The sequence below is a fragment of the Sphaeramia orbicularis genome, chromosome 22 (genome assembly GCF_902148855.1).
Source record: "Sphaeramia orbicularis chromosome 22, fSphaOr1.1, whole genome shotgun sequence".
In the NCBI taxonomy this organism is placed as follows: Eukaryota; Metazoa; Chordata; class Actinopteri; order Kurtiformes; family Apogonidae; genus Sphaeramia; species Sphaeramia orbicularis.
The window spans coordinates 37,520,342-37,664,520 of NC_043978.1; the positions used below are offsets into that span (position 1 = coordinate 37,520,342).

General features: G+C 40.7%; 6 protein-coding genes across 14 annotated transcripts; 4 read left to right on the forward strand and 2 right to left on the reverse strand.

Moving 5' to 3' along the window:
- Positions 1-533: 533 nt before the first annotated feature.
- On the reverse strand, positions 534-2,894 carry fam167b (family with sequence similarity 167 member B). The gene is made up of 2 exons (XM_030126246.1): positions 2,472-2,894; positions 534-1,740 (listed from the first exon to the last, which is right to left on the reverse strand). The coding sequence occupies exons 1-2, from the start codon at positions 2,763-2,765 to the stop codon at positions 1,477-1,479; spliced, it is 558 nt and encodes a 185-aa protein (XP_029982106.1). The 5' UTR covers positions 2,766-2,894; the 3' UTR covers positions 534-1,476.
- A 41-nt stretch (positions 2,895-2,935) lies between these two features.
- LOC115413416 (myotubularin-related protein 9) lies at positions 2,936-13,574 on the forward strand. 4 transcript variants are annotated; one of them, XM_030126234.1, is made up of 12 exons: positions 2,936-3,054; positions 4,361-4,554; positions 6,460-6,516; positions 6,930-7,038; positions 7,153-7,278; positions 9,020-9,193; positions 10,679-10,896; positions 11,039-11,200; positions 11,552-11,693; positions 12,778-12,998; positions 13,098-13,249; positions 13,342-13,574. In XM_030126234.1, the coding sequence occupies exons 1-12, from the start codon at positions 3,028-3,030 to the stop codon at positions 13,440-13,442; spliced, it is 1,683 nt and encodes a 560-aa protein (XP_029982094.1). In that variant the 5' UTR covers positions 2,936-3,027; the 3' UTR covers positions 13,443-13,574. The 4 variants fall into 4 exon arrangements, with proteins under 4 accessions (XP_029982094.1, XP_029982096.1, XP_029982095.1 ...); XM_030126236.1 differs by having other exon boundaries at positions 7,203-7,278; XM_030126235.1 differs by lacking the exon at positions 6,460-6,516.
- A 102-nt stretch (positions 13,575-13,676) lies between these two features.
- On the forward strand, positions 13,677-18,372 carry tdh2 (L-threonine dehydrogenase 2). Of its 3 annotated transcripts, none has more exons than XM_030126242.1 (10): positions 13,677-14,025; positions 14,115-14,178; positions 14,266-14,481; positions 15,052-15,094; positions 15,180-15,250; positions 15,366-15,515; positions 15,597-15,769; positions 15,876-15,966; positions 16,042-16,311; positions 17,094-18,372. In XM_030126242.1, the coding sequence occupies exons 3-10, from the start codon at positions 14,280-14,282 to the stop codon at positions 17,237-17,239; spliced, it is 1,146 nt and encodes a 381-aa protein (XP_029982102.1). In that variant the 5' UTR covers positions 13,677-14,025; positions 14,115-14,178; positions 14,266-14,279; the 3' UTR covers positions 17,240-18,372. The 3 variants fall into 3 exon arrangements, with proteins under 3 accessions (XP_029982102.1, XP_029982103.1, XP_029982104.1); XM_030126243.1 differs by having other exon boundaries at positions 14,140-14,178; XM_030126244.1 differs by having other exon boundaries at positions 14,172-14,178.
- Positions 18,373-18,799: 427 nt separating this feature from the next.
- Positions 18,800-30,344, forward strand: srrm1 (serine/arginine repetitive matrix 1). 4 transcript variants are annotated; one of them, XM_030126095.1, is made up of 17 exons: positions 18,800-18,914; positions 19,841-19,930; positions 20,022-20,144; positions 22,279-22,449; positions 23,837-23,928; positions 24,019-24,243; positions 24,457-24,642; positions 24,812-24,931; positions 25,127-25,335; positions 25,588-25,668; positions 26,168-26,254; positions 26,454-26,589; positions 26,955-27,047; positions 27,135-27,617; positions 27,771-27,957; positions 29,249-29,422; positions 29,519-30,344. In XM_030126095.1, exons 1-17 carry the CDS (start codon positions 18,894-18,896, stop codon positions 29,627-29,629), a joined length of 2,589 nt encoding a protein of 862 aa, XP_029981955.1. In that variant the 5' UTR covers positions 18,800-18,893; the 3' UTR covers positions 29,630-30,344. The 4 variants fall into 4 exon arrangements, with proteins under 4 accessions (XP_029981955.1, XP_029981957.1, XP_029981956.1 ...); XM_030126097.1 differs by having other exon boundaries at positions 29,249-29,393; XM_030126096.1 differs by lacking the exon at positions 26,168-26,254.
- Positions 30,345-30,781: 437 nt separating this feature from the next.
- clic4 (chloride intracellular channel 4) lies at positions 30,782-48,828 on the forward strand. The gene is made up of 6 exons (XM_030127261.1): positions 30,782-31,199; positions 41,764-41,873; positions 43,892-44,017; positions 44,162-44,268; positions 46,001-46,182; positions 47,028-48,828. Exons 1-6 carry the CDS (start codon positions 31,131-31,133, stop codon positions 47,190-47,192), a joined length of 759 nt encoding a protein of 252 aa, XP_029983121.1. The 5' UTR covers positions 30,782-31,130; the 3' UTR covers positions 47,193-48,828.
- A 21,204-nt stretch (positions 48,829-70,032) lies between these two features.
- On the reverse strand, positions 70,033-116,085 carry runx3 (RUNX family transcription factor 3). The gene is made up of 8 exons (XM_030127410.1): positions 115,855-116,085; positions 115,400-115,510; positions 97,565-97,806; positions 96,718-96,874; positions 95,153-95,257; positions 82,991-83,137; positions 77,033-77,110; positions 70,033-72,615 (listed from the first exon to the last, which is right to left on the reverse strand). Exons 2-8 carry the CDS (start codon positions 115,455-115,457, stop codon positions 72,134-72,136), a joined length of 1,269 nt encoding a protein of 422 aa, XP_029983270.1. The 5' UTR covers positions 115,458-115,510; positions 115,855-116,085; the 3' UTR covers positions 70,033-72,133.
- Between the last annotated feature and the right edge of the window lie 28,094 nt (positions 116,086-144,179).

The window sequence follows — 144,179 nt, forward strand, 5'->3', positions numbered from 1 at the left end:
GAGAGAATCTACAGGATAGACCGGAGGGGCAGAAGTCAGCGATGGTTTTTTGTAAATGCCCTCACTAAAGAATGAGCCCTCAAGGTACCTCTGTGCATTTTTCATGCCATAGTAATTTTCATGTTCCTTTCACTATTGAGGTCTAATGTCACATGAGTTCACAGCAAAGTTCGCCAGTTTATGATCATTTCAAGAGTCCTAGCTGTGCTCTTATTTCTCACAGTGACCGCACTCTGTCAGTGCATACTGGATTTCTTGTTCAACTAATTATGGCCAACAATGTCTGCTTCTGCACATCCCTCTGGGGCCTCATTCATATGTTTGGATATTACACCAGGAAGGAAAGAAGGAAAGAAGAGACTATTGTGCAGGGTGGCTTCAAGAGTAAGGATGGATGATAGGTTGGATCTGAGCATGTGGTGATATTAACTCTGAGATACAGTAGGACTGACTGGACACATGCAGACACATACTGTATGTCTGAAGGTGGATGCTGAGTTACATGCTAATAAAGTTCAATGTACAAATACAAATACATTAGAGGAGGTCTTTAATGCTGTGTTGCATATGCAAGAAAAACACTGCAACATGTTTTATTGTAGAATTTTACAGAGTATAAATTTTTAATCAGTAACATGATTGAAAAATCTACACTTGAGTAATATCAATGTCAACAGATGCTTTTTTTTTTTGTACATGTGACACAAATAAAACCAATGTCAACTCTCAGATCTTCTCTTTTTGGTATCATCAACCTAGATTATAGTTCATTTTGCCCTAAATTTATTTAATAGCAACATAATACACTTGGTCGTTGTCCAGCTATATATAGTTTCTATTATGTGCTCAGCAGTATCTGAACACAGTAGTGGAAAGCGTAACACTTTATGCACAGGCTCCTGGGTCCTGTCACAGCACTGTTGAGGCAATAGAGATATTTTTGGTGTGTGAAGGAGAGGTGTAAAAACGCTGGAGAGTGACCTCCCACTTTATGTCTACGAAGAATAATACCCCTGTGAAGATTTCTATAGCTACAGGAGAAAATGTTCCTTATATTCTTATACTTTTTTTTTAAAGACACATGTTTTCTTTTCCATCAGTCTTCGCAGGTATGGAACTGCTTTTCAACACCAAAACATATTGAACATAATGCCCATTATTTAAAGTTCAGTCTGTCTTTTTTGTCTTCACATTGCAGTCTGTACAGAACAGACATTGGCTGAACACCACAGGCTTCTTCCAGCAGCAAGGTGTGTCAGAGTCACGAGTATCTGCTGGTTCAGGTTTGCAACACCCTGTGAATGTCAACAAGGCTGCACATTAAAGAATATTTTAATTTCACACTTATGGTACCATTACCCAGCAGCCACTGTGATGTGAGAACATCCCACATAGAGGAAATAACCCTTATAATAACGCTACATGAACCCGGAGGAGGAGATGGGAACTTCCTCAACGTATAAATATGTTATGATATTAACACAGAGAGAAACGTCTGGAGTTGATGTTCATCTTGGTGAGGCCCAGATGTTTAAGGGGGGTGGACAAGGCGAAGGCAGCCTTCATGGGGATGTCACACAGCAGATCAGACTCCTCTCCACACTCCTCCAGCTCAAACGATGCATCGTCCAGCATCTCCTTATGACGGTCACACACTTGTTCCACTTTCAGCCGGTGGATCTCTGCCCGTAGACGGATGAGCTGACGGGCCAGACGGTTGTCCTGAACCTGCATCTCTCTCTGAGGAGGGAGCAGAGGTGAGGATTTGGAGGGGAAACAGAGAGAGAAAGTCAGTGGGACATAAAACTTGAACATTTAGGGGCAGGATCTTATGTATTTATCTGAATTTCTATCTTCTCAGCAAAGGCGTCTACAAGCATACGGGTCTGCAGCTTAAGAATGTGAGAAGACAGGCATCATATTGTCTCACAAACTGTTTGTTTAAGCTACAGGACTGCATGAAGTCAGTCATGCAGACTTCTAATTGAGGTCAGGCGTTCATGCAGAACTCATCCTGACACCTGAAGAATTGACTATCACCAAAAATGTTGTCATAAGTAGATTAAAATCTGTTGGAACATTCAGATGGGAACTTTGGACAGTTTCTATTGTTTTTTTTTTTAACTTGACAGAATGGAGTTGTGAAAGACACCTGACCTGACTTAAATGGTGTGACATTTTGCAACAAGTCAAACTTTAATAAAGAATACAGTACTTTTTTTTTTTTAATTTAACCTTTATTTAACCAGGAAAAAAGATACCACTGAGATAAGAGCCTCTTTTTCAAGGGAGCCCTGGCCAAGAGGCAGCATGAAATACAACACACAGTTACAACACACTGTTATAACATACAATAATTTACAGGACAACTCAAACTATGAAAAACAATGATCATTGTTGGATTTTTTTATTTGTATTGTATTTTATTTTTATTTATTTATTTATTAACTGAGTCAAACAAAATCACTCACCAGCTCTTTTCTCAGAAACTCCAAAGCATCATCAATTGTATCAAAGCCACAAATGTTTCGCACAACTAATTCTGAGTTCTCATTTCTCAAAAGTGCAGGCATGGAGACGACTTGTCCTCCTGCGCTGTCCTCTGGATATCCGTCCTTCCAGGGTCCGCTCTGCACCCTCTCCTGCCACTCCAGATAGGATGGTCTCCGAGTCTGTAACTTCAGCTTCTCTGTCAGAGCTTTCAAACTGTCCAAATCCTCCGTGCCTCCCTCCGACGACTCATCTCCCAACTCTTTCAAATCCATGGACTCTGTTGGGAACAGACTTTCTAACAATTTCTCGCGTTGTGCGCTCTTTTGGATTGGCAGCTTGGCGATTAATAAGGCGCAACAGGTCCTTGCCTCCTTTATAGGGAGATAAGGAGCAGGGACTGCCCAGCCCACACAGGACAGAGAGGCTGGACGACTCTGAAGGCTTTTATTTTTGTAAAGAAGCCTCTGCCTTCAAGACCTTACTCCGACGTTTGGAAGACGCTCTGCAAATGGCGCGCTGATTGGATTTAGCGTCATGTGCATCATGCGTCAAGGACATAAAGTAAACATTGGTTTTATGGAGTTTTATTGTGTACACACACTCTATTATAACTATCAAACTACATTTTATACGATTATATAGTTTTTCCTCTCTTTTTTTCTGCACGACTGCATTTTAAGGGATATTTATTGCATTTATGAATGAATAAATGAACGAATTAACCTTTTTTTTTTTTTTTTTCTCAACATAAATATTACATTATTATACGAATTTACATCAGCAGCAACATTTAGGCTATGTTGCTCGAAAAGGAGCAATAAGAGGCTGAAGCTTATTTAAATCTAATGATGATGATAATAATTATGATGATGATGATGATTATGATGATGACTTACACCTAATACCATATCTGTACAATAGAAACATGTACTTCACTTAATACAATAATTCAAGCATCCAAAACAATATGTCAGTACATCCAATATCCAGACTGACTACATCTATTTAATATATTGGAGATATTGCAGAATATATGCTACATTCCTTAATAATAATAATTTAAAAAAAAAAAAAAAAAAAAAAAAAAAAACTTTTTGGATGGAAAAAATAATAAATGTGCTTTTATTCCAATTTTACCAAAGCAAATTAGATTGCTGCTTAGTGGACCAGTAATAATAATCTAATAGCCTAATGTAACAGAGAGCTCTGCAGTATTTTTTTTTTTTTTTTCCACTATTTGTGTTAAATCATTTCCGATGTTTGTTTGTTTTGTTTTTTTAACAGATTAGGTATTTTGACAATGTGATTCTGCTACTTCAGTGCCCCCTGCATTACCATAACCTAAAATAAAGTCCAAAATGTTCATGACAAACTATTTTTTACACTTCATTATGCTGCCATCTAGTGGTCTTTTATATATACATCAGCCCCATTGGTGCTGCTGTCCCCTGCACCCCCACAATGTACAAACTTTCACCAGCAATAGGCCTATGTGTGACACATCTGAGTGAGTGTTGCTGAGTCTCAGGAAACGTGCACTTCCGTCTTTTGTTGCCTTAAACAACACATTTTATTTTGAGCAATCTCGTTTCTCTGAGAAGGTTGAGCTCCATTAGCACCTGGTTTTGTTCACACTGAATTGAATGTAGATCTGGGCTATTTATAGGCTCCTTATCGTTCTGCAAACAGCGCAACAGCAGTGCAACCCCACCTGCCTTATGTGCAGAGGAGGAGACTTTGCTTTCATTTTCAGTCTTAAAAAAAGAGGCGAGGAAGTGATTTAGAACTACTTGAGGGCTGGACTACTTCTGCAACTTGCACGTCCAGGAGCAGTGGTTTCTTGGTTTTATTTTTTTTTTATGTATAGGAGGAACTGATGGAGTTTTCCGAGCACATTAAAACCGCCAATGTGGAGGATGTTGTGCTCCATCAGCCGCTGCACCCACCGAGCAGAGGCACCCTGTGCATCACCGGCCACCACCTGCTTTTCTCGGACAGAGAGGAGAACAGCACCCGGCAGATCCTACTGCTCCTCAGGAACATCGATGCCATTGAAAAAAGGTGAAGGGAAAATTATATGAAAATTTAGAGGGTAATAAAGCAACTGATGATTTCTAACTTGTCTTATCATTATAAGGCATAGGGGAGACTGGGTGTAGTTGTAACATGGGGGGATTCCAGCAGCAGGATAAGAAATGAGTCATATTTTCACTTCAGTGTTTACACAGTGGATATAGAGGGGGAAATATGTTAATGGAAGAGAGCAAATTTACCTCCCAAGACATTTTTTAAAAAATTATAATAATTATATCACAATGCTAAATAGTGACTGACATCAGTGAGGAGGTTGTAACAAGTCTTTAAAAGGAGTAAAAACCATAAAACACACAATTTCTTGACTTTAACTCTATATACAGCCAGCCAAACAAATACATTGTTGATCATAAATTTGGAATAAAATATTTTTCATCCTCTCACGAAATGACAGTGACAATGCGATTTATTCTGTAAAAGGGACTCAGTATATAATCATTGTACCTGGACAAAGGTGATTACTGATGTGTATGAATAGGAATAAAAAAGAGGAATGTGTCTGGAAACAAAGTTATTCCAACTTTATGGGCAACAGTGTACAAATACTGATATTATTTTTGAGCCTCTGTGTTTTTTCTCACAGAGGTACATTGTAGGGCAGAGAAAGAAATCTTAATGTGTGACTTTAAAAATGTGATATGGCTGTGGTTTCTGATATTATAATAACTGGAGTGTTGACACAAAGGTGCTGCCTATTCTCCAAATATAAGGGAATGGGGGGGGGTTGAGAGAACCTCCACCAAAAATCACACCATCATCACTTATATATATATTTTTAAGTGAAAATTAAATGTAAAATGACCATTTTGCTAAAATTGTGACTCACTCTGCCCTTGTGTTAAACCTCTTTTTGCAGCGTATTGTACGATGTGACCTTGTATTTTGCTTCATTTGTTTGTACGTACCCAGATATATGTTACAACCCTAGTGGAGCAGGATGTAACAAAGGAACACTATGTATTCTACATTTGCTCATGAGGGCTGTGATATTTTCACAGAGGTGTGAATTGATGCTATTTGTTGGAGACAAATGTGTGTATTTTGTATGAAAGTTTGAGTTCTATTAACCCATAAAGACCCAAACAGCCACTGGTGACCAAAATCATCTACTAATCAAAAATGTGTAATACCTATTGATCCACTAATCTTATTAATCGATGTAAATAATTGGTGTAAAATACAGTCTGTCATCTTTTCATGGTCATCAGATATGACCCATTTGGATGTTCAGAGGCTCCATCATCATCTATAACACTGATTGACCAGTAAAACCCATGGAGTTGGATCAATGACAGTGGATGGAGAGGGTTGTTTTATGTTCAGTTAATGATAGATTTTACTGGGGAAAAAATCACTTTTTCTTCAGTTTTCTCTGTTTTTGAATAACCCTCAACTTTAATCTGAGCTTTTATGAACATCTACATGATCAGTAAATTAAATCCAGTAAAATACCAGATTTTCTCAGAAAAAATGCAAAATACAGAGGATAATATGATAGTAAATGGTGATAAATCACATAAGAAAGGTTAAATAGAGAGAAAAATTTATTCAGAAGCTGCCACGAAAGTAGCACTGGGTCTTTATGGGTTAAGTGAGTTACAGGTGCCAAAGCAAAAAGATTTACAACCATACCCGGTCTCCCTTTCTTTAAAGAGTTCAATCACCAGTTTTACTTATACACTTGAAATGCTCAGGTACTTACTGCATGTTTAAGTGATTTATGGATCTTCTGCTGCTGATAGGCCCGTGTTCATGTTCAGTCAAAGAATCACATGAATCAAAAATGACTAATCTACTTCACATCTGTCTCCTCTTCTCCTCCAGTCTGTAATTTATATCTAATTATATTATTCCTCACATCTTTTTAACTAGCGTGGAAAACCTTTTGGGCTATTCCAGCCTGTTCTCTAAGGCAGACTACAGTAAAAGGTTGGACATCATCTGTGTTGCAGTGTCTTGCTACACTATTTGTGGTCCTAGTTGACCACAGAGCTCAGCAAAAGGAAGTTTGCTAATTGTTTTCACAAGATTCAAGCAGCCCTCCCCACTTTTCTAGCATATTGCATGTATTGCTTGCTATTAACAGCTTTTTTATTAATTAACATGGAAGCTTAAGCATTGCTGAAAACAGTTATTCATAAAGTAAAGGGCTGCGCACCTTGTTTGACAGCAAAAGAAAGCTGCTTCCCACGTTCAGGACTCAAACCAGCTGACCGCCTTCTTTCACTGCTGCCAGTAAAACTTTCTGCACTGCTAGAAAACATTAAGGGGGGAAGTGGGCACAGGGAGAAGTGTTTCCGTTGTTTTGTGTAGGTTTCATAAAGGTGTGTGTGCATTTGTAGGATATCTGGGTCCTCGGGAACAATCACAGTTAAGTGCAAGGACCTGCGTGTGCTCCAGCTGGACATCCCAGGCATGGAGCAGTGTCTCAACATTGCACACTCAATTGAGGTATAAAATGAAAGAGTGTCCTGCTGAGTCCTGACACAGAGCACACATGATTCAGAAAACGCTATATTTACATGTCTTTTCTCTGATAGCAACCCTTGTCTTCATTCTCTCTAGACCCTGTCCTGTCTCAATGACGTGTCGGAGATGTATCCTTTCTTTTACAGACCGTCTGATCTCAGCTCACAGGACCAGTGGGGCCTGTCGTCCTCTGAAAAGTATTACAGTGAACATAAGGAGCTTGTAAGCAATACACAAAACTGTTTATATGCAGAAATGTCCTTGTGTCTGTGCTCTCTCACATGCATAAAAACATTACTGGGGTGGCAACCTTTCCCAACAGTGATCCAGCAGCCACATGACAGGAAAATGGAAAGGAAGCTGAATGCAGAGGTCATGATTCTGTAAAGCAACAGGATATCCCTGTTGCTGGGAGCTTATTCTGTCACTACAACCCCTTTAGCTTTTTTTTTTAAATTTCTTTTTCCATTACTTCAGATTGTGGTGCATGCAGCTTGATTTGCGGTTAATCTACAAATGTCCTCCTCTGGTGATGAAGGGTGATGGACCCAGAAACCACCATAGTAACGTGTTTTAAAGGCACAGCTTTCCCACAACGTGCGATATATTTCTGCACATTTCATCATTTCACCCCACTGACAGTTCTAAGGAAGTTACGCTGCTCTGAAAACTAACCTAAAGAGCAATGTGGCATTATTCAATTTCAATAGAGTATATTTTAATTGAATAATTTTGGCCAGTTTCAATACCATTTTGGCAAAAAGTTGAAATACTCATGTACACATGTACAAAGTGAAAAGGTCAGCAAATGCTATGTGCAGAGGAAGATGGGCCCACCCATGAGTGAGCTGTTTCCTGTGATTTTAGAGGCATTTAACACAAGTCTTTGCATGCGGAGTTAGTGACAGCAGGTTTTCCACTGGAGGAAGTGGCATTCTTAGTATATGCACTCTGTAAAAGCACCTATCACTGTTAAAATATTGTGTTTTAAGTAAAAGGCCTGCTTGAAATTTCCAGGTAAACTAAAAGTGATGGAGTATTTGTCATATTTAAATTAAAGGAGTTTGGTCCCTGTGACTGATATAGTAATCTGTACATCTGTGGTTTATTGATATTGACGCATCAGTTTTGTCATGCTATGTTATTGTCACAGCTACTGGAGATAGAGGTTGTTTGAACTAATTTATATCCAGTTTTTTATACAGGGGTATATGATAAATGTGAGGGCTCATCACTTGATAAATGAGGAAAAAGAAAAAGAACTGACAAGTCCTGATACACAAATCTGTTTTCAGTTTAGGAATCTTATTTAATATTTGTTATTTGGTGAGATACTGGTTTAAGGTTAGAGATACTCTAGATTCTCCCCATTGTCCTTAGGCATTCACCTTAATATGTTAACTGGTCAGTTTAAATCACCCATAGGTGATATGTTGGCCCTGTTTTGAACTGGCGATACATCCAGGATGCACCCCACCTTCACACTATGGTATCTGGGATGGTAGGCTCCAGCACCCCTGGAACCCTTCCATGTATAAACAATTCGGAAAATGAATAAATATTGACATTTAAAATTAAACCATGTCCTAAATTTAGAGGGAAAACTCACTACTGATATAAAGTTTGGAAATCACCCAATGAATCTTTAAAAATGTGCTGTATTTTAAAAGCATTTTACTATTCATTCTATAAAATCCCCATCCTCATTACCTTTGTGTCTGAGATAAAATGTTGTGAAAGTATCAAGTTGCAGGAAATGTTCAAGTAAAGTACAAAAACCTCCAATTGCACATAGCTACAGTATGTGTGTAAATGAAGTCAGTCACTGTCCAACACTGAGGTTCTATGATTTTTTAATTTGAAGGTTAATCATTTCCAAACATTGGCCTCCTAGTGACATGTCATATTTTATTCATTTTTTGCTGTGATTGGTTTCATCAAATTGTCTCTCCTCTGTTTGCAGCATAAGCGATGGAGATTGAGCAGCGTGAACAGAGATTATTCAGTGTGTCCATCCTATCCTCCAGCCGTGATTGTCCCCAAGGACATAGATGATGACACACTGAAGAAAGTGGCTAAATTCAGACAGTCAGGTCGTTTCCCTGTCCTCTGCTACTATCATCGTAAAAATGGCATGGTGAGGTATTTGTGTGTCCGCTGTTGCAGTGTGTACAGTTTACAGTAACCTGTAGTTTCCACTAAAACAGGGGTGTCAAATTCATTTTAGTTCAGGGGCCACAAACAGTCCTGTTTGATCTCAAATGGGGCGAAACAGTAAAATCTATATCATAATACTGGAAGGTCTCAGAGCGTGTGTGTGTGTGTGTGTGTGTGTGTGTGTGTGTGTGTGTGTGTGTATCTGCACAGTTCTGAGAAATTTAGATGTTTTTAACTGGCCAATTCAGTACCTATATTTAAGGAATAGTCCCATCTCCACATTAAATATCTCAGCAAGTTGATTGGACCAGTATTTTGGGAGATATTAGTCATTTTGAATAAATAGCCTTACAATCATATTGCATGGTTGGCCGGAAGTGCAGTACCATGCTGCATGATGGGAAATTAAGTTAAAAACAGGAACGACGCATTTACTGTGAAAGCTATCCTTTCACAAAAAAGGTGAATAACATAAACCTGAAATTTCTCAAGAAAACTAAGCACAATTTTAACAATATTATGGCCTCAGCTTATCATTTATACATGTGCATTTCGGATCGCGGTGGATAGGAAAGTGGAAAGGCAAGGCAAGGCAAATTGATTTATAATGTAGAGGAGTATTCATACACAAGGCAATTCAAAGTGCTTTACAAAGGCATAAAATTCCATTAAAATCATAGAGAATAAAACATTAAAAAGGAAAGTGCAGAAAAGATTTTTTTTTTAAATAAAGGAGATAAAATAAAATTAAACCAATAGCTAAAAACTCTCTTGACTAAAATTAAGAATTTAATGTTAAAACATGAATTAGAACTGAAAAAACTACTCTAATCAAAGGCAGCTGTAAACAAATGAGTTTTTAACCTTGCTTTAAAAGTACTGAGAGTTTCGGCAGACCGGCAGTTTTCTGGTAGTTTGATCCAGATGTGTGGAGCATAAAAACTAAAAGCTGCTTCTCCCTGTTTGGTTGTAAAAGGCTCAAAACATTTAGTAACAAGCATAACATTGTTAAAACAAGAAAAGCACTCGGAGAGCACAGGCCTCCACCAAGACAGATCTGCCCCCCCCCATCATCACCAAAATTTAATCATTTCTTCCTTGTGCCAGTATCAAAATTTCCTGAAAATCCATCCATAACTTTTTGAGTTATCCTGCTAACAATCAAACATGCAAGCAAACACACAAAGCAAAGCAATCACATTACCTCCTGTCGGAGGTAACTATATAGTATGGAATTTGGAGTTGTCATTATTTATAGATAATTCTTTTATTATTTTACTGGTCTGACCCACTTAAGATAAAATTGGGTTAAAATGAGCTTTACACCCTTAACTGTTAATACCTTAAGTGTAATTTTTGCTCTTTGCAAACTCATCCCATGGACCAGATTGGAACCTTTGGCTGGCTGGTTTTGGCCCACAGGCTGCATGTTTGATACCCCTGCACTAACAGATCCACTTTTCAGGTAATCATGCGTGGTGGTCAGCCTTTGACAGGAGCCAATCGGAAGCGCTGCAGAGAAGATGAACTCCTCCTCCAGGCAGTGATTGACAGTTCAGACAAGGGTTACATTATCGACACCCGCTCCAGTCAGCAGGTGCAGCAGGCTCGGATGACAGGTGGAGGGTTTGAGTCCAAGTCATCCTATAGCTGCTGGAAGAGACTGCACAGGCAGATGGAAAAGTATGTGAAAGGAGACAATAAAAGCTGAATGTTCAGTATTTAAGTTAATGGTCTGCCCCACATAGTGTCCTTATTTTGCTTCTTTTTTTTTTTTTTGCATATGAAAATTATGAAAACGTTATCTATGCAATTGTGTGTACAGGGGAAAAGCACTCCAGGAGAGTCTAATTAAACTGGTGGAGGCCTGTGGGGACGAGTCTCAAAATATGGACCGGTGGCTCAGTAAACTTGAGAATTCGAAGTGGCTCTCTCATGTCCAGACTGCTCTGTCAACCGCTGGACTGCTGGCAGAGTGTGTGGAGAGGTAGGAACTACATCTACTATGTGAGTCACAAATGAGTGACAAAAAGTTTTCACCATAAAAACCATAAAACAGTGTAAAGCACACAATTAATGAGTAAAAATAAAACATGTATATGCAAATCAGTTTTCATACATAAAAGTATAATAAATGTCCACAAGTTGTTGCACAACTTTAACTTTTATCTAACCAGGAAATTCAAGTAGCTATCTGCAGTGACAGTGGCAGGAAACATCTAGCTGTTGCAACACTTCATCTTAAAGAACCTGCCTGCCTATGACATTACATTTATCTGTTAATTTAAGGACAAACAGTTGAGGATTACAGCAGCTTGTCTGTTGGTTTTATGATCAGGGACGGTCATTCAGTTCTGGTTCATGGCTCTGAAGGAACAGACTGCACTTTGCTGGTCAGTACTCTGGCTCAGCTCATCATGGACCCATGCTGCCGTACACTAGAGGGCTTCCTGGCATTGCTGGAGAGAGAATGGGTGCAGGTGAGTGTATATACTGTAGGTATGCATGTGGGAAGCTTGGAGAAGTTTTGGAAAGATTTGTGGGAGCACTTTATGGAGATCTCTGAAGCCCTCATATAATCTTTGTAACCATATTGAGAGACTTTACAAAATGCTTAATGCCTTTTCTTAATGCTTAACAAATAATTAATCTAGTAAATTGAAACGAAGGGAAACATTTTTTAAAAATGTGATTATTTCCTTATCCGTCTATGATATGTTGTGCTATTAAAACGGACATCTCTGACGCATGGTTTAACCAAAGCTCTTGCTAAATAGGATATTACTCTGCACGTTCCTGACAGAAAAACAAAAAAATCATAGTAATTTTGCAGCATGTGGTGCTCACATGTTCAACAAAAGTGGCTTCTCTTTGTTTTGCTCCTGGTCATTCTCCATGTTTCCTGTGGGGAAAGGGTTTGACAATTCAGAGAACACAAATAAGAATGCAGTCTGACAGAAATAGCAGTCCAGGCAGTTTGTTTTCTCTCTTATGCACAAAAAGGGTCAAGTGATATTTTATGTAACAGATATTTCTCCAGTAGCCATTCAGTGAGATAGATAGATAGATAGATAGATAGATAGATAGATAGATAGATAGATAGATAGATAGATAGATAGATAGATAGATAGATAGATAGATAGATAGATAGATAGATAGATAGATAGATAGATAGATAGATAGATAGATAGATAGATAGATAGATAGATAGATAGATATGTGGATTTGTCCTTCACAAGAAAATTGTTTTCACATACTGTGCAGCCACGAGAATATAGTGCATCACTCACAAACATATGACATAACACAAACCCAAAAACAGCAATTTCACAGCCATATACCCACCGCCACACACATCTGTTTTACACATTACAGTCTCTTTAATGATTTATTCAGTCGTGTTATTGCATTTGGGATGAAACTTTGCTGAATTTAAGTAATATTTTAACTGCCCACTAGCACTGGCTGTAGAAATAAAACAATGAATGCCTTAGATGATAGATAAATATATACTAAGACGAGACTTAAAAACACCAGAATCAGTGTGTTCTTTTTTCTTTCCAGGCAGGACACCCATTCCAGCTGCGATGTGCCCACTCAGCCTATTCCCATGTTCGTCTCCAGCAGGAGTCCCCAGTATTCCTACTGCTGCTGGATTGTGTTTGGCAGCTCTGGAGACAGTTCCCCCTGGCATTAGGTTTCTCTGAGGCACTGCTGTTGAGGTTGGCAACTGAGGCCTACTTCTCTAACTATGGCACCTTCCTCTGTAACAACGATCAGGAGAGGTCAGTTGTCCTACTAGAGATAGGTAACTGAACATGGCACAGATATTCTTTTTATTTTTCGGATGTTATTTTCTCTTCTGTCTCTCCCCTTGTCCTCAGGTGTGCTCTAGGTGTCAAAGAGAAGACTTACTGTTTGTTCCATTCCCTACTGAAGCCCACAGAGAAAGAACACTACACCAATCCTCTGTATGAGCCCACAGATCTGGCAATCTGGCCCTCAGTTCATCCTCAGTCGCTGCAGCTCTGGAGAGGTGAGCAGGGGTTGACATTTTTTGATCATAGGTTCACCTCAGCGGTCATTCCCACAGTGTCATTTCTGACTCAAGCCCATGTCTGTCCAAAGGGTTTTTTCTCAGGTGGACCCCACAGACTCGTCATTTGGAGGAAGCTCAGGAAGAAATACGGAACATGGTCATTGAGTGGGGGAAGGTGGCACTTAGCTGATGATTAAGTGGAGAAAATGGGCTTTTAAGGAGAAATGTGACCAGTGTGTAATTGTTCCTCATATCTTTTAACAATACCTTGTGTTTTGAATGTATACTCATTTTTTTTACTTTCATAAAATTCTATGTGAAAGTAACTACTGGCTATTGTGGTGAATGTCATTTTAAGCTATTGCAGTCTATATTTACATTGACTGCTTGAAAAACTGTTAAAGTGTGCTGTATTTCCTTTAGTTCTAGTCTATTTTTGGCACAGGTACAAAAGCATCAGGTGTTTTACTACACATGTTCACTCATAAATATTACCAGTGGCTGCTGGCCGTAGAACTGACACACCTCCTAGTACTGTTAAGCTCAGCTAAACACTCTTCACAATACAAATCCCTACGTACAGCAAGTCAGCATGTTTGCACACATGGAGCTTTGCAAGCTGGAGACTGTAGTTCTGCTTAGTCAAGAGCCACAAACCCTGGTGACTACACAAGGTGGAGAAGATCAACATTATCATTGTCCAGCATGACTGTCTACATCTGCTTATTTATCCAGTGGTTACTGGACGAAATGACACAGTGACCAATCGGATGGTAATCCTTTAATTTTAACTCTAAAAATACCTCAACTGTCTTATGAAATCTTATTTCATAATTAAGTGAATCATTTTACATTCACTAAGTAGCATCTATTGGTGTTGGACCAAGAATCGTCTGTCTGGGATTTTTAATTTTGTCAGCACACAGGTAATATATATTCAGTAATGTGTGAATTGAGTGTGTGTGATAATGTACATGTACAAACTGTGCTTTATGGGTATGATCTCTTCTAAGGACTGTGACTAGACATGCAACCAGGAGTGCGAGCCTGTGTGCCCACCTTACTGGGCCAGACCACACTCAGCCTGATTTGGCGAGGTTGTCTCAGTAATGTGCAGAATATGCCTGTTCGAAGCTTCAGCTGTTTGCCCAGGAAGATGAGCAGGTGGAACAGCAGGGACACCTGCAGCCCCCTTCCTCCTCAAGAAAACCCCCGCGTCCTCATCACAGGTGACCCATCTTTCTTTCTGTCATCAACACACAATAGCTGCTAGGTAGAGGGTCTGTTCAGGAGAAGATGGACTGTTCTATTGCTACCAAAATAGTAAACAACTGATGCTGCCATTGTTTTCTGCTGTTTTCACTTTCTAGCCGCTGGGTTTTGTTTTGTTGACACCAGAGAATTTTTGACAGGAGTTCAATGTCTTGCTCAAAGTTCCAAGTTTGTTTAGGTTTCAAACTGATGTCACACAGGAGAGTTCGTATTATTGCATCAGTGACATGACACATGCTGTCATTTTTTTTCGAGTTGTTTTCTCTGCATAGTATCAGCAGGACCCCATTTTCACTCATCACAATAGGTTGCGTGCAGACAGCGCTGGGGCATAAAAGAGCCACTGAGTGAGGGTGGGAAGAATAATAGCCTGCTGTCACTTTTTGTCTCAGGATAAAGCTTTGTAACAGACAAAAAGCTTTTTTTTTTCCAGCTAAAGCATGGTGCACCAAAAATATTCTGTTTTTATTCTGAACACTTAACTTGTTTTCTGTATATTTATTGTTTAATTTTGTTGTTGTGTGCAGGTGGACTTGGGCAATTAGGTGTGGGACTCGCAGACATGCTGAGGTGAGATATTTGAAAATCCTTGAGAACTTGCATTTAACCAAATTAACCAACATTAAACTCTTATAATATCTTTATTGATGTTTAGGAAACAGTATGGAACAGAGAATGTGATTCTGTCAGACATTAAGAAGCCTCCACCAAATGTTTATAGCAGCGGTATGCAAGATCTTAATTTAATTGTTTTTCTTTAAGTTTTGTTTTTCTTACGCAATAGACATTCCCTGCTTCTTGTTTAAAAGAATTTCCTCATTTCTTTCCTTTTCATATTTAGGCCCATTTGTATATGCTGATGTGTTGGACTACAAACACCTCAGAGAACTGATTATAAACAATCGTATCACTTGGCTGGTCCACTACAGTGCTCTACTTAGCGCAGTGGGAGAAGCTAATGTGGCTTTGGCACGCAAGATCAACATTACAGGTCTGCATGACTGTACAAATCACTTAAGTAGACCATGTTTTTTTAGCATTTGTATCAGTTGTTTCTTTATGACCCTCTTAGGCCTTCATAACGTGCTGGACTTGGCGCTGGAGCACTGCCTTCGTCTCTTTGTACCCAGCACCATTGGAGCATTTGGTCCCTCCTCTCCTCGTGACCCTGCCCCTGACCTCTGCGTCCAAAGACCTCGAACCATCTACGGAGTATCCAAAGTGCACGGAGAACTGATGGGAGAGGTGGAGCAATCTTAAGATGCGGACACATGTACAGACCTTTCATCATAATAAGACAGTCGTCATCTGTGAATCTCTGGCTCAATCCAGTTTGCTTCTCTTTCTTTAGTACCTCCATCATAAATATGGTCTGGACTTCCGCTGTCTACGTTACCCAGGTGTGATATCAGTCAACACACCACCTGGAGGAGGAACAACAGGTATTGCTTCAACTCTGCATGTACTATATCGGCATATACAGTGCTGAAAGTCATAGACCTCCTCTGTTTTTACAGACTATGCAGTTCAAATATTCCATGATGCTCTCAGCACTGGTCACCATGTGTGCTACCTACGTCCTGATACCCGCCTTCCCATGATGCACATCTCAGACTGCCACCGTGCCACTATAGAGTTCATGCAGTCCCCTGAATGCCAACTGTCCTTACGTACATACAACATTGCAGCTATGAGTTTCACTCCTGAAGAGGTAGCCCAGGAAATCCGCAAGCATCTGCCTCACCTCAAGGTCACCTACAATCCAGATTCTGTTCGCCAGACCATTGGTACGTTTCAAATGACTATATATGACAATGGCTATATCCCTTAAAAGACCCAAACACACCAGAGATCAAAACCATCTACTGATGTAAATTGTTTAATACCTGTTGATCCACTAATTCTATCAATACATGTAAATAACTGATGTAAAATGCGGTTTGTCATCTTTTCATGGTCACCAGATATGACCCATTTGGATGTTCATAGGCTCTGTAGTGAATGTGGAAACATTATCGTCTTCTACAACACTGATTCAACAGTGAAACCATGGAGTTGGATAAATGTCAGTGGATGGACACACTGAGTTTATAATCAGTTAATGATATATTTGACTGAAAAAGTCACTTTTTCTTCAGTTTTCTCTGTTTTTGAGATAATAACCTTTAAATTTTCTCCAGTTCTTTAATGAACATCTACATGATCAGTGAATTAAATACAGGAAAATACATGATTTACACTGAAAAAACTCAAGCTAAAGAGGATAATATTACCAATAAATAATAAATCACTTAAGAAAGGTTAGATAGAGAGAAAAGTTCATTTGGGAACGGACACAAAAGTAGTACTGGGTCTTTATGGGATATTATACACAGCTGAACTGTATTTGTCTGTCTAAATTTCAGATGTGATACAGTAGTTATCACTGGCCCAGTTATGTCAAAATCATTTGGTTCATTTTCTGCTCACTTTTAGTTTTCATCTCATTTTGCAATAATTTGTAGATTTGATAGTGCTATCTTTAACCAAAACTTATGTCACACAAGTACTGTTCTTTTGCACTTTGCAGCAGACAGCTGGCCAATACGATTTGATGACTCCAATGCCAGAAGAGACTGGGGATGGGCACCAGCTTTTGGGCTGGAAGAGCTGGTGGCAGATATGCTGCGCTCTGTTCGAGAAAAGAGGACCGATGAGGGTTTACCAGTCAGATAGCAAAACCATTTTCACAAAGACTGACCAGTGCCCTGCCCCTTTTCAGATGGCATTTACAAAGAATATACTTTCTTCACAAGTTGTCAACAAGTATCTTCTGTTACCTTGGAATATTACAATAAGCGCGAGACTTATACTCAGCTTGGACATCTCCGTTATCAGTCAAACACATGTACATTGATATGTCAGTCTCACACATATTCTGTCACACACATACATTTCAGGCTTTCTTTTTTAGGGAATCATATACTGTAAAACCTTCTATACATTTGTTGTTTGTAATTGTTTTAATGGTATAAACATAATTTTACAGATGGATATGTTGCTTCAGATGGAACAGCATACTATTTTTATCTAAGCCTCAGATTTTCAAATGTTATGTTAATTGCATGGATGGAACAGCAGTCTGTTACAGTGTCTATTACAGTGTCTTATAAAATATGAACCAATTGCACATTTAGAGGGTATTCACCTGTTGTACTCTTTGATTACAGAATCACCAGGAATGGCTGGCTTAGATTTCTCCAGACTATAAACATCATGTATTCTGATGGAATTTTATAGTATGATCAATCATAGAATTATATATCTACTTAATATAATTTCACTACCCAAAATCACTGTATACAACTTTATTTCCCTTGTTGTAGCATCTAACATCTTACCTTATTTTAGCGGTGTGATTTTGATCAAGAATGAAAGAATAACAAAAAATAACAAAAAAACAAAAAACAAAGCCTTATTAACATTTACATATTATTTTTAAACAATGTATAAAAATGCAGTGAACTTTGAATTTAACCTTGATACATAAATTTTTATTTACTAGTAAAGCAGCTATTGTATATCGTAGAACTCAACTTGCTCTGCATGAACAATGTGGGGTAATTTGTGGACCATGAGGATGTTAATCATGATGGTAATAGTAATAAGGTTACTTATGGTGAAAAGAAATGAATTTAATATCATTTTATGGCACTTTTGGTTTTACAATTTATGCCTTCCACTCCTGAGAAGAAAAAAAATTCTGCACTCATTACTTTTGCTATTTGTTACTTTGCAGAACCTGATTGTATGTGATTCAACATCCCAGCATGTTTTGCATTGGTAAAATAAACTAATGAACAGCATAATGAGAGATGTAATTTCTTTCTGCACCACACCTCCACCAATTTCACTTACAGAGGGACAGACAGACAGACAGACAGACAGACAGACAGACAGACAGATAGATAGATAGATAGATAGATAGATAGATAGATAGATAGATAGATAGATAGATAGATAGATAGATAGATAGATAGATAGATAGATAGATAGATAGATAGATAGATAGATAGATAGATAGATAGAAATTCACGTTACAGCCAGCCCACACATTTGTGATGTTTTACAATGTAAAATGATATGGCACATCTAAAGGTGTTTGCATTCTTTTTGTTTACTATCAGCCTACCTTCGCCACATGGCGTATATTTAGATTACTCGTGCCAAAACACATTAAAATGTCCTTCCCCTCTACTAGTTACTCCAGTAGATGTAGTACTCACTGCTTCCTTTAGGGGCGCACCTCTCATTCGGCTCCAGTCGCAGCATTTCACCGGAGCCACACGTCTCTCTTAACAGCGCCTGCAACTATCACATTTCTCCGATAATGGACGCGGGATTCTTCCGCGTAAGCTCTTTAATATATTTTGTCATGTCTAAGTATGTTCCTGTTTAGTTACACAATGCTATATTACTTGTTTAGAGGGTCCATTTTTGCAAATGCATTTAGATTTAAGACGAACCAGTTGGAAACGGTGCGGCCAGGACTCCGACTATCAACTGATGAGCCCTGTGTTTTGTTGACGATATTCATCATGTTTTGTTTATTACTTAGGGCCATAGCTCTTCACGAACTTAGTTTTAGCCATTGTCTTTCCGTGAAATCTTAGACTGTGTACATAACACCGCATTTGTGTGAAAATTTAGTGGCAGACACACTTGCAGGAAATAGACAAGCCAACTTAGCTAGGTAGCCATTGCTAGTTCGTTAGCCTTAGCTAAAGATGGCGCCCGGGCGGTGCTTCGTTGCTGTATCTGAGCTAGTCACGACCATTACACGCCAACATTAATATAAGTGTGATGTTTAAAATAATGACACTCTTGAATTTTGGTAATATATCCATGCCAGCGCAGTTGCTGGCATGGTTAAAATTAGCCAACGAACTGAGGCTAATATTAACTTGACGCTATCAGTTTCCCTGGCAGGATTAAACGGCTAACCTTAGCTCATTAGTATTGCTGCCGTATCTGAGTCACTTTGACGGTTCAGAAGGTTTACACCGATGCCAACCTTATGGAACATGATGGCATCTAACAATTAAAGCTAATGACGTAATTTGTAGTAAAAAGTCTGTGTTTACGTTTGTTGTTATAGCACGAGCTAGTAGCAGCGTGTTACATCAGTAACGCTGCGCTCGACGCACGTTGTCTGCAACTTGAAGAATGTTACTAGTTTCAAGCTACGTACATCTATAGAATATATATATATATATATATATATATATATATATATATATATATATATATATATACACACACTGTATTTCATTGTAGGGCACAAGTGCGGAGCAAGACAACCGCTTCAGCAACAAGCAGAAGAAGCTGCTAAAGCAACTGAAATTTGCAGAATGCCTGGACAAGAAGGTAGGTTATTATTAACTTGAGCAATATTATAATTGGTTGAGTTTTTACTGTCTTGACTAATCTGGATTTATGTTACGTGTTTGACTCTCAGGTGGACATGACCAAGGTGAACCTGGAAGTCATCAAACCTTGGATTACCCAGCGAGTGACAGAGATTCTAGGATTTGAAGATGATGTCGTCATAGAGTTCATATTTAACCAGCTTGAGGAGAAGGTAATGTCTTTAATTGTGATTATTGTTTTGTTTGTGCAAACTGCTATACAGTAGAGGGTATTGTTTTGTGCATAAGAAGGAGAATAAGAAAATAATGCACACCCTAGTCAAATTTAATTTGAAGGCTAAAGTAGCAGTGGGTGTAAAACTGATTTTTAATGACATAGCCATGTTTTGCTGTTATTTGACAAAGTGCCTTTATTCAGCAGTCTTCTAATGATGATGTGATTTATGATTTAAAAGGCCTGAACCAATATGGATGTTATACCTTGCATCAGAAGTATAGCACCAACACCTAATTAGCTCTCTCCTGAGCCCAAAGTCACTGAGTCCAACTCTCCCTTCATGATGCAGTGTGTGGTTTGAGGTGAGTTGTATACAGGGATCACCAGTATTATGTCAGTGAAAGACACACCTGATCAATGCCATATTCATATTCTTCGTAGGTAGCTACAGTGCATCAGGTCCAGATCCCTTTAACTACAGCATGAATAATAGGTTTAAAACTGGATAGATATAAGAAGTTATCATAGCCCCTAGTTAAGAGTAATTAATCGGTATTTTAAAGAATGACTGAGAGCACTAGAACACCAAGCTTTAAACCATAATTTCCCCTCAGGGTGAGCTATTTTGCGCTTCTGTTAGGTTTTTTCTGCTGTGCCTAACCACATTAACAGCGATATTTGGACCTTATGAACACGCTGTAGTCGTCTGCTTAGTTTAGAAAGCTGAGAATTTCAGCCTCTGCATGCCAGTAAATGCAAGATTTTACTGCTTGTGCTATCGCTGTTGTGTCTGGTTAAATAGGCAGCAGACTAATTTTTTTCAGCAGTAGGAAATTATGCTTTTCAGCTTGGTTTTAAGTTGAATTACTACAGTTTGTATAAACATCTGTAGTAGTGACATTTTTAAACATAGAACATTTCTTGCTCTAAGTAGAGCTGTAATGTTAGCCCCTTAGATGTTATGGATTTTATTTTTGAAGACTGAATTGCGCATGTTCCTTAGGGCCACAGGCCACTTTATTTAAAAGGTTGATTATGTCCAAGGTTTTCTTCCTTTTTAATATACTCCACGCCCTTCTGATATGTGAAGCCACTTGGAATGTCTGGGTAATGTGCAATTACACAGCCAACGTTTGGATGTAGGAAAATGTTACTGTAAGGATTGTAATTCTCTAAAGATGTTGAAGGCCATTATATATGATATCAAGATTAGATATAAAATTTATACTGTACATCCACATTTTTATATTTTGACCTTTTTTTTCAAATGCTTACTGTAGCTTTTGAGGGGAGGGAAGGGCTGTTAAAGCTAAATTTAAAGTTTGCATTTGCATAATGACAAGAAAAGGTAATTTAATTGAGATTACGGTATCTCATAATAATTCTATCACTTGTTGAAATAAAACTCTTTTCTTGTGTAACTGTGTACTCATTATTGCTTGTTCGTCTCTTGCAATTTAGATAAATGATATAACATTAAGCTCAAGGTGGTTGAGTCTCAAGCAGTAGGGAGGCGGAAGCAAGCCAAGGGAGCTCCGTGCCCACTGATCCCACGGGACTCACTGAAGACACCGGAACTGTACTTACAGTGTTGGGTTTTAACGCACTCTGTATTGTGGATATTTGTTTAACTCCTGAAGTGTAGACTCTGGGGAGACTGGATAAGAATGGGTGGGCAGGAAATATAAACTAGTGGGGTTATCATCAAGGAATTCAAATAATGGAGATCATTGAGTTAAGGATTTTATGATTGTACTTATGGGGGATAATCAGAAATAAGCAGATGAGCAGTATTGCATGCCATTTTTATAATGCTAGATATGTCTCCCTTCAGCTAGCTCGCATTCTCAGTTTCATGAGTCTGTGAGTAAAGTTAAAAAAAAAAAAAAAAAAAGTCACATTTATTTTGATAGGTTATTGATTCCAGTATTGGAACCAGGGATGTTAAATATTCTACTCAATGTCTAATTATTTGAGTATGATTAACTACAATACATAGTCATAGCTAAGTCAGGACTAGAAGGTAGGTAGTCCCATTTGAGGGACCCTACCTCCCCTAGATATTCTGTGTTCCATTATTTCAACGACCCTACTGTCTTTTCTCTCCCCCCTTCGTGTGTGTGTTGCAGCATCCGGACAGCAAGATGATGCAGATCAACTTGACAGGCTTCCTGAATGGGAAGAATGCCCGGGAGTTCATGAAGGACCTTTGGCCCCTGCTGTTGAGTGCCCAGGAAAACATTGCTGGCATCCCATCTGCTTTTCTTGAACAAAAGAAAGAGGAAATCAAACAAAGACAGGTGAGCTTCTGCATAAGCTAGAACAGGGCTTGCACTGTTGGGGGGCCGACAGCAAGGGTATATCCCCGAAATCTTCCCAATCCTCTGCTATAAAAGCAAATAAATGACACAATGCACAAAAGAGTCCAAGTTAAATTTGGATGATTAATATGAACGAAATTTGACCTTGATTGGCCTGCTGTATCTATCAATAATGACCAAAAAAAAAATTTTTTTCTTCCCCTAGGGGTCACCTATGTTGGTGCTAAAGGAGATAGTTATGACGTTCACACGAAGGATATCTGGCCTGAATAATGTCAGAAAATTAGTTGCTGAATAATGTCAGTCCTGCGATGAACTGGCGACATGTCCAGAGTGTACCCCACCTTCGCCCATAAGTAGCTGGGATACGCTCCAGCGACCCCTGTGTCCCTAGTGAGGATAAAGCGGGTTCAGATAATGAATGAATGAACGTTAGAAAAGATATTAGATATTTGTTGGGCGATCAATATGAACCAAGTTGGAGCTTGATTGCCTTACTATTTTCTTGATATTGTCCAAAAGAATAGATTTTTCAACAGAAGCTCCCCCAACCATTTGGAAAAAACAAACCCCCAGGTGTCAAAATATGACATGTAAACTAAAGGTAGTGGCATGAAGAAAGATAATTGTTAGACAATTGATGCAAGCTTAATTTGAGCTACATCAACCTGACAGTGGCAGAATAATGGTCAGAAAATCATTTTTTTTCCAACAAAACTCCACCTAGTGAATGAAAATGACTTCATATGAACTCTGGATGGTAGCGAGAAAATGGACATTTGTAAGACTATCAATATGAACCAAATTTTATCTCAATCAGCCTATTATTGCTTGATTTATGTACAAAAACAGATTTTCAACTAAAGCGCCCACATTTAGATGACTTATAATATTCATAGAGAAGCTGAAATCAATATGGTTCTTCCACTAGGGGTCCCCTATGTTGGTTATCAAGGGAGAAGGAATCCAACCAATTCTGTCCTAGTTATTGCATTCACACGAAGGAGAGCCGGCGGCAGCAGGGTAAAACCCTTATATCCCACGAAAATCCATTTTGAGGATATAATTACATCTCAGGATAAAAGAATGTAGGTCTTATTTACAGGTAAACCTAAACTGAGCATAAATTCTTTTTATTATTTACATGAATTACGTATCTACGAGAAGGCAAAGTCAATGACATGAAATTCACTTTAATTGGAATTAAGTGAAGTTTTTACTTGTCAGTTTTTAAAGTCCCATCTCGCACCTGTAAGTACTGTTGGTATGCTGCCCCAGCTTAAAAAGGGAAAATGGTACCGTGACTGCAGATAAAGATGTCTGATAGTGATGACTGATATTGATGCGGTTGTTTCATGTCCTGCAGATTGAACAAGAAAAACTGGCCTCCCTTAAGAAAGTGGATGAGGATAAGAAGGAAAAGGACAGAGATCGGGCTCAGTCTAAGAGCCCAAGGAGGTAAATCTTCAGATGAGTGGAAGATGCTGGATGTCTGTATTTTCTACATACTGTGGAAGCTTATTCTGTCTTTGCTCCATTTTCGGATAGGCGGAAGACAAGATCCCCATCACCTCGACGAAGGTCACCATTAAAGCGGGAAAGGAAACGTAGCCCCTCACGTTCTCCAAGGCGCAAACCTAGTCCTGTTGGTGCCAGTTCACCCCCACCACCTCTGATGCAACTTCCCACAAAACCTTTGGAGCAGCTCGTGGAGCCGGACACATCAGGAAGAGGCATGCCAGACCCAGTTGTCCAGGAAGCTTCTTCCACATGGTTAGTTTCGATGGTTTGCATCTGTAAGATTGATTTGGTAACATTTATGGTTAATGGGTGGATGGTTTAAATGGAAGTCCTACAGTTTAATGTAGTAGGGGACTGCTCCAAAAGCAACTACTTTGTAACATAACACAGGTATTATTTGTAATAATAACATTCTTTCCCTGTTCTTCTTGTGTCACAATAACTTGTTTATAATGTGTATTGCAGTGATACAGCAGTAGAGGTGGTGAAAGCAGACTCAGTAAGTGAAGTTAAAGAGGCCTCTCCAGAGAAGACTCACAAAAAAGAAGACAGACCTAAGTCTCGGGAAAGGGAGAAAGACAGCAGGAGGGAAAGACCTCACCATCGCTCTCGTTCTCATTCCCGCTCTCGCAGGCGACGCTCCCGTTCAAGGTGATTTCTAACAGCTGTAGTACTATACTAACCAAACTATTAATGTGATGGAATCTTTTCCTTCAAAAGTCTTTTTTGTGTGTTAAGGATGTGGAAAAGGCTGAGTTTCATCCTCATAGCTCTGTAAAGTTTACATTGTTTACATTGAACTGTCTCCTGTACTCTTCAGGTCTTACTCCCCTCGTAGAAGGCAGAGTCCCAGAAGGAGAGTGTCTCCTCGTCGCAGAAGCCCGCCTAGACGTGGGGCCACCGGTTCCAGACACAGACATAGACGTTCCCCTGTGCGCAGGTTAGTGACGTGACAGGCCTGTTAAAGAAGCAATGGCTTATGAGCGAATCATGACTGAGTATTAGTGAGTTACTTTTACAAATACTGTAATATTATGGTGTCATAACCCATACTTAACGGTGCATTTGAATACAGTAAATCCCACCCCTGCAAATGTTGAATTACTTTTCAAGATGTTATATTTGTGTCCTGCAGGAGGCGTTCTCGATCTGCTTCATCATCTGGCAGCAGTTCTTCCGGTTCTCGCTCACCTAAAAAAGCAATGAAAAGAATATCAAGCACACCACCCCGAAAACAGGTCCATCATGGTGACATTTCTATCAGCCCTGCAGGGAAAGACAGACGGTCACCGTCTCCAAGGGCCAGAAGAGGCAGAGGCTCTGCTTCTCCACCCAGGTCATCTGGTAAGATCTTTACTGTGGAGGTGCTGCTTATGTGTGGGGCATCAACAACTGCCTAAAACTCTCAAATCACCTCTTGACTAAGAACTGAGAGACCTACAAATGTCACTTAAGTCGACATTCTTGATGTTTAGCAATTTTTATTAATAACTGCAAAGATTGTAATTAGTTTCTTTGTATTTATTATCTATATGATGATTTGACCAAACCATTGTTCCGTGGTCTTTTTAAAAAATCATATTACTTATTTTTCAGGATTAAAGCGAATACAAGGAGGCAGGAGTGATTCTCCAACTGAAAATACTAAACCCAGACCTTCTGAAGGCTCTGAATCAGGTCAGTGTTTGTCTGTTTTTTTCAAGAACTGCTGTTGTCTTCCACCTCAAAGCTCTCAGCCACTTCTGTTTTTTTAGAAGTGAACACTTCTGTGCCTTCAGATACGACAGTCCTCAAAACACAAAAGACTCAAACAACATAAAAAAGGTCTCATAGCAGTAGTTGTATTGACTGATTGGTTTCAGTATTCATTGTAGATAAAGTAATTAATAGTCAGGAAATATCACTCAAAGATTAATTTGGAAAAGTGCTTGTATATTATATATAAGTGCTTAACATTTAGAAGTTTCCAAGTGTCTTAGTTGGAGATGTAATCCGGTGTGAACAATGGTTTATATTTTATGATTCGAATGAGACTAATTCTTGACCTTAACTCAAAGGAAATGTTCAAGGCTCAAACATATTGAGACTTTTTTTCTGTTAACTGACTTTTCCATAACAATCAATGTCTCATTGGTTTTGCTAACACTGATCGGACACTCAATGCTCTACATTTCAGAGGAGGATAAAAATGAGAAAGGGGCTACAGCAGATTCGGTGCAGCAGCGACGTCAGTATCGCAGGCAGAATCGGCAGTCGTCTTCAGGTTAACAGCGTTTTTATCCCTGTCCTTACTTTCCCATACTCAACCCTTCTTTCTCTAACCAAGTCACTGTCAATGTCATCTTGCACTCATCGTCTCATGGAAGCTGTGCCCTATCCCCAACCTTGGTGTTTTTCCTCAGCGCATACACATAAGATTACAATTAAATAGTTGGTGATGTACTCTGTCTCTGTGATTGCAGATACAGGGTCATCATCCTCAGAAGATGAGGGACCTAAGAGGCCAATGGCAAGACCAGGAGCCAGAAATGGTGATGTTAGAAGACGACGAAGTCGTACACCTTCGCCTCGGAGACGCCATCGGGATCCCTCTCCGAGGTCAGATATTGTTTACAACTTAAATAAATCTAACCTGTTGAGTTAGACTGTAAGGTTGACCACACTTAGCTTTGTTTATGTATGTGTATACAGGGTGTCCCATAAGTCTCCATACATAGGAAAAATAAACGTTTCTTGACATAAACCATTTTTATTTATATAATATGCTCTATATGACTGCCATTTTGTCGGAAACACATTTCAATGTGTGTCCTCCACTGCTGAAGAACTATAAAGAAGAAATATAAAGAAATACATGTTAAAACCATATATGTATGGAATGTATTATGTCTCCTATGTATGGAGACTTATGGGACACGCTGTATATATATATTTATGGTATTTGTTGGCATGTGTGTTTTTAGGAAAAGACGTTCTCCATCTCCTGTTGGACGCAGACGTCGCTCCCCTTCTCCACCAAGACGTCGCAGATCTCCCTCTCCTCCTCCTAGACGCAGGTACACATGCATTTCTTGTCTCGTTTTTTATTTAACACTCTTACTCCATGTTGCATTAAACCTTTCTTTTTTTTTTTCCACCCAAAGGTCTCCTTCCCCACCTCCTCGAAGACGTTCTCCATCCCCCAGACGTTACTCTCCACCTATCCAGCGTCGCTACAGCCCCTCACCTTTGCCCCCCCAGAAGAGGAGATTGTCTAGCTCTCCTCCAAGACGCTCCTCTCCAGGGGCCAAGCGACGAATCTCCAGGTCACCCAAGCGTAGAAGTTCCCCACCTCAAAGGAGACGCACCCCTCCATCCTCTACATCTCCACCCAGACACAGGAGGAGCCCACTGCCACCTTCTAGCCGACCAAGAAGGGATACACGGTCACCTGTTCAAGCTGCCAGTCGCCTCTCTCCCTCCCCAGCAAACCGTAGTCGTCCTGTTAGGGGTTCAGCCAGTCCTCGTGGACGTTTTGAAACCTCCAGTTCATCCCCACTGGGCCAGCGAAGACAGCCGTCCCCTTCTCACAGTGGTAAACCCATACGCAGAGTGTCCCGCACCCCTGAGCCACGCAACAGCCAGAGGTAAAACAAAATTTAAACAGTACCTGATTAGACAAAATATTTCATTCACACGATGAATGTTGGCGTTCTCCTATTTATGTAGACTTTTTTCCAGGGTCAAGGGATTGTTCTGTGTATGTACTTTTTTTAATCTTATTTCTGTTTCTTCTACAGAGGTTCTCTGAGCCCTCAGCCTATGAGGAGAGCCTCATCCCGGTCTAGGTCTGTTTCCCCTCAGCCAGCAGCTCTGAAACGTCCTGCTCCAGCATCTGCCTCCCCCTCACCTTCTCGCTCTGTGAGTGGGTCCCCACCGCCAGCCAAGAAGGCCAGCAGTGGCTCTGCCAGTCAGTCACCAAGCAAGGTTTGTTTGCTTTATTTTGTCTAAGGTATGATAAGTGAAAGACTGTAGCTTGGCTTCTGGATAAAGATAACAGTTGGCAAATCAAATTAGTCTGCACTCACACTGCCAGCAGTTACCTAGTGCTATAAAAGACAATGCAAATAAGAGTATATGACTTCTCTATTGAGTCATCAAGCAGATTAACAACCATAATGTTTTGGCCAAAATCATATATGCAAGGGGGCTTCAGAAAGTTTGTGGAAAAAGCACAGTTGGCAAAATGGTTAAAGTTATTATGTTTATTTTTCAACTTATGCTCCATCTAGGTCAATATACTTCTGCAAGTGTTGATACCAGCTTTTAAAGGAGTGATATTTTGCTTTTTTAAATGGAATTATGCATTTTTAAAGATTTCCCTGTGGTCTACATAAACTGTAAATGCTATGCTTGGGTCTGAATTCTTCATTAATTCAACTCCACAGGTCCATCTTCAACCCTATTTTTGAGTAGTGACACCAGAAAGGTTGTTTTGAGGGCTGGCCCTTAAAAGCCAAATGAGCCACTTCACACCCCACCCCCTCCAGGTTGTTGGCTGAGCTGCTCTGTCCCGTTCAGCCACTTGTATTCGTAAATACAACCAACAACTGAACGTTTTAGGTAATTGGCTCGAAATTTGGACATATTTTCAGTTTTTACTACAACCACTGCTGCTGACAAACAATTATGGGGTGCTCAGAGAAACGTTCATCGGAAGTCTTGACCTTATATGTGCAAATGTCGTGATGTAACTAGTTATAAACGTAACAAATTAAGCAGGAATTAAAACAGGTTTAGGAAAGCCACTCGATTTTTGCCAAAATGAATATAAAGATAGCTTTGCAGCACCTGGAGGGTTCGAATTCAAACTTTTTGAACTGTTCGGGACCCCAAAAATACACAAATGAAGGTACCAAAGACTAATAAAAGTGTTTAGCAAAATATGACCCCTTTAAATCCATCTGTGTAAAACAGAGCCATGCGATTAAAACCATGTCAAAACTGTTTTTTTGCACAAAACTTTTGAAGCCCCCTCGTACATTGTCACCTTAATTGTTATGACTTGAAAATTGAAGGTAGTAGATGCTTCTATTGAATAAATACGCAAAAACATTTTACTAAACATTAACTTTAAACTGAGTCGTTGAATACACACTTGGACAAAAAAAAAACATTGCCTGTGTTAAGTTCTTGATTGTCTGAGAATCATTGCTGTCAGTGTAGTTTGTGGTATTAATATTTATGTAAATACATTATATAATTGCTTTTATTGCAGAATTCAGATGCTGATGGCATTGGAAAAAAGAAGAAAAAGAAGAAGGAAAAGAAACACAAGAAAGACAAGAAACATAAGAAGCACAAGAAGCATAAGAAGGAGAAAAGTGGCGTTGCTGGAGCTACAGAAGGACATGAGAACCAGGGTATGGATGAGGATGCAGAATCTAGAAAGGTGATGTGTGTTTTCTGGGATTGTAACAGCCTCGGCTTCTTTTGAGCTTCAAATTATGACAATTTACGGTAAAATTCATGTGCTTCTGTTTTTTAGGAATCTGACAGTGAAGTAGAGGACAGCCTTGATGACCTGGAGAAACACCTAAGAGAGAAGGCCCTGCGCTCAATGAGGAAAGCCCAAATGTCTCCATCACAGATGTCCTGAAAACAACTGTTGATTTATTTTGTTTGTTTTTTTCCACTCACTATTGATGTTTGTCATCAACCTATTTCAGCTTTAGAATGTACAGATTGTTTAATTGGAGGTATCTTGTTTTCTTTTTACTGGTTTGGTACAATCTGAAGTGTTCAAGAGCTTGATTTGTGGGTTAGTGAATTATCCTAACTGTAAAGATGCTTGTGTTGTCCATAATTTTAAATTGTTGAGCAGGGTAATGGTTTAAGTTCACAAGGTTTGAGTAGGGCAAGTTTTCACAGCCTACAGTATATTCCATTGAGATATGATTGCATGTGCAGTGATCGTCTCTAATGTGCATGAACCACTGACCTTATGGAGTGTAAACCAACCTATGGTAACATACTGTTACTGTTGCCTTTTAGTAGTGGAAACGGTGGCACCGCTGTGCACTGTCAAAGAGGCTGTAACAGAATGTCTTGTCCCATTTTGTAACTTAATAGAGATGTTTGGCATTGTTTAACCTGCTGTCATTTCTCACTTTCAAGTTGTCTTATTTGAGACTAAAACTATCTGATCCAATATTGAATATGCTTTAATTTTTCCAGATTAATTGATATGCATTTTTCTGTTGACTCCCTTGCACCAAGCTCTGTTGGACTGCTATCTGATTTGTATTAAGTACCCCTGGCTCATGTCATCCTGTCATCCTTTAAGAATTAAAACTTTTTTTATAGGATCTGTGCATATTTTTTGCTCTTAAAGTTATTTGGGGGAAGGGGAACACCTTTTAGTTGTTTCTGGAGGAAAGAAAATACAATTATATTTGGGATGGGAGCATACAACACTTACACACATTTTTTATTTTGAGGAAAAGTGTTACAATCAATTAAATCGATGTTAAACATTACTATATTTTTTCAACATTTGGTGAAAAGCTGGAAATTAAATGTACAGAAATGAAAAGTGAAAATAACTACCATAAAAGCAATCGGCATAGAAAATGTGACATGGGCATTCTGGGAAGTGCAGTTTAATAGAGGATTCCTAAAATAAAATGTAGCACGAGTACAAATGCAGAGAACAGTTGTAACTTCCATGAGCAGTGGAGATGCAGGCTCACGAAGACTCTCCTCAAACCCTCCCACATTTTTGGATGTTTGCGCTGCAGATGACATCACAGCTTTAAATATTCCCGTTGTTTCTTCCCACCCGTCCTCACTCATCTCTGTTCGACCAGCAGACACAGCCCCTCGGCGTTAACCATGTTTTAGTAGCTCAGCTAGCTTTCTAACTCAGACTACAAGCCTTGAAACAACCCTATCTGGCGGACAACCGCTCCCTCCTCGTCCGTTTTGTACCGCAAGATTCCACTTCCAACACCGGTCCTTCTCGGGGAGAAAAAGCGCCGACTGGGCTTCGTTGCGGAAAATAAGGGGGTAGTGGAGAAGAGGACTGGACTCAAGCCGGGCGTGGTAGCAAGAAAAAAACTCATCTTTTGTTGGTGAAACTTCAAAAAGTAGCAGCAATTATGTCGCTGTCGGTGCCGCAGAACGGAGTCAAGGCGGATAGTGAACCCGTTATCGAGCTGTTTGTGAAGGTAAGACTGCATCACAACCCGCATGGGAGAAGTTTGATATTAAAACCACTTTACTGAAGCCAAATAGGAGACTTTGGGAGATAAATGTCTTGTTTTTTAGTGTGGAAATGAAAGTAACGTTCGCTCTTCTTTGTGTAATTTAAGGTTTTGTTTAGCAAAAACCGTTAAGCTAGCTACAGTATTCACATGGTTTTCTGTATTTAATACAGTATATACGCGGAAAGAACAGAAACCATGATTTGTGAAGGGTACATTTTAACACTATTTATTTTCTTCTGTTTTTTTAATTATAACCCCTTTGGTAATGTGGCCATGTGGAGCCTGCGGTGTCACAGACTGGGCGGATGCAGCATAGCCCCCATCGTGGGGAAAACCTGCCATGCTTAAAGCTGGGCGCTAATGGAAAACAAAAGCTCTGGAGTTTTCTCGACCTGAACAATTGCTTACTTGCTCTTTCTTTTCGTCTTTAACTCTCAAAAAAGTTGTAGACAATAAAAACATAATAAAAAAAAACATGAGTAGACCCTGTAGTACTTGCATTAACCAGTTTAATGCCACTGTATGTCACGTTAAGGTCATCTTGTCAACAGTCTATCTCCCAATGACATCCAAGTTTCATCAATCCAGATACAGTCTTTTAAGGTTATTAAGGAAAATCTATATGTTGCAGACAGTTGTCACTGGTCCTTTCTGATTGTTTCCTCCAGGACAGCTCAGTGTGAGGGATGGTGTTGCACTACTACACTTACACACCACCTTCACTAAAACTGTATGGAAATGGCTCAGTTGTGAGGATGAGGATGGAGGGCGGTTTGTGAAAGGCTGTTTTCCTTTCTTCAGCCTGTTGCTTTGCAGGGCGGGAAACTGGCAACTGAAAGGAGGAGAAAAAAAGGGGGAGCATGTATGGGGCTGGGACACAAGGGGCAGGGGAGGGGTTTATGGGGGTCCTGGCTGACGGAGTGATGGGTGGCAGTGGTGACCAAAGCAGGACCTGATTGTAGTGGTGGCAGTAGATACTTTCAGCTTTAAAAAATTGAAAATTACACATAAGACCATAATAATGTAACTTTTTTATGTTGCAGGATAGTGTCATACCCAGAATCAAGTTATAGTGCTTGGTATTTCAGTTGTTTTTTTATTGTTAGGTTTCAAGGCTGTCACACATGTATTACTGCCAGTAAAGAGAGGCATTTATAGATTAATATAAGGCTTTGATCTTCAGTGTTTAAGGCAGAACCAGTGTAGACAAACTGGCCATTTCTTCTAACTACCTTTCACAGCCTGTAGGGGAGGTTACATCATCCCCCAGGCCTGGAAGGTTTACACATGTGGCGAGCTCTTCTTTCTCAACCCCTCCCTTATTGGACTGCGCTGCCTGCTTTACACAGGATTTTCTTCCAGTGTGTGTTTTCTTGACGTATCCGTGTTCATGCTACCTTTTTTGTCCCTGTCACTCTGTCATGGCTCTGTTATGTACCACCATCTGACATGTCCACATCTATTATTGATGCCGTTGTTCTTACTGTGGTGCATTTAACACAGTCATGGGAGACAAAGGCAGGCATGCAGGTTGCCATAGGCACACTGCTGCGAGCCAGGCCTCTGGGAACAGCTGATAACAAACTGTGTGTTCTTGCCACTCAGAGTGGTGTCAGATCTGTTAGAGCACTGCCACATATCAAAGCTGACTAATTATACTTGCAGAAAATGAGTCCCCTCTGAGAGTGTGGACCGAGAGGCGACAATGACAGTTTACCCATTAAAAGCATTTGACTGTCCCAGTTAAGAGGATTATGATGATCCTGCAACTTTTAATTCCACCAGCAATGTTTATAGCAACAGTTGTCACCTTACCATGAGAACACTGTCCTGTGCTCATCCTATTGGGTGTGGAAGTGATGCTTGTCATTGTATGTTTATTGCTCTCGGTTGCAAATGAGCCTGACATTATGGCTTTCTCGGTAGAATAAACCTTTGACCTCATCACAGTACAGCAGATTAGATATTGTTTTGCAGTCAAAGCTGGTCGTCTGTGCTGCTGAGCTGTGGAAGATGACTTCATAGAAGAGCTGGATGAAAATGTAGTACTGATATTTTCCAATATTAAGGATAAAACTTCAATAGAGTGTTTTTGGGCTCCATGATCTGAAAACAAAACATGATTCAGAAATAGCCTACTCTTTCTGCACTAAAACTAAATGCTATATATGAACATGACCATGGAGAACATCAGTTGCAATTAATAATGTTGTGGAACAAAAGGTGATGTTGCAATTTAGGCATTTTTCATGATTTACAGAAGGCAAAACCTTGATTAATTGAATCACTTTGATAGATTGTACTGAATTACTTCCCTATAGAATCCCCCTCTCTCTAACACAAAAATACTGTACAGTAGGGCTGGTCAATATTTTGAATTAATTCACTTATTTGAGATTTTGCTTCCTGAACATCTTGAAAAATACCTAAATCACAAAATTAAGATTATTCCTCTGGAGACCATACTTTCTCTTTTTTTTTTGAAAAGATAACCCAACTGTCCTGTATAGTAGCAATATAAACCTCACAATCTGACCATAATGGACTTCTGTACCACTCTATTTGTTCGACTGTGCTGTGAATCTAGAAAGACTGGAGACTGAAGCTGCATATTTTCCCTGGCACACCCATCCCTCTCCATTGATTATAGAAGCACCATATAAAATCAGACAGAGCAATGTGTGTGTGGAAGCTGCTCTTAATCCAGTAAGGGAAGGTGACTTCTACAGGATGGTGAAAGAGATTTATTAATTTTTATACCATAAAAGTTTAGTTTATCTCTTGCATTTCATTCAGGCATGCCACAGAGAACCTCTCCAGCAGGATACGACCTGACTGTAAAGCCTGCATGCAGAATTTAGATGAGTCTTCAGAAAAAGACGAGCGTTATTTCTGTTTGTATTTGTGTCTGTTGGCTAGGCGTTTGCCAAGGTCACACTACTGTTTGTGACGCCTTCTGCTGCCTCCAGACTTCCGTATGCTTGCCAGCACCGACAGCAGAGCCAGTAACATGTTGAAGCGCTTTTAAGTCTAGATGGCATAAGGGTCTGTCTGTGTTTGTCCTTCGAGACAATCTCATGGGAGTCATGAGAGCCTCCAACACACTAGAGAGAGGCCCCACAAAGCTCACTTTGCTGTAGCCTATCATCTTTTTCTTGCTGAAAATGAAAAATCCATAGTTAATGTTTCACACCCATTTCCTACTAAGTTTGCATCTTTTTATGTTTTCAGATGGCCTTGAAAGAGCTGTTCATGTCATAGTTTCATCAGTTGCAGCATGTGACAATCAGACTTGTGCCTTGTGATCTTCCATTCTAATGAAAACAGTGTCTTTTTTTTCCCTTTTTTTTTTTCAAATTTAGCGTTCACTGTGCTTAGTCAGTACAGTCCATTAAATTCCAGTTACTGTACAGGCGAAGTGTGACTGAGCAGCTGATGCAAAGCCAACCATAGATAATGATGATAATGGTAATTTGCAAACCTTAATCTAGTCAAGATTTGACATGCAGCTTGCTTACTGTTTGCATATTGCTTTTCATCTTAAAATAAACCATTCCAGCCCCCCTTGGGTGGTATTCTAGGCAATTGAGTGCTGCCTTTTTATAGGAAAATCAATAGAGCAGTTTATTTTACCCAAGCATTGTAGGAGTGCTGCAGTCAGCATCATGACTTGGGGGACAAAGATTAATGGCCTGTTACTGTTGTAGTGTGCTGTTCTGTTGCAGTTTACTGTTGTTTCTACTGTGAATTTGCTTTTTCAGCACCTGGTCATTCACTGTCTCCACATTGTAACTGTCTGGTTGACTGGCTCTAGGACACAAGCCCCATTAATTTGGCAGCGTGCTATAATCCCACTTAAAATAGAGGATTTGTGATTAATATTTGCAAATGCATGAGATTAATTGTACTGTAGCTCATGCAGTTAAGTTGAAGCATAGACTTTCACTGGCACAGTCTTATGTATGTCTGAGTACATGTCTTCTGTCTCATTTGTGCTGCTTGACCAGGAAGTCTGTGGCTAATGAGGCATTTCTTCTAAGCAATCTCGGTAACAGGAAGTGAGGCCAGCCTACAACAACATAGATCTAAGACTTTGAAGATTGGATTCTAATGCACAGTCTTGCTGGTACAAGCCTTGGTGCATTTACTTGTGCGTATTAAGAGGAGAGAAAATGACCTCTGCCCCTCTGTTAGATCATGCATTCACCTCATCTTCAAATGTTGTCTGACCCAAAAATCAGGGGTCTTCCTAGCTCACTACATTTGTAACCCAGTAAGTCTCAACATGATCCAGTGTACTTAAGTTTCACCTGCTGCATTCTTGAAAGAGATGACACAATAGAATCTTCTTAAGTGTACGTGACACAATATAATACCTCGGCACAAAGGGTAAGATGACAGGGGCTTCTTGACTCAGCATTTCAATAAACTATGCCCTGAACCATGGTTAGCAACTGAGGCTTGTTGATTAATTTTTTTATTGTTTGACCCATGTTATATTTTCCCATGCCCACAGTGATGTCCCTAAAAGTATATAAGTGTACAAACTGAAGATATTCAGCTTGCAGCTGTAAAGACCTAAAGAATTCAGAAAACCTTCAAATGTAAGGAGCTGGAATCTGAAAATTTTTTGACCTTTCTGATAACTAAGGATAACTTATTGAGGATATGAGGATGTTTGTGTACATACTCATGCACATTTAAGGACTGTGCAAGAGCTGCTCCTATTTTGTTTTGCATGTTAGATTTTTTATTATTTGAAAAGCACACAGCGCATCTCAGAGTTGACACAACTGACGAGTGGCAAAAGAGATGCTGTGTTTGCTCAGAATTTCTGATCGAGCCAGTTGTTTGTGTGGTCATGGTCCAGGCTTTCACTGCCATGCATATCTGGCATGTGTGGTAATAGCATTGTGTTGGTGCCAGAGGGTGGTTTACAGCTGTCTAGACCAGACATTTGTCCTGGAGAAATTGCAACAGAGTTCATTTCAGTTCAGGTTTTCGTTTGTTTGCAGCCCTCTACAGAGATGTGGGAGAGCTTAAGTTTCATGTATCTTTTAAAATTGTTAGGTTAAAATTGTGTATGCAGGTGTGAATGCATGTGTCTGCCCTAGTCATCAGTCTGGGCTGTGTGAATGTGTGGTGAGTCAAAGCTTGTGCCATTATTTATGTTGGACACTCGAAACAACAGTGTCGGTGAGGATGATTGTAGGTTGATGCTGATCTCTCACACAGCTGTCTTTGTTTTTCCATCACTTTGGATCTGTATTACTCATCACCAAACAATTTGAAAAAACCCAGCTTCGCTGTTTGTCTTCCCTCTTCTGCACCGAGGCTAGATAAAGTAGTTTAAACATTACTGACTGAGCTTACATCACTGCCATACAATGGTTATGCAGTAGCCCTGCTTTAGTCCTCGTCCTCCAACTTTCCATAGAAACTGATGGTGCTTAGACAACTCTCATGTGCTCCAGCACAGTAGGCCTGTGTCTGAGTGGAAGTCTTGAGTTTCCACTGAATGATGTAAGCCTGAGTCAGAGCCACACCAGGGAAGTGATGGTGTTTCCATGTTCCATTGGGGTCTGACTCCTCTGCACACTCAGCCCTGACTGTGGTCAAACTTCTATTGGCATTTACACTGAAATGTTCGTAATACCCTGTCTACTCAGATCTTTCATCTTTAACCTCTTCTTCATTTGGTGAAACCTGACATCATGAATATTTAAATGTTTTTATTTCTATATTTTCATCCCTTAAGGAAGATATCATATACCTCCAGAGCTGTGGTTCCATAGCTCTAACCTTTGACCTTATTTGGGATTGGGAAAATGACACAGTGTGTTTCAGTGTCATAGCAGAAATTCAGCCCAGAAAAGGTCACAAACAGCCATGTCCAAAAATGCCACCTTTAAGCTCAGTCTCAGCTGGTCTCAGTCCTGACTCCAGCCCAGCTTGCGAACTTGTTAACAAACAGGGAGAGGCGTTACCATGATGTTACCATGGTTACGCTGTCTCAAACGGACATTCCTGCTGTGTGTCAGAGCTAGAGGAGGAAAGCTGCAGCGCTTGTTAACATCGTCAGTTCCTTATTCGGTCAAAGTGTGGCTTGAACTTGCTGAGCAGCCCACCCAATTTAGAATCTGAAGTGTGGTGGGGAGGGGAAGGCTTGCGCCGCCATGTTACTAAAATTAGCCTGTGAGCAGAGACTGGGAGGGCCGTGACCAAGCTGAACAAGATCCATTGTCTGTGGCAGTTGGTTACTGTAACTCTGGTCCCATCACCAGTCTAAGAACAACTTCAGTTTAAGATGACTATGGTGGGGGAAAAAATACTACATGTCTGTAGGAATGTCAGAGAAGTGGTTGTGCCACATCTCAAACCTTTTTTATGTGGCTACCCATAAAATGTTATTGTAGTGGACTTGAGAGGAGGTTACCTGGTGTGCTTGTTAAAGTGAACACTCTCTAAAGCACTATTCCTTTACTTTTTTCTGGGGGCCCATTAAAAAATTACAGTCCTATTGTGACCCAATTTAAATAGGACTTGGCTCCTTTTCATAACAAAGGAATTTATGTATCAATAAACATTCATGTTCATATATTTCCCCCAGCAATCTTTTAAGAGACCAGACATTTCTAAGAGATATATGTCGATAAATTAGCATTTATTCAGAGTTTACCCCCCCCCCCCCCCCCGGGTCATCACTATAACAAATTATCTAACAAATTATCTACACGAGCCTTTTATTTTGTGCGTGCATTTATCATAATGGTATCTCAGAATGATCAAAAACATTAGTCTGGTTGAAAGTTTGTAAATGTTTAAATGTTGTTTTTATTTTGTGACCTGAATTAAAAGCTGCTGTAACTTAGCTGTGAATCATTCACTTATCATATGTGAGCTTTTTACTTTTGGTTGCATTGTTCTGATCACTGCAGAGGTGTGTGAAGGTGGTCATTACATCATTGTCATCATGAGCAATGTAAGAGGGGAAGTGATAGAGCTCCAGTATGACCTCACTGTGTTTGAGAGGTGATTGTGTGTTTCCTGGGCAGACCAAGGTCTCATTGTACTCCTGCAGGCCCTCACCATCCTGAACAGACTCCTAGATAACATCCGATTTCAGCATGACTCACACCCTCCACTGGGCAGCTGTGTGTGTTTGGCATTAAATAAATAAGCATCTGTTGATTCACCATCCATCCACTGATCCTAAATAAAGCGCCAGTCTGTTAGCAGCAGTCAGCTGCTGCTGGTTCTGTGCCCCAGAAGTTATTTTCGCTGTCTCACATGAGGGGGAAATCTTAAAACTCTGTGAAAGATGGTGTAACGGTCTGCAGGTTGTGAGTCATATTTGACACAGGAGGCAACAAAGCAGGCGGGTCCAGCACTGCTTAGTGTTTCAGTGTTCCAGTAAATGTTGGTTGTATTTATAATTCAGCCATTGGTTTACTTTTTGGAAAATGTGCACCTTTTTTGCCTCATGTGCTTTGCCTTATAAGGGCCTACTTCAGAATAATTTCTCGCCTTGCTTGTGTGTTTTATTGGGGTGCTTTTTTTCCTCTTTTCAGCAACTGGTGACGTACTTAAAAACAGACAAAAAGTGCTTTGTGTTGTTGTTATAGAAGGGTCTCCAGAAGGCCTTTTCTGAATGTCACACTTTAATGGAGGCACTTTGGCAAAACCTAGCTGGATGGAGGACATTGTTTGAAGGACTGCCCTGAAGATCTGTAGATGCAGTTTTAGGTAATTGTTCTGGTTTTAGTTGTGGTTTTCATGTAACTCCTGAAGTTGCAGTTTGTGTTATTCTGAAGGTGGAGCGAGTCCATATAGACAAAAGTAGGACAACCTTTCCTTAATGCTGCAGATGTATGTCACTGGGAGCAGAAAGGCAGCTTCACCAGCATCATCACTTAAACTAAACAAAACACCCTCTTCGGCGGGAGTAACAGGACATTTCTGGAATAGTTTCTCCCTCCTCCCCAAACGCCCAGCCCCCCTCTGACTCCACAGAGGGGCCCAGGACAAGGGGAGAGGAATAGAAGGGGGAGAAGTAGGAGGAGGAAGAAAGAAGCAGCGTGCCAAAAGCACACAACCTCCTCAGCTTGCTGTCTTTCAGTTTCTCCCGCTGAAAGCATCCATTACGGTCTGTAATGCTGTTTAGCACTACCTATGATACCTTATTTCCTCCTCATTTCTTTTAATAGCTCCCTCACTCTTGCTGTCTTGACTACAGCAGTTCCCTTTCATCAGTGTCTTTAGTGTAGAAGTGCAGTCTTTTCTGCAGTAGACTCCAGAGGGAAGGAGGACAGGCTCCGCTACCACAGCTCTCATGTGTAACTCCTAACTTGAGATACCTGAGCCATAAAAGCTGCTCATTGATGAAGTACGGCAAACATCTATTGACTTGTAAATGATTATGCATCATGAGATTTGCATTTTTGTCTCTGCAAATAACTTGCTTTTACCTGTGAAGTGGTAATCCCCTTTACTATGTGCTCTGCTTTCCATGTCATATGTGTCTGGCCATTGCCATGGGAACAGTTGCTGTGCTGCTTTGCCACCCTTGATCCAGAGCTGAATGGATCTCTGTAGGTGTAACGCTGTGGGGAAAATGGAGTAATCATGCACTGATGTCTTTCTGATCCTCTGAGGTTGTGCTAATGCTAGTCCAGTGACAATTCATGACACCCCCCCAAGACTTGATGGCCAAAGCTTCACTTCAGAATCGAATAATGTAAGGGGAAAAGGAGACTTTCATTTGCTGAACAAAGGCAGTGATCTAATCCAAGCTTTTCAGATATTGAATTCGGAGGGGTAGGGAAGGGAGAGAGAGGACAGCCGCAGTACAATGGGAGCCAGCAGGCAGATCAAACAGAGCCATCCCACTGGGTGTTACCCAGAAGACAACAGCAGTGGCCTGTCCGAACCAGCAAGGAGCTGCCTGGCAGACTCAACACTCCACAACAAAGTACTCTTTTGAGAACATTTCAGAACCTGCATCACCCATTCTTATTTGTTAAGCTAAAACTTTGAATCCTCTTCTGTTTTCATGTTCTCTGGCAGAATGTACGACTCACAGCAAAGTTGTGGATGTGTGTTATTATACAAATACACACATCTTGTGTAATACTTCTGCAAGGAAGTATTGGCAAGTAAGAAAGAAAAGAGGCTGATACAGAGGTGAGAACTGCAGTGAATGGAAGTGTAGAGTGACTGCAGACAAAAAGAAGCCATATTCAGCCATTTTACAGAAGCACTGCAACAGTAATACATTGAATGAAGAGGTGCATTCCAGAGCACAGATACTTGAATGACCTCCATGCTTGTCCTTGTGAATAGATGAATACAGTGTATTCTTTTTTGGCCTGCCTTGTCTGGAGAATGGCATACCACAAGACTTGGTATCCACAGAGCTACTTGTCTTTGTCTTTCAGTGTGCACCTGATCTGTAATAAAGGCACTGATATGTCTGTATTTAACATTTTTTTTCAAAATAAGTAAACTTGAGATAACATTTGCTTAGAAAATTGTTGATTAATGGAATTTCATGATAAGAGTTCTCAAGATTACATTGCAATCTAAGTAGACTGTATTGGGGAGGGTATTGTATGTGGTAGTCGCCATAACAAATTTTATTAAGATGCTGTTCGAAGCTCTGGTAATACACAAATTGGTAATTCTTTCTTCTAATGTGAAGACCAAATTATATTTATCCTTTGCTTTTCTCTGCTCGCTCCCTGTGTGGCTTTGAGTGAGCAATGCAAGGGATAATTTAGAGCGTAAAAGAAAGGCAGCGCATGACAATGAGATGGATGGGAAGACCAGAGATGTCTCTGACAGTTTGTAGCACTCTTCCATATCCATGTGATTACTGAAACAGAGAGAGTGAACCATAACTGCCATCTGTACTGTTTCTTAAAAGCTGTTTGTCCTATCTGTTGTAGGGGGAAGATCATTCACTTTCAAATTGAACAACACACGCCAACTCCATTGATCTCATTCCCACAATCACTACATAGTGTTGTATTTGTGCAGTCTAGCAAAAGTGAACACAAGAAGCCATTCTGGTCTTAATCACGTCAGAAGTTTCCTCTTACTCTTAGACAGTAGTTCTGCAGATTAATGGAGGGGAAGTGTGCTGAAGCATTTAAGACAAGGGGGTCACCTCTCTACTCTCTCCCTCCTCTTTAAATGTTATGAGGGCGGCCTGTAATGGTATGAAAGACTCATTGTTGGAAATGGCCCCTCGCTGGGCGAGCACTGTAAAGTGCCCTAGGCCATAAAGGTTGCGCAACAGAGATGTGATCTCCGTTAAGATAACTAGGGCCTTTTTCCCATTTTGGCTGTAACTATAAGCCACCTGCTATCAGTAGTAAAGACCTGTTTTTAGATAACCACTGTTCGCCTGCTATCTTGCATTTTATGCTTGCAGCAATTTTATCTCTTTACTTCAATTATTTGTGTACTTAGACTTAAGGAGCTATGATGTTGGATTCACTCAATCTGACCCCATATGTTTCAGGCTGGAAGTGATGGAGAGAGCATCGGGAACTGTCCCTTCTCACAGAGGCTCTTCATGATCCTGTGGCTCAAAGGAGTAGTCTTCAATGTCACCACAGTGGACCTCAAGAGGTGAGCACCAAACCCATCCCACATCTTCTACTTTCTTACCCTTCTCCTCCTCCTTTCTCCCCTTTCATTGGTTGTTGAGCCAGCATGAAAACATCTTTTCCTCCTTTTGATAGCCTCCCACAGCAATTCTGGGCGTTTCCACAAAGGTCTACACAGCTCTGATCCGCTTTGATCCAGCCCCACCTCTAACATGCTCACTGCTTCCCCACTGCTTATTTGGTTTTCCCATGACCCTTTCCCAGACTGAAGAAAATCAGAGAAAAATAAACATACAGACTCTGGAGAGGCTATTTAAGGTTCTTCACTTTGCTCACATCCTGCCTAGAATTTGGTGAGCAACATGTTATTTTTCACCACCAAGAAGCTCAAAACTGGGATCACATGTGTGTTCCAGTACCAGGAGCTCTTTACCACTGTGTCTCTGCCTGTATGATTCATCTAAATGTTTTTCCACTGCCTAAACCATGCAGTCAAGTACCAGATTATTTTCAGGCATGGTCAGATGGATGTCTGGTTTCTATGGTCTTTCTGTCACGTGTGTTTGACTCAGGGAGTCAGGATTTCTGATGGTTGGTTCCAAAATGTGCTTCACCGCCAGGCGTCTCCTCCTTTTCAGACATAGCAACTGCTATTCTAACGAAACACAACAAAGGTGTATTTGATAGATGCTCTGCTTTTATAAAGTGCTCTAAGGGAAGTGGCAGTGCATAAGTTTGGGTTTATTTGCATGTATGGTTTTTCCCCTGCATATGCTGGCAGAAGCCATGTAACATTAAACAGTGCTGGCTGATGTCCTTTAAAAGGCAATGGAGGATGTCCACTTACTTAGCAGTGTCTCTTTACTTCACAGTCTTGAAACACGACCATTCTTCAGGTGGAGCTAATACTTGCAGCTTTATTTTTTTATTTATTTGTCTTCAGATCTTTCTACAGATATATGATTATTTCTAGCTTTTTATTTCTATTTATTTTTACAAATTTATATGAATTATAGCTTTTATTTTTTCTTTCATTCATGTCTTTGAATCTTGAGTCAACATGAAACAGCTGTATTGTTAAAGGAGGCGTGTGTTTGCCATATTTATTGCTCCTTTTTTATTGTCACTGCATGTTGTTAGGGTTGTAGAAGGACATGAATGTCACATGTCACTACATTACGTGAGTGGTTTTATGTTCCCTTCTTTTGTCTTTGCTTGGAACTAGGTTGTTGGTTTTTTTTTTTTAATGAAAAGTTTGTGATTCTTGGGCAGTAACTTGCCCACTCCTCCCTGATATGGGGTGAGGGTGCGACTTCAACTCTTTGGCATGTAGACAGGAAGTGATTTCTTTTTTGTGACCTTAAATGGCTTGTCCCACTACTCCATTGTGTTTATTATAAACACCTTGAACAAGAAGTGTTTTTTTTTTTTTCATTAGCTGTATTATATAAATAAGGGTTAACACAGTACACTGCTGACTCACACCATTTAACAGTTGTTGAGACTGTGCTGTGTGTGTTTTTGTTTTTTTATTCATAAGATATTTAAGCTTCAGGATTGTGTGGATTTCACAAGTCTGTGTTTACACTAACCTTACAACACATGCCCTGTTTTTGTTGTTGTTTTGTTTATGTGTCAGTGTCATCTGCTGCCCAGAGACATCTGGTACAAAATGTGCTGGTTTGAAGGCTGCAGAGGGACAGGAACGCACAAACACAGAGATAAACACACTGTTAAAGACAGAGCAGCTCTGGTTGTTAGAGGAAAGGCATGGCTGGATGCCTCTAGAAAGTATAGGTCTGCTTTGAATGTAGAAACCACTTGCATACAGTTTTTGTTATGTTTCGTGGTACATCTGACCAGTATGTCTTTTGTCTTATTTATGTTAATCTCTTGATTATTTGTGGTTATGAAAAGTATTTAAAAAAAAACAACCTTGATCAAAGGTGATTTCATCTCTGTTTTTTTTTTTTTTTTTTTTTTTTTTTTTTTTTTTTAAATTTCTCCATCTTCCTAATAATTCCTTAATGTGTCATTTAGGAAGCCTGCTGACCTCCAGAATCTGGCTCCAGGCACACACCCGCCTTTCATCACATTCAACGGCGAGGTCAAAACCGATGTCAATAAGATAGAGGAGTTCCTTGAAGATGTTCTCTGTCCACCCAAGTGAGTGTTTTTCACCCCTGTGTTAAGAGTTTGCCACACCCAGACAGATGCACTGTGCTGCTGTTGCAAAGCGTAGACATTAATTTTGACAAAAAAAGAATTTAGTCCCTTGATAAATGTATTTCTTTGTGTGCGTAATTGCAGGTACATCAAGCTTGGTGCGCGGCACCCTGAGTCAAACACGACTGGCATGGACATCTTTGCCAAGTTTTCAGCTTACATTAAGAACTCAAAGCCAGATGGAAATGAAGGTAAGTTACCGTCTTTCACACACACAGCAGAGTTGTGTGTCAGTTAAAAGCAGAGATCCACAAACCTTCCTATTGTGCAGGCAGAGTTGTTTGGTTGCTAGGCGACATCGATAGCCCTGCCCTGATTGGTGGAATAAAGCCCCACTCAGGAACACAGAGCTTTTGTTCTGCTGCCTCCTCCTGTCCACATGCATTTTTCCTCTGACACTGCTTCACCTTGTGAAGAACGGCTATTCTAAGAATGAACCATTCACAATATCATCCTTCCTGTTAGTATTAAAGCAGTGGTTCCCAACCTTTTTTGGCTCATGACCCCATTATAACGTCACAAATTTCTGGCGACCCCAGACATTCAAAATGTAGAGTTTTTTTGCTAAAATTAATTTGTTTTTGATTATGTAATAGTTTGCTATACTATGTTGCAAATAAATGTTAGTTTTAGATGACATTTAGTCTATATTATGTATATTATTATGGACAGAGGCAGAAAGGCTAGGTTGAGATTACTGCACAAAGTGAGAATTTTATTTTCCTTGGTCAGGATATGTACAGTCAGTCAAACTTGTATTTAAAGGCTGCAAATTAATACTGAAAAAACAATAACCCAAACTATGAATTATGTCTGAGCTGCAGCATCTTAAACCAACCACAATGGATAAATGAAAGATAAACAGTACCACAGTGCTTCAGTTTCAGCTTCAGTTTGTCTCTCTCAACTCACCATATATTTTTTTTATTAGTAAGTTTTTATTTTTAGAAATTTCAGGTGACCCCATTTGAATTCCAGGCGACCCTATGTGGGGTCTTGACCCCAAGGTTGAAAAACACTGTATTAAAGCATCCTGCACCCTGCTTGAACAGAGGGTCCATATCACAGTTGTTACAGATAGAGGTAAAGACCTATTCAGAAAATATATTTAATCTGTTTTCTTAATGATTATTTTGAATTCTGGGTAAAGCCATTCATAGCATTGTTTCCTCTGGAGGATGTTCATGATATTCATAAAATTCCAAGATTTGGTATCATGCTTTAGTTGGCTGTTCTCTGCCTTGGGAAAATATTGAACCATGGTGAGGTGGATCTGAAATCCAACGCTATGTCAACAGAGTTTGAGGTAGAATCTCATGGTTCAGTGATAAGTGTTCTCCAAAGCTATTCACACGTCAAGTCTACTACAGGACTGCACAACTGAATCCAGCCTGAAGCTATGTTCAGATCATATTTTCCAACAATAAACTGCACTGAATCTATTATTAATGAATAATCTATATAGATGGATAGATGTAAGGAAGGGGACATAGTTTAATGTGGGCTTAGCAAAGACAGGGTTTTGTATAGAGCTGTTGTATTAAACTGCTATTTGAACCAACTTATGTATTTATAATATAGTATGTCATCCATCCATTTTCTGAACCATTTAGTCCTTGTGAGGGTCGCGGGGGTGCTGGAGTCTATCTTGACTACCAACAAACAAAGGCAGGGTACATCCTTGGCATGTTGCCAGTTCTTAACAGGGCTTACAGTATGTCTGCATTACTGATGTGCAGGCACAGACTTTTTGTCTATTGATAAAATGCTACCCTCTTGTGGCCGATCTTTATATTGCACATGTCTGAAGAGGCCTTGAGATTAAATCATTTGTCAGAAATTAATTATATCCTAATTTCTGGACCTTAAACTTAATGTGATTGTTCTTGATCATTTCAATAATATTTGACATGTTCTTCGTAGCTCTGGAGCGTGGACTGCTGAAGACTTTGCAGAAACTAGATGAATATCTTCGCTCGCCACTGCCTGATGAGATCGACCACAACAGCATTGAGGATGTCAAGGTCTCCAACCGCAAGTTTCTGGACGGAGATGAAATGACCCTGGCTGACTGTAACCTGCTGCCTAAGCTGCACATTGTGAAGGTCAGTAAAGAAAGCTGGATTTAACCAAGTGGATGTTCACATTTAATGATGTGAAAGTTTGTTTTTGACAGTTTTTGTAACTTGGGTATCTCTTTAAGGCTTTTATTTCCTGATCCAGATAATGGTCTGTTTTCTTTCTACAATTTTAAGTGATGATTTTTTAAATGACTGTTCCTATTATTGGGTGAAGCTATAATACGAAACCTTTTCACAATAAAACTTCTATGTTGCATATTTTGTTGACTTGTGTACTTGATGTTAAAAACATTTGATATCAGTCTTTAAATATTATTCAGATTTTATTGAATGTAATGAGCCACTTCATTTGACCACCCGTCAATATCAATCATAGTGTTATTAGTTACTTCATTAATATTTCATAACTAGTGTTAGTTGATGTCATTTCATTTGAATCAAATTACATGAATTGACTGCACATCACTCCAAGTAAAGTGAATAATACCTTACCTCAAATAAACCAACCATTCTGTCTGATTTTTATCATTACTAATGTGGAATAAACCATTAGTCTACACTACCTCACAACATCACTAAAATATATCTTCTGTGTGAATTGAGAGACCCCTTCAGCGGAAATTAACATGCTGTGTTTTCACTTTTTGAAAGTGTTTTTCTTATTTATTTCTTTTTTAGTAATTAACTCCAACTACCTCTTACTCCACTGAATTTCCCTGTTGTGGGATCAGTAAAATCTGATCTAAACTAATGCAATGACAAGTCAAACTACTTGGGATGTTTCACCAAAATGTGATCTGTAAAATTTTTTAAAAATGCCGTTATGGCTGTAAAAGTGTTTATACAACTTAATATCCATATTCCCTCAGGTGGTGACCAAGAAGTACAGAGGTTTTGACATCCCCAAAGAGATGACGGCCATCTGGAAGTACCTGAACAACGCCTACACACGCGAAGAGTTCACCAACACCTGCCCCAGTGACAAGGAGATCGAAATCGCCTACGCAGACGTAGCCAAGAGGCTGGTCAAATAAGCTCCTTTTTTTCTGACCTCCTCCCTCCATCCCTTGCACCGTAACGCCTCGCTACACCTCCATGTCTCCTCTCCAGCACCTGGACTGATGTGCTCATTCATGAGAAAGACTCTGGACTTCTTTCCTTCTCTATTCCATTTAGAGCAAAACCCCAACGCACGGTCATTTTGTTTCCCCTCTTTAGTCTCCGGTTTTATGAAGATTTCTTTAGTTGATTCAGCAAAGGTCACCATTGTCCCATCTTTCTCATTAATTGCCTTTTTTCCCAATTTCCTATGAATGTTGTGACATGTTGAAAGCAAAGAAAACCAGTCGGATATGAGAGCCTGCATGTGCACCAGTGCTTATCAGTGTTGGGAGTCTCGTCAGATGCGCTCCCCGATAAGTGACCTTCGAGTTGGCCTTCTCTTTGCCTGCAGAGAAAAGGCCACAAGCTGTTGATTTTCTGTTGTCTGTTAAATATTGAAGTTGCTTTTTCTAGGAATACTATAAAATGAACACTGAGAAGCTTTGTTTCCCTGTCTTTTGGTTTAAGACGCATTGTAAACAGTGTTGAAGCTCCGTTGCTTCTGGCTCAAGTATTGCACAGGTTTACACAGAAGCTACAGCTAATCCAAACCTGAGTGGTCGGCATATCAAGTGAGAGATGCTTTATTTTAATTTTGCTGTTAAAAATAAATAAGTGTAAGTGCAGGTAAGGCCACTTGGTGTACCTGCTCTGATTTCCTTCTTGCCTCCGACAGGCAAAAATCTTGTAGCTCAGCACAGTAGAAATGTAGGAAAATTATAACAACTAAAGAAAAATAAAACCAAGGTTGATGAAAGATCTATACATATGTAGCTTTCAGATCTGCTTTGGACTGGTCTTTTGGCAGTCATCATATCACCAATAACAGTGTCCATGTAGACACTGACACACTGAGCACTACTATTCATTTTCCAGAGAAGCCAGCCGTCTCTTCTGTCATCCAGCATGTGTTCTCTAGCAGTAGCAGTAGTTGGGATTACATATTGCGGACCAAAAAGGGGCACATTATTTTGTTCTCACTGTGGATAGGAACTAATGAAATCAAGGCGAATAAACACAGTCTCATTGTCATTTTCTCCATAACCTACAGATGGAGGGACACTAAAGTGCGGTCAGGCACCAGGAAAGGTGACACTAAAGATATTTATGACAAATTTCACTTTCTCTTCGGTATGTAGATCGATTTCTAAGGTAGTGAATGTATGTTATTGATACAGTAGCTCCAAAAGTGCTTTAGTACGAATAAAGCAAAACCACATTTTGTTTTCTCCTGTTTTGTTATGAAAGAAATTTGATAAGAAAAAAAGGAATTGTAAATATTTGTTGTGATTGCTCAGAATTCAATGTGTAAAGTTTATACATTTCATCAGAATTTTGAGACAATGGGCCATTTCTTGCCTGCTTGGATTTTAATTGGAGATAAACACCTGCTCTTTGCCTTATTTTCTCTCTGCTGACATTTTGCAGGAAGCATTTTTCAAGAGATCATTAAAACATGAGTGTGACGTTGTACAAAGAAAAATATCCAAGCTATGTCATGGCTTTTTTTTTATTATTATTATTATTTTAACATTGACTGAACTGAAATAAACTTCGTATTGGCACTCAGATTTGTGTCTGACTGGACTCAGTACTCATATTATCAGGACTTATTGCTCAAATCTGTCGTGTGTGTGTGTGTGTGTATATGTATATATATATATATATATATATATATATATATATATATATATATACACACATACATACAGGGTGGGGAAGCAAAATTTACAATATTTTGAGGCAGGGATTGAAAGACAGTGTATGACCAATTAGTTTATTGAAAGTCATGAGAATTTATTTGCCACAAGAAAATTGACATAATAGAAAATGTTTTTATTCTATGTGTCCTCCTTCTTTCTCAATAACTGCCTTCACACGCTTCCTGAAACTTGCACAAGTGTTCCTCAAATATTCGGGTGACAACTTCTCCCATTCTTCTTTAATAGTATCTTCCAGACTTTCTCGTAATAGTTTTGCTCATAGTCGTTCTCTTCTTTACATTATAAACAGTCTTTATGGACACTCCAACTATTTTTGAAATCTCCTTTGGTGTGACGAGTGCATTCAGCAAATCACACACTCTTTGACGTTTGCTTTCCTGATTACTCATATGGGCAAACGTTTCTGAAAAGGTATGGATAATAGTGTTAGGTATGATTATGACATCGATATATATTTGGTTTCAAAACAATTGACGTAGTGCCTGCTGAGAAAAAACAACTAAATGTTCATTGTAAATTTTGTTTCCCCACCCTGTATATACATATATATATATATATATATATATATATATATATATATATATATAATTAATTTTGTCTGTAAGGTCAATTTTGTTTACACTCATCAATTCTTCAGAGCTTGTCTACTTAATCTTACTCGATGTTGACATTTTTTATTATAAATGTCTTAAATGTTCTAACTCATGATTTCTTTAAATATTTATTGCATTCTGATCATAAAAGTTTATGTTAAAACACAACTGTCTGCTGTATCCGATTCTCACTCAGGAGGAAAAGTTAGTCTCTAAACCTGAAAGAAACATTGATGTTTATTGTGATAAATATTGATAACTGACATGAACAAGACGTAAATGTGATGTGTCCCAATATTTTAGGTTAGACTCACAAAATGGAGAATTGTCAATGTTTCCACATAAAGAAACGGGATATACATGAAAAAGAAGAGACATAATTTACACAAAAATCAATATCAACAATAAAGGAGGAAAGTAAATACAAAAGAAAAAAAAAAAAGAAAAGAAAAAAAAAAAGGAGACCAAGGGTTTAATTATAGACAAGTTAATGCGTGTACTTTTCATGTGGATTTTTTAACAGGCACATCACGGCCAACTGAATTGATTGACAACTGACAAACTATGGGGGTCCTAATTGAAGCGGATGGCGGACACCTGTCCTCACTTATAAATGAAAATAGTTCGGTTCTGAAGCATCAGGTCCTGAATAATTTACTATTAACTAACTTATATCCGTGTGTTCCGGTGACATTATGCGTTCCGTTTATCATTTAGTTTGTGGTCTTCATGGGCTGACCTGAGGACACCAACGTGCACGTTTGACAGGTAAGCTAAGGTGTGTGTAACCCACACACCCCCCACCTCCGAACCACAGAACAGAGCTGCACGAGGCTCCTCTACTGTACTGACAGAAGTATGGAAGCAAAAGTGTGATGTGTGTCACATATTGAATAATTGTATTTCGCAAGAAATTTTTTTTTTTAATAGTTGTATTTCGTAATTTGAATTTGTTATAGTCGATTTTTTTTAATAGTTGTATTACATAATGAGATTTTTTTCTAGTTAACATTTTTTTAATCGTAGCATTTTGTAATTTGAATTTTATGTGGTTAGATTTTTTTTAATAGTTGAAAATTCAAAATTCAATTGTAAAAAAAAATCTAATTGCGAAATACAACTATTAACAAAAAACATTCAACTATTTAAAAATAAATCAAATTGCAAAATACAACTTTTCTAAAAAAAAAAATAAAATAAAAAAAAAAAAGATTTAAACTATTAAAAATTCAAATTACGAAATACAACTAATCAAAAAAAAATTCTTACGAAATACAACTATTCAAAATCTGATGACACACATTTGCTTCCATAAAAGATTCATTAAAAATATTCTCTATCCTTGAAGGAAAAGATAAGCATAATTCTGTTTAGAAACCAGGTTTAGAAAAATACGCTGATCACATGTATGTGTTCATTCACATGTATTTTTCTATATTTACCTCGGCAAAGGAGGTTATGTTTTTGCCAGGGTTTGTTTGTTTGTTTGTCTGTCCGTTAGTGTGCAACATAACTCAAAAAGTTATGGACAGATTTGGATGAAATTTTCAGGGTTTGTTGGAAATGGGATAAGGAAGAAATGATTAAATTTTGGTGGTGATCGGGGGTGGGGGGGCCCACGGGGGGCAGACCACAAAATTTCATCAAAATCTGTCCATAACTTTTTGAGTTATGTTGCACACTAACGGACAGACAAACAGACAGACAGACAAACAAACAAACCCTGGCAAAAACATAACCTCCTTGGCTTGGGGGGGCCCACGGGGGGGGCCACTGATCAGCCTTGGCGGAGGTCTGCGCTCTCCGAGTGCTTCTAGTCTTACATTTGTCTGACTGATCATCTGTGCCAGGTGAGCTGAGCCTCTTCATCCTGTACCATTGTGACTCACACACACACACACACACACACACACACACACACACACACACACACACACCTGATAATTTCAGTTTCACACTGTGGTTACTAAGCAACACACCTGAATGTTTCCTGTAACTTATTCATGCTTAAATTGAATATTGTACAACACATGGGGAATTACAACATGAGATCATGCAGGCACCATATATCTGTCTGTCTATCGATCTATCACACTGACAACAGGACAGGTGTTCAAAAGCGGATGCCTTGTTTAGTTATGTCAAACACTGTTACTTTAACCCATAAAGACCCAAATGTCCACTGGTGACCAAAATCTTTCACTGATATAAAATGATAAATAACTGTCCATCCACTAATCCTATCAATACATCTAAATAATTGTTGTAAAATGCCCTTCTTGTTGAAAACCCTATTGCACCTCCAAAAAATTGTATGTTTAAATCTACTGTCACTTCCTCATAACTGTTCTTATGACATGTGCTGCTGACCTCTTGGCCAGGTCACCCTTATGAAAGAGATCCTGATCTCAGTGGGTTTTATCTGGTTAAATAAAGGTTAAAAAAAATTGTGAAATAATCTTAATGTGCTGTGTTTACAATATGTTTGTCCATATAGTGAAGTTGAGATATTCTCCTTTCTTTCATAAAAGATTTGTTAAATGTGGAGTGACTACAAGTATTTGATTTCTTTTTTTAGACACAGAACAACATTCGCCTTTATGATATTAAATTGATTGAATAAATGAAAGTAAATAAGATCATAGAAATGCTACATTATGAGTAAATCAATAAAACAATGCCCATAAATGAAGATGTAAGACAATATTAAAGGCGACCAGATCCAAGTTTTGCTCCTAAGAACTCCAGAAAATAGCCTAACACAGTGGTTCCCAAGCTTTTTTGGCTTGTGACCCCATTTTAACATCACACATTTCTGGTGACCCCAGACATTCATAATGGAGACGTTTTTTTTGTTTCTGAAATTAATTTGTTTTTGATAATGTAATAGTTTGCTATACTATGTTGCAAATAAACGTCAGTTTTAGATGACATTTAGGCTGTGTAATGTATATTATTATGGACGGAGGCAGTAAAGCCAGGTGTAGATTACTGCACAAAGTGAGAATTTTATTTTCCTTTGTCAGGATATGTACAGTCAGTCCAGCTTGGATTTACAAGGCTGACAATTGATACTGAACAAACAATAACTCAAACTATGAATTATGAATGAGCTGCAGCATCTGAAACAGACCACAATGAACATTTGAAAGATAAACAGTGCCACAGTGCTTCATTTTCAGCTTCAGAGTTTGTCATGTCTTTTATGGATTGTGATTGTCTCTCTCAACTCACCATATATTTTTTATTAGTAATTATATTTTTTATTTTTATCAGTTTCTAGAAATTTCAGGCAACCCCATTTGAATTCCCCACGTGGGTTCCTGACCCCAAGGTTGAAAAACACTGGCCTAACACCTCAGATATATATTTTTTTCTTAATCATAAATATTTTATTGCACAAGAGAGAAAAAAAAATTTAGACCACCTACAGAACAAGAATGATGTGTTTCCTTTTGCTGAGTCTTGCTGTAAAATATACAGGCCCACATTTGTATTCATTCATTTTCATTTCGGTTACCAGGCCTAGACGGCTGACAGCTCTGTTTTCCTGTGTGGTATTATCTGTATTAAAATACCACAGTCTGAGTTTCTTGTTTTACATTCTGTTGTTGATCTACGTACTTGGAGGCCGCTGACACAGAAACACAGAGCCGTTTGGGAACCCCTAATCCAAAGCATGTTTGTTTACAGCTCTGTGTCCCCTAGGAATGTCTCATGTGGGCGTCCACCCACTGGGCTCCACCTCCCATGAAGACACCCTCTTACAGTCAGTGTGATTATATTTTTTCCAGCCAATTCCCTACTGTTTTGAAGCACAAACAAGTCTATTCTGTATAGGACTGATTGCAGGCAAACTTTCGCAAGAGAAGAAGAAAAAAAAAAAAGAAAAAAGAAAGAGGTGTGGGGGCGTTCAGCTTTTGGATGCTCTCCAGATCATTAAAGTGTCAAGTTTCAACCCCAGACATTCTCTTCTCCTTCGCTGGAGAGCACCGAGACACAGCCTTCACTTTGTAATTCACAGGGAGGAAATCCACCCAGACGCAAACAGACGCATGCACTTCTTCTGTCCCGGTGGAGAGGTTGACGTGAATGCAGACTGATCTTTGAGGTCCCCGTGGGTAGACCTCACTTTTTGAGGGTTAAGACTTGATTTTAGGGTTAGAGAAAGAATTAAGGGAGTAGCGAATGCATCATGTCGATGAGTGTCAACATGTGTGTGTTTGTGAGACGGAGGAATGAGAAGACACAACAAGGTTGGCGATCATTCAGACCACAGGCTCATTACAAGTGGGGCGAGTGTATTAGTGTAATTGGGTAATGAAGGTGAGGCTAGGAAAGGCTAAGTGTTGTTTCTCAAACACGTTGTCTGTGTGTGGAAAGAACAGGGCTATTACACATCACGAGAGGAAGCCAATAAGTCAACCAGATTCAGCCTATGAACACACATGCACAACAAACAAAGCTACAGCCACGATTTATCCCAACCTGGATGTGCTTCTTTTACTATAATACTTTTACTATTACAGATTAATGTGTCAGCTGTGCATTTTTCACCCCTGTAATAGCACAGAAGAGAGAGGAGCCCTTTTCTTTTTGGCAATAATTCATTCTCTGCAGTGCCAATTCAGTTTGCAAGTTTTGCACGCCCATTTATACAGCTGGCTAAATATTTACACTGGTAAAGTAGCTAGCTCAAGAGTACACAGTGATATCTCAACTGTGTTTTGAACCTACAAAACCCTTTTGTGAGTATGGACTCGGTGCGCCAGACACATATTGTATTTAGAAGTGGCTGTATTTGACAGTTGATAGCAGAAAAAAAAACAGGAATTGCGGCTCAGAGGAAAAGATTTCAAAACTGTAAAATATCCAATCATTTACTCTTTCTATGGCCTCTGCCGTGAAAGCTTTCATTTAAACTCCTTTATTTCTTTTCTTGGCATACTACAACTGCCTCAATGCTACAATTATAGAAGATTCAGAGGAGCATTGTTACACAGAAATTACAATCATTGTAATCTCAACTATACTAATACAGGCTCTTTCAATTTAATCATATATATTTGCTTGTGGGCTGCAACTGATATGAGTTTTTATGGGTTCTTATTTTGTGGCTGTGGTTGGCATTTCTTATTTTACACATTAGTTAGTTAAGAGCCATCTTGCCTAATTTTAAACCTAAGGCAATCTGGAGATCAAGATATATAGGAGATGTTGAATCACATGAACTACAACTCTAATAATGGTGTTGTTACTACTTTGCCAGCACATATGGGATTGCTGGCACACCTAAATGTAAGCACATCATTAATGTTATTAGTTCCACCTTTTCTTTTTTCTTTTTTCCTTTTCCTGCTGTTATACTGAATGCTACAAAAGGTCAACGCAACACATACAAATAATAGTTTTTACATATTAATATTAAAAATGAGGTGTGCATTTTTGCATCTTATTTCAGCTAATGAGCCAATCAGAGCGCACATTTGGCACAGATCCAAGTATTGTTGTTTTAGCGGTGAAATTCAGACGTTTCTATAGACCTCACTGCCCCTTAATGCTTTCCATGCCCTTTATCTGCTCCTTACATCTCCAGCTCAGTTGGCCTTTATTCAGAAAATATGCTGGCATCAATTCACATCTTTCAAAAAACTCGCCTGCGACTGGTTAGCGCGACCATCGAGGGTTTGTTGAACCTCCAACCAACACATCCATGCCTCCAACAAGGTGTATTTTTCTTGCCAAACGTCTTCTAAGCCATACTAGCTGTCACTAACCCATCATCTTGTTTGTCTTTTTTGGCTGCTGTAGAAGTTTTTTTGTCTGGTGGCATGTATTTCTTCATAAATAGGCCTCTGCACTGTTAGCACATTGACATGCTAAGAGTGATGTGGAGTGGCACACTGGAGGGAAATATGAAACTAGAGAATATTCCGGGATATTCCTACGTGTTTAAACGGGTTTCAAATGCAATGAAGCTCAACAGGTTAGAAATGTAGCTGGTGCCAAGACTGGGATAGGTTAAATACGGTAATGTATGTCCAGGAAGAGGTTACAGGTCATGTTTTAAAACAAAGTAAAACAAATCTTTAGCTTACCTTCGACAAGGTACACAGAGTTAAAGGGGCTATTAGTAGTACTGATAGTCCAAATGCTCAACAGCAGGGGGTAGTCTTGTACCAGAGCACATGTAGGACTACCAAAATGACAAATGAATCAACACACATTCAAACTATCACTGAATAAAGTATGTCGCTTGTCCAAACAATGTCAGAACCATGGATCAGCAGTGAACTTAACAAAGATAATAACATCACGTAATAACTTTATACCTACACCTAGCCTCATAATCAAACCCTTTTCATTTATAGCTGTGTCCAGTGGTGAAAACAACAACAACAGTGCTTCTAGCGTTTTATCACTTTGTCACTTTCTTTGACTCTAAAAGTTGTTTCTTATCGGTTCTTGTCCCATCTTGTCACTTTTGACATTTTGGTCAAAGGCCCCGGGCATTAGTTTTTCTGAACATGGAGACAGGTATGTACAGTGACTCACTGTTCCCTCTAGTGGTCACAATTCCACTGAACCATTGACTGGATATACTCAGCGCATATCTCTATGATTCAGTATAATAGTGCCTTTGGCATAACTTTAGAGCTCTTTTTTCTGAATACTGTCATGATCATTTTGAGCATTTTTTTAATATTTGAAGGTAGAAATACTGCATATAGGCCTTTTAATGACACTTCCTCTGCTACCAAAACAACAACTGAAGAGATAAAAAGAGAACATAAGAAGAAATACTAACAGCAAACGCATTTTGTCAGGATTAGTGTCATTTTCACAACTTGTGAGGAGCTGTTTTATCTAATAGAAAAGTGTCGACAGCACGGCCTAGAAGATCTTTAGATCTTTAGTGTCAGATTCATTACAGGTAAAAGAAAAGCTCATTTGCAATTAAGGTGAGGCATCAACCGGCAGCAATGTGAAAGTGATTTATATGAAATGAAGGGAAGAGTATAGTCTGTTTGTTTGGTCTGTCCTTTCCTACAACCATTTCCAGTCATTTTTGGGCTCTTTAAGGGTCTAATGTTACCATACAAGTGGAGTTCATAGTGGAATTCTTTGTGGCATCAGCCACTTCATCAACTCCCAGACCACCGCGTAACAGCCCAGCTTATCTGCTCCGCTCCAGTGCCTGCAGTCAACCAGTCAGGGTGGGTTTTGTGTGCTCACTTTGTTTATTTTAGCCCTCATTAAAATGCGGTGGGGTGGCTTTCTCTCTCCGGGGCTCAGTGGCTACTGTGGTGGGGAGATAGGGGACTGTGGTGGACCCCCTTGGGCGACCCACAAAGGCTGCCTCACCCCTTTTCCCTGCATGCCGCTCACCCCATCTGGGTCCTGCAGTCACACCCTGTGGCAGAGCTGCGGTTAACTGTGGCTGCTGCCTGGTTAAAAAGGCAGAGTGAGGGTTCAAGGATACAGATGCTTTTATTCAAGCGCCATTCATGAAAACAACCACTAGAGGGTACTCAGCCACAGTAAGCTGAAAGACGGGGACTCTAAGAGCTGGCAGCAAATTTTCTCCTGGGGTTTTGTTCTTATCATCTTTACATGGTCAGCACTTTTTCACAGGAAGCATGAAAGTGTGTGTGTGTGTGTGTGTGTGTGTGTGTGTGTTTAAGGAGAGGGTGAGTGTATGACTTAGGAATAAAAAGAGATCTACGTCTTGAAGCATGTGGTTCCAAAGGGAAGAGATGTTAGATGTAGTTGAAAGACACCTCATGACGTTAGATTTTAGATGCCCACAGGGTGTAGGTTGTTTTGCCTTCTTATTAGACAACAATACTCATCTGTTTTATTTTGTCTGTGGCGGAAAAACTATTAGACATAAAAGACTTTACTCTGTCAGCAATCACACCCCCACCTTTGCTCAACAGTGAGGGAGATTTACCTTACAGTTTATGTTATGTTAGTGTGTCAAAGCCTGGGGCAAATATCTGTCTGGTATGTGGTGAATTATTACTGTCTGTGTGCCTGTGCACATGTCTAAATATGTATCTGTAATACTGTTCATCTTTGCAGTATGTGTGTATGTGTGCGTAATTTCAGAATAACCAAACCCATGATCCTGTGGTTCCTTTTAAAACAACCCAGGAAAAGTTTGTGCTGATAATCCCAGGTGTGTGTATGTGCAAGAGGCCGTCTTTGTGCTAAAGTGATCTAGCAGGTTTCCCTTTTAGAGCCATGTAGCACATCTAGGGGGAGAGGAGGTCTTTGAAGTTTAGGTTCTGCCATCCGTCTCTAGCTCACTGGCTTTCTTTTCATGCCAACCTCTGCAGAGGCCAGGCCTGTTAAACAGAAACGCCCCGACGGCTCCTCCTGCTATGTCGCCATGGTAAAATGACAACAGACTACACTCACGTGCCCTTACTGACACTGCAGTAAAGCTCTTCTCTGTTTTGAGACTGTTTATGCTAAAATTTTGGCTTTTGTTTTGTCTGTGGGCTGAAAAATAACTCACCATTGTTAGAGGCTGCTGAACAACGTGGACTCTAAGCATTAGAGTAGAAACGATTTAATAGGCAGGCTCAGAGCAAAAAGCAGTTTATTTGCAGTTGACTTTAATGGACATATCCAATCTCTGCCCACCCTGCAGGTGCTCGGCTCCATCCCTGGTTTCTCTCTGATCTAAACCAAAGTGTCTCTTTACTCGCCAGCAGCCATAGAAAACGCAGTGACGTTCAGCATTAACACTGGCGGAGGAAAGGAGGATCAGGGGGAGATATATTGATTGCCCTTAGCTGCTCCTTCATAGCCTGTGTGCAAGGTTTGTGTTGGCTAAGCCCTCTAGCCTAATGGCTTTTAGACTTCCATTAGGTTGTGCAGACAGCCTGTTTTAAGTAAGTAACAAAAGACTCTGTGAGAACGCTTTAAGCATTAATAAGACAGTCAGTGTTACTTCTCCGGCCTGTCAGCTCATCAAAATGCACAAATTGAAGTCCCAAAGCCAAAGCCTACGTTTCTGTCGTCATCTTTGACATTTCTTTGACTTCACTGTTTTTGGTAAGCCCTGAGTGGGATAAGCCTTGAGACTTTTGGGAATTTGCTCTACTGAGCAGTGAAAGCTGTGGCTCACTCACCCCATAAACTTGTAATGTCCCTGGACTTGTGTGCAGGAAGTGTCCTTTCTCACACTGACAAACATGCAAAGATGTGCCAGGAGTGTTGAGGCTTTACACAGTACACATAATGAGGAGAGACCAGTGGTTCATTAAGGAGCGCAATGAGAACGGGGGTTAGAGGTGCATCATTTATGGCGATACAACCACAGGCCTCAAGCAGCATAAAGGCAGAGCCAATTGGACTTTAGGGAGATTTTTTTTTTGTTGTCGTTTTGGTTTTCTCTTTTTCTAAAGCCATCTTGTTTTTATAAAAGTTGTTTATTAGGAGCAAAGTCCCTCTCTTTTGCAAAAGCTCTGAGGACTACATTGTTTCAAACCCCTATAATTATTGACTAGGCCTTTCTTTAATGCGCACACAGCGGGGTTCTGAAATACAAAAAGCCAGAACTAATTTCTAAGTATGTGCATGTGCTATGTTCCCTTTTTTTTTTTTTTTTTTTTTTTTAACTCTTTTTATTGAAATTACAACAGTGACAATATAAAAAAGTCATAAAGTATTCAATATATGTAATGTCAGAATAAGAACACTACACTTGTACACACACACACACACAAAGGGGGGGGGGTCTGCCTACTTACTTAATATTAAAGTAATCTATAAAGGGCTGCCAAATTGAATAAAATAACTTTACAATATCTCTTAGTGAAATTGTGATTTTCTCCAAATGTAAGTGTTGCATGATGTCTTTCAATAGAGCCTGATGAGTTGGAGGATTTTTGTTCTTCCAGTTTAACAGAATAAGGCATCTGGCCAGTAGTGTCACAAACCTCAAAACAACACTCGGTTTAGTCCTAAGGTCTACTCCTGTTGGTTCCACACCAAACATTATTGTTATCGGGTTATGTTGCCATTTTTATGCTAATTTTTCTGTTGTATGTGATAGACCAATATTAAATATAACTGCTCAGTATCTGACTGGTCACACAAATGTCACAAGGTGAGCTGAAATGAGGTGGAAAAATGCCAGAATTTCAATACAAACCTCTCTTTTTCCTTCTCCTCTCATTCAAGTCAAAAGAATAAACATGAGGGTAGATGATCTGATGTCATTTCATGTCATTATAGAAACCACTTTGCCAAGTTTTGTGTTGAAACACAGAGTATAGTAGTAGTAGTCTGATGGAATCTGATCAGTTATAGGTAATTGATTACAGAAATCACACATTTAACCCCTCTGCCTGTCTGAGACAAAAATCTTCAGCTTGGGGTAGATTTTCTTCATCTTTAGAAAACCCTTTTATCCTTTCCGATCACTTGAATTACTATAATGTGAAAGGGAATTATGGGATTTTTGTTGCTAGAAAACTATCAAGAACTGCAGCTTTAAATCCTTTACAGTGACATTTCTGATAAAACAAATATTGCGAAATTGTGCTTGACTTGATTCAAGGCATTTCAATTGAGCTTTTGTTGGATTTATTCTACAATTAAACACCAAGTTTTTCATTTTTATCTATCTAGTTTCCTTGAATACTTATCAAGGATCTATTGTGGTAAAAACATATCTGTTTATCCCTAATGTAAACATTCACTCACTTCACCATTTGTATTTCACTCACATCTCTGAGATCATATTAGGATGTTTTTTTCTCACCAGTGTATGAGTGTGTGCTGCTGAACACATCCATTTTACCCAACCATCACTGCTGCTTTGTGAATATTGTGTGCTGTGTTTCCTCCTGCTCTGTCTGCCTTTAATGCCACTGTGTCCCTGCAATCCCTCAAAGTCCTGGATTTTAATGCATCGCTTACCATATTTTTCCAAAGAGATGACTGTCGCTTGCCGGGAAAGCTGAATGCAGTGTGTATGCGTGTGCATGCACTTGTGCCATTTTTGGAAGCATCCCTGTGTTCTCTCTGCACCAGCGCTCAAGCTACGGAAGCCTCCTGGGTCCATTTCTTCTGCGGCTGGACCACATACCCCAGAATCCTGCTTTACTTGGAAATGTGTGTGTTTTTTTCCAGCCATCGTAAAGAAGACAAACTCCTCTACTGTCTCCCTGTCCTATATTAAAAGGCTGTCTTGGCTCTGGACTTACTATAACAGGTTCTTTCGGGGTTGCTGCTGCATACAGTAAAAATCAACACCTTCTCTACCCCAGACTGAGACTTTTCAGCGTGCAGATTGAGTTTCTCCCATGTGCGCTCAGCCTTCAATGTAGCGCTTAACTCTTTGCTTGGTTTTGGGTGCACAATCTGATGTCAATTAATGGGCAAGAAATCTTAATATTAGCAATTTGACTTGTAGAGTAAATGCAGTTTATGTATTAGCAGGTGGATAGGAGTATGTTTTTACTAGTGCTGTCAAACGATTAAAATATTTAATCGGATTAATCACAGGGTTGCTGTGGATTAATTTTGATTATTCACTATTAAATCTTCATTTTTAATCTATATTTATTGCATTTCATTTTGCATGAGCAAACAGACTCAAGAAAGAAGGGAATATATATGCACTTCACATGTTTATTAAACACCAACAGTTTCAACAAAACAACTTGAAACAACTGTTCCGTCTTGGGGGTTTTTGTCCTCATATTTCCATCCAGAGGGCCATTGTGCTGTTTAGCATCTTCCATCTTTATGGGTTGGTTCTGCTGCCTGTCACTACCGGATTAACTGCTCATTTGCACATGCATGACACTAACTCTACTTGGAGAAACTGCCCTAAATGGGTCTGCAGAGACGTTCACAGTCATTCTGTGCTGCAGATGGATTAATTGCGTTAAAAGTTTTAATCAGATTAATCTCGATGATGGATTAATCAGCGTTAATGCATTATATTGACAGCCCTATTTTTTACCCCTTCTTCATCTGTATGTTTCCTTAACCCTTTGTAGGGCACTCATATATACTCTGAAATACTCTTAAATACTCCTGAAATTCTAAATTTCAACCTAGTGTGTTATTGGAGGATGCAAGACTTTATTACTTTTGTGAAATTTTTCAAATTTTTTTATTATGTAGAAAATCAAGGTTAGTGAAGTTACCACATTTGGTTCCTTTCCCATAAGTGGCAAAAAAAAAATCCAAGAAGCATATATTAAAAAAAATGGTAAAAAAAAAAAAAAAAAAAAAAGGTAAAAGGAACTTGTATTTTAGAACATTAGAACATAATTTTTTAGAACATTACAACAACATGTAAAAGTTGCTGATCCAGACACCTGTCAACATCCACATTATCCCTTTGAACATCATTCCTTATGTTAGTACCATTACTTCAAGGTACCTAACAAAGCAGTTACACTCACTGGTCACTATTCAAGCAGAGGTGGACTTTGCAGACCCTGTAGAACACATTTGACTGACATTTGAGATTGTTGCCTCACTGTCCTAACTCACTGTTGCTATCATTGTCTTATGATTTGTGCAGAAATTACCAAAAATAGTCACTTGCCCGATAAAGGGTTAAAATAAGCAGTCGGTGGCAGTAGTTTTACAGGATTACAGGTTTGCACTGAGGCGGACCATGGCACTGATGGCCAACATAGGGACCAATTTGAGGTTGCTTCTTATGGCCCGCTGCTCCTTGATCTGCCAACCCGAGATGAAACAATAGAAGGCCAGAACAATAAGCTGGCTGCCGATCAGTAAAGGCCTACTTGGCCTCTGCCAGACGCTACGTCTTATTTCCTCTTTGATTACTCACGCTTGCCTGATGAGCGGCACACTCACACTCCTCTCTGTCTGCCTGCCCATGAAAGAAATTACAAAGAAAAGACTTTTTGTAAGAGACTGGTTTTGATTTGGAGGTCGGAATGCCTTTGTGATAATGTCGCAAGATTTGTTGGCAGGGGTGTGATAGATGTGTGTGAGACAAAGAAGAAAAGAGAGAGTTATAATGTGTATGTTCGTGATTCAGACACACTCAGGTATCAGAGTTCAGATTTCTGAATTGGAAGTGCGGCTGGGTTTTGTTGTGCTGATTTATGTCAGTTTCCACTGATGGGCTTCCAGGATCTGCCCATAAACAGCCTCTAAACGGGGAATAATAGTGCTGGCATTAAAGTCCAAACTGTATTGCCACCCAAGCGTGCAGATCGCCTGCTGTGGGCTGGGTCCCCTTCGCCTGGCCCTCACAAGCTCCCACCATAGCTCGTTACACCCCCTCACCAGCAGGCCGGAGGTAGGAAATCAAACCAATTACGGTTGTATTTAAAGAAAATTGGAGCAGGGCCGGAAAAGTGGGGGCATTTCCAAAAACCACAAAAAGAAAGCTGCAGGGCCACTGTGGCTAAATACAGTGAGACTATGAGGTAGAGAATGGCACTTTTAAAGAAACACAACTCTAAATGTATTATTTGACACTTTTATTGAAAGGGAGTAAAGAAAAAAGGCCTACATATTCTAGTAGTTCAAAATGCTGTGTGGTTGATCAAATAGCATAAACTAGGGTAGAGGGAAAATCTCCATGCCAATGTGGCTCATATTTTTCAGTTTTATTTAAGCTGTCTAACATTTTAAGACAACAGAACAGTTCTGAAGTCAGCTTTTTTGTAAAAGCTGTAAACAACATCATCAAAGTGAAACATTCAGTCTCAAAATAATTTTGCAGCTGAAGTTCACTGAAAGTAGGATTTATTCTTTTCAGTGTCCTAAATAATCTGTCTCAGTGTCTATCTCTGTGAGTGAGATTGATGGACTTTGCTCCCCGGTGGATCTATTTGATGGATGGTTTTTAAGGACTGACTCTGTTTATGTTCAGGTCTGCTGTGCCCTGCTGCGAGTGGCCTGCCAGAGGGCCGCACCTCATAATGTGGCTCAATCTGCCAAGACATCACGGAGCCCAGATCCTCCTTGGCTCACTCCGCTGCTGCAGCCCCTGCAGAGGTACAGTATAGGGCCTCTTTGAAAGCACACACACCTCTAGGCATGTTCATGCTCCTTTGACCAAAATGTGAGTGTGTCATAGACTGGGGTTATCTTTACAGCAAAATATCATGTCCAGGTATTAATGGCGTAATTGCCTCCCACTTGTCTATTGTACTCGTTCTGTTCTATACCTCTCTCCCTCCATTTCTCTCTGATCCTCCTTGCTGTCATCTCTCAGGAAAACCCCTTCATTACCCGGCCCTGAATCTAAATGCTTCATTTTCCATCCCCCCACAAGCCCTCTTTGTTCCACGGCCTATTTGGCTGTTATATCACAGCACTTAAAAGCAATTATTTCTAAAATATGAATGCTCTCTTACAGACGTCTCCAGACACTCAAAAGATATTTTTCCTTCCTTCATCTTCCTCTCTGCCTTATGGGCAAAAACAAAAGGAACAGAAATCAAGGTGTCTGGTGTCTCCAGACCAGCACACATAGTTTGGCACTTACAGACTCATACCCACTGATATGTCTGTGTCTGTGCAGGTGCTTGTGCAGAAAAAACGCATACACACAAGCTGTTTACTTCACATGCACACACCATAAAGAGTGTAAGATGATCTCCCATTAAGGATGAAAACAAACCAGTGAGTGGGAGGTGTCCCCTGAGGAAGTCCACAGTTGCTATAGTGGAACCATGGGAACTGGTTAGGAGAGGGCTGCGGGGCAGCCACGGCCAGACGTGGGGGTGTGTAACACTGCCACACACATACTGCAGAGAGGAGACAAAACACCAAAGCAATGGCATTTAGTCACCTCACCTGTCTAACAATAACAATACCTGACACTTCACTGGGTGTCAGCTGTAGTTTGATTTATTCTGTCCTGCCTTTGATTGTCTTGATGACAATGCTAGGCGATAAAAGTGCCAAAATAGCAAAAATGGTAAGACTAAGTGACTGTTGTGGAAAGAACTATGATGGAAACAGGACAACAACAATATTTGTCAGGATGAAGAGGATGTTGTCTATTATCTGAGTTTGTGGGTTAGAGGAGGCTTGAAGCCTGTTTTGGTTCGACAGTTTTCACTGGTTTCAATAAGCCACATGAAATTCCAGAACAATATTAGGGATGTAGTTTGATCAGTACAACAAAACCATTTCCCATAAAGCCATAATAACTAAGGAATCACCAACATGCAGTAAAAACACATGCAAAACATAAATGTGTTGTAAATATTATTTGTTTTTTTATGTTAGTAAGAACTAAACAAGAAGGGACGATGTAAACTTTTAATGGCCATTCATGTTCCCACGTGATCCAAAACAGACTTGAGCAATCATCCTCATTCTGCTCAATGCTTACGCACATAGATGAAAAAAATAAGAGAGATAGAAAGATAGAAAGTGTGTATGTGAACCGCTAATTCAGCTTGTTCCCCTGCTCAAGCAGGAAGTGAACAGAGACCTGGTCCACAGGGATCCCCATTTCCCCTTCTCTCCTTCTTTCTTCCCCCCCACTCAGGACCCCACCATGTTGGGAGGCTCCCTGAAAGAGCCTGGCAGACAGTTGCAGTTTGTGGTGTGTATGTGTGTATTGATTTCCTGTTTTATAGAGGAAACAGTGTTCACATCTACAGATTGTTATTCAGATTTTTTACTGTGAGAAAAAAAGGACAGAAAAAAGATTGTGTCAATTCTCATGAATCTGTATGGGAAACAACTGCTATTGTTTCTGGGAAGCTGTCCCAGTTTCTTAGTAAAAACATATTTTACTTTACTGATAAGTACAAATATAGTGTTTGAATAAAACTTGGAAATCATATTTTATTGTTCTAATCAATGAAAAACACTACAACTGTTATTTCTCAGTTACTGCACAGCTCTGTTATATTCTTTTGTTTTAAATGTTCTCCTTTTTTTCATTAACTAATCAAATTAAGGGCAGCTTGGTTAGACACAGAAAGTTGTGGTCATTTTGTAATGAAAACAACTTGAATCCAAGCCATTAGGGCATCAAACTGAAACATTGGTCTGCTGTGGTTGCAGTCAGAACTGCTCCTAACCATGGTCAGGGCCACAGGTCCACCATGCAGTGGTCTGTTGGGTTTCTATAAAGGCCTTCTTCTGGTTTGACTCATTTGCATGTTTTCTTATGACAGGGCAAGTGGGCAAGAAAGACTGCTTAAGTTTAGAGGACTGTCAAGAGTGGTGTTCGCTGTTCTTTGGGTGAGTGCTACCAGGAAAATTACAGTGCTTCTGCAGTACTGTTAGTTAAACGTTTACTACAAACTGCATTGTCTAAAGTTTAGAGAGTTTTTCTTGTTTGGTCCTAAAAGTGTTACAATGTTATGCTGATAGAAGAAAAACCTAGAAATATTGGCACTTATATTGGTGTATCTTGCAGTGTTGAAATATAAAAACTGATTTTACATTGAAAATGCCATAACTGAATGATGAATGAAACTCGAAATCAAACTTCATGGGAATGATTATTATTTTTTAAGCTTTTATTTTCCCAGAAAGTAAGTATATCCATTTGAGAAGCCTAATATTAGTCCTTACCCACTGAGTGTTCTGCCAGTTCAGATATAAAACATCCTGTTGATGCAGATTAATCACTTAGAATAAGGCTGGGAAACATAGTAAAAAAAAAAATTTAGATTTTTTTGGACTTTTTATAATTTTAACACAATGTTTTCTGGCTGCATGAACTGCAGACAAAACATGATTCAAATATACTCAAATATGATATGAGTATATTTGATATATGACATGTGATATATATTATAAATATAATATTCAAATGTACTGTATGTCTTTACTAAAACTATACTTTGTACAAGCAAATTCACAGTTAATATACTGTATTATAAGAAGCAAACAGGTTACATTTAGAATAATTTTGGTGTTTTTCACCATTTTTTTATTAAGCAAAATTCAGTGAAAGAAGTACATTCAATATATTGCCAAGACTTAGTCAAGAGTGATAATTGCTCCATCTCTAAAAGTCTTGAATGTAGTTTTTTTTTTTTTTTTTTTTAATGTTGAGTAGTTCATTTCAGTGTGTGGCCTTAACTTTACGGGAGGAGCTCTGTAGATTGACCTGATGCTGTGATATTCTCTGCATATTCCTCTACTAAGCCCTCAGTGATGCTTTGAGCGGGAACTCAGTCCGATAGCCCCATGGAGAGGTGCTCCACTGTGGGAACTGGGAGTTGCCTGATGTGTCATAACTCGGAGTGGTCTCTGTAGACCCAGCATAGATGAGAAACTACCTTCACTGGGATCCCTCTGAACCAGGAGAGTCCTCTTTCTCTCTGTTTCTTTCTGTCCTTCCATGTCCCCTTCTCCACTCAGCGAGGCAGCACCGAGCATCACTGTGAGAACGGTTGCATCACAGCTCTCGTGGTTTCTTAGCCCCTGGCCCCTGTGTTTCTCGGTCAATCTGTGGGAACCCTGATTTTGGACGGCAGCCTCTGTTCCCACCACCAGTCTGGTTAGAAAATAGACTTCTGGTCATGTACCAGGCACCCAAACCGAGCCGGTTCTAACCCGCTCCTTCTCACGGGTTCGGGGGGAGGAGAGGTCAGTGGCTGCAGAAGAGGCCCTAATGGGTTTCGTATGCAGGTACCGCAGAAGCGACACGGGATATTGTGTTCATGAGAAATGAGAGGGCTTTAACGATTGTGTGCTCTTTCCAAAACACTCCCTCTCCGCTTTTTTTTCTTCTTTGGATCCTGTATCTTTCTCTGTGTCTCTCTGTTTGGAAAGTTTGCATACATAAATAGTACTTTCATCTTTCTCAAAAAACTGTTTTGATTAATTAAAGATAAAGTTTTATGAGGGTGTACAGGAAAAAGAAGGACAATGCTTATTCTGTTTCAAGAGAAATAAAGACCATATTCTATTCATCAGAACCAGTGATTGACTTGAAGTATTGTCTTCAATGATGCTCATTGTTTTAGTTTTTCCTCCACTTGTGTGTCCTTTGACGTTCACAATCATGCTTCCAGTTTTCTTTATATTTCATCCACTTAAAAAGCTATTTAGCCGGCCATCCTATAAACCAATTTATCATGTCTTTGACTACAATTACATCCAGACAAGCGGCCTCATCTCGGAAAACAATCCCCCCTCTTCCTGGAGACTTACAATTTTCGGAAGAACAGCATAGCGAGAACAGAGAGAAGATGAAAAAGGCAGCTCAGCTCATGTACATCCATGACAAAGACTGAGCCAGATGAGGGCTTCTCTGCTCCCCACATGTGAACGAGAGAGTCGGGTCTCGCAGAGTGTGTGAAGACAGCTGGAAAATTCCCTTGAGCCCAGTCTAATTGAAAGCTTATCATCTTCTCTTTGTGCTTCCTGAATAGTGGGGGATCAGCGAGGAGCAACGCAGAGGGAGACTCTGTGATGAGACCTGAAGGAAATGTTGTAGGTGGTGCAGATCTGTCATACATATACTGTGAAGTGGAGCTCAGACGGACTGGGTGGAGGGTAGTGTGAGATCTGTCAGCATGGGGTTTGTGGGTGTATGTGTGTGTGTGCAAGAGAGAGTGTTCTTGTGCGTTTGTAGAAATGCTTTGAGTGTGCGGAGTTAATTGAATACAGTGTGTATCAAGGCTGCGTGTGTGCGTCCTGAGGCTTTGTTGTTCTGCCAGCGCTGCCCCCATAGAAGGCCTGACACAGACGAACACACAGCACAGCAGACGCCATTCAGACGAAGAGAAAAGAGAAAACTGAATGAGAAGAAGAAAGGATAAAAGAGACAAGGAATGAGTGGAGATACAGGGGAGTATAAACAAAGAAAATAAAAGAGGTCAAAAATTGTTTAAGAAAAACAAAAGGATTCGAAGTGAAAGCCTTTTCATGATTCATCAACAGGTGGGATTAGTTTGGGAGTAAGGAATTGTGGGTATTGTATTTCACATTAACCACAAAAGACATCTGAAATTGGACCACCCCACAAGGTAGCATCTCAAGTGTTTAATTTTGTGGCTCGGCTTCAAATGGGCCAAACAGATGCCATCAGCGCTGCATAAATTAACAACCACATAGCTGGTAAAAACGCCGGCTGACATTCCAAACTTCTCCTGTATTGTTTTTAACAAGTGACAACTCGCCGACGTGCGCTAACATGGAGGCTGCCAGGGTGGTGTTGGATTCCTGAACTACGCTTTATTTACACTCTGGGTACCACCGTGTTGACAGCTGCAGCATTTTCAAACCCCTGAGAAGTGTGGGTAATTGCCTGCAAGAGCCTTACTAATGGGAAAGAAGAGGGTAATTAATAAGGAGGGTTATAGGAGACACTACCAATAAATTGGCAGACTTATGAGATGGAGGCTGTGGCATTCATGGCATTTACAGTATGCGCCTGAAGAACATTAGTTTCTGGATCAAAATATACTGCCATGAAATTAGGCCCCATAAACCTTTATAGCTTTTCTCTGCTCATTTGTCAGCTGATGTGATGGTATCTGGGTTTCTAGAGGTGACTAATAACCCTGTGTCTCCTTACTTAATGTTTTTACACTCAGCACCTCCTCCTCTTAAACTATAAAAGATCTCACAATCCAGACTTTTGAGCATTAAATTTCTAAATTAGACATCTATTATACTATGGAAATGTTTTTCTAGTAAAATGAATACTGTTGAAGAATGTGAACATAAATACTGAAAATGAAATGAATGTGAGTGTGACTTTTCTCAACAGGACCAGTGGGACTTGTATAGAAAAATGAAATCATGAAATCTCCCTCCTTAATAACATTTAGAACATTATTGTCAGTCTTTATGTAACAAAGAAACCAGTTGTGAAGAAAAACAAATTAGGCACATGTTTTTTTTTTTAATTAAAATGATTAAAAACTACATTATCTGCAAACTTTACAAGCACTCAGTATGGAAGCATTAATGATAACATTACATACATAGATAAGATTCATAAATTAACATATCAGTTTCAGATGTACATGCTTTGAGCATAAAGACAAATGAAGAGAGCAATATGAATTAACATTTTGCTAAACGAAAAAGGAAAACAAAAGAAATGTAACCTTGTGCTCTTTAATTCAATATACAATAAAACACAATTCACTTGTACATTTTGGCTTCCTTGTTTTGCATAAAGAATGATAATCAATCAAGACATTGTTTACTGCCTATCTTTCTCATCATTAATATCCTGACAACAATACAGGCAGTTGTGAAGATCTTTGGTTTGTTTTTTGAAGGAACCACACAAATATTTGTACGTGTGGTTTCTCTAGCTGCATGATTTTTGCCCATGAAAGTAAGGTCTCCAGAGGCGAGAGCAGGAAACATGCTTTACCTTAAAATCAAAGAGAGATAGGAATGAGACAAACAGGAATAAGGCAGACGGCTTCATTTACGGGATCTAGAAACACCAACACCTTGCATAACTTATTTTTACCTGAGCTGCAAATGCTAGCTTTTTTGGCTCACTATTCACTTTGAAATTAAATCTGTTATGAAGCAACTACATACTCATCTTTCAGAGTCGCGAATGCTAATCATCCTACTTGTGGAAGACTTGACGAGAAGATATTAGACACCTGATACCTGCCGTAAATACCTTAGCCAACTCATACCAGGATGATATGTGCAGACGTATGAACTACTGGCAGAACAATAAGCCCCTGGCATTGGTGGCCAGTAAATTAGACTAGAAAAGACAGAATTAGGACCATAAAAGCTTCAAAGCACTCACTGATAATTATCTAGAACAAAGGGACCTGGGAAGGTTTTCTTTTGCATAACTGCCCTTGGTGTTGGTAAGAAGACACCACTCTGATCCCACCTCTTCATCCACACACACTTCTTCCTCCAGGGATGGAGAGATCGCATGTAACTAAGGGGAAAGACCCTCAGGACAGGGGGGAATGTGCACACACACCTGTGCTGCAGGAATGTGTGTGTGTGTGTGTGTCTCATCATATAATCAATTAATAGTATTGTTTCTGTGAGTTTAAGGACAAGGACACTTAAAGTGTGCTTACTATATAGAGTAGCAGGAATATTTAATATATAGTTCTGCTATTTGTTAAAGCAGAGTTTCAGATATTTCCAAAAACAAAACTGTTAGAGAAAAATGAAAGATCAAATATAGTGCAAAAATTAAGCAAATGGCTTACATAGCACAGGAAGGGCTAAAATGGTTAAAAGAATATGGCTCTAGATACACCATCTTTCTAACAGAATCTGTTGGCCGTGGTTCATAAGGAATAAAAGTTTATAGTGCATTAAAGCTACATTGGAAGACAAAATAATTACATTAAAGGTTTTGGTTTTTTTTATAATTTAGTAGCAATATATTACACAAATTCCAAATTTATACTCAACAACAAAATATGGTATAAACTGTATATATATATTCATATGAAAGGAAAGACTGAGAGAAATGCCTAAAGATTGTGGATATATGCGAACATTTCCTCAAAGTTTGGCTCAAATAAATATCAAAAGTAAACCATGTCATCCAGTTCAAAATACCAGACCAGGACTTTTTTTTTTTTTTTTTTTTTTAAAGGGCTTGAATAAGAAATTTAAGGAAAAACAAGACTTGACATTTCAGGACCTAATTTTTCCTGCAAAAAAAATCAAACCATAAACACCCCTCTGTTTTAGTCTGGTACATTCTTCAAAACATCAGCCATTGTCCCGTTGCAACTCAATACCCTGACACAGCAGAGGAAAATTCATTTCTTTAACGAGTCCAAATAGTTTAAATGCTTTTCTCTCCAAGATGCAGCGATTGTGTTGAAACGTCTTCTGCATTCTGTAGCACCAAAAGCTAACGTGATCATTTGAGTAATAAATTAGGCAACAAGGTACTGCATAAGTACTGTGAGCATGTGGAAAAAGCTCCAGATGCAACATGTTTTCACAACTGACACAATATTTTGCAGTATTCATTTTTTTTTTTCCATTTTACAGAAGTTAAAGCTTAAAAGGACCAGTTGCTACAGCAGTGCAGCCATGCCTCAGAACAATGTCAGAGTCTCTCACAGCACAAACATCCAGTCTGACTGTTCTTCTCCTCCAACAACGTGAGTTAAATCAGTCAGTTTGTGTAATGCTTGCTGTGGTTTTTCAGTTCATCAGCTGTTCTGATTGTTTATATCTCCCATTGTCTTTTTGTTCTTCTGTCTTTAATGTGAGTGCATAACCTGTTTATACCAGACAAATGATCCTGAAATGTTACTATGGCTTTTCTGGGCTTATTCTCACTTCTATTTACAGGTTCAGCTGAACATCATCTCAAAGTTAATGGCTTTCATAGTCCTTTAAGAGTACATGTTTTAGCACAGTGCAGGAGTTCCCTCAATTTACAAAAAAACATGGAAGTCTTGAGAGAGTCGGTAAAATGCAAGTCTTTTAAGCGAGTGCTGGAGAAATAAAAGACAAACATGCAGCATTTCTCTTTTTTTGTTTTTTTTTCTGTCAGTGTTCAGTTTTTTTGTTCATCTCCTCTTTGATTCTTCTCCCTCTCTTCTTCTACACCCTCTGATTGTCTGGCAGTCTGTCTTTCGGTCAGTAAGGCCTCCAGACGGACTCATCCAAGCGACCCGAAGCACTCATGGCTGTGGGGGAGTTGCTGTGGCTGCCGTCGGCTTCCACGCCCTCACTCTGGGTATTCAGGCCCGGGTTCATCAGGCTGTTGGTCCCTCCGGTGCCTGTGGCCCCTGAGCAAGACAGCAGGCGGGTGGGGGAGCGTTCTCCCCCAGTGTTCCCCGGCGCCACCATGGAGAACTGGTAGGATCCAGAGCCTGTGCCGTAATACAGGTAAGAATTGGACTGGAAGTTCTGGGTCTGGTTGTTTGAGTAGGGTGGAGGCAGGTAGGTGTGGTATCTAGAGGAGGGTGTCATACTGAGGCCACTGATGCCCGTGCTGGATGTGTTGGCAGAGTAAGGGAAAGCCCCGGGGTAGTGCATACGGGGGTCTGAGAAGCGAGGGTCAGTCAGTGGTGACAGAGATGGAAAGGTGGTCCTCTGTGGGAACAGATCTGTAGTCCCTGTCGGCAGAAAACAAGAAAGAAAAAGTTGGAAAGAGTCAAATCTTCAGCCGTGAATGTATTTTCGATGTATGAAATAATCCACAACTCCAGAGCAGTGAACCCTCCCAAACCCCCAATTCTGAGCTCAAATTTCTTGCGATATGCCTGTCCATGGAAATGTTTGCTCAAAGTAATGAACTGAGACATTTTTTTTGCTTAATAACAGTCATCAAGCACTGACAGCACATCATCCCACAGCCTCGTGCACAAGACTGAAGTTATGAAAAGCCCCCCTCGCCACAACCCTCCTACCTCTGCTTCAAAAGAAGAGCAACGTACAGTATTCTGCCTCTCAGAGCCATGAAAAGAGGCATTGTCAGTGCAGAGGGGTGATTTGTATAAACACCGACAGCTTGTTGCGCTGTTGTGCAACTCATCATAAATCATGCTTAGGCGACAGAGGCAGACAGTGACAATCAGAGACAGACAGAGCAAAATGGGGAGGCGAGAAGGAAAAAGGAAGGAAAGGGGGGAAGAAAGGAAGACAAAGAAAGTGCATTTCTCGCATGAATGTCCTCTAAATTAATGTGTGTTGCCGTCCAAGACCTGTCAGAGTAAACTGTTAAGTGCAACCTCACAGGTAACAGCACACTGAGCCTGACTGTTGGGACTTCAATTTCACAGCACACGTTCTAATTTATTCAGCTGACAAAAGGGAAATAGAAATATTGCTCTAGGGTTTGACTTGGCACTTTGCTTCTCTGAGATCTGGGGGCCGCTACTGTCACCAACTTTGAACCTAAGTAAAACACCATATTGTTTCTCTCACTTAACTGAGAATCATTATTGGCTGGTCTTACATCCTGAGTGCTGGATCTGGCCCATTCACAATCCTGTAGTCATGTAGGCCTACCAAAGGCTGCCTGATGCTATCTACTTCAGTGGTTCAATTTGTGTCTAAAAAGAAAATGTCTGAAAACATACAAAACATCATGGTATTTTTTTTCATTGTATTACAACACTCATTTAGATGTTTGATAAATGAACGCATTTGACAAGTCATGCATGTTTGCTCTTTAAATATGACATGTATAACTTGACAACCTGATATTTTGGAAGAAGAGAAAGTGGCTAACTGCCAGGCCAAAAGTTGTTGGAAAGGTGAACGCCCTCAACTCTAGTGTACACCACAGTATCCAGGTAGAGTTCCTCATACCTGATGTCAGCTATGCTACACCAACACCTGTCGACTGTACACAAGTACACACACACACCTCAGTCCATGATTATTTGTTTGTCCGCATGTGGCTTTCATGGGTCCAATGTGCCCACATGACTGCAAGTGTAAAATGTGGATTTGGATGCCAGAGAAAAGAGAGCTTGTATTTGTGAAATAGCAAGCGCTTGCACGCCACAGCCCTGAGGGGGGAGAATGCCAAACTTGCGTGCCACAGTCTTGTTGAAATGTCTTTTCCCTATGTCTGGAGAACTGGGTCCATTTTCAGCTACAAAAAATCTGTTCCTTTGCAATTTCCATGGCTCCTGCTATACTCTTTTTTTTTTTTCTTTTTTTTTTCAACGACACATTTCTGCAGTTGAATTTCCTTCTTTTTGGGATGTGGGAGTTATGTGGTGGTGGGGGGGCTGTTTCTTTTTCCAGAGTCTACCCGGCACCGGAGTCGAGGTCCATATCTGATTTCACGCGAGGAAAATCCAAGCTTCAGCTGCTGTTGATTCGGGTGAAGTGGAGTCGGCCCACTAATTCCTACCGGACTCCCAAAAAGTCTTTGCTCTCTCTTTCTCTCTCTCTCTGCCTTCATCTCTCGCTGTCTGTGCTAAATTTAGGCTTCAGGGTGAAGCTGGGAAGGGGATCTGTGGCGTGGGGACTTGATGGCTCTGGCTGCTGCGGCCCACCCTGTACATGATCTCCACCTAATTGGACTTGGTGGAAATGTGTTGGCTAAACTGTGGTGGGGATCGACTCCTGTGTTCCGTCAGGGGAAACTGGACTGGACACTTATCACAACACCTTAATGGGCTTGTGCAGTATCAACGTCTTGGCTCTGAGCCAGGAGAAGCCAGCTACCACCTTGAACTGTCTACAGTACAGTAGCTCCCTCTGGAGGAGAGGGCTAAACAAACTGTTTTGTAATTGAGAAGCAAAGTTATGCAGTCTGCTTTTTCTCCCTCTTAACCATTGCATACCTTACTGCATCCCCACCCTCCCCCACCCAGTATAAGTACAGGCTTCACTGTTGTGGCTGTGGTAACAGTGGTATATCTTTGGCAGAGAGGGTCTTCCTAGCTGAGCCTAGTAGCTGCCTGTAACCTCTGCGGCTCAAACCACACATGATCTCCATTAGGCTCATCTGAAACGTGTTGACTAAATTGCTGGGACAGGAGAGGGGATGGACCCTAGAGGGCTAGCTGGCACAGTCTGCCATCTGGGATGTTCCCAGTCTGTGAAGCGGGTAGCTGGGAATCAGAGCTTTTATAGAGAACATAGTGTTCTAGTGCTCTAATTTCTCCTGTTGCTTTGCAGCTTTACTCCATACTCTTATTTAACTCTACAACACAAAGGGTGGAGTCAACAAGTCCACTACTCCACACTCAACCGTGTAACCCAGATATGACAGGAGGTTTGCCTCATTTGCTTACAGGAGAAACTGATTTTGGTTGTTAACATAAGGGCAACTTTGAGACGGTCATGTCTGTGTGTGTCATTTTGTGCAGGTTATATATGTGTATTTGTGTGTGCCCGCATGTGGTGGATGACAATGGGAAGATGCAAATCCAGGCGCTCACCTGTGAAATGTTTACACAGGCTTGATGCAAACTGTGACGGCCAGCGCCTGGGGAATGGTGTCTCAGGCAAATAAGTGGAGGGAAGGAAAAAGTAGAGAGAAACCCCATGCTCATCAAGCAATATGTCAAAACTGTGTTTTACAGAGTTGTTGTATTCTAACTCTTTATCTCAATAGCATAGTTCAAAGACACGTCTGTGCATGACACAATGAGTCGTATCAACAGACAGCTGTTTTTTAATAGTAGGAGATGTGGCTTTGATTTTCTGACCGGTTTGGGTAGTCTGAACTGTGGATGCCAAAAGGATGAGTAGTCAGTACTGATAACAGGGTGATGATGACAAGGCAACTTAATGCCAGGGCAGACACTGCTGCTGCACACACCAAAGAATAGGAGACCCAAATGAACACAAATGATCTGCAAGTGTTTATTTAAACACTAAGGCTTTGGGCTGAAGCATCATGTCGGATGCAAATGATAATCACCTCTGGACTGTGGCACCATGGTCAACAGCCCCGAAGCCTCATCCACGTTGGGCACTTAATCATGTGAGTGCAGGGGAATTTTGCATGCACCCAACTTATGACATGCAATACAAGCAAGGCAAAGGAAGACTGATTACAGAAAACCCAAGATTTTCCTAATGTGTCAACACACAAGGTGACATGATTAATACATATTTTTGTTAAGTAAAACCTTTTTGAGATATGACACCAAGCTTGTAGAGTTGTAATTCAGTGTGCTGTTTTGACCTTTTGATCATTTTCAGTGCTGCGTGTATTATGTTACTTCACAGACTGCCAAAAATGTAATGTTGAGATTTTAAGCTTGTCTGAAATCTGCTGTTAGTCACCATCACTCTTTCACTTCAGTTTTCTTTGTTATAAAAAGCTCTGTATACGCAGTCCAGCACAAAGTGTAGATACCTGATGTTCTTTCTCAGTAATAACAAATAGTGATTTTTTTTGTGTCTCTTTGAGGAATAACATATACGTTGTAGAAAAGAAAGAAAGATTGTTTAGCCTATTCTGCAAGTCCTTTTATTCTGTTCTTTGTGTCTGAATGTGTGCCCTCATCACAGTGTGAGTGGATGACTCAGCACATCTTGTGTGGTGTGGTGGTTTCTGGGTAGGAAACAAATGAAGACTGAACGGGCTAAAAAGAGTGTGGTAGTGAAGGAAGAAAAAGAAGGAAGAAGGCAGGGTGGTGGCGTCCTAGGAATGTTCTGGGATGTAGTAAGGCCCTACGGGCAAAACGAAACAGTCTCCAAAATTGTCACAACAAATGACACACCCTGTGTTATGCCCGCCTTTCCAGCTTCTCCACTTTGGTATTGTTTGTTCAGCTTGAAGGTTTGTCACAATGACTGTTAATTAAAAGAAAGTTATAGATCACCGGCTTAAAGATTGAAAAGTTGTGAGCCTATTTTGCCAATACACCATCTGTCTTTACTGTTTTTCCAAGTCTCTTTGGTCACACTTATATATTAAGGTCACTGCTCTTATTGACCTAATTCTTTGTCTTCTTTAAATCTGTAAATTCACATAAAATTTTGGTTTATCCCAGAAGGGCTGTATTTGTGTTGATGCACGATTATAAGATTTTTATGTGAGAAGCATCTGTGTCTTACCTGGCCATGGTCTCAAGTCCTCCTCTACCTTGCATGTCTTCAGAGCAGGGGTGTCCATTTGCTCCTGCCACAGGGCTGCTGTAACACACAACATAAACATAGGTGAACACAAGGATCTATTTTATTTTGTTGGTTATGGAATGAAAAACTGTAGCATTTTTTTGGAGTGCAGAAAAATGTGTGGGTTGTACAGGGTGAGGAAGTCTCTGCTTGTGCCATAGAAATCTGAAGCACAATCCAAAAAAACCCCTCATGACAGACTTGTCAAAACTGTCTTGACATCTAGCGGTTTGGAGATGTGTCTTCCTGTCACAGGTTGGCCTCTGCTGACTGAGCAGTGAAGACTGGGAAGAGAAGGGGTGGTTTTTGCACTAGGGTGAGACCAGGCTTGGAAAAACATGCTTGATGGGTGCATGGGAGATATTTTTGGGTCTTTCAGGCGAGACTTATAGGGGCAGCAGAGACCTGTGAAGCACAGGACACTTGCTTGCCTGTCCAGCCAAGCTGTCAGGAAGCGAAGGAGGGTCAAGGACCTACTGGCCCAACGCGTGGGACCCTGCTTCACACTCAACGGTCACACCACAGGAGGGTTGACACAAACAAGAGCTGTTTGCTCTAGGTCTGAGACGGTACATTTGTTACAAGACAACTTGCACGGAGCTCTGTGGACATGGGCAGTCTTATATTAAAGTCTTTTCCTCCCTAGAATTTACCAAAAACTTGTTAAGACAAAGATAGAAAGCTGCATTACATAACCCAATTTCTGTTATGGTCCTGTAATTTTCATGAAAGTTGAACATGGTATCACTATGTCTTTACCCTCTGCTGTTGAGTTACCACAGTATAGTAAACACATAACCTCCTGTGGTGGCAATTAGGAAGCAGAAAGATGTCAGAGGCAGGGAAGGGGGTGGCACTGGGCTCTTCACCTATAGCTGCACTGCGCTCAGCATGTGTTAGATATGTGCTTCCCCTGGAGCTCCTCCACTTCCTTTGCAAAGACCCAAATCAGCACTCAGTCACCAAGAGGTCCTACACTATGCCTCACAATGGCAAATTCTTACACATAAATGGCCTTATTCAGAAAGCCTTGCAAGCAGCTGGTGCGATTCGCTCAAGAAAATAAACATTTCCTTCAAATATTTTGATTGGCCAGCAGACAACGTCAATACCAGAGGCACAGATTACTCCTGTTAATAAGAGGACCAACCCCCTGGGTGGAGCTGAGGAGTGGGGAAAGCAGGGAAGTGGGAAAGAAATAGGAAGAAGCAGCAACGGCGTCACTAATAGGTAGTTTTTGGGTGGTGCCAGTATAGTTTTGGGGAAGACACAAATAAAAACATACACTGCTTTTGAAGTGTATGTGTAGATGAAAGGGATGGCTGAGAAGATGTTGAGCCAAAATGGCATCCATCCTCGTGACTCCGGATCCAGCAACGCCTCTGAGACATGTAATGCGCCCGCCGTAATGAAGCGTGTCATTGAGACACAGTGAATGCCGGCCCTTGTGCTGGCTTCCTGTTTCGCTTAGGCCTTAGGCGTCGCAACGGGGAGAGAATGTGAGAGAGCAAGTAAGAGAGAAAGAAAGACGCCAGCGAGGAAGAGAGGGAGAAAGAGAGCGTGTTAGAGGGGAGGAACATGGCCTTGGCTCAGCTATGTGGGACATTTGATATGTCTTTTGAGCCCTCACTTATAACGTGAGCAAAAACAAACACATGGGCTGAAAAATCCTATGTTCTCTTTGAGAGCTCGTCGTCCTCCCACCCTTCCCCTCTCCCCAGACTCAATAGAGACTGTTCATGGCACACATGTAGTTTCTGTAATTGCTGAAATGTAAAACTCAGCCTGACTCTGATGTGAAATTATAACTTACACAAACAGTTGAGTCTGTTTTTTTTTTTTTTAAAAAAAAAGAAGCTTGCTCTCACTTCTCTTTTTCTCTCTCTCTTTTTTTTTTTTTACTATTGAGGCTTCAAAAGAATCTTTTTGTTAAAGAACAGAAACATTTTCAGTTTGAATTATTCATCTCGGGGTCACAAAAAGAGAATAACCACAAGTGAAGAGTGAGGCACCATAACAAATAAACTCCACGGCGGTCAATGACATATTATGTAAATAGTGAAGCGCAGAAGTAAAACAAAGTGTCTAAAAGGAGTGGTCCAGATTCTTGCTAGTTTTGGTTGTATTGGCCTCAGAGGGCCAGCTTCCTGCTTGGGTTTGGCAGAAGTCAGCATGAAACTCAACTAGCGTGACGGCTATACTCAAAAGTATACACCGCAGCTACCTGACTGTGCTAATTTCCTGCCCTGCTCTTGCTTCTAATTGGCTGATCATGTCATTCTGGATGTGTGAATTAGTGTGAGTCTCTCGACTGCTGCAGTAGCAGAGTGCCGCCTCGAACCTGGGGGGCCGGCCAGCTTGTTTATGTGGAGTAAACAGTGTGGTCACTGTGGACGAGGCAGGAGGGGCAGGCTTCACTGGGCTGGTCCTCCATCAAACAGGACTTTTTCAAGCTACGTTCAGTCCAAAGGCCACAACCTGAACATGCTGAACATACTGGGCTACAGCACATCTGCAGCAGATGTGTGCCAGTTTACGCAGGAGGAAGCCAGAGGTAGCAACATGGTAGAAGTATCACTAATAGAAAAGTTTTGTTTCTTTAGAATAGAATATAATTTACAAAGTAAAAAATGAAGTGTGTAATATATTATTTCTGCAAGACTCTACGGACGTTTTTAATAACACACATGGGTCACAAATTTAGACAGGCAGGCTCAATAAGAGACATGTGCACCCACACACACAGTCTTGGGCCCTCATCAAAGCAGTGAACACTTGACTTGATGGCGGAACGTTATGCTAGTATCTGATATTCATCTTCAGAGAGGAACACACAGGTGTTGGAACAAATAACATGTTAAATGATACCACCTTAAAAGTGCCAGGACTTTCTTTTTGGATGATTAAATTGCTGCTGTATTTCTTTTTTTCCTCTCTCTGTTAAAACACATTTAAGTTAAAAGAGCCGCTTTCGTCTCGGTTGTCTGTCAGAGGCTGTGCCAGGGGCTTGTTGAGTTTTGCCTGCATTTAAAACGGAACAAGGTAAAACTGCAACAAAGTTTTCCACTTTGTTGAAATCAAATTTTCTATCAGCTGTTTGCTTTTTTTTTTTTTTTTTTTTTAAAGCTAGAGAGAACTAACTGTGTATGTATTATAAATACAATGACACAGTTAGATGATACTTTATGTGTCAAAGGAAGAAAAAACTACCACCCACAGACATAGACATGTACCTCACTTGAGGTTTGAAAAACCAGAATAACAGTTTAGTACTTGATTGTCTGAGTGTCAGATTTGCTTGACTGCACTGGTAGATCCACACGTTTTAGCCATACACACTCCCTCCACCCTCGCTAAGAATCATTCCACATGTCTAGTAGGCTTACCTGTGGCCACAGAAGAACAAAAACAAGGAGCAAATGCAGCGTCTGCCAGTGTGCAGGAATCCTGTCACTGCATGCACTGTAATGAGCTCTTAATTACCCTGTCTGTCTGGGGCACAAGTGGAGAACTTGCAACACTAGCACGGAACTGTGAGTGTGTGTGTTTTGTATTTTTAATGTGCTTATGGTGCAATCGTCTGTGTGTGTGTGTATGTATATGTGTGTGTGTGTGTGCATTTACAATCTAGTCTAGTGTTGAGCAGATGTCTGGAGATGTGTCCTGTTGACAACAAAACTGAGACGGTATTTCATGGCTCAGACAACAAAATGAAGCAAGGAGGCTTTGGGGGGAGATGACAATGTATTTTCTTATTTAGTCCTCTTCAAGGGAAAACGCAAGGTTCCAGCCCCGGATAATGGAAAACGTCTTTTGTAACAGCAACACAGGAATCCATTTAATTATAATGTGCTGATGGGCGATCTATCACCCGGCAATTCTCAAACAAACAGGCCTGGGATTAAAAGTATCTGCAAAATACAACAGTGTCTGGCAGAGCTGCCAAAAACAGAGACGTGTGTGCTGTTGATATGTAAACACCTCCCTGTGTCTCTGAATGGGATTTATTACAACAAGTCTATTTTTGTTTGAGAGCTTCACTTGTAATACTGCAGTGTTGTTGTCTGTGCATGATTCCTACACATACGGGAGTGCTCTGTGTGATCTGTGCTGTGACATACATCTCCAGTCTGGGCTTGGATAGACAAGGTGGGAGGGAGAAAGGCCCTGTGCTCTGTTATTTAATTATTTTACCACTCTTGCCCTGCGGTATGCCGTCATGATGGTAATACCACAGATTAAGGTGTGTGGTTTTTACAGCCCTTCCCCTTCTTTGTCTCATTCACACACTCTTCTTATAGACGACCTCCAGTCACTGTCAGCTGTAACATGAAGCTCAAGGCCTTTACTGCCTCTGACGGTGCCAAATGATGTTAATGTGTTGTGTCTGCTCACTGTGTATGTACTGTGTGTATGTACTCTGTGTGTGTGTGTGTGTGTGTGTGTGTATTGCACCATTGCAGCCCTTTGATGCTTGACAAGCCTATGACGCTCTAATTCCTGTCCTAATCCTGTGTGAGGCAGACGAGAGTAAAGCAAAGAACTCCTCTTCATCTGCTGTCTGGACCAAGTCTGTACACCTCTCCCTGCTGAACAGAGAGGACCCCCCCACCCCCACCCCATCCCTCATATTCAACCCTTACAAACTTAAAGCTCTCTGTATAAGCTTTGCTGCAGGGGGCTTTTTATTGGCAGACAACCTACAGATCTTACGCCAAACTTTAAACCATCAGAAAATTATCATCACAGTGGTTGTATTGTGTTGAAGCGGCACACTGCTTATTTTCAGCCTAACAGGTCAGTGGTGTTTCTAAAATGGCTGGCATGTTTTTTTGCTCGGTACAGGCTGTGCGAGGGAACAAAATCAATATCAACAGTAAGTAAGGACATGGGGGAACAGGGTAAAAGACTATGTGTTCTGTGCAGTCAGCTGTTAGATATAGTACCCATACTAGTGACTCAGCGCTTGCGAAGCGAGCACAAGGCCAAACACTGGTGTATAGCTGTGATACTCACTGATAGAGTTCCACCCACACACGGCCCACTGCTTCCAAACAAGCCCTCCTGTACACAGCAACATGCTGATACAAAGGTAATGAGATTCATTAGCTAGCATGAGAACTAGAGAGTAGGCGGGAGAGAAGGGCAAACTGTGTAAGTGTGTGTGTATGTGTTTAGTCTGCATGCTTCCAGACATGGTATCCTGTTAAAGAGGCTGTGACATATGACAGTGAGCGAACACTCACTCCAGCCATCGCCCACGCAGCTGTCCACAGCACACATACACACACTCTGCAGAGTCTACAGCCCCCTCCCCATCCCATCGCACCACCTCAGTCTGAGTCTCACCCCCCACCCCCGCTCATTCGATCAGTCTGAGAGTGACGTGATTGCCAAGGTAGCGGGCGGCTGTTACATTCCTGAGGCTGTAGTGTGCGGTGTGCGGAGGCCAGCTTCGGCACCCAGGCCAAGCTCGGGTTGGCAGCATCCGCCGTGCCACCTGGCCATAGACTCAACCCTGCGTGCTGTGGGGCCTGGACCCACCAAGGCAGGGCATCCGGGGACAGAGCTGACATGAGCCCCCCCTCAAACAGCTACACACATAACAGCCCCCAGATTAGTGGAACAAAATTCTAAAGCCCCCTGTAGAGGAAACGCACATGGAAGGGCACTTGGCTTCATTTAGCTCTGGGTGAACAGCATGTACTGTGTTTATGTGTAACAGATTTGTGTTAAAGATTACTTACCCTCTGGCCAAATGAAACAAAATATGTTTGTATTATTGAAAGAGGCTATTTACTTTTAAGTAATTGCTGTTAATGTAGGCTCAGTTTGGAGTCAGTTTTATAGTGTTGTGGTGATGTTGTTTGTTCGTGTCTGTGCAGTTGTGGTTCTCACCTTGTGTGGTGCTAAGGTGGGTTTGGTGGATGGGGCGGGGGTTGTTGTTGACTGGGCCTATTCTCATACTCCGCTGGTAGCGCTCAATCTCTGACAGCCTGTCAGAGAACTGCATCTTCTGGGGGTCTTCCATCTTCACTCTGTGCCCTGAAACAGTGACATGAGGAAGATGAGAAGGAGAGGAACGAACATCTGCCCATTTACCACCTACACAACCAGAAAATGGTACATTACATAAATGCACTTTGTATTGCCAAAGTTGTACAAAAATAGCAAAAACAATAACAGGAGTCTTATTGGAAAAGCTTTCCTTCTCCTCTCCCTTATTTCTTAATAGAACCAGGCAGTTTGACATGTCCTGGCAAAACAGCCTCTCTTTGCCGGTCTGAACTAAAATTAACGTGAAATTGACTTTGACTGTAAAGGCCATCAATATCCCCCACCGTAATTCACACACACAACGCCGTCACCATGTTTTCAGCTTCCAAATAGAAAAATATTATTAGAATGTTAACAGACCTTGAAATATATTGGCTAGACACTGTTACCCAATCTGCACCTGCTGCCATGTCATCCACAGATAACGATAGCAAAAGTGGAAAATAATTGGCTTGCGGAATTTTGTTTTCAGTGAATCTGAAGACTAAGAAATCTAGAAGTCTAAGAACTTTAAATTATAAGAAGCATTTCCATGAAGAGATGAGGTTAAGTGATCTTTATCTTACTGAAAAAACAAGATTAGGAGTAGATCTGTCCTCAATAAGCACCCCTCCCACTCACACACACACACTGACACAGCCCTTAGTCAGAAGAAAACGCCCAGACAAGGCTACCAGACCATATAGTCATCAGCCTAAAACATAACTGAGAGATAAGCAAAACACAGAGGAAGCACTTTGTACTTGACATAACAGGTGAGAATTAGCACTGAGTGAGTGAGACCTATCTGTTGCACTTCTTTTGTCCAGATCCGAGAAACTAACCGACACACTTAGCGCCCTTATCACTTTGATGCCTCATTCAGGGAGGTGGTTAAAAAAAACTATGTAGACACTCACATGTACACAGACGGCACGCATGTACACGCACACACATTTACATGCACAGTCTCGACATGTGAACACACCTTAAATGTCAGACGTGAGTCCGGATGAGGGCTATGCCTCTAATGGGAAGAAGAGATTTTAATGTAACTATCAATGCACCAAAACTGTGTGTGAACCAGCATGTATACATTCTGTGGTTTTCTCCCTGGCATCTCTACAGAGTAGCCTAATGTGAAGTAATGGCTGGATTTGAATATTTTATCACTATATAAAGGGGGCAAGGCAGACCGACCAATATGGATTTTGCCCGTCCTTTCTCTCCACTGACCCATGGGCAATATATCTTCCCTCTGAGGCTGACCCATGGGTAAAGTTTCCTCTCGTTTACCGCTCTGTCCATTTGTTTGTGCCCACCACCTCCCCTACATCCTCTCTTTATGAACTATATAGAAATATCTGGCTTCTACGCCCCCCAACTCACTGGCTAGGAGACACACCGAGGGTACACGACTGTATGTTGTTGATGCACAGACACAAAGTCTGAGCACTGAAAAGTCCCCACTACACCAATTCTGACTGTAACACACAACTCTTTTAGTGTTTCAGACTCGCTCACAGATCAACAGTTAGGCTGGACTTTAAGTGTGTGGGTACGTGTCTTAGAAAAGAGAAAGAGTCAGTCATGAGTAATCTGTCTGAGCAGAGACAGCAGTTCTGTTGCCGCTCTCCAGCTGTTTGTTTTCCAGAGCATTAGGACTTAGGACGCCAAAGTAAAGGACGATGTGTGTGTGATTCCACCCATCAGCCCACCAGTTTGCTGCGTGCCGTTCCTCAGGAACATGTCCGGGCGTACTCAAACTCTGAATTGAAATATCTTTTTTATTCAGACTCCTATGTGGCCAGCCTGCCTTCTTTTTCAACTGTGATGGAAGGAGTGAAGACCAGATTTCTCTGTCTCTCTCTCTCTCTCATACACAGTCACTCATGCCGCCAAGTCCAGGCTCCATTACCCACATAGACACTGTGGCTACTGTCTGTTCCAGGCCAGAGCAGGGGCGGCCAGGGGAAGCAGCCCTCCAAATATAGCCCCTATATGTGTCCTTGTGTAGTTATTAAGAGATTTACACCACCTCAAACGTCTGAGGTCAGGGAAATGATACATCCCACTGCTCTCTGGTTGGAAAAAAAGACAGACGGCAGGAAAAAAATGATAATTGGTCAGTTTTTCTGCGGCCAATGGTGGTCTAAGATGAATTGGCTGGCTCTTTAGGGATGAAAGTGATCATTCAGCTGCCCACAAACACACACTTGAGTCTAGCTGTGGATCCCGTGGCCCAGTTCCAGCTGGCACCGGCACACTGTGTTTGGTGACACAGTGTTCGGATCTTCCAGTAGGGGGTTCAGTGGGCTGTGAGAGGCTGATTTTTGGGGAGCAGGGGCTTCATTAGAATGAGGCCTGGAGCTCATTAACCCAGGGCCCATAGTTGCTGTTAACACCACTAATCAACTGGGAAGCAGCTCTAAAATGTCTTTTCCATTTCTCCACTGTTTTTCTCTTTGTTCTTGAAATACCCCTTCCCGGTGCTCTGTCTTTGTCTTTTTGGTACGTGAAATAGCACATACAAATTTAAAAAAGAAGCTTAAGATGATGGGGAGAGGGAAAAGGCCAACATTTGTATTAGTTTAATTTGTATCTTGGCCAGTAATTCTGTCCTTCATAACTTCTAAGACACCAGAATCCTTTCTATGACTATTCCATTTAACAAATAAGGTATGGCCACTGACGCTGACCTAATTTAACTGTAGCTGAAAAGTTTTAGTGCTCTTCTTCTTTGTAGCATCAACAAGGTAGTGCCAGAGACCCAGAACTCATATGATCCACTTAAACCTAGTGTTAATACTCTGTCTTTGGCCAGTTGACCCCCGCTGTAGCCACAGTGTGTTTGGTCCGACCGCCAACATTTGACTTCGATGCTGCAAGGCTGAGGGCCAGAGGGGTGCCGATGGTCCACACCAGCCCCATTTCAGAGGGGTTTCTGTGGTCAGATGAATTTTTAATGTGTCAGGGTGCACTTAGGAGAGAATGTTGCACTGTTTTTCTCTCTATGATATCATAACCACAAGATAGAGCTGGGAAATGGGGGCCAGTGCACACATGAGGCCTAAACAGCAGTGTTCAATATGCACCAAGAGCCAAAATGGATGCTAAAGGTTGTAGATTTACTAGCCTCCTCTCAGAGTAGCGGTCACATCATCTGAAAGCATTATGGAAGTCTATGAAGAACAAATAAAATGCTTGATATAAAATGTCTGGTATTAACGATGTACTGAAAGCCTATGGTTGTGTTTTGAAGAAATGGATGTGCCATTATCAGTCCCTACTTTGTTTTGTGCGCATGATTTTTTTTTTCTTTTTTATTTCCTGGTGGTGTTTTATCCGCTGCAGAGTATCTTGAAATGCATCATGCTTTGTTTTTTTGTGCCTGTATGCTTTGAAGTGATGGCTTCAAATGTAACTGATAATGAAAGTGTGAAGTTGTTTTTCATATTGCGCTCAGCAGCACATATGAACAGCAAACCTGACCAAATCTTGCCCAGCCTTCTCTCCACAAAGCTTATATCAACACAGCTCAACGGAGACATTGTTTGCACAGTAAGGTGACAGTCAGGCCTTTAACAGTGACAGCCACAGCTGAATGATCATCCAATATGACCCGTTTCCGTCCTTCATCTCCTGCCTCTTGTCTACTTTGCTGTCTTTCTCTGTCTGTCTGTCTCTGTCTCCATGAAAGAAAGAAACATATGTTCACATCCAAAGGGAGACACATTAAACACAAGCTCTTTTTAGTAAAGGGCTGGGCGCTTTTTCAGGGGCAAAGTGAAACTCTATCTGGACGGCAAAGGGCAATACGTGCTTTGGCCCTAACCCAAGTCTGCACTGAATATATTTGAAGTGTAAATATTTGTTTTCAATGTATAAATGGACTTGATAGGCCACTGATAACACACTAGAATTGATTTGGAGTGCATGTATCACACTAAAAACTATGTCTGGCCCGTAAAGTCTGGTCAAGTAAGGTATAGAATTACATAGAAAAATGTCTGGGTAGTGTAAGGAGGGCTGCAAAATGTTTCACTGTTATGTTAGTGAGTCAAGCACGATTACCTTTACTGAAAATGTTTCTAGGTCAGGGAAGCCCGTCTTTTAAGTGTTTTGTATGTTTAAAGATAAGTCTTAAAACACAAGTGAACAACACAAAGACACAGCTTTTCCAGCCCCACTGTGTGATGTGGGGTGACAGTTGAATACACGTTGCAGCGACTTCTACTTGCTTGCGAGCAAACTTCCGTTTCCCCTCAACAGACATAGGGGACGTTTCAACATCTGTTGAGCAAAGTCTTGTACACCTGTCTTCCTCTTCCTCCTCTCCAGCAGACCTGAACTCTGTATGTTCTTGTTCCCACCCTGCCTCTTAACGCTAACCTTTCTTCTACTTCCCTTTTCGTTCTATTAGTGGCACCATTGTACAGCCCACACAGCATCTCTGCAGCAGTACGTTTAGTGCTGTATTTTCGAAGACCACCAATCACACAGTTTGGTATTTACACTGGAGCGAATCAAAGTTCTTGTTTTGAGGCTGACCCTGAAGGATGTGGGTTTTACCCTTGGCTGATGATTGCGGCTGTCTCGTCTGGGCCTAAATGAGTCGATGTTAGCCACACGCAGACATTACACTACTTTACACTTATTTACGTAACACTCGTAACATTTTCAGTATGAATGTGTTATATTTTACAAGTATATCATCCCATGGATTGAATACACGCACTATGCATTTTGTGCAGATATTAAGTGCAAGTGAAAGTCTCTTATAAGCACCGAAGGAGGTGGTGAGGCTTTTGTGGAAGCATTATGTCCATCCAAGCTTTCGGGTGGAGGTCAGCAAAAGTTTTGACATGCTTTTATCTGTAGCTCACCCTCTGCGGCCACAGCTAAGGGATTGTCTGGGCCTATAGCTCCCTCAGGCAGATGCATCAGGCTCTCTCTGGGGACATCAACAGTGTGAAAATCCCCCTCGCACGCCTGAAAACAAGCTGCTTGCAGCGGAAGTTGCTACATGAAACTGTTTGAGCAAAGAGCGCAGCCTTCCTTTTCTGATAAGGGGATAAAGCCCTTTACATGTGTGTGTGTGTGTGCATGTGTGCGTGTGTATGTGTGTATGTGAAACAGAGGCAACAACCACACAAGGACAGCTTGACAGTGAGGCAGGTTGAGGCAGGTGAGTATAGTGGAGGGGTGCCAAAATAAGGCCCAATGCGCCCGGATTCCCTAACAATACAACAAGGCCCGTAGCAGATTGATAGCAATCATCCTTCTTTTGTTCTGCTGTTCTATACCTTTTGTGTGTGTGTGTATGTGTAACTGTCTTCTGTTTGGAAGCTGAGGCGTGTTGAGGGTGATATGAGCGGGGCTGTTTTTCAGGCCCTTTTGGCTGCTTGCCTGCAGACTTCGTAGATTTCCCAGTGCTGCTGCTGCTTTGGCCTTGTCGAGCACAGAAGGCCTATTTGGCTCCGGTGACAGATCATATTAAAGCAATAAGCTGCTTTGAGAGTGTTATTTTAGCCCTAATGGTGAATGGGGTGGTTGTGTGTGTCAGTGTATGTGCATGTTTGCGTGTACCAGGTAGTCAGGTTGCTCTAAGTAGCGAGGTGCTGGGGAAAAGGTGGGGGCCTCACAAGGCTGTGGGAAAGGAAAGCAAGCCGCTGCTGTCACATACATCAATGCAACGCCAGCAGATGTGTCAAACGGCTTCGCGTTCACACCTCAGTGCATACTAGCTCACACACAATAATGTGCAACAAGTATGCATTTACCCCTAAATACACACACATACGCTGATCATGAAAATGAAAATGAAAATTACGATTTCAGGTGGGTCAGAGAAAGATGTGTGAAATGTTCTACTGTGTAGGCGTCAAGACCATACTTTCAGTATTAGCCTTCTTTCTGTAAGTTAACATGCTTTTAGTGGACTGCTGCATTAGTGTTGAGGATACAGAGATTGACCTCTCTTCTTCTGTGATGTTTCCAGCCTATTTTGGTGAGCCAAGGTTTCCCTCTGTGTTTACACAGAGGATTACAACCTTCTCTGCTCCTGGAAGCAAAAGAAAGATCTCACTACACCTATTATTTGCTCACTGTTCCTAACCATTAAGGCCTGAAGAAATAAATATTCAAACCACAGGGTGGTACGCAACGTCTTTTCCAGTAACCAGCAGGTGCCTTCTTCCCACAAACCGCTCCCCACTCCGCCCCCATCCCCAATACCCGAACACAGAAAACGGTTTATTGTCATAATGCAGCAGGGGAGAAAATATTCCTTCACTCATGGGCCATTTATTTTTCTAAATGCAGATCGGAACTTTTATTGAATTACAGCTGAAAGGTCGTAATGGCTCCCTCCTGTATGGGTCAGTGTAAATAAGGAAGAGTGAGCACACACAGAGTGGGCATTTTACTTCCCTTCATAGGTAGGTAAACAGGAAAGACGCTTGGCCAGTGAGTTTAGAGGGGAGAGGGTAGTGAGTAGGTGGAGAGACTGAGACGGGAGAGAGCTGAGTAGGCAACGCTGGCTGAGTTTTTCAGTAATTCTCAGAAAATGTCTTTTCACAGCCTAAAAGTGTCGTCTGGGGCCACTGTAAATAATTTGGTAATTTGTATTGCATGATGTCCTTCAATTTGGCGTCAGTAATTATAGAAATGTTGTCTGAATGGTAAAATAAAGGGCACTTTGCCCTTAAAGCTATTGTGTGAGTTGCAGTCATCAAACAGCCTGAGGAGTAGACATGGTGCTGTTTCAGTGTCAGACAATGTTCTTATTTTTCCTGTTTTTAGCAGACACTTGTGCATTGACTTTGTAACAGCTGGCTGAAGAGCAAACAGAGGCAGTGAGGAGGGAAAGGAAATAATAAGTAGTAACATACTACATTTTTGTGTTTATATCACTGTTTAGTTGAGGTATTTCAGCTAATTAGCTCAGCTTTCACAAGAAAGCCTAACTACAACAGCACAAGTAGGATTAGCAACAGCTGTGTGTGTGTGTGTGTGTGTTGCCGCTCAAAGAGAATTGGCTTCACAGCTTCTAGATGTGGTTAAGGTGGCAACAGTGGTCAAAGAGCTTCCATGTAAGTCCTTTATTTACTCGCCCATGACAAAATTTTATTATATTACAAGTGCTTTCAAGTCTGTCCTATTACACTTTAATCCTTCTAACATCAGCGACACTTTCATTTATATTTATAAATTTATGTTTTTCAAATTCATATTTAATCAGTGTGAGTGTCTGTCTCCTGTATTTTAAAACCCAGACAACATTGGACGTTTTTTGCTACCAGTCACAAGCATCAAATCTCAGAGTATGGTGGAGGTTTTGTCATACCACTCAATTTCCCTTCTGAAATCAGTCCAAACCTTTTCAGCATACACTGGTGCATTCCAGCGCATTTATCAGTTAGCCAATATTTGCTCTACATCTAATCACTGAGGCCAAGTATGACGCGTCTGGAGTGACCCCAGGGAGAAGGAGCGCCATAGTTGACAGTCTCCCGTCGCCACCGACGCCACAGAACACTATTTCACTGAAAAATAAAATAAATATCCCTTTTATCAGCTCCAATCTGCCTGAGAGCGGTTTTGAGGCAACTATCTTCTTAACCAAATCATAAATTAGGTGGTCATGAGTTTGATTGTTGAGGCTAGCCACTATTCCGAAGCGTGTGTTAGTGAATGCAACTAAGGGCGCTATATCCCCAGGTTATGTTTCTGGGAGTCATGGTGAGCCATTAGGAAAGCACCCAGCATGAGACATGCCACTGTTTTTCTCCTCCCCTGGCACTGATACACCTGTAGGCCTTTCTTTCAAAGACACCCATCTCCATTTACAAACATCAAAGTTGCCTTTGAGAGAGCAATTCGCACCGAGGGTAAGCCTTTCATGTGATTTGTGGAGCATGGGCGTGGCCCGTGGGGGCCGACTTAAAGAGATGGACGCACCTGGCAGGTGCATGAGCTGAACACCCGCACACGCAAATGCAACAACACACATGCTATCGTTTTGTTTACTTTACAGACAGACTGCAATATCACAGGAAAAATAACACAGCAAATGTCATTGTTTGTCTATTTGCATACTTTGTACAGTCTGTGTGCCAAATGCAAATAGAATCAACCCGCCAACTCCAACATGCACCCCCGCTGCCCCAACTCCCCCCACGCCCGCCATTCTCCTCCTGAAGCTGTGTGAACACACCCAGCCAAATAAATAGAGGCAACAAAACACGACAGCACTTGTGTGATTTCGGTGGAAATGTGGGCATATGGGTGGGAAAGTTAGAGGGCATGAGAAGAGAGTCTGTAGACATTGCATTTGATTGAGACATTTTGTAATTTGCTCAGCAGTTAGTGTGTATTCATCATGTCTATCATGTTGTATTCTTATCAGGTAAATTACTACATACAACAGACTCACAGCCTCAGTATTTAGCAAACAGCTCATCTCATTTCTCAGATGTTTGTGTGTGAACAACATGACTTTACAAGCCATGAATTTTCAGGAAGAAACTACACTACATAATGAAATGTCTGATTTGATTCTGTTTGGATTGTTAATGTTTTCACTGGACAGATTAAAGTGTAAAATTGTTGGCTGTAGCTTTGTTGTCACCTTTAATATTTTAAGTAGAGCCACTTACTTTGAATTGCTCTGCTTTTCAATTTTTTCTTTTTTTACTTTTGACTTCTAATCTCATCTCAAATCACTTGTGTATTTAAATACTTCCCTGTTGTGATTATATTCTCAGACTAAGACAAGAAGATATACATCCTCACACTGTATTATTTCAAAAGCTCGATATATTTCCGACTCTTTTTTTAATCTCTCTGACCGAACCTGACCTCTGGTGAGTTCATCTTTTCTTCCTGGGGACTGATTCATTTCAGATAGACAGAGTGAGAGAAACAGAAATACAAACTGCCCCTCCTCCATGAGTAAATAAGCACCGGCTGATGTCATTTATAAGTGAGGGAGTGAGATGAGCACCAGAAATATAGCTGTAGGATTCATTTGTGAGAATAGCCCTGTAGGGTGCACGTAAGTGTGTGAGAGGTGGTGAAGAGGCACCTGATAGCAGCGACAAACAGGGAGGGTTTTGACACTTAAGTCATCTGCTTTCTTCCTTTTTTTTCTTTCTTTCTTAGCAGTTCTTTTCTTTTTAGATTGTTAAGAGCTTCTTAGACAGAGATTATAGGTGGGTTTTTAATAACAGTTGCAACAGATGAGCTTTCAGTTTGGCCTCAGCAGAAGTTTGATAAAGTATGACGATAGATGGTGGGGGGTGGGAGGAGGGCAGTGACGAATACCGGATGTGCAATGAGGAAATTAGCAGCAAGGGAGACAAAAATACTTAGCTCAACATGTAGCTGCTTTTCTGTAGGGGAACAGAAATGTTGTGTGCGTTTATTTTCATTTATGTGTGTGTGTGGGTATGTGAAAATCCACTCATGCACACATGTATGCCCATGTGTACTTCATATCTATCTCACTGCTTAAGTGTTTAGCGAACGCATGGAGTTCTTTGTTACATCGCCACAGGCAAGGCACCACTGCAGTCCTGTCCATCAGGTTCTTCTGACTGGATCAGTAAACATTAATAAAACCTCCCCCCCTTCGATGCCAGCTCCTGCCGCGGCTAGGCTGGCAGCCATGCAAATGCAGGCCCTACACAAACAGCCTGTAAAGCCGTGCACAGGCTCGCCCAGCAGCCTGCCAACCTGCAGACAGGTGAAAGCAGAGTGGCCAAGTTCAGGCTGTCTGCACACCGAAAGAAAATGATAAAACAGTTGTACAGGCAACATCGTGTGGCACTGCTGATTAAAAACAACAGACAAGAGGCTTCAAAGTAGGCTCAGCACATATAACTGTCTCGAAGGATGAGATTTATAATGAAAAAACGCTGTTAGTTTTATGTGTTGGCAAAAGAGAGTTTCTCCTTTGGCTCACAACCTTATACAGCTGATATAATGTGGTGCCTTGTGGTTAGAAAAGAATCTGATTATTTTTATGGCCCTAATAATGTCTGAATGGTAGTATGTGTTCCTTTGCTTTGACTGTGCCGGGACATGACTGATATTATACTCTTAGAATGTGCTTCTTGTTTGAATATGAGAGATTCTTTATCTCATCTCACAAGTGATTTCTATTTTGAGGCAGTCTTATTAAATTGGGCTGGAATTGGAAAATGCATCTCAGATTTACATCTGACAACTCATTGAAACCAGTAGAATGAAAATATAAGTTTGCTGTGTTCTGAATTCTTATTCTGTTCAGTCTGATCTGCCTTTGAATCTCCATGTGGATGAGCAGATGTATTATTCATATTTCCAATAAGCTTTGACTTAATATTTCAGTCATCTTAACATTTTATCTCCGTAGTTAAACTGAGGGAGGCTCCATGTAAAAATCATTTTCAGAAGCGTTTTCTAAATAAGCCTTTGTCAATGTTTATGAATTACTTCTCAGCTCCATGCAGCAGAGTTTAATGGAGCCTTAAATTCTCCCTGCCCTATATTAAACAGTGTCACTTTATAGCACCCAGCGCCAGTGTAAAAGTAGCACGGCCACTCTGACGCCCCAGCTGAAGCCGTAACGTGTTGACAGACAGACAGGAGTCTTCTTTAATGTACACTGTTATTTCAAGCTGACACACTTACAGATGCACATGAGAATGTATTTAAGCTCTGGCACACATTCAGCCTTTTTATTTTTATATATATTTTTTGGAAACTAAACCCAATCAAATTGAAACTATCCGTGCAAATACATACACACATACATACCCATTCAGTATTTATTATTATCTGGTCCCTTCTACTGTTGCAGGCACTGTTCTTTTATGCCTCTGCAAATAGCGTCCAGCCTGGCAGGGGGGGTGATGCCCCCTCTTTTTGAGCCCCTCGTCTCCTACTCTGCCAGCCGTCTCCCTCCTCATGTGGCACTTTCTGCCTGTTGTGATCTGTTTTGACTAGGTTAAATCCACCCTGACCCAAATATTACACTCTAAAGACATGAGTACAAGCCACAACTTTCCACCAGCTCACACACTTTAAAACCCCTACCATAGGCCCACTGCAACCAACATGTGTCTATAAGGCCTACACACCTCACCTTGAAATTATGAAAATTGAAATCCACACAACGCCACCTCTCAGCAATTGGCTCATTTTAGCATCACCACTCTCCACCTTTCCTCACACATGACAGCATTCAACCACAGAAAAATGTAGCTGCAGCTGATTGGTGGTGCTAACAGCTTTAGCGCACTGGGCCTCCCTGCCAGGCCTAACAGTGGCCGGAGTCTGCCCTGTGTTAAATCAAGGAGCCACTTATGCGGTCAGCCAGGTACGACCCTCTGACCAGCGCTGGAGAAAGTCGAACCAGGGGTGTGTGAGTAGAGGGAGGAAGAGGAGGGGGGGGGGGGGGGTCTGCTGAGCTGAGCCACCTGCGGCTTGGAGACTCACTCAGCTGCTCTTAGTGGTCTCGGGTTATGCCTTAATATGCTTTACAGTTTCCTCTGACTGGGCCCATCCCTGTGCCCCTGTTGTACACACGCTCGCACACAAACCTGCACGCCTGTACTTCTGGAGACCATGCATTGCCCCACATTCACTCCCCGGAGGCTTACCATAACCACTACATGACTAACCCAAACCTTAACCTTAACCTATTTAATTCTAATCTCAACCCCAAAACCAAATCCCAGTTTGAAAAAAAAAAAAAGTGAAAACCAGATATGATTGTGGGAACCACTTCTGTCTCCACATTATGATAAATGCACACACACACACACACACACATAATACACTATCAGACATTCTCACCATGTTGGAGTTGAATTCATCATCTGAATGTGACTCATGCAGTTGTTTTAGCTCCTACACTTACTGACACCCCCACTTTCAAAGCCAAGAATAGCTGCTCTAACCGGGTGGATCGCGCGTCACGCCAACAATATTGTGCGTCTGTGTGAAGGTGCGAGTAGTGCAGGTGCGTGTACTTACTGCGTGGTTCCCGGGGTCCATCCACAGTCACTTTGATGGCGCGGTGATAGGTGGCCACTTGTGGGGGTCCGGTGAACACAGTGATGGTCAGAGTGAAGCTCTTTCCTGCACACAGTCACGCATGTCCATTAGATTTATAAAGCCTTCTTGATGTCACTTCATGCATTCAATTTTCAAAGGATCTACAGAACAATTTTCTATTGTTTACAACAAAACTTTGCTTGTTCAACATCAAATCATCACCGGCTTTTGTCCCGTTAAAGTCTTGGAATAATAATAAAAAAAAAAAGAGAAGTAGTCAGGGACCACCTCTTTTGATGGCCTGTCTGCATGTATGATTTAAATTAGACTATTGGGAGAATGTGTTCCAGATTGTCCGAAAGGGCTTACAGCGATAGTTTATTGTTCAACAAGGCAGGATCTTGCTCCCATCTGCATCAGATCCAAGTCCGTGCAGGAGGAGAAGAGGCTGCGTCAGGCGGCGGGTCCGGTGCGCGTCCCGGCTGTGAGAAAGGCGCCTCTTGTTAAAAAAGAGAATGTGTGGGACGAGAGAAAGTAAAAAAAGAAGAAGAATCCTCGGGTGGGGTGAGGCATGAAGGTAGAAATTAATTTAATTCTAAGAGCAGAACTCTAATATTAAACTAAAGTAAAAAATAAATAAATAAATAAATAAATATATAAAAAGGCAGGGAATGAGAAAAATCCTTTCATGTTTTTATTTGTCTCCTATCTGTATATTTTTGCGCACAGTCACGCTTTAGCACTATTTCAGATAATTATTTTTGCGCTAACATGTATTTATTCACTGTAAAGCAAAAAATGTTGCTTGGCAGGTCTGTGTATTAACTCCAACAACGGTCCGAACAGGACTGTAGATTTGTGTTTTTTATAGAGCAATTAAACACATCACTTGTGACAAATACACTGCGTTAGTCTGTAAACTTTTAGTGTCAATAGTGGCGGAGACTGGTTGACAACTTGCCCCAGGACACAAATTCTGAGGTGCTTTTTCACAGATCCCACAGACTACATCACGTGGATAATTATTTGTATTCCCTTGGATTAAGGAAATTATAGTCACGTCGTAACTGTTGGCCATGACGCAGGCCAGATGTTGTGGATGACACCCGTGAACGTCAGTTTGGCGCAGAGTGGGCACTCTCAGTACCCATACCTAAATGAATCCATATTTAGTGCAGCAGGGGTTTTTTTCAGATTTTGTAATTTACAACAGATATATTGGGAAATGTTAAGATATTTTTTACAAGCCTTATTTTATTATTAATTTTATTTATTTATTTATTTATTTATTTATTTATTTAACAAAAGCACTGTCTGCTTTTTGTGAGTGTGCGTGACTTGTTTGCTGATGTGGAATTATCACATTAATCCTGACAGGTATCCGTTGTTACTCAGCTGAGGCACAGAAAAATAAGCATTATTTTTATTCTAAGTGTGTTTCTAAATGCTGCTGCAAATGTCATATAGACTAATTGTGTGTCGGTCTGTCTGTGTCTGATCAGGCCTTGTCGTGTGTGTGTGATACTGTCACAGTCTGAGCTCACCTCGTCCGCTCCTGCCCACGAAGCGCAGGTCGTTGAAACGGGCAACCTGGTTCTTCATCACGGCTGAGGCGTTCCTCAGTTCAGCCGAGTAGTTCTCGTCGTTCCCGGCCATGACAGTGACCAGAGTCCCATCGGGAACATCACCGAGAGCCACGACCTGCGCACGAACAAAGCGGGCGGTCATTCTGGGTCACCGAACCCAATGTACACAAATGAGTGCGTAAAACCGCATCCGGATCCATGGTAATAAACACCAGTATCTTCACTGTTTTAGCAGAAGGTCAATAACAAAGCACTAGACATGTTTCATAAATGTGATTTTTTTTTTTTTTTTTTTTTTTTTTTTGTAGAAACACATTTTAATATATTTTTGCAAAGCTTGTGTGACAAGCATTTTATTATCCATTCAATCACCGTGTCATTTATTATCAGTCTTCTAATTTGAATTAAATGCGTAATTTGGATAATGATGCTGGTCTATATTGATACGATCCACAGATGTTACTCATTAAATCACATGTTAGAGGATAAACATAAAAATAAATTTAACATTGCATAATTTTAGTTATAGTTTATTTTTTTTATAATATTTTTAAAGGATGGCGTTGTTCATTGTTCATCTTATTAATGGTATAAACTCCAAATAAAGAGACTAAATGGTAAAGTTGCCAAAGCTCCATCTGACTTAAATTTCCCCATCTGATTTCGATCCGGTCTGAATAAAAATGCCTCTAAAAAATCCACAATATTTTTTTCAGCACATAATGTGCAGATAAAAATCTATTGCGTGCGTGGTTTAAATAAAAAAAATATATTAGAAATGGTAATAAAAGGTTTAGTGTCTTGCCTTGAAAGCCACGGGGAGAGTTTTGTTGCACCTCCAGTGAGACGGGAGGACGGAGCAGAGGAAGTTGGGACTGTCGGTCCGGACCAGTTCGCCGGCGTGGTCTGCCAGGACGTCCACCACGTTCCTGGTGTCCGGTCTTGACCTGAGGGGCCCTGCGGTGGCCATGGCCCCGTTGCCGTCTCCAATCTTACTGCAGGGGAAGGACGTGGAGGGCGGCGTGAACCGTCTGGTGGTGGGCGGCTCTACGGGAATATGCATCACAACAGCTTGGGTCAGTGCCACCTGACTGGGGTTGATCAGAGGTGCTTTGGAAGAAAAAAGTGTTTTTTGTTTTTTCCCTCCAGGTGCTGATGGTCTCAGGGGTCCACGGTGTGCGCAAAGGATGGAGGCGAGAGCGCGCAAAGTGGGAATGAGAAGAGCCTTTCTACTTTAAAAGACACGATAAAGTCTGACTGTGGGTTAAATCATCTGCACAGGATAAGTGCAGAAGAGCATCAGATCAGGGTTGCTCTTTTTTTTTCCTATCTTCAGCAAAATCAAACAAAAGCTCAGCAAAGTCTCTTCAAGTACTCGCTGCTCTTATCTATCGCACGCGTGGCTTGTTTGAGCTTCTTGTACACAACATATAAACACCACACGGACTACTGGGGCTGTCACTGTGGAAACAAACCAGTCAATGAATCCTCTAAATAAGTATTTGTAGATCAGCGTAATCCAGCTGTGGTGCAAAAAGAAGACGATCCAGATGAGTCTTTGTGTCGGCTAAACTTTAAAAAAAAAAAAAAAAAAGGAAAAAAAAAAAAGATCTGGACTAAACTTGTCACACGCCACTTTAGATCTCACCACACTCCAGTGGAAAAACCGCTCGAAAAGGAGAGAACTAAACTGATCTAACTCGGATATCTACAGTCATCACTGTCCGTTTCGCGCGTAAAAGTTCTGTCAACTTTATCCTCGCTGGATCTTCTCCACAAAACAACGACAGTCTGGTATAAGAGGAACTCTTCTGTCGCTCCAGTTGGATTTCCTTTACTTATCCTTCAGCGCACGGGGGTGCAGGACGTAAAGAAGGAGACGTGAGGCTGAACGGAGTGCAGAGTGCCGCGATATTATTTTACCCGAGTCATTTCAGTGTTTAGTGGTTGGGAGTGTGGAGATGATTTCCACCAATGAATCTGCTGGGTTGGGCTTTCACCAGACCAATCAAACTCTCGGGTGCTCCTTCTTCAGCCCCTTACGGCTGTCACACACGACCTGAATTATTGATACATATCTGTGCTTTTCTGTCTGTTTGTGTTTTGATACGGCACATAGACAGACGCACCATCATCATAAAGTGTTAGGAATACATTTTAGAAGGGCCACATTACAGACCTGCGTAAAAATCAATCAGCCCTAATTGAGCGTAAATTGACTACATTTTGTGCGTAAATATCCACGCGTCCTTGATATTTGTTTAGAAGGAGCTGACTTTAACCTGCTGAATTAAAGTACTATAAAAGTTCCAACTGTGTCTTATTACTCCCATAGTCTCACAGGGAACAATCTGAATTAAATAACATAGGAGCAGCATATGTGAACCTTTATCCCAGTCACACTGGTTTATTACAGCACCTGCTCTGATCTATTTTATTTGAGCTGTTTATAAAATCTCCACAGAAGGATTTAGACTACACAGAGCCTGTGGTTTAACTCTCATTTATTCGTTCTGAAGAGATATATGATGGCTTCTCACCTCCTCTCCAGGTAAACCAGTTTCTCATAAAGTGAAATTATGGGTGAAAGACAGATCCGTATCACTTTAATTGACTAAACCGAAATAATAAAGCAAACAAGCAAATGTGTGCGTTTTTCCACATCAAACAGACACAACAGACCGTGTGTGTGCCAGAGGCTGAACTCATTAGAAACCTGAAATGTTGAGGTTTTAACATCAAATGACGGCACACCCTGCGCACTGCGGCCATGCTGCTTTCTGACACTAGTTGGCGCATTTGCCTTTTCAATCGCTGTCAGCTCAGACAGACTGAGGCAGACATTTCACATCTGCAGAGAAAAGGAAACTTTTATCTGCGCTTTAACATAGTCGGGAATGTGAGATAATTTCTACGTTAAATAAATAAACCAAATTAATTTTTATCTATTATTTCCAGACAATTTTTAACAGGACGCACGTTTTATTATTATTTTTCCACAGTTGGACTGCAGTTAGTGAAATAATTACAATAAGCTCTATTATTGTTAGAAAATCAAATAATTCTAAATGTTTATTCGTTTATCTGCATTTTGGAGGTTCGTGATCCATTAGAGTTAGGTTTCTGTCGCTCAAACGATTCTGATGAAAAGAATTGGATCTTGCACATTTCATTTTCTAGCAATAAATATTAAGATTTGCAATGCTTGATTCAAAAATGTTTATTTTACGTTATAGTTTTTTGCACAATTAAAAATATTTTGCATAGAAATTGTGTATCTTTTTATTCTTCTGGCAGGTTTTGATTAATAAAAAGCAACGCGCCCTGATAAGCATAAGACAATAAACAACTACGCATTCGTTTAATTTCAACAGGGAATAAATAACAAAATAAACACATAGATTTCGTCGAAGTGATTTTTTTAATTTCCTTGAATCAATAGAGGTTTTATTCCCAACCAGACGTTTTATTTTCCAGTGCGAGCCTCTGTCTGTGTGTGGCGGGTTTTAAGTTGTTTACTCGCACGATCATAAATTAAGCGCAGTTAATTGGCGTGAACCGTAATCGCAGTGGCTTCAGATTTTCCCTTCATTTCCTCTATCGCACTGATCGAATTCAAAGTCACAGCCAGAGAAAATGAAAAAAAGATTAAAATTAAAAAGAAATAGGAAAAATGTGTCAGTCCAATTAATGTATAAATATGAGCTTTAATTCACTGTACCTGTTAATATCCGATCAAATCTGGCAAATGTAATTTAAAAAAAATTTTTTTTTTTAAATCAAAGTGTCAACGCTGTTGACTCTAAAGCTGCAGGATTGTACAAGTTACATCCTCTAAACTGCATGTGAGTTAGTTTCTCAAACCACATATGCACATTAAAATGCATATTCAATGTCTATTATTTCTTCTTACCGTCACTTTATTTATTTATTGCATCTTTAGGACTTTTAAAGCCACAGAAATATTAATCTGAAAGCCAGTTTCACATTCTGACACTCCTTGTTTGTGGTTGCTTGTTATTTTGGTGGTAGAGGAGGTTCAGTTGGGTGTAATGACTCATTGCTTTACCAGTAAAATAAACAAAAAAACAAAACAAAAAAAACCACATATGTATTCCTTAGAAATAACACCTCTTAGATATAGAAGAGATTTAAGTGAGATAGCAGAGCTGTTATCTGTATCTTCATATGAACTGAGTATAAATTACTTAGAACCTGATGAATGTGTTTGTGTAATATTAATGCATGGAAATCAAAAATCAAAGAAACTTATCCCACTCTTGCATAGTATACATAATAGAAGCAACTAAATGTCCAACAATCTCCTATGCAAAAAAAAAAAAAAAAAAATCACTTCCCATCAGATCACCTATCATGCAGCCTCTATTTCGAGTAAAGCTTGACTGAGACAATGACAATGCCGCTGATATTTTAGTCGTCGTCCTACCCCTAGTTCATTATTAATATGTGACCACACATCCCAGCTACCCTGCTCAGCCATAATGTGTGCTCCGGGCGCCTGTCACATTTAGACCTCTGCATTTCAACATGCAGTTTCTACAGTTTCAGCCGCACAGGCATTGAGGACAGAACCCGCCGTGCCCCTGAACGATTTTTAATGATCCGGGTGGGTTGAGCCTGAAATCAAGACAGAACTCCTGGAGGATATGTGAAACCTCGGACCCACCTCTTAATAGGCCTCAGCATATATGATTTTTTACCATTCAGGATAAAAAGAAATTGTATCCTTCAGATAGAAATGTTAACACTGTTTGCTTTCTCCCTGTAAAGCTGTGACAAAAAAGATAGTCTGCCTCTGTTCCCTGTGTTCCTGATCTGAATTGTCATGCAGACTCGTAACAAAAATTGTCCTCTGTGGTATGGGAGCAGCACAGTCTACCCACTGTGAGTGTGCCATTTATGCCACTTAGAAGAATGCTGAATAAATGTAGAAAAAGTTTAATCCCAAGGGTCCTCTTCTCAGTGTTTAAAGGCAAACCCACTTACTTTAGGTTACATGTGTAATGAGGCAGATTGTAAAGACTAATATGAGTATGATCCCCATTAGCAGGCAAACTAGTACAGGCCTTTGGGGTCTGTAAGCTTATACCTGACTCTAAATGCCACCCACACAGCTATCAGTGCCACTTAAAAGTCACTTTGAAGATGGGGACATTCTCCAATACATGGAGATCTCTTTAAAGTTTTCTTTTTTTTTTTCTGAATATGATCTATTAGACTGTGTAAACTCCCGGGCTATTTTCAGACATGTACACATAAGCCTTTGGATGGGTAGCTATTCATTTGGAAAGGGGGCTATGGGGGCAATTAGAAATAGTTTGAGGTTCGGTGATGACATAAGACAAAGATTTCTATCTTTAGAGAAGCTGTGGCGGTCACACATTTCTGTACATTCACAAATTACAGGGCAAGCTTGGCCCTCAACCCACCGAATGCATTCCTTCCGAAAAGTGTCTGCTCGAATTTCAGCCGGGGGTTTCTGCTCAGTGGAAATATGAGTGTTCTGAATGGACGACTTCTATGAAATGGAGTTTTATTCCTCACGGATTAAATTAGCTCTACTTTGGGGCTCGGGGTATTTTTTTGTATGAATGATGAATTCTGCGGTGGCTGTGGAACGCTGGGCTTGTTTACCCTTCCCTCCCTTTTTTTGAAACACAGCTTGCTATGAAATGGACTTTTTCTGCTTGATATGACAAGAGTGTCTGTGATTAGACTTCCAAGCATGATGTAAGTCACCAAAGCCATTTGTGCCAGTCCCCTCAAAGCCAAATCATATTCTAGCGTCAGAGTGTTTATATACACAAGTATATGGAGAAACTTTTAAACAACAGTGAGTGGGTTCAGACTGTTTGGGTTTTGGGCTCTCGGTGCTCTGATGGCTGATTCTCTCTCAAATTTTGATTACATAATGTGTCAGCACATCACAATTGGTGGTCATTTTTGTCCATTTTGATGTTCAGGCAAGAAAATAAGAAACACATTGAACAGTTTTGATCATATAAATGCATATGTTATTTTTTCTCCACCAAGGATGTCTGTGTTAGTTTTAATTATCACTGGAATCCGCTGTGTATTTAAACTGAGTTTTAGGTCATAATAACCTTAAAAAAACTAACTCTGTATCCCTCCATATTTTTTTCTATATTTCTCTATAGTTTGTGGCTCGTAATATTTTTCATATCCTGTAAGTTATGAAAGTGTCAGGCCCCAATTTCAGATCCTTGAAGGCGTTTAGAGTATATATTATCATAAAAATGATGAAGAGCTATGTGACATTTCCAAAACCCAGCAGCTAATTACTATGTAAGCGTGATGCCGAGATGCAAAAGTCACCAGTAGAGACAATGAGCACATTCATCTCATACATCTTTAATATTCTGCTTACATTTTATAAAAGGTGCAGAGCGGAGCCAAGGGCTTATTAAAGCCTTCTGAATCAATTGAGTAGAATAATGGCTGTTGGGGGACGACTCCGACTCCGATGTTGTTCAGGCAGGGCTGTGTTTTTATTTCTATCTGCTGAATGTAAATGGGCTTCTTATTGAGTACATTCATTTTCCAACATACCAAGCACCCATTTGTCTATCTGGTACTTAATTTCGAGACTAATATCTTATGGGATGAGCTTGGTAGTGGAGATACTTTGATGCTCCCGCATCCTCTAGAGGGGGCTGCTGCAGATCCAATTGTTTATGTGCATGTGTCTATATGGTGGAATCACTCCTGATATGTTCACATTTACCAAAGAAGTCAGTAAGACACCCTGATGGGTTCACTGTGATCGGTGTTGAGGGGTTGAACGTGGTCAGGCCCCCACCCTGTCCTTTCAGTGGCAGTTCAATTGCACACACACACCACACCCGAGTCAGGAAGGGGGGACTTGCCGTAAACCCCAGTGTCACGGTCGCTCCGCCTTCACATCATCCGTCGGGTACACTCACCCAATGATGACAGTCAGCAGCCTGTGATGTGGTTCCCAGGCCTGTTTATTCTTTGGAACCCACTAAAAGTAGCATTGGATGGTAAGCTCACCAAAAGGCCTCAGTGCTATTATAGGAGCACTTTGGGTTGAGTTTTGATCTGGTGGGTTTGTAAATAGGGCCCTGCCTTGCTGCGGGGCACCACTTTTGGGTTATATTGTTTAGTGTGACCTGAAGGAAGCGTTTTGATATTTAGGGTGATTTGTAACCTGGAACAAAATGTGAAGTCCAGAACTGATGTATTTGACTTGTAGAATTTGAGGTTGTATATGCCATTAGCTTATACTTTTCTTAATGTTGATGATGATGGACAAATGCCTTGAAATGTACCACACTTTGCTTTTGCTCCTTTTACTGAAGGACAGATGATGTTTTTTCAGGGTCTTTATTTACCCTTGAAAGTCAGTATAACTTTTAAATTTAAATGAGTCCCATAAATACGTCAACTCCCCCATTTTTTTCAGCTGTGGTTTTTAGTGTGAGCTATAATCATTTCTCATCTTTCTTTGTCTCTGTGTCTGTATGTCTATTTGTGTGTAACGAGACACACACACACACACACAAATCCACATACACATAGACACACAAACAGTGTTTCTCTTTCTCTGGCGAGAGCTTCTGATGCAAAGACGGCAATCTGTAATCTGTAGTAATTGCATGTTGCAGAAAAACATTTTTCCGCTGTGGTAATCGCTGCAATATGTGCAGTTGCATTGCCAAAGTGACAGCACCCCCACCCCCTACAGATGCACACATACACACACACACACACATACGCACACACACACACACACACACACACACACGAGTATCCTGACTCACTCAGACTTTGCCAAATGTGTCCAGCTAGGACTCTGTTGAGTGCTCCTCAGAATGGCTGAGAGGTACAGACAGACACAGAAGAAACTGTAGCATTGTGACAAACTGGTTGTTGGAAAGTGGTACATGCACACCTGTGGCACTGTCGTGTTGCATTCACCTTCTGCAAAAGATTTACAGTTCCTGACAGTGACAGTTTAACTGCCATGCTGCTCCGGTGCCAGAGCCCTGCCAGAGCCCAGCTGCCACACACAGATCAGGAGAAGAATCTTTCAGACAGCCACATCAATTCACTCCCCCTTCTCATTTTTAACAGTTATCACACAGTACAAGCAAGTGATGAATTTATCCTGAGCAAGTCTCATACTAATCCCCTAATATTTTTGATTTTTCTCTTGAAGAGAAATTAGTCATTTGTCACAGTTCAGATTAGTGGAAGTTGCAGCCACATTAAATGTAGGGAGTGTAGTGACGGTCTGTGGCTAAGCCATTGATGCATATTTATCAAACCATCGTCTACCATTTCACCACTGACACAGCGTCTCCTTTACTCTGCTGGATTGCGCCGCAGGTTTATGAGGTCATCATAACTGTGAGACTGAGGGCATAATATGGTGGATGTTGACAAAGAAGACAACACGTTTTACCAGCTCGTCTCACAACCTCAGCACATTATAAATGCCTCTCTCCCTCTCCCTCACACTCTCTCTCTCTCTCTCTCTCTCTCTCTCTCTCTCTTTCTCTCTCACTCACTCTTTGCAGCCAACAGTGCCGCACTTTTATGATATCATTACCTGCTACGTCATCACCCCTTTGCCCGACAGATCCCCAAAATACATCAGCCTCGTTGGGCTTTTTTACATTGCACTCTTCAACGTGTAACCACACACACCTAGTATAAGGACTAGGACAAGTAATACTCAGAGACATTTATAGATACACAGCACAGACACCAAGATTGCAACCAGACTGTGTGTGCAAACCTTTTCCTCTCTGGGCTGCTACTCTGACTGCTGAAGCCATCCAACCTCCCAGCAGTTGAACTTCCCTGTGTCTCTAATGGAGTCTCTCTGTCAGATCAAACAGCTCCCACTGACGAAGAGAGGAGACAGATCGCAGCGCTGGAAGCCGTTCAGTCTGACAGCCCGAACACGTTTGACTGGCAACGCAGCCTGTGTCTACTCTTCCATTGCTAGAGATCCCACACAAATATAGTAGCGCCACCAGAGAGGGGAAGAGGGGGTGAAGAGCAGGGAGGGGGTAAGGGAGCCTGAGCCTGTCGGCTCAGAAAATAAGTTGTGAGGCGTCCCTCTCACACAAAGGCAAAGCCCCATAGCTCAGTCTTTTCTCAAAATGAAATCGCATGTGAGCTGAATATTAGGAAGTGCGCATGGCTTCCAGCAACCACCAAGCCATTATAGCAGAGCCTGTAAACCACATTTTCACCAGCAGACAATGCTCCTTTGTGCTTGTTGTGTGGCTGTCCCCTCTTGCTAGAAGCTGAAGAGAATCATCATGCATTTAAACTGAGGAGATGAGAGTAGAGATGTGAGGAAAGTGATAAGGAGGATGATGGAGAGACATGAATAAAAAAGAGTGTCAGTTTTAGATCTTTAGTTAATTATTGGCGGTAATGTCAGGAGGGACAAGTAGGACAGTCTGCCCTCATTTAGCCCCGTAGCGGTGGGGATCTTTGATGTGGTTGCACATGGAATGCTGTTGTTCATTCCTCTCTGCAACAAAAGCCACATGTTTTTATTTTTTGAAAATAGGTCTCGGCTACTTCGAACTGTGAAGACATACGGTGAGGTATGTAATGTATGAAATGAATGACCTGAACTCTAACTCATAAAAGGCGAGTCAGACATTTGCCAACCCGGTACTGTACCAGCTGTATTGTTCTTAGCTGCATTATGTGTTTGATTTCAGATGGTTTAAGATGGAGACAAACTTCCTCTTTGCAGTATGTGCATGCATTACACCAGTGCACACAAGTTTAAGCATAGCCTTATGTGAAAACACAAATACACATTGATATACACATTTTCAACTTTTCAACTATTGTCGTCAGTATTTGTCCCTTTCAACTCTTTTCATCGCTGTTAAGGGACTCTTTCAGTAAGGGTCATCCCAGGTTCTGTCACACTCATTCAAGTGTAAATAGACTTCAAAGAGCCCCCAAATATTGAATTTGCATTTATTTCCCTCTTCAGAGGGGTTCAGCCTCCCGAGCACCATCTGACTCACCACAGAATCCAACCAGATTCAAGCAAAAAGCCAGTGCTGGTTTCCTGACAAGTGTCCATGCCACTTTCCTCTGCAGACGTGAGACAACTCCTGGAAAGTACTCGGCTAGCCCTCAGGGCTTTTCATCAGTAGGAAACAAGGGTGTGGCGCCTCTGAGCCTGCAAGCCAAGGAGCTCAGGAGAGCACTTAGACACATAATATTGTCATCTCTCATAAATCTGATCTTTTGCACAGTAAGTGACTATTTTCAATCATTCCAATTGATTTCAAATTGAATCAAAGGAAATTAACAATCTCCAAATGTTGCTGAGCCTTTCTGCAGGGAGAGCAGAGTCACTTCATTGCATGCAACTCTGTTTCTGTGATGTCTGTGGGCTCGAGTCCCAGTCTCAGATTAAGCAAACCTAATTGGAGACTAAAATTTATTTTCAGTGGAGTCCCTCCATTCAAATCATTGCTTGAGTCAAGGACTGCTTAATTGGCGTCCAGGAAACCACCCGTGTGTCCGAAGTGACTGAATGTTTCCTCTCATCATCTCCATCACTAATCAGTAGTGGCGTTGCCCGTGTACAGTTAGCACCCTGAGCCACGTGGATCTAGCATAGTAAGGCAGGACTTTCCTCCCTTTGACTCAGAGCCTGAGGCGTCTATTGAGGTAACTGCACACTAATCCTCTGATTGCTGTGTTTAGGCCCGGCACGTCGCTGCTCCACGTCAAGGCGGCCACGACTAACGACGAGCTAATGACACAACGATGACAAGGAGCATTTGTAAACCCAATCAGTAGCCTGGAGCCTGGCTGCCTGGTGATTAGGTTAATCAAACTCTATACTGACTGAATGACTGGCTCACTGTCTGCCTCTTATGTCATCACACTGATTAAAGGGGAAAAGTTGTGTTCAAGTCCGTCAAGCCCTCTCTGCTAACACAAACGTCTTTCTGCCAGGCTGGCAGTGTTAGCGAAGGTAGCTGTCATGCTAATGTAGCTCCAAATGCTGGGACACTGTCAGCTTCAGGGACTCCACTTGAAAATGAGAAATTACCTAATTTTACATTTTGACAAGACAAAATTGGAATAATGTTGTTTGAATTATGTTACCATTTACTGTTAAATAACTCACAGCTTCTTGGTGCAAAGTGTAGATAAATAGTAGGGCTAAGTACTTATATAGCATGTAAAATTAAGCAGTCACTTTCCAGGTCACACTCACATTTGTATGTAGTTGATTCAACGATAGACTCGTTGGTTAGAAACTGTTCTGTCAGTGCAGGGGTAACCACAGAACACAGTAGTCAGTTAAATATTTTTTTAAGCAAGACACAAATTGGCACTTTATAAAATCAAGAAAGCAGTCACTGATATTTTTTGGTTAAGTCCTGTGCTGTTTAGTCACCATGTCGGTAATTCTGCTGGACTAAGGCATCGGGAGACCATATGTTAGTCCTGACCAGCTATTACGGTGAGGTCAGACAGCATTTAGAGGGGGGAAGCGTCACGGTCATCATGTTGACATGCGCTTCTCATCTCTGACTCAGCACGAGGGAAAACTCAGGCTCAGGGCTTCTGTGTGAGAGTATATGTGCCAGTTGCACGTTGCGTACGTATATTGTGAAGTCCACAGCGTGTCTGAGCTCATGACAGTCGCGTCTGTGACCGTGAGAAGAGTATTTGCAGCAGACGGAGTGACCTCACAGCAGACAGACGATGGAGAAGACATGGAGGGGCCACTTCTGCTGCACAGCTGAGGGGGAATCCCTGGCATGGTGATTCCTACTGAGCTAATACAGAAGTGAGCAGCTGTAGAGAAAGTACTAGCTCGCTAAAGTTTACTTAAGGGCAACTTCTGCTGCAACATAGGGATAATAAATCCTTTTGTTTTAATTTTGCATGAAATTCTGAAATGTTGTAAGGCTTAAAAAGAACAGGTGTGCCAGAATTAGCACAAGCACATACTGGCAGTGTTTTAGGCAGAAGTAGCTCACAGATGTTTAGATTTAATCCTGTTTTAGAGAGCATAGATAATATGCTTAATACTCAAATTTGCATCCTCTCGGTAGTGGAGAAGGAAAGCGCATTTAGGTGGCCCATTACTGGTGCAGTTAGTAGCATTGTCAGATATTTCTTCTCCCCAATGAATAGGCAAAGAGAAAAAAAAACAAACTAAAATCCCATTTTGAAGTGCAGTCTCTACAAAAATCAATTCCCTGTGGTTGAAGTCATGTTTTTAGGGGAGGGTAGAAGCAACCCAAAAACATGTTTTATTGCACCAATGATAATTAACTGTATGTAAACAAGTTGAGGAAAAAAAATTCTGGGAAAATAGAGCAAAATAGAGAATCAGAAAACATTTCATAGCCTGCAGCCTTTCACATCCTATCATTATCTGCATTTTTCCTCCACCGTAATTAAGTTTTTTTCTTTATTGCTTATGGGAAGAGGGAACGGCTATAAGGATGTTTTGAGCATGATTAAAGTTGCTCATAATGAAGTGAAGATTCAGTCTGGAGGAAGGATTTTGTCTGCAAAAAACATTCCTCTTAATCCCTTTGATGGTGACAGAATGAGTTCTTCTAGGCCTTAGATCTCTGCTAAACTTTCACACATGATAAAATAAAACCCTCCTTTCCTCCTGTGTTCCATCTTGTGAAAAAAAAAAGAAGTCACTCTGTGCTGATATGTTTCTGAACATGTGGGATCTACATAAGTTTAAGTCATTTTATTTGCTGCCGGCCAGACCCATGCCCACCCATTAAAGTAATTTGCGGGTTAGTATGCAACTGTAATGTTTAAAACAAAAGTGCGCAGCAATCAACTTTGTGCTTAGTCACAGGCAGCTTTTGCTTTTACTCTTTTTACTGCAACAGAAAGGATGTTGTTGACAACATCTATATAACGAACCAGGGAGGGGTCTAAGCAATATGACTTCTATATCTGAGTCAAGTTCAGGTCACATCTCAGCAAATGTAGCTTAAGTAAATGGAAAAAATTCAAGTCAGATGGCAGAAATAGTCTACATTTTATTTTACTTTTCAATCTTTGTTCATATGTTGAATATTACAAAACAAGTCAATACATTGAAGTAATTTTTTGCATAAATATAAGTTAATAATACATAAATTAGCTTTCAATAATAGTTGTGTTTTTTCTACAATCCCAGCCTCACCATGTAATAAGCTGTGGGCCAGGCCTGTGGTTTAGGGCGTAGGTTTAAAACAAAATTAAGAAACAGAAAATTGCGAGAAAGGCTTTTCCTTAATTTAGCTGTCCACCACGCAGGATGAATGAGATCATGAGGAGTCTAATAACAGTGATGGAGATTTAATCATTTTAACGTAAGGGTTTATATGAAATATTATCAGCTCATAAGTGAAGCAAATTAACCATAAAGAAATGACTCATAGAAGTAGACTAACCTCATCCGCTATGGGCATTAGTGTTTTTTTAACATGGGGCAAAAGAATTTTACATTATGATAATTTCATTCCTTGTTATTCAATTATCCAAGCATTTTCAGTCTGCATATTTTTCTGCTTACATGTAGTTTGTTCCTGTTTCGATTTCTTTTCACTTCCACTTATAAAGCCTTGTCTAGACATTGTGAATTCCTTCATCACTTGTGTGGTATCTGGACAGATCTATTCATGTACCGTTTATTCACTACCACTGCTCTTTAATTATCATGTAAAACTATCTGATACGTACTCACTCTTTTGTTTCATCTGAGGGTAACGTCACCGAGCGCGTTCAGCACACTGCTCTCTCAGCTGCCATGTACAATCAGAGCAGCGGGGTTAACATGGAGACTAACTCTGGATGAACTATGTAAAGGCTTCTGCGCGTTCTTCCTGCCTGTTTGGCTCAGCATCAGCCTCAGATCACATTCGGTCGTCAACGGATGGCGCTTTACAGTCGATGCACCTCCAGTTTACTTTCCAGTAAAATTACAGAACACATGATATCATGATATCCTGGTACCCCCTCCAGGAATGTTTGTTGAACAAAGTTGCTCAACCTTTCTAAACACTTTTTTTCTCCCCTCCTTCCTCCGTTAGAGAAAGCTTTACAGCATAAATCCATATTATCAGATTGGAGAGCAGCCGCAAAGAATCTGGCCCCTGTGGTTGCTTGCCGACCACCAGAAAATTGTATTTACTACTACACTTAGCACGACTTTAACCTTGACCAACGCAATGTCGAACATGCCGGTTTGGGCCAAAGTGTATAAGGGTGGAGGCAGGTTTTGGATTAGTCGACCACATAATCAACACGCCCCTTTGCGTACCCTACCTGCAAGCCATCTTACTGGCAACCCCAGTAAGTGTTCCCTATAAAGTCGTGTTGACAGACGGCGAAAACGGCGAGACGGACCAAAAAGTAAATAAGTACCTCCAAAACGTTTACAGCCCTAATCAAGTCCAGAGCTTTTTCTTCTATCCAATATGCCTTCAGAGTTTTATAAATAGATATTATACTCGGCTAAATTGGAGACAGGATTTCACCGCTCTGTGGCTGTCATGAGTTTTCTATTATTTGCTTTCACTTTAGAATATTGAAACTCTTAATATCTGGTTACAGATTTCAGCTCACTCAGCCAGTCTTCATGTTTTGGCGTCACTCAGGGGCCTCATACTCAGCAGGATTTTGAACAGACTCCAATCAAGCATGTTAATTTAAAGGAGGACTAAAAAATCTTACCCATATGTCTTTGTTATTAATAAATTCACCAAAGGCCAGCCTTGTGTTCTGTCAACATTCGTAGGCTTTTACTTTTCTGGAGCTACTGTATAGAGCTTTTTTATTTGTCAGCGGTTCAGAGCTCAAAATTCATCTTGAGTTTTATCCCCTGTGAATTCTCATTTTAGTCTTTTTTTTTTTTTTCTTCCGCAGCTGTGCATGTGTCTCTTAGGCTTTTCCCTCCCCGAAACATGTTGAACAAACCAGACCACCTCCCAGAATCCTCCAAAATAACCTCTCTACAACTGTGGTGAGGCATGGCGCATTTCTCACACACAATCCCTCACTTCCATTCATTCAGAGCAATAAGCCAAACATATAAAACCATTCCCACCCTAATAAACCGGGGCCTTTTTCTCTGCCACAAAGGGAGCTGGCTCCCAAGAGCGTAACACTCTAAAACGGACCCCCGTATAAAAAGAGCCTGCAGGGAACACAGTGGCCCTTCCAAGTGGAGGGAAATGCGGTGACAGAAACTGAGCCAAGGATATGACCAACCGCACAGACCCAAGCACAGCTGCTATAAACCAGGTACCCCACCTGATACAAGCGCTGCCAATATGTCAGGATCGGAAAACTCAGTAAAACTTTACACAATTCTGCTTCACACGAGGAAAAGTCCGGTGCTTATTTTGGAACCTAGTGTTTCAGAGGGGGATAAAAAAGTGTCTCAGAAATGCTGCTTTCTGATTAAAAAGCGGTGCTGCTGTGTGAGGGTTAGCAGGTGTAGCCTCATTGTGGTTATCAGTGAACAGCAGCAGCACTGTGAGTCTGCATCAGATTAACGCCTCACAGAAGCAGAGTTCAGTATTATTCCATCGCTCTCTCTTTCCTGCTCTCACTGCATACTATACAAAGTTGTCAGACTATTGGTCTTTTTTTGTACTCACTTCTTAGTAACAAAAAAAAAAAAAAAAAAACTACCATGAGAACGACAGCTGCATAGTCTGCTCTCGTTGTGACTTTATGTGCATGTATCATATGCTTTACGTGTGTGTCTGTACGTGTGTGTCTCCCTGAGCTTCAGCGGAGGACTGAGGTTTCTGAGGTGAGGCGTTCTCTCGCTTCTCACGCGAAGTGCATCTGATGTTGCACATCACATGCTTACATGTGTTCTCTGTCTGCACTGTGAGATAGATAGGTTCAAGTGTACCAATATAGCACCTAAAGACAGAGAGTTTGTTTTGGGATGATTCTTTTTTTTTTCTTTTTCTTTTTTTTTTTTTTTTTAACATCACTAAAGATAACAAGATGATCCACAGAGATTGTTTTTAATCTTGTATTATTTCTCAAGCAGATGAACTTCTGTTGATGGATTTATTATTTCCATAAGCTTAATGTTGCATAACATTCAAATCAGAGCTCCTGAGCCAGACATTTTACAGCCTCTTTGATTTTCTGTAACCGTTCCTCTTAATTTCAGTTTGATTTGAGTCTAAAAATGAGAACTATTGCCAAATTGCTTTGCCTGTGTAACACAAGTTGTTAAACTAACCACTGGGGTATTTTGCTTACATGAGGTAGTCCCAATCTGAAATGCTTTCAAATTGAACTGGATGATTTAATGACTCTTGGCCTTTGTTCTCTCGTAGTTCGGTTTCATTCTCCTGACAGAAGAAACTGTAAAAGGATATAGCATATTCACTAATGATTTCCAATGGTGATTACAGCTTTAAATGCTTGTCGCCCCCCCCCCCCCCCCGACCTACACGGTCTCTTTGTGAAGCACATCACTGTCTCGCTGCTCGGGTAAGGCTCAAAATGAAAATCAGGCCCGTTACGTTAGAGGTTAAAGCAGCTCAAACATCTGATAGACAGTGTGCATGAAACCTGAAATGAGGGAGACATTGGTCTGTAAACAGTGAGGAGATAAAGGGATGCAGATCCAGTGGTTATTGAGAAGAAAGGGGGGGAAAGGCCTTAGCCATGTCAAGAGGAAACTATAAACGCCTGGGTGTCTGTAGAAGCTGTGAGAACACTGGAACATCATCTCCTGTCACTGCGGTTCCACTGTGGATATCAGAGGATTGTTCTCATGTGAGCAACAGATGTACTTTATTCTGACTGTGTGTGTTTGACTGACTGTGTCTCACTGCATGAATGTAAGGCTCCAGAGATTTTAAGATATACTCTGCAAACAATTAGGAGCTAGTAGTGCTTCTCCTGTGGCGGTCTCTAATTAACAGTGCAATGAGGCCTTAATTGGGAAAGAGATTTAGTTTTTTATGCTGCCTTTCAGTGGCTGTCTCAGTGGTTGTGTGAGGAACAGTGGGAACAACCTAATCCCCCAGCCACCATCAGTTTAACAACTTCTTTGTCAAAACTGTCTACTTAATTTAAAGTTTATCATCACTTACACGAACCAGCTCAAGAAATGTTTAACTCATCAGCTAAAACTTTCAGCTACATCTGCTGCAATTTAACTGATTTATAGTCAGGTATTAAAATGAATTGCAACTATTTTGATGCATTGTTTTAAAGACTGAAAGAAAAAATTTCAAGTTTTGCATTAAAAATGAGCATGGAAACACCACAAAAAATATGCTCAATTTAGGTTTTTTTTCCCATTTTCAAAGAAGAATATAATAAAAGATGAAAATTTTATGAACGTGTAACTTGACTGATGAGCTGACTGATCCCAACATATTCTAGATTATTCCCATGAAACACAAAAGCATCACTAGTATTAGCAACAGGTAGCGTGACCTGATGAGGAGAGTAAGTTATGTCACCTCCAAATAACAACTTCACTGTGTTTTTTCTGATCATTTTATGCCATAATACTAGTGTAAACCTGGTAATTGTTTATTTATACACAGAGTGAAGAAGACCCATTTATTGGGTATCAAGCTAAAACATTTCTGCATTTGCGTTTGTACAATGCTGAAATATACAAAGAAATAACTGATTACAGGTAACAATTGAAGTGAAGTACCTAGAATTGAACAACCAGATGCTGTTAGTGTTGGAAAATTACTTTGATATATATATACATATATATATATATATATATATATATATATATATATATATATATATATATATATATATATATATATATATATATATATGATGATTATTAATAACTCTAGTTAACGCAAATAATTGTAATAAGGCAATCGTGTTGTAATCGTGACTGGCCTTGTCCTACTTTCAGTCTTCCCATACATTCAAGAACTTCACTGTTTCCAAGTAAAAGCTGTCTGATTGGAATTACCATGGCAACAAATGGCTTCTTCATTGAGGCAACTGTTCAGCCGCGCCATGTATAGTGCACTCACCTCACCACACAGACCAAAAGTACCTCCTGGAAGTAAAGCAGAGAGAGAGAGCCTAATATGTTTTTTTCTTTGCTCTTTTATTGTGTTGCTGTGTTCCAGTAAAGGGCCCAGTCACTTGGAGCCTCTGAGCTCGTATTCTCACAGAGAGCGCCGAGTTTCACTTGATAATGAATGTCTGTGGTGAGAATCCCATTATGGCGCTACTCCATCAAGCCTACAGAGAACACAGGAACGGAGAGGCAGAGGCCTTTAAGGGCCATATCAGTCAAGTAGATGAGGGCTACTGTGCAAATCAGATCTTCCTCTGTAAACCTCCCGCAGAACACATCTGAGTAAGTGTGGACAGAGAGACAAATGCATTCACACACTACGAGAAGCACCCAGCTCTCGCAGCTGAATGTAGTATGGTTTTTGAGAAAAGAAACAAGCACAGGCGTTTAACTGTCAGACTGATTAAGCTACATGAACAACTGGACAGAGGGTGGGATAATTGTTCGGGGGGGTGGGGGGGTGAGTGGAGCAGAGAGGAGAGGAGGGGGAGGATCAGCACTCACCTCTGAGAAGACTGCTGCTGTAGTTGGAGAAGGAGTCAAAGATGCTGTTGGATGCCATGACAGGGAGTCCAGAATGGTGTGGAGCCCTCGCTGCAGCCAATCTCCACCAACCTTGGAGAGTTAAAAGAGGAGTGAAAGACAGAATGAAAGGGCAAGACAGAGGGAGAAAAGAGAGTAAAGGAGAGCACAAGAGGACAAAACTCCTGGAGCTCTAGAGCCAACCAAGAATCTAGGGTTTGCGACTACCGCAGGAATCCCAAGCCACAAGCCTGCAGAGAGAGCAGCAGCAGCATGTGTTAGCAGCAGCACCAGGAGACATCTGAGAGAGAAGTGAAGAGAAGAGGGTCAGAGGGAGAAAGAAAAGAAGAAACACAGAGGGTGGAGGAGCAGCTGAACAGAGGCAGTTTAAAAGGAGGCAGCAGCACTTGTGTCTTCAGGTGTTGAGATGGACTCACCAGGGCTGGAGATGAGAGGGGGCCCACCTATTGACACCTGGGTGGTGTGAGCGGGCTGGTGTGGTGAGCTAGGTTTGTGGTCCGCTGTCACGTAGAGGGACTGAGGGTCGAAGGTTAGCCTCCAAGCCTGATAGCGTGGTCTGTCTTTCTTTTTCTGTTCCACGATGGTGGTGGCCTGAGTGGAGCGTCAGTGCTAGTAAAAGGCTAAAAGCCACAGTCTATCTGCATCCTCCTCGCCATCCTCCACACACAGACACACACTCCCCTCCGTGAGTGGTGGAGCCAACGTCACATGTCACGTGAGGTCACCGGGCCTCTCCCTCCCACCCTCCCTCACCTCCCTTCTTCTTCTTCTTCTTCTTCTTCTTCTTCTTCTATCGTCTTTGCTTCTTTGCTGCTTTTTCCTCTGCTTACTTTTTACTTTCCATGCTTCTCCTGCTCTGACTTGCTGTTTTTACTCGCACTTTTCATTGGTCGTCCAAGTTTTGGAAACACTCTATTTTCTTTTTGAGTTCAAACCAGGCAGCAGCCTACACCGCTGTGGTGCACCGAAGTTTGCAGAGAGATCCCTCTGTGAAGACACTGGGTGCATTAAAATATATTAAACTAAAGTCAAACACAAGTGATAGGAAAACTCAGGAGCAAGTCAGATGAAGAGAAACAGAAAATGAGAGATAGCTGTGGCTTCTGCTGTGAGACAGGAAAGGAGTAGAAAGTGTTTTGTCTCTAACTGCTCAATAACACTGTGCGTGTTCTCGACTGTGTATGTATGTCCTGTGCTAGTTTTATGTTTGTCTGACTCACGGCACATCTGTGTTTGTATGAACCAGTGGTTTTGGGCCTGCAAAACCTCCACCCTCACTTACCACTTGATAGTATCATAATCTTAGTCTCATTAGAAGCAGCACTGCCAGTTACTCTGCTTTGCCTGGTTCCTTTACTGTCCCATTTGACTGTTTTTGGTATCTTTACTGTATGCTTCACATTTAGCCTCATCCACACACACTTGAGGTTCAAGTGCACGTGGCTTTACTAGAAAACATTCTCATTTTTAAGAAATTTTACCCAAACCTTCATGTGCAATATGAAAAAAAGCCCAGTTTTTGCAGGCTCATGTAGTCTTTCCCCCTTTGAACCTGCAAAGCATTTTAACCCAATTGTGGTTTTCACACTTTTTCATTTTCTGGGTTAAATTTAAGAACGGAAAACTTTTCACTGATGTGGCTACTACCTGTAGGGTATCAGCCTGAAGATGTGATTTGATACACATACTGCCTTTTAAATTTTCTCTTCGCTTTATGATATTTATTCTTCAGTCTCTTGAGTAATTGTGAAAAAAACAGGAAGTGGTTGATATTCATTCATTCTGGTATGAACTGGCAAGCAGGATGATAAATGCATGTTAAAGAGAGAGGGTATTTTATGAGATACTGTTAACCTGGCATTTTTGCAGTTGGTGTGTTTGTTTCTGGTAATGTGTGTGTGTGGTGTGTGCGTGCGTGCGTGCGTGCACATGCACAGATCACTGGCATTTTGCAAATCTGTGGTATCCATACTTCCTCTCTCCTTTCTCCTGCGTCTCAGTGACACACTGGCTGTGTCTGGCCACGGGGCAACAGACCCAAACCGCCGTCTGGTCACTCATGTGACCCAAATGCTTTCCCTGGAAACCTGTGCATGCGTATGTGAAGCGGTGTACATTTTATGTTCTGTTTCTGTTTCACACTGGTTTGTATACGCAGGTCAGCCCACGATGTCCTCTGCTAATTGCTGGACAAAACTGCTCCATGCACCACAGCATGTGTTTGTAAGTGTATATACAGTACCATGTTCCGAGTGTGTGTGTGTGTGTGTGAGAGAGAGGGAGCTTGCCGCTCTTCCTGGTAGCCCGCACTGCCCTGTAAATGAGCAGTTGCCGCTGAGTTAGGCGGCAGCGCGGGCTAAATGACACGGCGTGTCGGCAAGTGTGGCCGAATGTTGAGGCCACAGCTGCGGCCCCAGGGCTTTTATCAGTCCGTCCACACGGCCACTACAGGCCTCTGACTTAACCTCACACACAGCGAGGCTTCCTCTTCTAACACCTCTGCTGCCTCCCGACATGGCCTCGGCCCTGGCCTGCCAGCCCAGGGACAGATTACAGCTCTGTGTGCTGAACTAGAGGTATTGCTGTCACACAGGCCCGCTGTTAAACACTGCTGTACAAGGCCACAAAGATCATGACTAAACCTTTATGCTGAATTACATTTTCCTCTTTAGTTCAAACAAAAGTAAACACATTCATAAGTTTGTGTTGCACCAAATCAGCAAAGCAGCTTGTTCCTGCCTTTTTTCATCTGTCCCAGTACATTCAGAATGGTGGGCCGCTGACCCAGTCTCATCTGAGGTTTTTCTTTTATAAAGGGGGATGCTCCAGAACACAGTAATAGGATCACTGGTTTTACCGTTCAGGGGTTTGTGGTCGTTTGAGTGTGTGATCATTTAAAGTGTAAGTGAATGTACACGCTGCTGGTAATCATTCATGTTGTTTTGTTTTTCAAAATGAATTTATGTGAGAAATATATCTTTGTACTTTGTGTTTTTACAAGAGGAGACTGTTTTGTATTATTGTCAATTTCCTTATTTTTATCCACTTGTGAAAAGAAAGACTTTGCATCTGGATTTTCAATGAGGAAAAGAGAAAAGCAAAACAAATATAGGACCATCCCACAGCATTGTGCAAGAACGGGAGTTGGCTCCCTTGTAGTGTAGTCCAAACTTGACATTTGAAGAAAGCGCTGGAGTCCAGGCCGTTTTTTTCAGTCTTCAGTGTTTTTTCTTCTTTGTCTAGGTAAACATCTGCTTCATGTTTTGAAATGTATCTCATGGCTTTGCACTGCCCATGACCGTGAGGGGAAAATAGTCTGAAGATCATTGTGGCCTTCTTTCACTCAATTCTTTTTTCCCCTGCCCAGACCTTGTTTATCAAGCCCCTGTATTTAAGCTTAATATAACTCCTGTTTTGCTGAGAAAACTGTGGTGGTTTAATCACTGTCAGTGGTCCTACGCCTCTCGGGTGTGGCTCGCGAGGCAAAAAGGACCCAGTGCGGTCGTGCGTCCAGCTGCAAAGGGGCTTATTTTGTGGTCTAAAAATTGCAGGCTTCCCCATATGTTCCCCATAAACGTGGAATGCAGCGTGGGACTTGAGGAGGCTTTTATAATGAAGTGGCCGTCATTGCATCAAACACCATGGTCCTGCCTCTCAGCATAGGCCATGCGAACCCTTTTTGGGCTACATACACAGGTCCAACTGCTCACTCACACTTCATATTGGCCATTTTCTTTTAATTATATTGCGCGTCTCATTCCACAGATAGATATTCCTTCCCATTTTCAGTCAAGCGTAGTTTATCCCTAAAATGCCCTGCACAAAAGTTTTTACTGCTTTGCAAAGACATTTATCCTCTGTTATTTCTCAAGTTCATTTCCATATTTTTCTGAAACACTGGCATCATAAAAGAGGAAGTTAGCTTAATTTTGCTTATTTAGAACAAACTGGTGTAAAAAACACAGCAGGCAAACAGTGGAAACCGTTGGACTGGATGAGATGTTAGTTCTTAGAAAGTTCCGACTGTATAAGAAATGAGTTTAGTGTTACCATCTCAGCATTAATCTGTGTGTTTACATGTGTGTGCGTCTGTGTTGTTGTTGTCATTGTAAGCGAGGCACTCCCAGATGCAGTGGTTTTAGCGTGCAGTATCACGGTTGGAAGTGATCACCAGGCCCATTATTTATTTATTGGCTTCAGCAGACATGGAGACTGTGGTAACCACACAGAGAGGAGGGGAGGGGGGGTGTGTCGTGTCACCGCACACCATGCAGGCCCTATATCAGAGTTCCTGAGGAGCACTATGTGTATTTACTAATCTGTGGCAGGATGAAGACAACAGCCAGCCTATGATGGGCCGAAACCCTGGATGATGACTGAGATTACAGTGTGGGTATTTTTGGAGAAAGCCGACACAGCAGAGATCACTGTCAGTAACAATGATCTGTAACAGAGATAAAGTGCGTGAGGACAGATAAGCAGGGTTGTGGCTGTGCTCCCTCTCTGCAAACTCCTGGCACCTGCAGCAGCTCTTCAAGACAAATTTACCATGTTTACAGGTAGTAAACCCTCCATCCCACCCCCCTCTTACCCAAGCTCTTCCTGTTATGCAGAAACTGTGCCAACACAAAGACTGAGCATCTAGCTTCTTTTACAGCAGGTCTCACTGGCACAGTGCTGGTTTGGCTAATTTGACAGTTTTTGCCTGTCAAATCACCCCTCTTATGTTATGAACTTTAACAGGCATATACTGCATTTGCTAGAAAAATTAACCCTTTAACCCCTGACGTGTCTGTGGTGATCGTTCTGAATTTATTATTTATTTTAATTATCAAAAACAATTCAACCGTTTGCTCAATAGGAATAATTTCAAAATGCACTGATATAATAGACCTAGTTCTTTCCATAGACATCTGAGCATGCTCAGTGCAACCCCTGCCACCTATGCTATGGAAGTCGAACAAAGAGCAGTGAGTGAGACTGCCTTGTGATAAAAACAGAAGGTTTGGCCTTTTTTATTTTTATTTTTTGCACCGTTTTTTGTTTTTACTGTTTGCAGTGTTGTCGCGATTTTCCTTTATTTTGTTTTAATGTGTTTTTACCGAGATTTGACTTTCTGGAGTTCAACCAGGTGCCAAAAAACAGCTGGACTGATTTAGAAAAGAAGAGCCCCAAAATGAAAACTATTGGGCCAAAATTAAAATACTTGTTAAAGCTATACGATTTTGGCCAAAAATAAAATCCCAATTTTTTTCCACTAAAAACTCAATTTTCGATTTCGGTTCAGGCTGGTGGTGGCATTTTAGCTGGCATGTCGTTTTCGTGTGTAGCCCACAATGCAACACACTGCTCCCACTCTGGTGTGTGATGAAGTTTGAGGAGCTGAAATAAGTTCCATGTGCTGCTGTTTTTGACTGATACCGCTTTCAGGCTGAGTTTGCAGCGAAGAATGGTCTCATCGGTGGTGTTCATGGTCTTGATCTTCATCGGAAACTTCGAAGCCGTACCAATTCCACACAACCAACTTACTCTTGCTATTTTTAACTATGAAGTTCTCACTCCTTAGCAAACAGCATTTTTGTACTGGTGTGTGGAGACCAAAGACTGTGGAGACCATTGTCACAGTTAGGAGCAGGAGCTTACAGTAGGCCAGAGGCACGCAGCTCAGAGACTCGAGAAAGATGAAATTTGATTTGACAATTACCCTTTTTAAAACATTCTCCTAATTAAATAATCTGATTTCACTACAAAGTCAATTAATCGTGCAGCCTTACATGTTGTTGTTCAGTGTGTTCCAGTTCATAGCTCATGTTCAACATCCTAAATCTCTTATTGATGTACATTGTGAGTGCCTTATTTAGTAAAAACCTGTTAAACTTCAAATCCTCTCTTTTTCTCTTATTCCCCTCTGTTTTGACCCTAAAACACACAGTAAAACAAAACCACCGAAGAAAAGGAACACAAGTACATACTCACAGCAGCTTTTATGACACTGAAAAAGACACAAATTCACAGCAGCACATTTACTCGAAATACTCTATCCAGGATTAAAGGGTTAAATTAGATTAGTCAAAGATGAAGTGGTGAGGTTTACACTTTTATAAGCCCCATACTCATGTATTTTGTGGATTGACTTACGGCTTTGAGTCCAGAAAAATTTTGACGTTGTGTAAAATGTAAATAAAAGCAGAATGTAATGATTTTCATACCTCCTAAACAACACATCTCCAAAAAGTTGGGACGATAGCAACAAAAGACTGGTAACACAAGTAAGAGGTACTAAAAAGAAACATCTGAAGGAACATTTTGCAACTAATTAGGTTTAATGGAAGCTGGTTAGTAACATGGGTATAAAAACTGCTTGTTAGAGAGGAAGAGATTCTCAGAAGAAAAGATGGACATTTACTGACTTGTTATAATAAGAGCGGATGCTACACAGTTGTAAGCATGACTTTGTCTGGCCATCAAATTCAAAATTAAATTTTTTCCCATATAATAGTACATTTTCTCAGTTTAACATATGTTTTATTGTCAATAAAATATGGGTTTATGAGATTTGCAAATCAATGCATTGTGGGTTTTTTTTTTTTTTTTTAATAATTTACGCAGCATCTCATGTTTTCTGGGATTGGAGTCTCTGTACAGCACTTCAGTCAACATTTGCGCTCTATAATGTGCTTTATAAATAAACTGAGCTAACTTAGAATTAAATAAGTGCTAGACATATAAAATAGTGCTTTAACTAAGCTTTAACTAAGAAAAGAAGTAAATTTTTACACATCTGTTTCTATAAACTAATCCTAAACACATATAACACATTTATTGAAGTTTCTTACCACTTAGTTAAACAACAACAACTTGAGAGCAGTGGCATGTGGCTCAGATCCGGCTGTACCCCTCTTTTCTTTTTTTTCTTTTTTTTTTTTCTTTTTTTTTTGTTTTTTACCTTATAAAAAAAGCTGTTTTGAAATGTTGGCAAGCTCCTATGTGTGACGTGTTGGCTGCTAAATATGCTTTGCAGGCACTTGCGTTTCCATTGAACAATCAGGGAAATGCACAATTAACTGATCTAAAAACCCAGAGTGCCTCCTAGTTTGATCATGTTTCGGTTCCCAGTGCTTATCACATTGTGCCTGTGTGTTTTGTGAACCACTTGTCTTCACCAGAGTGGTAAATTTACACTCGGCTTTGAGGTACGCAGAGGCACCACATCATGGCAACAAAGCAGCTGGAGGGTGAAGTGCTGCAGCCTCACATAAAAGCACCCATAAACCCGAGACCTCAGTTACCCCAAATGCCCCAACGCTCAACACACACAGCTCAGACCAGAATAGAGCAGACCATGGTCTTGCCACAAACCCGACTGATCCCATTGACCTCACTGCATCATCGGGATCTTCTGAGCTCACACAGGTGGAATGCTGCAGTGTTGCGCTGAGTTTTCTTCATCGCTGTCATCACTTCTGCTGAAATGTAAACGCATGTTCGTGCAATGGATTTTACACTGCAGAGCTGCAGATTGTATGTCAGAGTGGTTTTTCTAGCATGTTTTATTACCTGTGCATGTGTTTGTATGTTTGTGTCTATGCGAGTGCATACGTGCTTCCTGTGGTTCAGACATGGGTTTTGGATGTGAGAGACAAACTTGCAAGCATGCTAGTCACTATAGGGCAGGATGTTCCTCTAAAGCAGATGTATCGTGGTTAACTCGTAAGCTATGTGAGTTTCACTACATTGCTGTATGAAACATCATTTCAAACCTTTATTTTATTCAGCAGTTGAAATAAAATGTATAAAGTGTCAACCACTTTCTTAACACTGTAAAACATCTTAAGACACTCTTGTTAAAGCAGATATTTTAAATCCAAACTGATTCAGGGCTGCTACAAACTGATTGCACTTAATGTATTTCTCACGTTTTAATTGTATTTTAATTGTATTTTGCACTGTAAAGCACTTTGTGGCTCCCTGTCTGTGAAAAGTGCTCTATAAATGAAATGTACTTACTTACTTAACCCATAAGGATGCAGTGCGACTTATGTGGCAGTTCCCAAATGATTTTTTTCTCTCTATTTGACCTTTCCTAAGTGATTTATCACCATTTGTTATAACATTATCCTCTGACTCTTGCATTTTTTCCAGTGAAAATAATCTATTTTCCTATGTTTGATTGACTGATCATGTAGATGTTTATAAAGTTCAGAGTAAAGTCAAAGGTTATTATATCAAAACAGAAGCAACTGATGAAAAAGTGACTTTTTCAGTAAAATATACCATTAACTGAGCATAAACCCAGTGTGTCCATCCACTGTCATTGATCCAACTCCATGGGTTTTACTGGTGAATCAATGTTGTAGAAGATGACGGTGTTTCCACGGTCACCACGGTGCCTCTGAACGTCCAAATGCTTCATATTTGATGACCATGAAAAGACATCAATTATTTACATGTACTGATAGGATTAGTGGATCAGCAGTGATGTTTGGGTCTTTGTGGTTTAAAAGGTAATATTTATGTCACTGAATCTAGTAGATATGTTCTCTTGCTTCAGCTCATTTACTCAGTTTGACCTACGGTTACATGCACAAAAATGCCAGTAAATATTAAAACCTAAATTACATAGTCATTGATACATGTGCTGTTTTTCTTTTTTTAAATGCAATGTTATTACTTTTTTACTGATGTGTTTACAACGTTTTAATATTACTCTATATATTGTAACAGTGGTACAGAACTGCAAAGTTGATGAATATAAAGAGCCTCTGAAGATGTCTCTGCAGCTTCAATGTGACCACACATTTAGTCATTTTTGTCTCTTTTAATACTTTTTTACCTCGCTCTCAGATATTTACATAAAATGTGTCAAGGCAGTGGTTGTTTTGGTGTTGGAGGTGTGTATCGCATGCAACAAGAGATGCAGTCCAGTAAACTGTGTAATGCAAAACTACATTTTTCTTCACTGTCTGTAGCACAAACCATGACCTTCTTGGTGTATAAAGCTGTCTTTCAGTTATGTATGTGTGTGTGCACAAATCAAATGGGATCAATTGTTATGTTTTTTTGTGAAATTACTGTAGATCCCACAGGGCACAACAGAATGGGCGGGATTTCATTTCTGCATATTGAACATACCAAATGTATTATGACTTTTTCCATGAGGTATATGACGATATTTCGAAGACTGAGTACAAATTGTCCCATTTCCGTATTGATTCTCTCTCACTTTTGCAGAGAGCGATGAGTCATGGATTATTTGTGTCATTAATGTTTCCAGGCTAGTGAGTGTGTTTAAAATTTCCCATATTGATTCACACTAAAATTGTTCAGTTAATTCATCCTTAACTTGTAGGAGTTTGCATGATGTGTTTTGGTGCCACTGTAAAGCCTTGAAGTTTTTGACATCTTGTATATGTTTTGCTTTTTATTTTATTTTATTTTATTTATTTATCTAACTATTATTTACCCAGGGCAAGCAATTAAGGACAGATTCTTATTTACAAATGCAGCCTGCTTACAAATGAAAATAGAACCCACTTCAGAGAAAACACAGAGAAATACTATGCATCATACAGCATATCTCAATTCAGGTGAAATATGGTAAAATATGCTTTTTAACCCATAAAACCCTAGTTGAGTAAAAATATTCTATTTTTTCCTTCTGAAACGAAGCTAAAACTGACACATTTACACACCTCTGGACCCACTGTGGTGTTACTTGACAACTGACCTAATTACACATCGACAAGATTTACCCAAATCACCCGTGCTGTAAACAGAAAGGGTATATTTTTCTTACCAAGAAATTTGTGACTCACTATAATTGGTAGCATCACTTTCATCACACTGCCACTGATATCTGTGTGTGTGTGTGTGTGTGTGTGTGTGTGTGTGTGTAGCACTGACCTGCTTTCTTATGGCAGCCCACACGTTTCAGTACCTCAGTGGGTTTTACTGACCTAGAACAAGGGAAGGGGGCTCAGGAAGTCAACTGCTGCATGTATGTGTGCTCGAGTCTATCTGTGTGTGTCCGTGTAACTGTAAATGCAGGCATATGTGCATAAGCCTTTTATAGTCTTTGGAAAGCCAGTAACATAATAGCACACACCATTTTTCTCCAAAATGTCGTTCTCACTTTCTCTTTCACCCCTCCGTCGCGCTGCCTCTCTTTCATTTGTCTCTCTCTTTGACAAATAGGAGCCAGTCCATTAGGATGCTTTATGAGGTGATGGTGACACAGGGCATTCTTGACGGCCTCTAACACTGTCTCAACTCCCCCAAACACACACACACACTCCCTGCCTCTGTCTGCCTCCTTGTTCATCCTCCATGCTCTTTAATATCAGAGCTCATTGCTCTTTGTCATCCATTGTAATACATGCCTTTGCTGTCTTCTTGACTGTGTGTGTGGTTGAGTCCCTGATCTCTGGCGAGCCCTCCTCACTAGTCAAGATCCAGGCAGGCGCTACATGCGTCTGATCTATGATCCAGGGCTGGCTTTTATTCTCAGAGAGACATACAGTGTTTCTTTGTGGGAGGGGAACAGGGGGAGGGTTCTTAATGAAGGCCACTCAGGGCAGCCTCTGCCCTGGCCTCTAATGCATCCCAGGCCCCTGGGGCTGCCTGGCAGGCTGGATGACTGCTGGGGCTCAAGGGTGCACATGAGAGTAGGTAAACCGGCTTCACACACAGCTTCACGCTGCTCTGCCCCAGCCTGAAGACATATATACTGCATACTGCCCATTTTGTCAAAGAGCACCTTGAGACCGCCTCTAATGAATCTCTTGTTCTCACCAACGCTTGATATAGAAGCGGTTCCTCTGGCATTCACTAAGAGCATGATTATTCACAGGAGAAAACAGAGGTTAGAGTAAGTAGAGTGCGTGGGATCAAGTAAAAGTGTTCTAATTTCATTGCAATATTCAAAAGAAATGATCAAATCAGAGCTTTTTTCTTCACTGATAAAATAAATATACACCTGCCTCATTCTGATTCACACTGATCGAAGTTGTAAAGTTGTAAGGTAAAGTTGTCATTTATTCCATTATTCCATCCAACATTAAGAAATCAGAGACTTTTTTACAATGTGTAGTTGACACTTAATAGTAAATTAATCTTAAATTTATGGCTTGGGAATAGTAAATGGGAACAGTAATTTAATTTACGGGCATTTAGTTTTCTGAAAATCATGAATGTACATTGCAAAATCAACATTATTTCTCTAGAGCCGTTTCTTGCTCAACAAACATTAAAAATGTCTCCCTGTGTGCTTCTTGCAATATATTAATTATATTTCTTCAGTCACATATGGGATACGCTTTTAATAAAGAGATTTTTTTGAGTCATGTTTTGTCTCCAATTCTTAATGCCAGGAAATAATGGATAAAAATCTAAAATTTTTCACAATACATTGTCCAACCATACTTAAGCTCCCAAACTGCAAAGTTACACAGTTATCAGTGTAAATTACTGCTGAACCCTTGAAAAATGCAGAAACAGATGACAACTATAATAATATATTCGACAATATTGTGCCCTTCCCTGTCAAACATATATTTTGCTCATTGATGCTTTACTTAAATGTCTGAACTTTGCTGCACACAATTGTGTAGAGATATGTTTGATGGTAGAAAAAAAGCAAAGATTCTTCTGGTAATTCTGCCTTAAAACATGTCTTGAGGAGGTATTTGTACAACTGTATGTATGTAGTGTGTTGTATGAGTTGCATTTAAACATTTGCTGCATAAAACATATTTCTGTTAATATAAAATTGTGTAAAGTAAACTTTTGTCTCTCGGGGGTTAATTTTATGTGTTGCAACACAACATAAAAACATCATACTGTCAATATTCTATATAGTTTACTTCAACAACAGTGAACATGCAAACATGAAAAACATACATCCGCAGTAGTACGCAGATGAAACAAAAATGAAAAGTGCTTGTGTACACACTGTCTCTGCTACCGTATGTTTTTTAGCTCAACAGCTTCAAGCAGTTTTATTTGCATTTTGTCACAGTGAAGGCAGCAGATCACACACAAAGGGAAGGCATGTTATTTCATCAATGAATTAGTCAAATACTGCACAGGATAAATTCAGGCAGAGACCTGTTTAGTTTGTGATAATGTCAGGTGTGCCTAAAAAGAATAAACCAACATGGAAAGGAGAAAGTTGTGAATGGTCATGTGGTTTTAACACCCTGAGTACATATAGTACACACATGTAGGAAGAATAAAAGATGACGCTGAAGTGAATTCAAGTTAAATCTCTTTGGTTTCTCGTAGCTTTAAAACACTGAGAACAGGATGAGTTTGTGTGTGTGTGGGGGGGGTAAAAAGAGACACCCTTCATAGCATGCTGACTTTAGCCACTGTGTGTGTTTCATTATCTGTGAACTGGCAAACATTTCCACTCTTATCTACTGAATCTTTACCATCTTATCAGCCTAGTTTGCATGTGCATGCAGATGTATTTCTCTATATATCTATATATACACTAGGTGCCTGCTTATCACTGCTCATCTGCTCATGGGTGGCATCTTTTCTCACTTAAACTCAAAATGTTTTTATATATATATATATATATATATATATATATATATATATATATATATATATATATATATATATAATCTACATACCAGTGAGTTGGCATGATAATATGGATAGATGTAAAAACCATAGTGGCGGTCTGTGTAGAGAACAGACTGTTTATGTGCATGTAACAGATCTGTTAGTTTTGAAGGCACATTTCATGTTGTTTCCCACGCTCATCTCTGTAAATAGGTCTAGAGGCTGTTGGGTTCATCTGTATCGCGCAGACACACTCATGCACACATTACACTCACAACTCTGCAACTACCACAGTGATCCATGCATTCTCCAATTATACACATGACAGCCAAGTTTACACAGAGGCAGGTGCTTTTTGCATCTTCCATCGTGGAAAAGTCCAAAAATTCTGCAGTGTTCGTCTTTTCGTGCTCGTGTGCAGATTGTTGCACGTCTGTCTATCTGTCTGTCTACATGTCTGTCTGTCTGTCTGGGAGCGAGTGTATAGCCAGGTGCTTGCTGACATACTGGGGCTTTGTGGTTGTGGTTGGTGGCTTGCTTGCTTGCTGTGCAGACAACCGAGAAGGAACTGTCTCTTTTTTTTTCGTATTTGTATCTCCTTCTGTGTGTGTGTGTGTATGTGTATGTGTATGTGTGTGTGTGTGTATATACTGTGAATATGTTTGCTACTCTATATGGTTCACAGACATGCATTTCGTGACAAGACTAGGGGGATTTGTATTCTGCTGTAGTGCTACTCAAGTGTATGTTTTTTCATCATTTCCCTTTTACTAGCGAGTGTATAAAATATATCAAATGAACGCCGTTACCCCTTCAGACAGAATGTATACATTGAGCTGTCTTCATTTTTAAGTGTAATTATACTGTATGATACTGACACATCAGCAGGCAGGTTTGATGATAGATCAGAGATTACTATAGCTTTGGCTTTATCAAAGGCATCGTTCCAACCCACATGATGAGCTTCTTTGCGGCCTCACTACAAAGGGAAACAATGGTTGGAGTGGGAGTGAATAGCGTTCTGCCATTCCCGCAGCCTTGGCTCAGGACCCATGGTGGCATTGTGTCACATGATGAAAAAGGCTTGAAAGGAGGCAAAGGTCTGTGGCTGCACCTTCAAGGGCTGTAGTACAGTAGACACCCAAACACTGTGATTATAGCTGCTTTTATCATTATCTGGTTCAGTCGCAGATTATTGGACTAGATTCTGTCATTATAGATCGCTCAGTTGCTGGTCCACTGATTTTGAGTCGCTGGCATCTAATAATAATGATTTTAACAGCCTTTTTTTGTTGGGATTTAATGAGTTTTCCTACATGAATTATACTAATGAATGGCACCATGCCCGAAGAAATGCTTTATTTACATTGCCTTGAATAAATATGAATGATTGATATTTGCTTGTGCACTTTCTGAAGCAGCCTAACACCTTGTCGTCTGAGAGATGGGGAATAAGGCTGATGTTGCCACAGAACAGGACATATGTTGCCACATTCTCACGGTGTTGGTTAGCCAAACCTCTTTACCCAGAACTCTTGGCTAGGTTCTGTTAAGTTGAGTCATCTCAACACAGCTAAAGGCTTCAGCTTCACCCACACACAAACCACTGCGTACTATCTGAGTCACTGAGATGGAGCACTTAATCCTGCATACATACGCATGCACAGTACACAGATTTAACCATTGTCACTGTCCTGATTTGCCCTCATGGATTTCTTTATTGGAAAATTGTATTTTTAAGTTAAATTAAACTGAGAAAAGGTTATTTGAGCATACAGTATATATCTATAAGGAGGAACATTCTACATCTTCTCTCCTGTTGAATGACACGTATTTAGCAGTTTGACAGTTTCTACCCACACACATTTTTCCATTGCTGCATCGAGCTATTGAATACCACCTGATATTTCAGTGAGCTGTCACTGCTGTGATTCATGTGCATATGGAAATGACTTGTCCTGTTGCATCATTAGTGTTTAGTGTCATGTTTGGCTTTGTTTAGAGAAGAAATAAATGCTGCTTGATTTGACATAGTACGATACTAAAAAGACTAAATGTGTTCATGGATCAATTTCTAAATAAATGTGGGCTTTCATCACTGTTTTGTAATCATGTTTTGTTAGATAGTACAGGTATGTCTGACATGCGCCTGTAAAGTGACGAGGTCAGCTTCTAGGAAAACACTTTAAGCAAAACAATACAAAGAGGTTACTTGATCTTCTACTGTTACTACTATGATTAGTACTGCTAAGGCTCTAAGCTACTTCCTGTTGGCCTTAAAATACTTAATACAACAGTGACACAATGTCCTCCACAGTCCATGTGTACAACCTTTGTTTAACGCATGTGTAAGTTCATTTCAAATGTTTTTATTAGAGCACATTGTCACAGTTACATGTTTACTGCATACACATTGCATGCAGGATTTTTTTTTTTTTTTTCACTTAAGTTTTTATTGAAATTTTACAAACACATACTCAGCAAAAACAAAAAAAAACACACACACAAAAAAAAAAGGAACAAACAATCCTTGCTTGGGTACACTACATGACATTACATTTAGATTTATTCAGTCCTTCCACCATTCCGGGTTCTGTAATCAGTCCATTTATTCTATTTTTTGTCCATTTGTGCTTCTTGTATTCGCAGTTTGTGAGTTATTTTTCCATTGTATATATTCCTTCAATAATTGTGATCCATTGGTCCTTTGTTGGTGGTTCTGTCTTTCCCCAGTTCCTTGTAATAGCTTTTTTGCAGGACACTAAAAGTACCTTAACCAAGTATATGTCGTTTCCCACTACATTTCCATCAGACAAGTTACACAAATACAGTACATCACAGCACATTGGAATCTCATACCACATTATTTGTTGTAGCACTCCACACACCATCTCCCAAAACACAGTTATTTTATCACTTTTCCAAAAGACGTGTGTGATCTACATCAAAGTCTCCACATTCCTACATGCGGGATTTTGCATCCGTACAGACAAATGTGCAGTTAGGTCATAACACACTCTTATCATTTTCTTTGAACATATAACAATATATGAAGAACAGATATAACCATGAGGTACAAAACGCAAATAAGGAAAAAATACATTTAAAAAACAAGTATAAATAAAAATAAATGTCCCTCCCTCCCACCACCACCCCCTCTATCCACCCATACCCTTCCATCTATTCAGTACTTTATTAGAGTAAAGGTGAAAGTTAATTTCTGCTAAAAGGTGTGAAATATTGAATGAGAGGTGACCAAGTTTTTTTTCAAAGAATGTGAGTTTATCCATAAGAGTATATCTAATTCTTTCTAAGTGGAGTGCACACGTGTAAGTTAAACATTTCTTTTCACACGACTGGTCTTTGCACAATTTTCACTAGCATTAAATATGTGCACTTGAACATTTCTTGTGTAGATGTTTTCTAGAGGTGCTGAAGGAAATACATGTACATAGATTTTGCCACAATCCTGATAGAAATAACAAAAAGCAGCCGACATGCCCTGTGAATATTTTGGGTGTTTCTGACTATGCAAGAACTGGCATTTAACTTATACACAGTGTGCATAAATGTCTTTTATGGTAATCCACAATATAAAATACCTAAAATATCACACTATTAAAACACAAACATATAGAAAGTAGCATTTTCTCCTCTGAGTTGATTTTAAAGTTTGCTTAAAGGTTTCAGTGTCTGTGTAAATATGCTCTGGGTTTGTTTGTGTTACGCGCTCTGCAGATCTGCCTGCAGCAGTTGAGTGAAATCAGAGACAGGTTGGCATAGGGAAGACTTGCCTTGGCACTGCTCTGGCCGCAGACGGGTTCCGGTATGAGTTTACAGTATAGTTTGCCTCTCTGTGGCTTGACGACTCTGTACTCTGAGAGAGACTTTTAACCATGCGACAGACATGCTATGCACTTTCCCACAGCCACTGAAAACCTAAGGCTACTCTTATGGTTGCTTAACATCTGCACTTGGCTACTTGCTTGGCACCTTAATATTGCAGCAACTTGTGTTTTTTTCCTTCCTCTTAAGAGAAAGATAAACCTTATCATGATTTTAAACAAACTGAGCTGTGGTTGTCTGTGTCATCTGTGTCACCATGACAGCCAGTTTTGACACTTCTACTAACTGCCTAAAGATCAGAGGTGATTTGTGTGGGCATTTTAGTCCTATAGCCTTTTAATGTTGTAGCATTCAGTGAAGTAACCCCACCTACTCACAAACTATGACCTTTATATCGGTTCAACAAAAGAAAATATCTAATTGAAAAGTTGTTTGGTTTCTTTTTCGCTGCACAAGTATAGTGAGTTGACTGGCAGTTTGTATAAGCATCATCAAAGGCAACGGTCAAAAGCCTGGAGATGAGATGCAGATATGAATCACCTCATCCAACACTTGCGGTTCTCACACCATCTCACTTGTTAGCTTGGATGTTTCCATCATACTCATAAGAAGTGTAACATTAGTTCCAAACCCATATTTTTGATCAGATCAAGCTTGGTGACTTGTTCTCATGTACTGTGTCATTGTGCAAGATACCAGATTGATATCATTTAGCCTATGAAAATGGAAATTAATAAATGTACTTTATAAACATGCATAATATTAAGGTATTAAATTAGAGGTTAAATTCTTAACTTAAATGTGTTGTGTGTGAACTCACAGCTGTCACTTTCAGTTTGGTTTAAAAAAAAAAAAAAATGCAGAGAAAAATGAATCATCACAATTCAACATCACACTGCCTATTTCAGCATTACTTTAATATATTTGCAGCAGGGGTAGAGGAGGTGTCGCTGTGGGGGAGATCTGCTGTTTGCTGTGAGTTGTCTGTGCGTCTCCTCTGCATCTTCCCTAAATCAAGAAGGCAGAAGTGAGAAACGGTTGAGAAGTACGACCAGCATCTTCCTGTTATGTGTGCGTGAAACCCCAGACGGCTGTCTAAACTGCTCGCACGCAAATGCTGGCCCGGGAACCATGGCAACGGCAGGTCCCCACATGCAGAAGGCGGAAGTGAGCTGACGCGCTGAGGAAGTTATTGGTTTTTTGATGGCCATCGCCGTGGTTTCATGAGAAAGACCGTGACTCGGCCCTTGTGCTACGCAGACGGTCAGCCAGCGTGGGAATGTAGTCTGTGTAATGAGACAGTGGTGATGACAGACAGTGTCTGTTTAAATGCTGACCTGCAAACATGTGAAACAGACTAACAATCAGCAACTAAAAAAGAATCTGTCCTATTTTTCATTTTAATGCAGTTTTTTCATGGTGCAGCAAATAGACATTACTTGTTAATCTGTAGCAGAACCGGTGACTGGATGCATCTTGCTCATCATCATTCACATGACTCTACTACACTATCGAAGCATCACATTTTTTGCCATTTCCCCTGAAATTCTCTCTTACTGGCATCAACCCTGACGTAAGCAAACTGAACCACTTACTGTGGCGTCACCGTGCCTGTTTTCTGCCTTGGAAACAGCGGTGTGTGTCTCACCTGGGCTTTACAAACCACAGCAACCTCACCCTCCCCTTTGACTTTGAAGTTCTCATTTACGAGGCATCCATCATACTCTGTAAAAGTATTTCTTAGATAATTTTACAAGAACTCTCTTTAGACAGAAAAAATCACACAACCACGAAGGTTTAACACTGCCTGCGAGGCCTCCCAGAGTGGTTTGAGTGGCTTCATGCTGCAATGATTTAATGTTTTCTGAACTCCTGTTACTCAGATTGTAAATTAGGTTTTTATGGTCAGCTTTCAGTTTCCCACCGGTAGGCTGTCTAATGACAAATGATTATCAGATATTCGACAAACAAGCTCATACTAACGACAAACTTACGGCGGCTGTGGCTTCTACCCTGTGTGTTCTCGTGGTTGTCTGGCTCGTGCCGGGTGTCTCCTAGAAGGAATATTTTAAAGCACAGATGAAATTTCATCTTCAGGACTGCATTTTTCTTTTTTTTTCTCTCTGCATAATATTTATTGCACTTTCCTTTGTGCATTCAGCCTACATTGTTTTCTGCATGAGAATGCATTAGAATTAAAACATGCAGATGACCTTCACTCTTCCGTTAATGCTGTGGGATGGCAGCTGTTGCTTTTTGAAATCATATTAATTCATATTCTGCTCATTGCACATCATGCATATGAAGATTAGCTGGAATATTTTTTATTTTGTTTTTGTATCCTGTATTTTTGCTACAGTCCCTGTCCTTGTGTACATGTTTTGATGTAGGTGTCTGTGTGCTGTGTGTACATAGCACGTTTTTGTCTTTTTATTTCATGTTATAAATTCGTCTGTTCACTTCCTTAATCAATGAGTCATCGGTAAGTCATAGAAGAGTCACACGGTGTTATATGCATTTGCATATTGAATCATCTCACGGTACACCTCTAATAGGATTTGATCACATGAGGCTTTGTATCTTGCAGCAGCAATGAGTGGCGATACATGGCTACGCATGTGGCTGTTTCCTCCCATATCCCGTAGCCACACCTGCCACAGCCTGGCTTCTGCTTGGCCTCAAGCCTCCTGTTAGCTACGCCTAGGTTGACCAAGTATGCCACCAAGCATCCTCGGGGACTGGGCTCCCCTCAGCCAGAACCCCACAACCCCAGGCCTCAGTTTGACTGGAAGCCAAAGAAGGAGTGAGTCTGAGGTGACTGGGGGAGAAACCACCCTCGCCTCTAACTTGTCTCTGTGGTGCTCAGATACTAAGCACCAGTGGCTGAAAGCACAGCTGAAGAGAAACAAAGACGAAGCTGGAAATGGAATACGTGCAAACGAGCACCTGATACTGACTGTGTTGTATTTGTGTGTACATGTCTGAGAGTGAAAGAGGGAGACGAGTGGTGAGGGAGAGAAAGGTTTATTGGCTGCTAAATGCCAGACTCACCACAGGTGGGAGCTCCTCTGTCGACCCTATTAAAACCAAGCAAAATGGAGGGTCTGTACAACTGCTCTGTGTGACCTGACATCCAACAATGCTGCAGGCAGTGATTGCAACAGACATACAAGAACAAGTCAGCAATAATAAAGCACATTTGATCATGTTTGTAAGTGAGTTGACACAGTTGTAAATGCCATGTGGTTTGGTTTGAGGGGGGAACCGACCTCAAGGGTCTTCTGGGAAGTCCCCCCACTGTCAAAAATGCAACTGCTCTCATGAAGTTCACTAGTGGCAAGATCTTCCAAATGCAAGTACCACAGGTGACTCACACTAACAGCACTGATCTTGGAAAAACCAAAGGTTGTTGACCTATATAAGACCTTTTTTTTCTTGGACTTTTGGAGTTTGAAAATCCCCCCAGAAAGTACATGTATTCTCAGACCTGTAACCAAACCACATTCACTCATCACATCAATTACACACACAACACAACAATTAAAGTGAAGGCATATATCTAACAAGTTTTGTAATGATGTTGAAGGAATTAAAATGATTGTTATTAAATTAAACAAAAGCTATTCTTTAAAATGTTGCTGTTCTTTCTATATTTGTCGGAATGTTTCACTCACATTGTGTCTGATCTCTTCAATTCCTTTGATTTTTGTGGTGAGACGAGCAGATCTTATTGAGGTCCATTACATTGTCCAGTAAAATGCCATTCCTATGCGGCCTGGTTTTAGGGCCCTGGTTAAAAACACAAAACCAAGCCAGGCTTTTAGGGTTGTTGCAGAGGAAAACCACCACTCCATGACAATGAATATTTTACCTTGCTACCGGCAGTCCAGCAGCATTTAGTGACCGCAGGCAGTGTTAAGTGTTCCTGACCAGAGGCGAAGGGGGCACTTAACAAATGATAATGCCCACTATCTATCAGTGCTCTGGGCTGCCACTGCTGCTTGAAAGCTCCACAGCTGCTGGAGACAGACCACTCTAAGCCCACCACTGACCTGCCAGCTAACCACACACTCCACCGCCTCCAGCACACACCTCGACTTCCTGGTGGGAAGAAGGACTCTGGTCATCAGTCATATGACAGCTGCCACTCTTGTGGTTGGATGACCTGCTGACCCCGACCCTCAGTAAAAAATGACACTAGCCTGACCTTAAGAGGCTTTTTACAATAACAACTGTTACCATGAATGCATCCAAGGAAGTGGAGGTGGGATAAAGGTGGACATAAGGGAAAGACAGATGACAAAACCCAAGAAATGTTCAACCTTAACAGAAAATTGAATCTGAAACTGAAAATGTCCCTCGATGATAATATGTAGATGATGCCTTCTATCTCTCACTGCGCCTGACACAGCAACAATGAAGGACTCCCTCTTAATTTATAGAAAACTCTAATAATCACACCAACTTCATTACTGTGGAAGGTCTGTACAATCTGTAACAGTGATGGTTAGGATGTACAATATCAGCTTGTGACTGTGTGAGCAGAGACAGAACAGCCTGTGATAATTCTTGCCTGATTGGATTTGTCACCCAGAGGGAATTACAATGTGAGCTAATTGTTGACTGGCAGTGTGCTCGATGCCCTCAGCCCACTCTGATGGTTTCACATGACATGATAACAGTTGCAAGTCTCGAGGGGGTCGAGGTGCAGCAGGCAAAGTGGACATGTGAAGTGATGCCTATCATTCAAAGGTTGCCTCTTTGGAAATCACAGTAAATGCACTGATCTAAGTCCAGGCTAGGGCTGTGGCGATCATTAAATTATATTTGATGATTAAGTATTATCTCAAATTATTGTGATTAACTAATTAATTGTAATTTTTTCTGCATTTCACTGCTACATTTTTTTAAATGATCTGCCTCAGAGATTCAATGTGCTAAATCTTACATACTTTATAAAGATGAATTGGAAAACAAATGACAACTGCTGGTTACCTGATGTTTTCAATATATATGATAAAGTGTTATTATACATATATATTGGTTTATGTACATTTTTACAGTAGATTTATAAATCTTTCACTAGAACGAACCTGTAAATTGAAAGTTTTGTAATGTGCAGACAGTGTTTTGAAGTAGATCTGGTAGCTCTGAGACAAAAATTCCTTAGTAAATTTTCAGTATTTTTATTCTGGAAACATTTTACTTGTGGACCAGTGAGAAGAAGAATGCACTTGTGCACATAAAAAATTAATACATGGAAATTTTTCAAATATTTACTTCCACAATTTTGAGTATATCCTCCATTAGCAGTGATGTAACAATCCAATAAGCATCTGAATACAGCTGTGGTTACTTATACTGTTAGTGCTGCAGCTGAATGTAACGACAGGACAGTCGCTCTAACTGTTATGGCCCATTCGCTGACCCTGTTAACCCATGTCGCCTGTCACTTCCAGATGAGCAATAATGGAAGCGGCACAAACAAGTCATCATGCATCTTCATAACAAGATATGACACCTTGTGTTTTACTGCATAATTCAACATCTGGCTGAGGAACAGTAAGTTAAAATTAGCCGTTTGGCTGACACTGGCACATTTAAAGGGGTCATATTTTGCTAAACCCTCTTTTATTAGTCTTTGGTACATTTATTTGTGTATTTGGGGACCCTAATAGTTCAAAAAGTTTAAATTTGAACCCTTCCTGCTTAATTTGTTACGTCTGTAACTAGTTACGTCACGACATTTGCACATATAAGGTCAAGACTTCCAACAAACATTTCTCCAAGTACGGCATAACTGTTTGTCAGCAGTAGTCGTTGTAGTCCATACTGAAAATATGTCCAAATTCGAGCCGATTACCTAAAATGTTCAGTTGTTGTTGAACAGGACAGAGCAGCATAGCCAAGAACCTGGAGGGTGTGGAACGGGAAGTGGCTCGTTTGTGTTTAAAGGGCTAACACTCAAAATGACCTTTCTGGTGTCATTACTGAGAAATAGGGTTGAAGATGGACCTGTGGAGTTTAATTAATGAAGAATTCAGACCGAAGCATAGCATTTCCAGTTTATGTAGACCACAGGGAAATGTTTTTAAATGCATAATTCCATTAAAAAAAAAAAAAAAAAAGCAAAACATCACTCCCTTAAAGTATTTTCAACTGACGTGAATGGTCCCTGAATGAATAAGTCAACAAACCTTCCATCAGGCCCAGAGCATGAACAGGGAGGCAGCATTGCAGTATTGTCTTGGATTAATGCTGAAGTGTTGGTGTTTTTCCAGAGGTGCTGAATTGTGTAAAAGGAGTGCAGCTCTTTTATGTCCAAAAGTGCTCATCCCTTTTCTCTGTGTTGCACATGAATGTGCTGGATCCCTCAGGGGAAAGATCACTCACATTGTGATTGTGAGTGAGTTTTGGTGTTCATTGGATTGAAATTCAGCCTTAGTGATGGGTAATGAATAGAGCCCGACCGATTAATCGGCCGGCCGACTAATCGGGCCGATTATAGCCTATCACCAATTAATCAACATCGGCCAATATGTAGCCGATATATTAACTTTTTTTTTTTTGCTATGCAGAGATTCTGTCACTCGCTGCTCCTGTGTGTGTGTGTGTGTGTGTGTGTGTGTGTGTGTGCGTGTGTGTGTGTGCTGCCTGGAGAATAAAAGGAACTTTAAAGCGAGTTAGTTTCACTTTCACTCCTGCTCGGACAATGACGCTATAACCCCCCCACACACAATCACATAATCACCCCCCCGCTCGCACGCTCTGACAAGGATGGACCGATAACCCCCCCCCCCCCCCCCGGTCCCCGGTCCCCGGTCCCCGGTCCCCCGTCCCCCCCGTCCCCCCCGTCTTATGAAGTATTCACCCCCCCACACACACCCATGTCTGTGCACTTCCTGTCTACCTCACAGTTTCATTCTGCCAGCAGGCCTGGGTGTTAATAGTGTAGGGGAGACTGGGGACAGTTGTAACACAGGTCAGTTGTAACTCTTGCAATTGCTCCAATCAGGAACAACTTAGGACTCACCTAATTCACTCTGCACATGCTCAGTTTAGTCCTTAGTCTACATAAGAAGTTGTAGTGCCGTGAGGCAGACACATCAAAATTTGTGAGGGAAAACATAATTGTGCAGTAAGTAATATTTTTTGTTCTAATTATTTTTGTGATTGCATAGTTTGCATTTGAAAGTTGTGTAAATTATATTTGTGAGATAAACAAAGATTTATGCAACTGTTTATCCACCTGTCCACAATTATCTAATATAAGATTATTATATCCTGTGTAGATTAGTGTTCTTATTTCATATATTGGCCAATATATCGGTTATTGGCCAATATCGGATATCGGCCAATATATCGGATATCGGCTTTTTTTAGCCCCCAGTATCGGTATTGGCATCAGCCCCAAAAATCCCATATCGGTCAGGCTCTAGTAATGAAAACACTCATCATGCACATATACCACAAACACACCAAAATTTATGTACTACCACTGAACATTGGAATATATAGTAACAGTCTGTGGTGCTAATTCTCTACTTAGGTACCATTAAACCACAGCAGAAGAGGCACGATGACATGTATCACTTAAAGAGCCACAGCGTAAACTCAAATGGTGAGAATGTGTCCATGAACGTACATGACATGTCTACTTGTATTACACAACACACCCGCTCCGGACCTAACCATTTAGAGGGTGTCTCATGTAATAGATTTGTTCTGAAGCCTCTGCAAAAGTACAGTTCAACCTGCTTTAAAACAGTGGAAAACGATGACAAAATTACAATGGAAATTTAATATTTCTGTTTGTTTCATCCAGGTGTTTTATACTGGTGACTGAAGATGACAAAACAGTTGTATTAAGGCAGTGGTTTTCAACCTTGGGGTCACAACCCCACGTGGGGTCGCCTGGAATTCAAGTGAGGTTGCCTGAAATTTGTAATAATTGATAAGAAAAAAAAAATTTGATAAAAAAACATTTTTTAATGATTCAATACATATTTCATTATTACTAAAACACCACACACTTTTTCTAATAAAAATCAAGTTCAAATAAAATGCAGGACATGATATCTAAGAGAGGATACTTGATTGACCCCATCATGTGACCACATGCATTACTACGCTTCAACCTGCCTGGACACAGTCACAGTCAGAAAACTGGACCGAGCAAAGAATGGAAAGATTTTTTTGCCAGCCTGGCCCCATTAAGACATCTCCAAGAGAAACTGAGAGGGAGACACCAAAAAGGTGCATTGTATACATTATAAAGACTAAATGTCATTTAAAATTAACATTTATTTGCAACATAGTATAGCAAACTATTACATGATAAAAAAAAAAAAAAATTAATATTAGCAAAAAAATGTCTCTGTTTTGAATATCTGTGGTCGCCAGAAATTTATGATGTTAAAGTGGGGACACAAGCCAAAAAAGGTTGGGAACCGCTGTATTTAGGTGATTATGTAATAAATGTAACAGGCCTAGCAAAGACACATATTATATTTTCAATGTACTTACAGTTGCTCAAAATTTCATCCATGCTGAGCAAAAATATCTGCATTGTTTTTTATCATGTCCAAGATAAAATAAAAAATTTATCTGTTTTCCATAAAATGAAATGGAAAAAGAAAAGACAGCCGTTAATATATCTCAGTTTTATCTAACGTTGGCCCAAAGAGCAGCCAAAGAAACAGCATGAGCAGAAAAGTAGAGAGTGGAAAAGGGAAAAAAAAGGAGAAAGCAGTGAGCCCTCTGTGTGGTCCTCCTTAAGAGTGTGTTCTGTTTAACTCTGGCCAAAGTGTTTTAAAGTGTTACAAGTGCATTAGTGCTACGGGTCACGCCTTTGCTTGGCTAACCTCTGACCCCCAGCCCCTCTAGCAGCTACAGGCGGGAGAGTGAGCTCATGTTGAGGGGTTAGGCCTCACTGTTTGGAGGAGGAGTCGCCCCAGGGGTGTGGAGGGGGAACCACAGCAGGAGAAGGCCAGGCGGCGGCCTGTAATGATCTCCTCATGGATCTTTAATGACTCCCCTCCGTTAGTGTTAGTGTTCACACTGGGGGGACGCTGAATTATTCAGAAGGCTAAAACTGTGATCACACACAGACCTGCTGACACATATGAACCCCTGAACACAGAAACACACACACAGGCATGCAGACGTACAGTCTAGCTCATATGGCAGCACAATGTTTCAGTTGCTGACAGTGATTTTGCTGGAAGTGCATGTTCCAGTTATACAGTGAGTAATATTTGGGGACAAAACATCCTTAGACAAGGACAAATAGAGTCAAAAGCATTTCTCTGTTTTCTCATGGATCAGCATTTATTTCTCACATAATACTCTGAGACTTAAGATTCTGTAATGTTTTCTACATGATTCACACGGTCTATTATCTCTTCCAATCTCAAACTTCACAGAACTTCTTTCTCACCAGTAGAGAACATGATGAGATGTCACAATGTTGTTCCTCCTGCGTTAACATCTGCTGTTTGTCCTTTACAGTGGTTTGTGTGTGCACATACATGTGTGTGTCCAAAGTGACCATGCCATCTAGTGGTACTCAAGCCACAGGTCCTTTTTTTTTTTTAGTACAGGCTACGCTTACACAAATGGCACTATCACACTCCACAGCAGAGTCACATTCACTGACGATGAAGGTAAAGAAGTCTGACAGGCTGCAGAGTTGATAGCGGGTGTTTAAGGCTCTTCTGAACTTTATAGCCTTAGCGATCAAGCCCATGACGACCTCTCTGTTTTCCCGCTTTACTCTTGATCCTCAAACCAAAACCTCTCAACATATGAAAATACTGTCAGGACCCACAGACCGTAACCACCCTTGTAAAGCACAGTCATGCACACACATCTTCTCTGACCCCTGTGTCATTAGGAACAGTGTTAGGGTGAGGCTTCCACTTGAGCCAGCTGTGTGAGACTGGCGGCTTAAGCTGATTTTTGTAATTCCAGCCGGTATGAAAGTGGCTCATAACCTGCAGGAGACCTGATGTTCATTAAGGCCTAAGTCTGCTGCGCTAACAGGAGGGAAGAAGCCACAGTTTTCAATGAACAAGCTTTGATTAATTTTAACGCTATAAATGTTTCACTCCCTGTTTCAATACAAAGGTTTCTTTCTGCTGTAACACACATTGAACACATCGAGTATGTGGCTGGTAGATATGTGTCAGAGTCATATTAAAATCCTGTTTTTTATATTGTACCTTAATATTAGTGGAAAGGCCTCAGGTGTGCAAACGAAGGTTTAATGTAAGGCTGCTTTCACGAAGCTGCTCACTGTAGCATAAATGCTGCATTGTCTCTGTACAGTGCTTTCTGTGCAAAAGCATCACTCACTATTGAGTTGCACCAGAAGGGAAGTGTGTGTTTTTCTGTGTATAACACTATAAGCCCTGATTGAACATGTCACTGATGGCTGATGGGGGGTCCCTGGGCACTAAATGACCCATCGCCTCCCTGGGCGAGCTTCATCTGTCTCTCTGCCATTTTTCCTCTAGCCCCTTAAGAGGCCTGTTGCAGTTTTCGATGTAGACCCAGGGGTCAGATGGAAAACATACACTCATAAACAGCATCTATTATTCATGCCTTACAGCCCGGTGATCCACTCACAGCATGCAGTGGCTACAACAGCTGTCCAGCTCCTCCATTCACTGACAGACAGATAGGACTGGTCTAACAGCACTATGTTTTCAAGTCCATCCAAGTTAATATAAGGCAGCTTTAACCAACTGCAGTCATGCAGTGTGGAAACTACACCATGCTTGTTGGTGCACTTTTCCAACATGGAAACATTTGTGGAGAACTTGATTTAGCTTTTTTTTTTTTTTAACCAGTACTATTAATAAGAATATGAATAGTAAGAAGAATACTGAAAAGTAGCAGCTGCCTGGTGAAAGAGTGTTGCTGTTTATTTCACTGATAACAGGAGTATACTTTTATTGCTGATAGAAAAAAATATGTTCAGAGGATGAGAGGGAAAACCCAAAATGACTTTGTGTTTGTTTGATTTTACATGAAATCAAATCACTGTTTTATTCTTTATTAGTCTTCTTCATGCTTTGTTTTGTTCTGTTTTACATCAGCTGGAATCATGAAAATTTCTTTCCTTCTGAGCTGAGTTTGAGTCTAAATGATGAAGTGAAAATATCCTGAAGGCCAGCAACTTTATTCAAGTGAATTAGTAATGAGTAACCCACATGTATGAGTCATACATCAATAACAGCCTAATTCAATGAATGATACATGATGATGAAGATACAGAAAAATAGCTTATTATAGATGTTTGACACAAATCATATTTTTTGGGGAGTTTGTATCTTATTATGTGGAACAACGCTCTTTTTGCTCCCCTGTAGTTCACACCCTGTAGTTATCATTGTAACTTACTGAAATAAACACATCTGTGTTGCATCTGTGTTCCAAACAAGCAATCGTACACACTTTTGACAAGCACATTTTGATAAAGTTGATGATGATCACAGTTGTAAATATACTGTTTGTATTGTTTCCTTTTTCTAATCAACTGGCTCAAAACATTGGGCACAAAAAATGAGTCATTTGAGTATTATGAAGTCCTCTGTTGATGTCTAACAGGGGCAATTAGGACTTTCCAGCAGCACAGCGATGGTGTCATTTGACAGTGTTAGCAGTTCTTGTGAGAGAATGGGCCCAGCTTGGCCCAGAGTTGACAGTGTGTTAGTGTACTAATCCATTAGGGTCCCCAAAGGCCCTGTGATTACACATACTGCTAATACACACATTGGTGCTTTTCTTTGGAGACTTTTGCTGATGGTATCACTGGCAGCTTGGGTGGTTTTGGTGTATGTGCGCTTTTATGTGTGACTGCAGGAGGTAGACGGGTGGAGCAGATGGATATTTGTACATGTGTTCGGGGTCTAGTAGTTCATAATGCTGTCGTTTAGGTCAGAGACGAGAGTTATGCTCATCTCCCCTTTTCCTCCCAAACCCCACCCAACCTTCACAGCGAGCTCAGCGGTAAGTGACTCCCGCTAACGACCTCTAATGATTTTAATCGTCCGCAATCAGACGCAGGAGTCATGAATCTCTGGCCAAGAGACAGAGAGACAAGACAGAGAGAGCGAGCGTTTTCTTTGGCGGAGCAATAGAGCAACAGTAGGGTGGTCATATGGAGTGTAGGAGCCTGGCACAATTACCTCCAGAGCTCCACGGGAACATGAGTCTAAACTCCAAAGCAGGGAGACAGGGGAATGGGAGCGCCGTTCTGGCTCAACCGGGCTTGATTTGTTGGCTGCGTGCTGTGATATCTGTAACAGGAGAATCTCAA

What these genes read in the sequence shown, in the direction of transcription:
- fam167b (XM_030126246.1), bottom strand. Translation starts at nt 2,765, where the DNA reads ATGGATTTGAAAGAGTTGGGAGATGAGTCGTCGGAGGGAGGCACGGAG. An exon ending in AGTTTCTGAGAAAAGAGCTG is followed by an intron (nt 1,741 to 2,471) that starts GTGAGTGATTTT and finishes CTCCCTCCTCAG; the next exon opens with AGAGAGATGCAGGTTCAGGA.
- LOC115413416 (XM_030126234.1), top strand. Translation starts at nt 3,028, where the DNA reads ATGTGCATCATGCGTCAAGGACATAAA. An exon ending in ACAGTGAACATAAGGAGCTT is followed by an intron (nt 7,279 to 9,019) that starts GTAAGCAATACA and finishes CTCTGTTTGCAG; the next exon opens with CATAAGCGATGGAGATTGAG. An exon ending in CTGCACAGGCAGATGGAAAA is followed by an intron (nt 10,897 to 11,038) that starts GTATGTGAAAGG and finishes TTGTGTGTACAG; the next exon opens with GGGAAAAGCACTCCAGGAGA.
- tdh2 (XM_030126242.1), top strand. Translation starts at nt 14,280, where the DNA reads ATGCAACCAGGAGTGCGAGCCTGTGTGCCCACCTTACTGGGCCAGACC. An exon ending in ACCAAATGTTTATAGCAGCG is followed by an intron (nt 15,251 to 15,365) that starts GTATGCAAGATC and finishes TTTCATATTTAG; the next exon opens with GCCCATTTGTATATGCTGAT. An exon ending in ACGCAAGATCAACATTACAG is followed by an intron (nt 15,516 to 15,596) that starts GTCTGCATGACT and finishes TGACCCTCTTAG; the next exon opens with GCCTTCATAACGTGCTGGAC.
- srrm1 (XM_030126095.1), top strand. Translation starts at nt 18,894, where the DNA reads ATGGACGCGGGATTCTTCCGC. An exon ending in AGGAAATCAAACAAAGACAG is followed by an intron (nt 22,450 to 23,836) that starts GTGAGCTTCTGC and finishes CATGTCCTGCAG; the next exon opens with ATTGAACAAGAAAAACTGGC. An exon ending in TCTCCTCCTCCTAGACGCAG is followed by an intron (nt 27,048 to 27,134) that starts GTACACATGCAT and finishes TTCCACCCAAAG; the next exon opens with GTCTCCTTCCCCACCTCCTC.
- clic4 (XM_030127261.1), top strand. Translation starts at nt 31,131, where the DNA reads ATGTCGCTGTCGGTGCCGCAGAACGGAGTCAAGGCGGATAGTGAACCC. An exon ending in GATGTTCTCTGTCCACCCAA is followed by an intron (nt 44,018 to 44,161) that starts GTGAGTGTTTTT and finishes GCGTAATTGCAG; the next exon opens with GTACATCAAGCTTGGTGCGC. An exon ending in CTAAGCTGCACATTGTGAAG is followed by an intron (nt 46,183 to 47,027) that starts GTCAGTAAAGAA and finishes ATATTCCCTCAG; the next exon opens with GTGGTGACCAAGAAGTACAG.
- runx3 (XM_030127410.1), bottom strand. Translation starts at nt 115,457, where the DNA reads ATGGCATCCAACAGCATCTTTGACTCCTTCTCCAACTACAGCAGCAGT. An exon ending in CAGCAGCAGTCTTCTCAGAG is followed by an intron (nt 97,807 to 115,399) that starts GTGAGTGCTGAT and finishes ATATTCCCGTAG; the next exon opens with AGCCGCCCACCACCAGACGG. An exon ending in GGACTTGAGACCATGGCCAG is followed by an intron (nt 72,616 to 77,032) that starts GTAAGACACAGA and finishes TTCTGCCGACAG; the next exon opens with GGACTACAGATCTGTTCCCA.